Here is a 142,865-nt window from a genome sequence, read left to right as displayed (position 1 = left end):
CTGCTTTGCGCTGAGCCATCAGTCAGAAGTCCTTGGAAAGCTTTCCATTAGGAGCTGAAATCCCCCCTTATCCCTCCGCTGGCATGTTAGTTCTATCTACTCGCTCAAGGTCAGGCCATTCCATTGGTTCTCTGAGAGTGGCCTGACAACTGATCGGAATGTGGATTGACACACAGGTGGGTTGAAGGAGGGAGCAGTGTCTTAATGGTGCAGCTCTGCACTTCATACCCCAGAGATGAAGTGCTTTATGGTTCGGACTGCCTGATCATTAATAGCGCTCCATATCTTCTCCCAAAAACAAAGCCCGAGCTTGCTGTCCCACTGGCCTCCTCTTACCGCCCCCTCTCTGCATCTTCAGCCCCAATCCCATTACAGTGTAAAGAGGAAAACAGAAGAAGTGTTTCTCAGCATCTCGTCAGCCCAGATCTAAACAGGATCGCCATTAGATTCACCCCACTGCATGTCTTGTACTGTAGTAGTACTCACAGATGTCTGCATAGATCTACCAAACATACAGAGTAAAACAGTTGAGGTACCAGGTAATAATAGAGGGTTGATATTGAGGTCATATGAGACTCTTTTTCCTGGACAAGGAAGGTTTGATGATTGTTATTGCTTTAGGGAATAGTGGCTTGACTAAATTGTACAAGGCCTCCAGGGATCTGGTGAAATGGTAGGGCAGTATTAATGAGCTTTAAAGAGATCTGTGACTTGTGCCTCCATCTGTGCTCGGTGTGACTGGACTCCCCTTGAGACCCACGATCGGCTCCACATGCTCTTTAATTAAGGGAAATCATTGCACAGCAGACAGATCTAGTGGGCTTTACTTAATGGCTTAAATACAGCTCAATAGCCCCGGCTGTAACTCACCCAGAGCTCACTTGATGGACGTGCATCCCTGTGGTTGAGGTGTGTGCGCATTGGCAACTTGATCTCACTTCCCTTTGTTTCATGACTGCGGCCTTGCTAACCTGGAAAAACACGTAATTCTGAGTGTGGCTGTGCTCAGATTGCAGACCGCAGTGTGTGTAAATGTAAATAGGCATTTATCTAGCATGATGACACAATTGAGCATAATGACAGTAACCAGCTCTGTAAAGCAGTGGAGTGAAATTACTGGATATCAATTCTTCACCCCTTCTCCATATCTTGTCTGTCCATGACATAATAGTTTGACAAAAGCATATGCTCTGCCTGTTATGATGTGTAGGCCTATCGGTTGTGCAAGCAGTTCAGCACTAATCTTTTCAAACAATCAACTAACCACGGTCTTCAGTCTGAGATGCCTGCAGACCGTCTTTGTGGTGATGACAGGAGCCACCTGAGGGGAATTGACAGGACCGATAAAACGGCAAGACATGTTGAAACGCCAAACTCCACACCCTCTCCCTCCCCATCGTCTGTGTGTGACTTAATGATGAATAATAGTTTGATTAAAGGCCTCTGCTAGTGGTGTGTGGCAAGCAGAGGAGGGGGCAGCTTATTGAAATATCAGCAGGATTAAGTGGCAATTGCAGCCTTGCAGCAGTGGAGCACAGCTAGCTCTCTAGGAGCAGTTTACTTGGCTAATCCTACTGAGGAGACAAAATGTCAACACAGGGAGTGTGCCTTCATCTCTCTGCCGGCACCTAACGATTCTGGGAGAAAAATCACTGTCATCACGTGATTCTTCAAATTCAGCATTACCTTTCGAATGAATATCTTTACCTTCAAGTTCCCATTTTTGGAGATGTTTATTCAAGCTAAGAGGAAAAGGCTCAGTTATTACCAGATATGTTAAGCAGACAGGCATAAGAGGAGGAAGAACTTCCTCATTGCACATAATGAGATGAGACTCCACTGGAGACGACAGCCCTCAAGCCTAGGAATAATTAGTGTAGCCTAGCAGAGGCTCAACAAGTTACTGCTCAGTGAAGCTCAGTGGGTAAAGCTATACAATACATCTAAGCTGGCCTTACCCGTGTATACACTGTACAGTACATTACGTTGTCTTTTTTTTTCCATTCTGAATCATAAATTCCAAGCCTCATTGTGGTCTTTAGTGTGGCGGTATACAACTGTACAGTACAATACATTACTAGAAGATGACAAAAAGAAGATTTTTTTCCCTTCTGTATACAGTCCAGAGAGATGACACATGCTGTCCATTTGATTGCTTTACATGGCTTGTATTTGGAAAACAAGCACATGCAGAAGAGTAGCCGAATGTAATGGCTCCCCCTGGGTTCAGTGCCTGTGTTCTCTCATTGTCCCCAATGCTTTCAACAATACAACCATATACTGTAGCTGATCACATTTACACTTGAAAGGCTTAATGGAACAGATGAAAGGCCTGACATCCTTCACACATAAGCACTGTGGGTGTCATTATAGACAGGCCATTGTGCTTATGCAGATTTCATAGTCACAGCATTCTGAGCAAAATGGAGGTCATTTAATGTAGTTGAACCTCAGAGTTGGGCAGCTGAAGTTGACTCTTCATCTGACCCTGTGCATGTTCAACTTTTTTGGTCACTTTGTCTAATCAAGGTCTTTCTCCAGGCTTTTGCCTCAGCCAGTGTCTCAGAGGTCATTATTATTCCAGTCCTAACCACAGGGATGTGGAGGGGATTTGCAGTATCCGGTCCTGGAGGATAACTGTAAAATCCCATTAAGCCTCTTGTATTTCCTGAGACAAAACTCTCCTCACTAAACGCTCTCCCCTGTTTGGACTTAATTCAGCTCTCTGGTGTCCACCACCACTGCAGTAAAAAGATACTTTACTGTTGACGTTCTACAAAATGCCCGGCTCTCTCCTTCCATTTGAATAGCTTAATGGCAATAATGGCAATTGCCTGTCATTTCTGGATAGATGGGCGAAATAAGGGGCTCCTTTCTCTACAGTACAGTACTACATGCCATTGTTTCTCCACAGCCTCACTAGGAAAAGAGTTCAAGCTGCCTGATGCTATAGATCCCATCAAATGGGGGATTACAGTAAAATGGCCTCTGTCTCCAACTTTAACCTCTTGTTTGCTCAGTGAAACAATGACTAACTATTTATCGAAAGCTTGCATCCGATGTATACTGCCACCCTCTGTTTTGGGTTAGTATTAAATTGCTCTCCATTCTGAAAGAAAACACTTGCTCAGTTTGTTTTTCGTGGGCTGTACTCTAGTGCCTAATTAAGATAATATGGGGAAAGAGTGCGCTTCTGATAAGGTGACAACTACCGCAGCCTTGAAAGATGTGATTTTAGCAGCGCAGATCAGAAGCTTGGGGGAATTGTACATCAGCATTTTGTCTCGTTCTTATCTCCGCCAGATAGTTTTGCGTCAGGAACAGTTTTGAAGACGAATCCTGCATCGTCTAAGACAAGCATATAAGAGGCTATGTGCCTCTAATTAGAATGGTGCAGTGAGTTTTAAGGCTTCCTCCACTCATTCTGTTCCCTTGGTGAGTTTGAAAGCAAGAAAGAACTACTCTCGTATCTGATACTGGCTGCAGTATGCAGCTTTATCTTTAATCCTCCAACAGAAGAGGCTAGATTGACACCACTGCTTCTTTCTCGTAGTACAGGTACAGGTGTACTATGTAGAACAGGTGTGTGAATATTGAGAGGGTGATATGAAAGTGGATGGTTCACACAGATTTCATTTTTCTCTTCATACGTTGGCTTGGAATCAGTTTTCTGAGCCAAGAGTAACTGTTACCTTAGTTTTGGTGTGTTCACCACCTCAGTATCATCTGCTGTGATCTAACGTACACCAACTTTTGACATGATGCATGGATGCCCAGTATCTCATGTGTAGGGGACTCATGATCAGCTAGCTTCATTGACCGTTTTCATAAACCTTTCTGGATATAGTTTTTTTTAGTTTTTGTATTTTCTGAGAACTAGAATTGTTTATTTATCAAGGGATCCACCTTTATGGGCTGTTGGGATATTTGAGGTACTCTGTAATAAAATGATAGCACTTGCTGTAAATATTGGTAATGTGTTTTATAGCCAGGATTTGAGTTTGAGCCAGAACTCCAGATACTGTTTCTTCCAGTGTTTGACTTAAGTAGAGATAAACCCTGGGAATCAGCGGTGCCTGCCACCCCCACTCCCCTGATCCCACAGTAAAGTGGAGCTACACAGTGTAACCAAGCTAACCTGAGGCTAATCTGCCTGGCTCTGTAAGGCTAGGAATGAGCTTATGCTACACTGTGAAACTCTTATCAGCATCTACTCTCCACCCTGCCTGAACCAGGGTTTTGCCCCTCAAATGTCATATTGTTAGAAAACATGTCCTGTTATCAGCTAGAAATACAGAGGAAGTAGATGTAAACTGATTACGTTGTAAGCCATCTCTTGGCTCCTGCTATGGCAAATTTGATTCGATTTAAAGAAGCACTGAAACAAATAATAATAATGACTGGATTGTTGTATTATTTACTGCTCATACAGTATAGAGATGAATATAATTATTGTGTGTTCTTCAACCCATCAATTTATTTTTAGGACCAGATGTTCATGGGTATTTCCATACTACCTTATCTCCATGTCCCAATGGCTGGAGGCGTGGTCTCTGATACACATTAGAGATTAGCCTATCTCTTACAGCTAGAGGTACACATGTAGAGATTAGCCTATTAGCTCAAAGGTCAGTGTTTCCTTGAACAGCGCAACAGGCTACAGAGGCTGATTACGATGTGGCTGACAGAACTCATAACTCTTAACCACACACACACACACACACACACACACACACACACAAGCTGCCAAGCTGCCAAGCTCTCAATATCCTTCCCTGTGTCCCTTATCCTGTCCACCAGTTGAAAATATCACGTCTGATGATGATGTGTTCCACCACTGGGCACAGAAGGAAACCCACTCAAACTACCCCACAGATGAGCTGAGGTCAGAGGGGAAAGCCTGATTGAATGCACTGCCAAGAGGGGTGGGAAGGGTTGGTGATGAGAAGAGAAATATGAATTAAGAGCTGGATGAGATGTGTTAGCAAAGTAAATGCATCTGCCCTGCCCAATTCCAAATCCACATCTAGCTCCTACAAGTCTGGGCATTAGATTAATAGGATTGGAATAGTTCAAGCATTACAGCAAAAATATTACCCAGCTTTTAATGAAGTGCAATGTAGAGAAACTATCTAATCTGCTTAGATCTACATGTGGTGCCAAAGGGTTGGGGCTAGGGGTCGATTTGGAATTGGTGTCTTATCAGGAGAAATTAAACTGACAATGGAGTGATTGTGAATCAGAAGCAGGAGGAGAAGGGGGGGGGGGGGGGGGGGGGAGGTCTTCGAGGGTGGTGACAGGGCTCAAGGCTCTGTAAGGATGTACATATTAAAACATTTCATCCTGGTGCCAGTCTCTTACCAGTCTCAAGGACAGACAAATCGTATTATAAAACTGCCGGAGTTTGTGGTGAGATTCTGGTCCAGGTTTAGAGCAAATGAAGATGTCCCCCCAGGGTATTTTGGAGCTGCCACTGGAGGTAATGGTAGAGATGATGGAGTGGGAGTGGTGCGGCCCATCACTCACACTAATGCTTCCATTAACTCTTCAGGGGGAGGGCCAAGGGAGGGAGGCAGCAGAGGGGGGCTACATATACATACAGCTGATTTTCACTCATTCCCTGTGATTTGAACCACGGAGACAAGGACACTCCAAGAGAGAGGAGAGCGAATATGGAATTTCCCCCAATCTCCAGGTCCGTTCTATCCCTATGTGAGTTAATGCTACGTTCAGTACCTGCCGGAGGGAGGGTATAGGTGCACATAGAGACCTTGAGTTCTGAGACAAATTAGCCATGATAATTCAATGTAATGGCGTACCATTGTAGGAGCTGGTCCATTTTCTGGGCCACTGTGGCTCTAGTACCTCACCAAATGATGTGTTATACAGTATGTTTATTCATTTTGTTTACTATAACAGCTCTCTGCTCCTAGACCCAGACAACAGTACAATAAATAGCTATAACTAAAGCCTTTTCTTTAAGTATTAGAGGGTCTCAAGGTGTCATGTTTTCCTTTGCACTGTCCCCTTCGAGTCTAGAGGCAGATTGTGTAGGTAGCCCATTCAAAAGGGAGCCATGTGCACCCAGTGGTGCCATACGGTACAGCTAGTTGTCCTTTAATTAGTACAGCAACAGGCCACAACTCTTTTTCATTCTCCTATAGCCTGGCCTCAACAATGACTGCCATGTCCTTAGACTGGAGCTACAGACAGAGCTGATCAGTAGGTGCTGTATGGACCGTTCCAGAGCAGCGATGGGGAGTCTGCTCTCTCGTAGCATATTTCAGTCTTAAGACCATTACGATGGTTTTAGTCGGTGGGCTTATTATTCACTGTACAGGCTTTTGAAAGGGCTGTCAGGCTGGGACTATATTAGATTCAATGCCTTTGTCAAAATACCGTTTTCTTAAAATGAGTCTCAACCCCATGCCTTTGTCAGAACCTGGCAGATAGGAAGGCTAAAATGGTTGATTATGCAGTCCTTTGATATATCTCGTATGGATGCTACGTTATCTATCTAAGCAGGAGCATATTGAGTCTTGAGTGGGATCTTGTGACCCTGAGCTCAATGTCAGTCTATTTGAGTGGACCATTGTATGAATTATATAATTAATTCAGATGTCTACACCTTAGAATTAGAATCATTATATGTTGTTCTATCTACACAACTGTCCCCCCCTCTTACTGAACAACAAAAAGTGCAAAACCGCAGCAGAACTACTATCAATCTCTGGACTGAATTTCACATTTTTATCCAAAGCTTACAGAAATCCAATAGGTTTGTTATTTGTTTCACATCAGTCAAGGGCATCTACTGGTCAGTGTATCTCCCAGATCAATCAGCTTATCAGTTCACCTGTCTCCTGGAGAACTCTCCACTCCACCTCTGCTGCGTTTGATCTAAACTCAGAGCTGAGCTGCTCCCTAGTCAATCTACACCACTGTTATCTCTCACCCTCTCCCCTCATACATGTTCACAATATTAATGTTTAGACATGCGCTGTGACGTTACGTCCTTCCAACAAATACAGACATTTTGAATTCATGTTTTAAAGTGTTAAATACATTATTTTGAAAGAAATTGTATGGAGGCAAAAACGATTTAGCTTATTTCCAAACAACACTTGTTTCCAGCCCATGTCTCCTGGTTTAGTCTTGGACTACATGCCGAATCAATCTCTTTAATTTGACATTATCAGTACCTGCAAATAACTGATTACAATGCTGATATAAAATTCTTTGATTGTGCAACTAATGTTTTGTTCTCTCTCTTTCATGGTGTGATGTCCTCCTCCATTTCAACTGAAAATACAGTAAAATACTTGTCCAGTAAAATACAGATCAATTTGCTCTGTCTGAAACCACCAACCACATCTCACTGATCTCACACATCACACCTCCCTTTGGCAGTGTGTTTAGGGGATATGGTTGGAGCACGTAGGAGTAGGGGAAAGATGGCTCTATGTGGAACAGCGCTGAGAGCATACACCTGCACAGACACTGAACAGCAAAACAGCAGCTGCAATCCACCGCCACGCACAAACAAGCTTATTGAATTAATGTTAAAAGCAGACCGGGGCTCTGAGCTCGGTAATTATAAATCAAATGTAATCAGAGGAGCATAATTGATTTAGTAATTGTATTTGCCTTCTTGAGCCAGTGCTGAAACTCTGTGGCTGCATTTAATAAGTTGTCTCTGTTGTCACAACACACACAGCCCTGCTATACTGTGTGAATACCAAAGCAGGTATTTTTTTCTTGTTGTCACCGATGTGAGCTGTAAACCTGAGGCATGATAGGTCCAGCTTTGTAATTGAGTAGAGAACGATTTTTGCCCTGCTGCTCCCTGCTACGGCAGGCAGAGAGGACCAAGGCAGTGAAGGGGTTATTTAGAGTTATTTAGAGTGATGTTCAAATAGAGCTGTAGAACCCCACAACAACATCACTTCAGCCGAGGCCATGACATCTCTGTCGGCCAGCAGGAGGGGGCAGCTGCACAGGGGCTGCACATCATGTTTATTATTTCCTGGGAAGTGATTCATGCTCCCCACTGCTTCTGGAGAGGAGAGCACACAACATTCTCACTCTCTCTCGTGTCAGTACCAGTGCCCCCCCTCACCGCCCAAACCACCACTCACAGCTCACACCATTTCTGTCTCCCTCAGCTATATTGTAATTCTTTATCATTGTTAAACAGTAGAATTGTCATTTTCTTTGTAAACTATTGCCCATGGATTGTCATTTGTGTTTGATTAACAGTTGCTTTGAGTAACATCCACAACATGAAGTTCAGGCTATACTAAAGCTTGATAAAGGACCTTTAATGGAGAGAAATCGTTGTGTTAGTTGTTTCTTTGTAACCTATAGAGGTGAGGAAAGCCATCCTAGAGTTCCCAGTATCTAGTAACCTCCATCTTCCTCCTCTATCTCAAAGCACAGCGTGGCTGTCATGTCGAGAGGAGGATCTGCAGGCGACAGGAGTGTGTGCCCATCTGTGATTGAATCAGTGGCCGTCTACTCTCAGTTATCTAGATGTGTCAGAGAAACAGTCAGGTGGTGCTGCTCTGCTCTGCCCTGTCTGGTTGCCTGATAAGATAGGCCCATCTGCCATGGAGAACAGTTGCACCTCTCATGCTTTTTTCCCCAATATTGATGGGGACCACGGGACCTCCACCTCCTCCCTCTCTGCTACTCGTCTAAACTAAAGTATCTTCTCCGATGTGACGTGGAATAGAAATAAATTTAACTGAACAGGAGTTTTGAGTTCCCACATTTCATTGTACCGTAATGATTTATGATTCACACCACAGCATATGGGTTTTGTAATGATTTCCTGTTGGGACTGTGGAGAATAGGAAGAAGTAGATAAGGTAATGTTGTCATAGGTAGGCTACATCGTCCATGCAAATCTGCTAAAATGCATGTTCTGCAGTCCTGACGCATCTCCTGCGGGACCATTGTTGTAGGCTACTGCCTACTACTCTTCTAGCCTATTGAGTCTCTTGAACGTTCTGCTCTCTTTGCTAATACGCAGATAGCGTTATGAGGGGGAGTTTTTAATCATGTTAGGATGAAGCATTTCCCTTTTATCCAGCTCCCTCTCCCAACGTCTCCAATTACAAACCTTGCAATAGAAGATAGGCCCACAGACGTATTACTGCGTTTGTTTTGTTTGTTTTTCTACCAGATTATTCCCTTTGGTCATTTGCCTCTCACACTTCAACGATTGAACTTACGCTGGGGAAATCAACGCCTTGCACGTCCCACTAGCTGGGGAAACAGAAATGGAACCAAGAGAAAAGGAGAGTTGATTGTCTATTTTCCTGTTGAACGCCCTGACTGCCAAAAGCAGCCACTTCTCTCGAGGTCAAAGGTCGTTCCTCACCACAGTGTATGTGTGTCTGGGTTCTGTCCCCTGTGTGAGATCCTGGATGTTAACGTCTCCTCTGTTCCACACCGCTGCACACATATTACACACCTGCTAGCCTGCCTGATCGCTCACAGTGCTACGCCACATCTCTGTAGGGCCCTCTGTGCTTTGTTTGGCTGGGAGAAAGGTCAAAGATTAACTTTATTGCTACATGCTGGACCGGCATGTTGGGGTCTGTCTGACTGTCCTAAGGGATGTGTTACGATCTTTGTGACAGTCCTTTGGGGATATACGGTTCTCCTGGAATGTTGCTGGTTTCAATTTTGTGGATAGGATAGCCACCGCATAGGGGAGGGACAGATGGACAGTGATTTATCACTGTGGAACTGTCTGTCCTGCTCTGTCGTCGCCCCCCCCCCCCCCCCCCCCCCGCCCAAAAAGAAAAAAGAAAAAAAAGGAATAGCAATATATAGCTTTTTCTAAATACTGTCACGGTAAATACTATGTGAATAGTTGCCCAGTTTAATTATTATCTATCATCGCAATGATGTAAATTCTCCCCAACACACCATTGCATATCATCCCAACCCTAATCTCCACAATGTTGCTCACTGCAGCAGCCGTTTAGCTGAGAGAAAAGGCGACCGACACTACAGTTACACTCCACACACATGACCAGCAGTCAGTTGAACTGGTGTAGGGGGCAGCTACAGTGTGAATTATCCAATTATACTGTAACCTAGAATGTATTTGCATTTAAGTAATAAGAACGGCCAGGGTCTTTACTGGGTTGTGCTCCATTAAAACCATATTATTCCTTTACCCTGTGCCCCCTCTCATCCACCCCCCCCCCCCTCCTGCCTCACTTGCCTTTATCCTTATTTTTCTCTTTCACGTCTCTCCTCTCCTCCACACACTCTCTATCTGCTCTATCTTCCCCCCCTCTCCCTCTATCACCCCCCCCTCCTCTGTGTTGCGGTCTGAGGTCCCTCTCGACCTGTAGAATAGAGAGGCCCATCTGTGGCTTATCTGGCTCCGCCTGAGAGCAGTAAACTCTCATTTCTGTGGCTGTCAGCTCACTGAAGGCAGGCAGCCATGTGGAACGCACCGCTACTGTACATCCACCACCACACTCTAAACAGGGAAAATAGAGCTGGCTCCAAGGTTGGGAATCCGTTCGGTTCTCCTGTATAAATAACAATGTTATTTCTGCTAACGCTTCCACACACAGTATTCAGTTAGTGGCCATTTAGTGTTTTTCAGCTTTTTCGTGTCTTTGAAGAATGAGAAATTGATGTCCTACTTTTTTCTTCCTTATGTGCTGAATTCCTTTTTTTTTTCTTTTTTTTTTTTCTTTTTTTTTCTTATTTTCTTATTGATTGCCTGCTCCTAAGCAAATCTAGGCTCAGACTGTGTTGTGAGTGTAGATATTGTATTTGCCTCAATTGCTGTTCACAGAATTTCTCCTTTAAATTGTCATAACCGTTTCTACTTTGTTTGATTGCGAGCATTTATTCACACACCTACATAACTTGCTACACTGCTCTGTTTTGCTTCTTCTGCTTGTCCTCAATTTGTCCATCACAATATGTGTTGAAAAACACACTACAGGCTCAGGTACACAGTCAACACCCATAACAGACACACTCATAATGGTCTCACCAGCCTCCATATGACCCCATTACAGCTGTTAATGGCACAGAGAAATGGCTTTCAGTGCCCTCGGAATGGTGGGAGATGGTATATCGCTCGTCTGTGTCTGTGTGTGTGTGTGTGTGTGTGTGTGTGTGTGTATGTATGTGTGTGTGTGCATGTGGAGGGAGAGGGAGAGGGCTCCATACTGTATATACTGTAGGGAGCGAAGCAGTGGCAGTGAAGATTGTATCTCTCTCCCTTTTCATTTTCACCTCCTTCTGTGATATTAACGACCCTTCTCTCATACCATGGAGCACAGAAAGGGAAGATAGGGGATTACTGGACACAGAATCACCAAATGGAATTAGATATGTTTTCTCATGCTTGGAATACAGTATTTTTGCGGGGCTCCCCAATCCAGCTAAAGGTTACGTCGCTGTTGCGCCACGACCTGCTCTCCCTATTCTCCAACTGTGCCCTCACTGATGAGGATGATGATAATGATGATGATGGTGGCGGTGATGAGGATGCGTCTGACCAGGGTGTAATCATGTCTATGGGAGTGGAGTGGCTGAAAGGTTCTGGGTAGAACCTCTTTCCTAGCAGAGAGTAGCAGTGGCAGTTGCAGAGGCAGAGGCTGGGTGCTTGATCTTCCCTACAGCTGCCAGGCATTGATAGGTCCCACGTCTCCACATGCTGCCCACCCATATTTCTTCATCTAATTGCATTGCAGGCTGTCAGCAGCTCATTTGTATCCCAGACTCCCTCTCTCACAGGCTTCTTTACCGCATGTGTGGCTCAGTGTTTCTTTTAAGGGAGGCGCTACCGAAAGAAAAGTCGCCACACCTTTCCGTCCTCATCCACCCATCAATCTCTTCCTCATCCTTCCATTCGTCTTTTTCTCCACCTCTGCCTCTCAATCACCTTTCTACTTGATCACTCTCTGCTTACTCCTATTATGATTCAGTCCCTCTCTCCTACTCCTCCAAGGTCTCCCCCTCCCCCCTCTCCGCCACTCTTTTTCTCATTCAGTCCCTCTTTCTTTCCACTTCTCCTTTTTTATCCACTGAGCCTGCCTCCAGAAGATGAAATTGCCTTTGATGGTTTGTACTGTGCTGTGCACACTGTTTGTTGTGAGACATAGCAGGATGTCTCTGTGTGTTTATTTTGATGACGGTGAAACCTGGGATTGATGGAGACAGGAGGGGCATACAGACACAGTTAGACAGATGCACCTGCTACCGGGTCCAGACATGGCTCTGCAGTGCGCTGAGCTTCAGGTTGAGAGCAAGTGGGACTAGATCTGATCGGTATAAACAGTACAGCTGAATGAGTGTGACAGTGGGCTTCATGTTGAGATTCATTGGGGGGCTTCGGGTCAACTGTCTTTTCAGTCACTGTCAAGGTTACAGTATGCTTTGGTGAAACTGAAGGCACTCACAGTACAAGCCTCTACAGATATTATAATTACCTCAGTTTATGTATTCACGGCACCAGAATAGACAACACTGCCTGTGCTTATGAGACGGCAGTTTGTTTCACAACACATTCATTCTCACATAACGTGCCGACCAACCAACTGTTTGATACAGAGTCGGCCATGAAAATGATGAAGCCAGACGTAGCAGCTGCTCCAACTGGCTGCCGTAAAAACAACACCGCGATTGATTGTTAGCATCATTTTCTCTTGAAAACAACGTCTTCATGTACATACGTCTCCTTCACCAGTGCTGCAGCCTGATTCATGTTGGCTATGTTTTCTGTACGGGGAGAGCGACCCCTGAAGTGTGATGTTGAGGCAGCATTGACAGGCAACAGCATTGTGGTGCTGTAACCCTTAAGCATCCTATTCCTGCAATGACACTCTCCATCTGCCGCCTGCCTGGATCCCTTTCAGCTTTTCTCATCCCTCAACTAGCCCCAATCAACACAAATATATTCTCCATACAGTCAGGCTAGCTATCAAATGAATTTGCATCAACTTTATAACAACCATCGGTGTATTAATTGTAATTTGTAGAGAATCTCCCATCTTTCCCCCATAGCAGCAGCTGCAGTAACAAACAACTCACCCATTGAATCTTAGTACCTGACAATAAAGGATTTTAATGCCATGTCAGCCTGATATGGGGTACTCCAGATGGTATCTGTGCACCGCTGGAATAAGCCAATTAACCACGAACAACTGACCGGATTGTCTGGTCAGTTCCCTTTGGCTTGGTCTATGATAAGTGCTCTGACAGAGGGATTGACCTACAGACTGTGCGTGTGTGTGTGTGCGCAGGCGGAAAGCTACTGACAAGGCCTGGCCATAACTCCACAGTGATGCCAGCCCTGGCTGATGGAGTAATCACTCTACCCAAAGTCCCGAACCAGCCTGTCAAGTTCTGTTGGCAAATACACTGCAGTGATGGACTAAGTGGGGCTATTTATGAGCTACAAAAGCCCATTGATATAATTGTCTTATTGACGACAAAATGGTTTGGACCACCACTATGGTTTTCAAAACAAAATATTCTGCAATGGCTTTGAATCAGACAGTAATTAATAAAGCAGCTCAAATTATTTTAACCCCAAGTGGCTTTTTGAAGTTTTTGATTCCTTTTGTTTTCTGGCCTGTACTGTACATAAAGTGCCCTGCGTAAGTAACGGGACAGTGAAGAATATTTTCTTCTTTTGGCTCTCTACTCCAAAAGTTTGGATCTAAAATCAAACAATTACTATGAGGTTAAAGTAGAAATTCTCACCTTTTATTTTATGGTATTTGTGTAAATATTGGTTTCACCAGAAAACACTTTTTATACATAGACCCTCCATTTCAGGGCACCAAAAGTAATGGGACAATTAGTTTGACAGGGGTTTCAAGTTAGTCAGGTGTGTTCTGTCACATCGTTTGTCACGTCATCACCTTTCTCCAGACCCATAGAGGTCTGGAGAAAGGTCTTGTGAACAGATAAGATGAACATTATTATGTTACAGAGTGATTGCAAGAGGAGATAGTTTGGAGAAAAAAGGAACTGCCCGAGATCCACAGTTTCCAGTAGCACCTTATCTGTGGAGGGGATGTTTTAGTTTGGGAATCTAAAGTATGACTGCCATTAGAACTGTCTAATTTGTCTTAGTCAGTGATGTAACTGCTGACGGCAGCAGCAGAATGCATTCTGAAGTGTACAGAATCATCTTATCTGTTTGAGTACAAGCAAATGTATTGGATGGTGTTTAATCATACAGTAAGACAGCAACTACAGAGTTTTTCAGCCCCAAAAAGAGGAATATTCTTGACTGGCCAAGTCAATCAAATCCAAAAGTGTACAAAACTATACAACATGCACAACAATACCCTTAAAATAAAAGCTGATAATCTATACTTTAATCTCATGATAATGTTTGATTTCAAATCCACATTTTTTGAAGTATAGAGCCAAAAGAAGAAGAAATGCTTCACTGTCCAATTACTTATGCAGGGCACAGTATCCCAAATCCCTCATCAACACAAACCATTCAACTAACAGATGATTACACTGCTCTTACCAATGGTGATACATGATGCAGCCAAGAGCAAGGGGTAAATTCTGATCATGTTTTTTGAAAGGAGGCGGTACTGAGCAACACTAAAATAAGGCGAAGGGCCTGCTCAGCCTCCTACTCAACTAGTCAATGAGAAGAACTAGCACCTGCTGTAAGGCAATGGGAATCCAATCCCAGTGAGCCAGTGAGATCATGATAATAAACGGTACAATAATTACGATTTGTTTCTCATTGTTTTCTTTGATGTTGCTGTAAGAATACTGCACAGCCATTGTAGTCTAATCAGCTTGTAATGACATTGTAATGTAACATCAGTGGAAATGGCGAGGGGCAAATGGTGGAATCTGAGACAACATCATGTGCTTGTGCACCATACCGATCTGAGATTTGTTTCTGCTTACTCCTCTCAGGATAATGAGATAATGAAGCCTGTAAATGAGAGGCTTACTATTATCCAACATCTTCTCCTTTGCATCACCTTAAAAGCCTGATTAGGCTGCAAACTGCTTGTTGACGACTCCTTGCGTATTTAGCCAGTGTATGGTGTCAACCTGCTGTGTAGGGTCAGGAGAATGGGGAGAGATCTCTGGAGAGCATTGTTGGACAACCCAAGCGAACACTTTTCTTTCCAATGTACTTAATATACTGTAAGTATACATGTACTAAGTATATACTAAGTGTGTGTAATAATGTCAGTTTCCATGTGAAGGTTTGGCTATATTTTGTTAACAGCAAAGCATATCTAATGTTGATAATTTGGCTAGCTAGCTTTCCACTGAAATTACCATTTCTGGCAGTGTTGTGCTTTAAAGCTGCCAAACAGTGTGATCCCCTCAGTTATTCTGTTTGGATTCTCCTCCCCATATTTCCCCCAACTCTCGCTTGGAGTTGTGAGGTTCAGTAGTTGGCAGGCTGTGTGTGTGTGTGCGTGTGCATGCGTGCGTGTGTGTGCGCATGCGTGCGTATCTCCCTGGTTGTAGAAGTGATGGAGCTCCCAGCACCCAGCACCCTGTACTGACTGAGCCTCTGATTGCCACACTGTGAGTCAGCGCTTGCAGGCCCTGAGTTCTGGCACAGCCAGTGAGAGAAATCAAATGAATTAAAAGCATGTCTGGATTAGAGCTTGTTAAGGAGAGAAAAGCCTTTAATTGCTCCAGCTTTGTACAGCTTCACAAAGAGCCAGCACTGCTAATCTGCTGCTCAAGAGTGAATGTTTGCAGCAAACAAACAAAAAGACTGGCAGAATCTAGAAAAAAAGGGTTCCACCAAGAGGATTTAGAAGGATGAGGCATAAAAGTGCAGGATTTCAATTAGAGATAATTCTATGAAACATTGTGGGCATTGCCCTACTGTCAAGTCTTAAAAGCACAGCCTTAAATAGAGTGAAAATCTGTTACTATAACTTCAGTGCTTTTCTCAGTGTTACTGCTTTTTATGAAATGTACATTGCATTACTCCTCATACAATTGACCCATTTCAATAATGCCTCACATAGGTAATATAGATGTTGGCCATCAGTTTCCCAGTGAATAGTGCTCAACCTATTATGGGGCCCTAAATGTTGGGGCCCCCCTTCACACTAGCCACCCCCCCATAACAGCCAAACATGTTTTTAATAGGGAAATTGCTCAAATGGAAGTTGCGGAGTAACAACCAACATATATACTATTCCTCACCAGCAAAACCAATATTTTTTATTTATTTTTTTAATTTACTCAGTGGTGCAGCATGTAGTCTGCGTATAGGGAGAGACGGCACTGTACTGGAGTCTGCATGTCACCAGTAGTCTAATCTCGGTATCACGCCTCAGGGGTGGCTCCTGACAGGCAAACCAGTCGCTCAGCTCTCCAACTTCACACCAAACTGAGCAAATCCCAAAACACTTGAAGGCAGAAGGATTGGCTACGGTGCTGTTGAGAGAACGGCTTGGCTTTCATGAACCACTTGTGTTAAGTGGAGACATACTTGAGTCCTTGCTGTCACATACAATGACAGTGTCTAGAAAGTATACCATCTGATTCCTTTCCAACTTTCCAGACTTTAGATTCATACCCTGTTTTTTCATACCCGGTTTCAAAGTTCATGTTCTCTAGCATGTTTCATTTTCTCTTGATGCCTCAATTGTGGGGTACTACAACCATTATTGAAAATTTAATGAATAATAATATGATGACAAAACCAATGCTGCTTAAAACAGACCAGGTTAGAGTATTGGGATTGGGCCTGTACTGCTTTCTGCCCCCTGGCTTGCAATACTGAGGGAAAGCAGGCTCTCCTCTGCAGAGTGCATCACTGGGCTCCTCTCAGCCAGGGATCAATATCGCTGCACTGATAGCACTGTCCTTGCATTGATCTGGCCTTCCTGTTCTTTGTCCCTGGTCATTATGGAGATAAGAGAAGATAGGAGAATGACCTTTTTCCAAAGGTCTCTGAGGGAACTTTAAAGGACACAGTTTTACAGGGCAAGAGGGACAAAAGCACCTTCTGAATGAGAATATGGCCGCAGCCTATTATGGTTGTGTTCCACCAGTACCAATCAACGTGTAACCTATCCTAGTCCCCTACTCTATGTGAATTGCTCTATGTGAACTCCTGACGTTTTCAAAGGATTTAGTGACAATGAAATAATGACAGATGTTTGCCGTCCAGGTAGTGACAAGGGACTGAGACTACATCTCTCAGCAGAATCACTGCAGTCCACCTCTCAAGTCTCAGTTGTATACTTGCAGTACAAATCAGTGGAGCCTTGAATGCAGAGGAATCTTTGAGGTCATTCGGCTTGAATACCTGCCGTTATTAAGAATGTGTGAATGAATGTCCCTTGCTTGATTTTTTTACAATCAGTATACAGATGGAGAAATCTCACCCATGAACATTTTGCCACAGGCTAAATTGGATTAAGAGTCCGTGTTCAGTTGCAAAGGAGAGCTGCCCTGCAATCAATTTTGCCAAAGTATTGTTGCAATTTGTGGTTTGTGGTAAACTAGACATGTACAGTGTTCATCAGATTGAGTGATGTAGTCAGCTATTACAAGCAATAGAACCCATTTAACCAGACACATGAGTTTACATAGACAACATCCATATTTTTTGGCCCTGATGAGTTTTAAGCATTCCTTATGTAGCTTCAGTTGATGAAGATGGACTACTGTACGTACATGTGACCATGCTATCCACGGCTGTGTGCTGTAGCTACCCCGGGCTATGCACATGATAACGCTGCTGCAGCTCTCAGTCTCTCTCTGATCTCTCTGCCCACGTAATGAGAGGCTGCCAGAAACACATGGCCAGCGCTGCCCCATCCAAACATATTCATTATGGGGCCTCCTGTGTGCTGCACATAAGTAGGCAACAATCTAACAGGAGGACACAAATCAAAGAAATTCAATTTGAGGCACAGTAGGAGTTCTCCCTCTCCTTCACGCTATTGTTATATCCCCGGTGCACTTTTAATTTAGCATCCGCCATGATAAGAATTTGTCAAGATTCACTTCATGATACAGCTGAGATTGAAGAGGAGGGCTGTGCTTTGTTCATGGGAGAGAGGGAGAGAAAGAGAGAGAGAGAAAAAACAATCTGAGAACATGCCCTCCCCTGTGTTCCATGTTGATTTAGGAGCCTGAGCACCACTCAGCCCAGAGGGAGGCCCCGGCCACACAGGTGAAACTGACACCAGGGCGTTCCATAATTCATAGACAACGGTGGAGATGATTTAGCCCAGTTACAGCCCAGTGCACTGGATCGACCGTGCTTCCCTGAGAATGTTAAGCCTTAGCTCGAACCTCACAGCCATATTGTTGAGAATGTATTTATTGTGGTTGATATTGAATTCATGGTTTATTCAAGATCAGCATATTTTCTATTGCAGTCTTTGAAAAACCCAAATGATAAACATCAAAGTGCTCCTCAAGGCAGTTCATCTCTCTCAAAATAAGCCTTTTGTGTGTCTTTGTGTTAGCCTTTTGTGTTGTCTTTGTGTTGAGGACGGAATTGTCTCGTGTCAGATAGCACGGCTCCTTCCTAGAGTTAGGGTTAGGTGCAACTGTTATTTAGTTTGGAAATATACATGAAAACTATCATAGATTGTTCAGTGAGCCAGCCAGCTGAGCAACTCACATTTCAGATGGAACGAAACGGGTGATTTAACTGCAGCTGTGCAAACTTAACAGTGCATATAAATTGTTCTATAAGTGACATCAAACAACAGCAACTAACAATGTATATCGAGTTTTCACGGTTTCGTAACATAAGTATCAGTCCCATAGAAAGCAAAGGGAGGACGCATGAATCTCACAAATTAGGATCTATATTATCGTGGATGCTTTCCAATCTTCAGATCTTCAGATTGGTTCCACATCCTGCAAGACAGGTTGGTCGAGCCTCTGAGCGCTGTGTATGAATGACACCACCTGTCATAAGACAATGAGAGGACGGGGAAAAGAGGGAGATGTGCACAGGCTATGTACACGTACTGATTAAGCTACTGATTGGCTATCCTTCAGACATCTCAGAAACAGATGTCCTGCCATGATTAAGAAGGCTAAATCAAGTTACTATTTAAACCCTATCTCTGATTCTGGTGGTGAAGCAACTACATTATGGAAAGCAGTTAAATCACTGAAATGGAATAGTTCCTCTCCCTCTCTAACTCAACCAGTTTTATCCAGTTCTAACATCATTACGGATACAAAAAAGAATGTGATGCCTTTAATCAACATTTTATCTCTGCAGGCTAACTATATGAAAGAAACATTTATTTAAATATCCCAGATCAGACAGAGAGCCTAGCTAAGTTACCCCACTGGCTGACAATGACCCTAAATTCTCCATCCGTTGTTTTTCTACCAAGGAGGTGTTTGAGGTTTTGTGTAAGATTGATGTTAAAAAGTCTACAGGGGTTGACATGCTTGATCCATATCTCCTTCAGCTCTCTGCCCTTTTAATAGCTGAACCTCTGGCCCATATTTTTAACATGACAATTCTCTCTTGTGGACATTTCCAAAGTGTGGAAGGTGGCCAATGTACTGCCAGCGTCTTGAATAATTACCACCCTATCTCAAGGCTTTCTTGCTTAGCAAAAATAATGGAGTCCCTGATCAATTCTCAGATGCAGTCCTTTTTACCAATAGATTGCATTTTAATGGTGGGTTTAGGTCTGGACATAGCACCATCTCTGCTGCTTCCCTAGTTATGAATGACATTCTGATCTCATTGGATAAGAAACAGCACTGGGCAACCCTCTATATTGACCTCTCTAAAGTTGTTGATATGGTTGATGCCCTCCTACGACAGAGGTTATCCGCCATTAGTATTCCTGTGCCCCCTCAGGCTATTATTGACCTTCAGCAACCTTTTTATTAAAAAAATCACTTTTTGATTTTAAACTGGTGCTGAATGAGGACAAAACTAAATGTATGTTTAAATATAAATAATAATATAATAATAATATATAATAATATAATATATGCCATTTAGCTGACACTTTTATCCAAAGTGACTCACATTGCAGTGAGTGCATACATTTTTCAGTATATATGGTCCCAGCGGGAATCAAACCCACAACATAAGCGCCATGCTCTACCAACTGAGCCACAGAGGACCACTATCCCTTAATACTGATTACAATGATCTGCATGTGTGCACCCTGAAAGGAGTCCAGATTGAACAAGTTCCACATTACAAGTACCTGGGCATTTGGATTGATGGTAAACTGTATTTTAAAATGCATGTTAAACGTTTTTTTTACAGGTTTTCTGCATCCCTGTCCTCGACTGTGGTGACACAATTTACATGTGCGAGGCAGCCTCAGTTCATAAACCGTTAGACTTGGTTTATCTGCTTTGCAGTTAATCTCCAGGGACAGTTTCTGCACCCACCATTGTTTTTTATATCAGTCTGTGGGTTGGGGGTCTTTGATTTCATGAATCGGCATGCAGTGAACACATTAGAGCTAGGCCATTATAAAAGTATGGTAAAGTATGGTACCATAACACAAGGAAAAACAGTATGCAGTCCCTTTATTTTGAGTCATTTGCTTCGTGTTCATTTGTTGTTGTTTTCTCTTTACAAATAGTATGAATAATTTCAATATAAGATTATTTCAAATGTTGAACTTTTACCAACAATGATCTAAAGTGTCTGTGTCTGTGTTTTTGACTGACAGTTTCCTTCCCTTGGCAACAACTTTCATGTGTCATCTGCATGAGCATGACTGACACGACGGGTGGATATTTTAATCTGAGCCAAGGAGTCGATCCTTTACAAAACTCTTGCCGCTCTCGGGAGAAAAGATGTGTACATTGTGCTTTTTGACATCTCAGAAGCGAGGAGAAATATTGTCAGTCAGTTCTGTTTGGTTTGAGATATCATCTTTTTTTTTTAGGGGAGCTTGATGTGTCAGATCAGTCTTCGGTATTGCTGAGAAATGTGTGCTGCCTGCTGAATGAAGTGCTGTGTGCGACGCGGTGCTGGTATAATAAGAGCTGATTGTTTGAAGCAGATTGCTATTAGCTCCGTAAGAGGGAGAGCCATTAGGGTGGAAATGAAGCATTGTGAAGAAAGGAACACTTCCCCCGGCGTACGGCAGCCTCCTGAAGGGCTCCAGATTAGATCTCGCCAGGTGCATGTGGGGGAGAGCCATCATCTCTGCTAGACAAATCATATCTGCTCATTAAAGCTGCTCAGGGATGAATATTCACTCTCATTAACTAGTGAAGGGGGAGGAGGGAAACCTTTTGAAATTAGCTATTACAGAAATTCGTTTAGGCTTTACTGCTCTAGGTTTCCAGAGGGGCCTCTTGTTCCAGGTGATCATCTACAGAGGTATCAGTGCTGCAGTACTGGTATTTGGTGAATGCTGGTATTTGGTGAATTGCGTGGATGGCCTTGTTAAATAGTGTCGTAAGGGTCACAAGGTGCCCCATCAGCCTCTCCCTCAGAACATCCTGTGTAGGTGTGTAACAGGACATGCAACCGATTTCCTTGTTTTGTAAGTAGGCATGTGTGATGTAATTAAGCATGTGTGATGCAGAAAAAAATCCATTCACAGGAGAAAAAGAAAAAGTAGAGAAGAAAGTTTAAACTGAACTGTCTGTATACACTTTATCCTTTGGTGATATCTTGTTTGATATGATTTAACTGACACAGCATCTCTTGTGTTTGGATCTTTCTAGGCTCTGTTTTGAAGGATGGGAAGTCTATCACCCAGAGGGGGCAGTTGGAGAGTGGAGCCAGTCTGTACCCCACCAGCTGGGACCCTGAGAGAGTGCATCCCGTGGTGACCACAGCGCCTCCCCTCAACATCCCCAACCACCATCCTCTCTTCAGGAGTTTCCTAACCCAGCAGACACCCCAGGCCCAGGGGGTCAGGGGTCAGCAACGCTACCTGGAGGACACCGGGGGGGTGGCCTCTTATCCTACTAGGCCAGCCTCCAGTCCTCACTTCACTGTGGACCCCTCCACTCATGCTGTGTCACATGAAGAAGTGCCAGCTTTTTCTGATGTTGCTGTAACCGCTGCTACCATGGCAGCCACATCTCTGCTGGCAACAGCGGGCAGCGCTTCGCCAGAACGGCATGTCTCCATGGCACAGAACAGGGAATTGACCAATGGCAGGACAGAGAGCACAGGGACAGAGGAGGAAGCTATTACCGTGGACATCCTGACCACCCCCATCATGCACACATTTGTCCCCCCTCCACGCCTGCACACTCCCAACCATGCTGCTCATATTGATGGTCAGAAACAGTCAGAGGTCCTGACCACAACTACAACTGCAACCACAGCCTTGACCCCACTAGTGGAGAAGGATGCAGCGAAGGCAGATGACAACAGAAGCCCAGGCAGCGATGACCTTATGGTGATGTCTCAGTTACCTGGTGATTTGGAAGACGAAACCACCACGACCACCATTACCACAACCACCATCACCACCAGCATGCGGAGCCCAGGTAATACAGTCTACAGCACCTCTACATTTCATTAAATGGTACTCTTATCATCACATAGTATACAGTATGAAACCCATCTTTGCATGAGTGGAACGGATAGTGTGTTCATTGGTCTGTTTTTATCACAAGGATGTCATGAACAGTGGCAAATAAGCATTTTTGTATTTATTCAACCTTTATTTAGTCAGATTAGTCTCACTGAAATAAAATCAATTTTACAACAGAGATATATTCTGCCCTTTGATCGCAGCTCTCTGCCTTGGACACAGCTGTCCCGTTCCTCTGTTTCCACCTCACATAAACAGCAAAGAGGCTTATTATAACATCAGTATTCCTGCTCCTTTCACCCTCAGTCAGGGTTCCTGAAATGGAGGGGAGAACAGTTTGAAACATGAGACTTTCAGACACTTTCTTGTTATTTTGGTGGAAAGGGGGAGAATCTGAGAGTGGAAGACTTTAATTTACAGTTTCCCCACTGGTCCCCTTCAGACACACACACACACACACACACACACACACATACACACACGCACGCATGCACGCACACACAGGGATGACCGTTGGGGTCTCACTGGTCCTGCTACCAGGATCTCAGTGTTTTTACTCTGTGGTTTTTGTCTCTTGCAGTTCCTTGTCGTTTCAACCTAACAGCTCCAGAGGGCTACATCGAGACACCGCAGCCATCCAGCTCCTGGCTCTATTCCTCTGTGGACTGCAGCTACACCGTGACAGTCTATATGGGCTACGGAGTGGAAATACAGGTCAGAGCAGAGAATGTGGGAACCACTGCCATAAACGTATTCATGTCCTTGAACAATAATGTAGACCAGTAGATGCACCACTCAGAATATTAAGTGGATTCTCTTCTCATAAGCTGATGAGATGACATCTGAATCAAAATTGTGATTGTGGTGTCATGACCTACAGTATGCCACCCTCAGTTTAATTTCCACCCGTATCCCTGTGCTCCTGACACAATCAAACCCTGTCCCTCGTCTTACCTATTCACATGTAAGTAATCAAGCTTGCATCACATGGTTACAGTGGAGTTAGCTAACCTAATTTATTGGCTTTTATGTGTGTTGTTCATTGATTCAATTTTCACTGTTGACAGTTGCTGTCATACTGTCATTAAAGATCATAGTTTAAGTCTGAAGTTGCTTGCTCGGTAAGTATTGAAAATACAAGAGAATTTTAAAAAGCAATAATGTATAGGCCTACATCTTTTGTGTCTTCTTCTCTTGGAATTACAAACACTGCAGAGAAAATATAACAAATTAGATATCCAATGTCACATCCAAAATGGCCATTTGGCTCCCAGATAGTGCTTCAGATGATGATGGCCACTCTATCCACTCTCTCACCATGGTATTTACTGTCATTGTACAGCATCTGACCTTTTAGAAGGCTGACGCTGTGATTTAAAGAGTGGTCCAGCCCCCACCTGAAACCCCCCTTCTCATCCACATGATTAACTTTTTGTCTCTGCTTCCTGCTTTCATAAAATATACAACAGCCATTACCTCATTGACCTCCCAGATGCTTGGCCTAATATATGTTGGATGAAAATGAAGATGTACCACAAATCATCCACGATGATGCATCCCAGCTGCTTCATGTCTTCGGTGACGCAGGAGAGAAGGGGAGGGAGGTGATGGAAGGGAGGGAGGGAGAGAGAGAGAGAGAGAGAGAGAGAGAGAGAATTGGAAGCATGCTCTATTCTCCCTCTCTCCTTGCCTATGCTTATTACCACCTGAGACAACACACATATATAGACATATATATCTCCTTAAAATGTGTTTACTAGACCAGAGGGCTGTATAGAACATGGGTCTGAATGGCCCAGTTCATCATCCGCTAAACGGTTTCCTTGATGTGGGCTTTAAAAAGACAAGGACTGTTGTGGATTTTTCCTTCTCCTGCATTTCTCAGTATACATATACAGTATATGAGCCTTCATCTATCCTTTACTCTCATTATTCAAAGTTCCTCCCGTAATGAATTGCATATGGATTATCTGTCCTCTCCTTTTGTTTGTTTACGTCACTCTTTAAATGCCCTCCTGTTAAAATGTCTCTCCAGCTCCTCTTAACTTAATTAAACAGGGCTTATTCACAAGATAATTGACAAAAATATGTGGAACTCAGACGATGTAGGGCAGGGCATCTCTCTACATTTAGGATATCTTTAGGGCTCGATACTGTAGTTGATTGGTGTCGTCCTCATGCTATAAGACAGAGTTTATAATTCCTATTATCTGCAAATCTCTGGGATTAATCTACTTCAAAGGTGTTTGTTAGACCAGAGGGCTGTGTAGAAGGTGGGTCTGAATGGCCCAATTGATCATCCGTTTTACGATGGATTTAAACGGTTTCCTTGATGTGGGCTTTATAAAGATAAGGACTGTTGTGGATTATTCCTTGTCCACAATTTCTCTTTCTCTGTGAAATTGCCTGCCTTGTGGCCTGTTACCCACACCTGTATAGCCCCATCAGAGAGAGGTAGAGAGAGAGATAGAGAGTGAGGTAGAGAGAGAGGTAGGGAGTGAGGTAGAGAGAGGTAAAAAGAGAGAGAGAGACAGAAAAGCTACGCTTATTATGAAGTCATCCAGTTGTCTACAGACAAGCTCTGCCTCCGTCTCACCAGTAGTTGACTGACAACTGGTGTCAACCCTCAACCAAAGTCCCTATGCCACCTACTACCCACACAGCTTCATGCAGGGCAGGCCTGTCAAGGGCCTTAGACTAGTGTGGCAATGTGTGTGGCAGCATGTGTCTGCACGCTCCGTCTTTGAGAGAGATGGATAGAGAGAAAGAGATGGGGTGAGTAAGAGAGAGAGAGAGAGAGAGAGAGAGAGAGAGAGAGATGGAGAATGGGAAGGTAGAGACAGTGAGGTGGGGTTGTCTGTGTCAGGACAGAGAGAGAGAGTTCATCACCAGAAGAGGTCTGATTCTGAGGTGAGGCTTCATCAATCTCCACTCTCTCGCCTCACCACTTTTTGGAGAGATGAGGTAGCATGAAGGGTCACGACAGTCTCCTCTGATTTGAAACAGCCAGCTGGGGACACTTCACTAGTAGGGCTGTAAAACTCAGGCCTGTGATCTCTCTCTCTCTCTCTCTCTCTCTCTCTCTCTCTCTCTCTCTCTCTCTCTGTCTCTCTCTGTTCTGTGATTGTTTTTGATTTAAACAGATATTTGGAATTGCACGTGGGATCATATTACATGGGGCACAACTGTTTATAAATATTACAGCAATAAAAAGCTAATTATTTTGTCTAGCAAGGGTTATATGAACTAGCCTGGCTAATAAGTCATACTATTTAGCCGAGCAGAAACACATCCATGCCTAGCTAATGCCAGCAGTTAAGAGATGAGTCAGACCCAGGTCTGGGTGGGAGAGGGTCTATAAGCAGGCCTTTAAAGCCATGGATAGTGCAGGGTATTGACTAAGTGATCAATAGGCTTAAGTAGACCCCAGAACAGTTCAATAAAGTACAGTTCTTTCTACAGTCTCTGTCTCTCTCTGGACTGATGGCAGAGATTGATAGGGACACATTTGTCACAGTGTCATCCCTGCACTGTGAGAGGCTTCCTTCTGCCTTAGCTCTCTGGGTGTGCCATGTAGATGTTCATCTTGTATGTAAATACCAGTCCACTGTGCACACACCTTGACATAACATAATTATTCCTTGTAGGTCCAAAGAAAGAGAAAACTAAAATATAGCATTAGAATTAGCTCAAGAGAGAGAAAGGTTCCACAAAGGTGGCAGCAGAGGATAACATATTCAACCTCAGTCATCTACGATGAGTCATGTGCAATGGAGACCATTAGCATAAACATGTGTGTCTCTACCCTTTGACTTATTCATTAGAATTGGAGTGGTGGAAGAGAGAGGGGGCTGAGCTAACTGTGTTAATTGCACAGTAGCTCCCTGTCTTAACAAATGCAGAGTTCAGGCTTTAACTGTTTGGGTGGTGCACTACTGCAGCAATACAGGGAAGCGTAGGGCTTAGGCTTTTACTGCTGGAGAGACTAGAATCAATAACCCAGACCACTCAACTCTCATCTCCTGATAGCCGACAACTCAATCATAACAAGGAGGCTTGTGGTGAAAACAAGGGGCTGTTAATTACCTGCCATCGTTTGGGGAGAGCAGGTTCTCCTTCACAGCGATGGCTCCTCTGTGATACAGCATACTGTATGAATACAGGCTTCTGCAATAGAGAGAGCAAAGCAGATATATTTGATTTAAATTAGATGTTGAGGCCAAATGCTAGCAGGTCTGCACTACAGGGTTGGTGCATGTAACAAGTGAACATTGTGATTTGGTTGTGGGAGTCAGTCTGGCGGGTCCATTGCATTACCCCTGTCCTTGTCCTTGTGCTGTCCTGAGTGCTGTGTATCAGTCAGAGACGCTGTGTGGGTAAAGGCCCTTGTAATGAAACGCTATGCCTTCAATCTTATTCTCAACTGCCATCAAATGTCCTGCACCTGATGATTGCCTCTCCCCCCAGAGAGAAATTGAAGATGGAAATAGATTAGACCTGAGGATGAGAACCAGTATGGATGTTGATCAAAGAGATATAAGCAGCTTGTCAAGATCTTATTGACTGCTGGAGAGGAAATATGTTCCACCAGTTACAGCAGAAGAGAAAGAGCCAACCCCCTTGGCTCTACTGTATCCTTTAGTGACAGCACAGACAGGCATTCTCTTATCCATAAATCTTATTGGCCTTCTTATACATTTGTCTGCTCGATTCAGCAATATTTGAATATTTAATACAAATATTTCTATATGCTACTCCTCCACAGTTCAAAACTTCACACAAGGAACTTCACCAGCTCTTTCTGGCTTTTATCAGCCTCTGGAGAGCGGATGTTAGAACGTGTCTCTGCTCTATATCATTCCCTAACTCTGCAGAGAGTGTGTGGAACCCTATGAAGGACTCTCACACTGGTCCAGTTGTATACCTGTATTTCTCTCGCTGAGATGAGATGCTCAGCTGCCTCTCCCTTATGGCTCTGAGAAAAAGACTCATTGAACAGCCGTCAGCTACACCACTTCATCCTTTAAAACAAGCTCTGCTCCACTCCTGCTCCTCTGCACGGTACATCTCTACTCTGGTGTCAGACAGGCCCTCCACTCTCTTCTCCGGGGGCCAGAGACCCGGTGTTCTCTTGGACTGCTGTATAAGGAGTGCTTATTGTGAGGCCTCACAGCCGTTCTGCTCTCTCAGCGAGCGCCCTTGCAGCCTGGGGAACCCCGGGCTATGGAAGCAGAGGACCTTTCTCATTATGAGAGTAATGAGAGCGATCTTTCGTGTTGTTGTGCTTCAAACAATAATTTCTCAGAGGGAAAGATGGAGAAAGCTCTTGGAAAAGAGCCCCTCCCCTCTGCTCAACCTGTTACACAGCCAAGTGAGTGTGGTGAGGAGTCTATCCCTGACTTTGCTTTCTCGGAAGCAATCAGGCGTGCTGCAGTGAAACTCGATCTCGACTTTCCTGGACCCCCTCCACCCATGAAGAAGTCTAGGCTTGATGGTCGAACGTCAGCAGATGAACCCCCATCTGCATGCATGCACACGCCTGTCTTCCTAGACTGCTTATCCCTGATTCGGATTGAGCTGCCCCCACAATGGACAGGTGAGGCTTTTCAGCTATGTCCCGAGGTGTTTTGTAACGGATGTGTCTGAGGCTCATGGCCTCCTTGATTGTGGTAGTCCCGCTTGGCCTCCTTTTCATGAAAGATTTTCAGTAATGTGTCATAACACCCCACCTTGACCCCTCTCTGCATCAGCATAAATGCATGTTTGTCTCCGCATTACAGTGTTGGAGAGACCCCTTCCTACTGCTGATAGGATGCCCCATGGGGAGAGTCCTATCACGCAAAGTTGTGTACAGAGATGGGGGGAGTAGTTCACGAAGGTCAGACTCTGTGAGCACAGCCTACATCAACATTCTTAAGCTCACCGTGTTACTAGCCCTCAGGCATGTTTGTCCATTCCTACAGGGATACCATGTCCTGGTCAGGCCAGACAACGCGTCCACAGTGGTGTACGTCAATCGCCAATGAGGGATACGCTCCAGCGGCGACCATCTGTTGTCTCTCAGAGCAACACAGGCAGACTGAATTTGGGAGCGGATTTACAGTCGCGGGGAGGCCCCCTAGCAGGGGAGGCCCGCGATTCCATCCAGATGTCGTCCAGGAGATTTGGAAACGTTATGGCAGGGCTGCCATACACCTTTACGCATCTCAGGACAACATGCATTGCTGTTTGTTATTAGTGATAATAGATCACAACACTCACGGACATGTTGACTCACCAGTGGCCAGATGCACTCCTTTACGCATTCCCTCCTGTCAGCCTTATTTCTCCCACTCTGGACAGAGTGAAGAGGCGTGGTCTATGCTTTCTCCTGATTGCCCTGCATTCAGGCCCGGGAGGCAAGCCAGCAAGCTGGGATAGCACAGCTTCTTTATGCATGACCTTGGTGCTTTCAGTTGCGCAGGGATTTGCTATCCCAAGTGCAGGGCCAAATTTTCCACCTGCATCTATGGGTTTGGCCCATGAGAGGTTCAATCGAAACTCGGAGGCCTTGTCTCAGAATGTGATTGCCACGATTTAGGGGGATAGGGCCCCCTCTACAAGGAGTCTATACTACCTCAAGTGGAGGGTGTTTAAGGGTTAGTGTTAGAGACATGGTGGGGTGCCTTTTTGTGATCTATCCCCATCCTCTCATTCTTACAGGACCTGCTTGTACAGGGCAATGCCTGTTATAGGGGTTTTCTCCTTTCTCCTTCTCTTATTAGCTCCGCCCGAGGCCTGCAAGCTACCACTGAGGAGCTGAGAGAGGTGCAATTAGCAGGTGGGCTTTGTGGGCTTTGTTAACACACCGTGCTGAGGCTGTGGGAGAGGGAAACAGATGCACTAAGGAGCCCGGCTCTCTGATCTCACTGTAACTGTTTCTGTTGTCTGCTTCACTGAGTACCAGTTCTCCTGAGCACCTGGATGACTGTGTTAACAACACTTAGTGACAGTGTTGCTCTCAGTGTCGCTCCCTCACTGAGATGAGAGGAGGTTTAAACATGCAGGAGCTGTTTTCTGGAACACACTACTAACCTCTCTCAACTTGGCATCAGTGTGGCCAAGACATTACATTTTTACATTTATGGCATTTAGCAGATGCTTTTATCCAAAGCGACTTACAACAATACATTTCTTTAAGTAAGTGAATCATCTATCCAACAGTCATCATAAGACAAAGTAATCAATGCTCACACCAGGGGCCTAGGCAGTCGTAATGCCAGTAGGCTATTTTTAAAAATGTATTTTATTAGCAGGAGAGAACTTGTACAGGGGGGGTAGCGGGGGTGAAGAGGTCTCTAGGGTTGGGGTTGGGGTTAGGGTTAGTGTAGGGGGGGTAGTGAGGGTGAAGCGGTCTTTAGGACATGGGGTAGATACCAGGGGTATCTCACATTCTGGACATTTGGTAACTTATTAAGTAGCAGCACCTCTTAAGTGGCCTATTCTACCTGTTGCCATGACACTTTACATGCAGAGTTTTCTAACATACACATTGTGTGTCCAGTCAGGTCCAGGTAGCAGATGCGAGCTCTGGCCTTGCTCTGTGACAGGTTCCCCATGGTGACAGCTATGACACCACTGCCCCTCTCCAGAAGTGGATAGTCACGCTCACTCCCAAAGAGGCCAAATCTCCACCTCATGACTGAAAGCAAGAGAGCGATAGAGGGAGAGCGTAAAAGGAGGAAAAGAGGAGAGGAAGGGAAATCCATTACCTCTCCCCCCCTCTGCCTTGCACTAGGCTGCCTGTGTTGTACCTTGTTATTGTTGGTGGAGGATTTGAAATCGGCGAATGTGGCTGAGCCAGTGCTTTTAGATGTGGAGAGAGTGCAGTGCTGCACTTTAGAATCCTTTCTGGTTGGGTTTTTTTTATGTATTTTTTCTGGTTGAGGTGAGTCAGCCTCAACGGGTCAGCTATCAGCTCTCTGCAGACTGCTCATCTGCCTTTGATTCACCCCGCTGTATGGTGCTCCACTTACGCTCCCCTCTCCCTCCCCTCTCCCTCCCCTCTTCCTCCCCCCATTCACACTATCCTTACTTCCCATGTCACCTTTTTCTGAGATTTCAAACATTATTTCCTTCTGTTCTTAACTTCTCAACGAATGCAACTTGGAGTGAAGGAGAGAAAAATCATGGAAGAGATGGATATGGAGGAGGTGTGTAGGCTTCACAAGCTTTTCTGAGAGAGCAAGAGAGAGAGCAAGAGAGACAGAGACCTACTGTAAAGCATAATTGAGAGAAGGAAAACAAAATGAGGGAAAGAAGAAAATAGAGAATTAGCATGCAGAATGAAAAGCTAGGTGACTAACAGGATTAGTAGCACATAGCTAATAAACATGGCCTCAAGCAGCCTTCTAGCAGCTGTTGGTCTGACAGATGTGAGCATTCTTGTGTTGATTCAGCTCATTAAGACAAACAGAGCTAAGTTCAGTTAATAACACTGAGAGTAATCAAATGACTCATGTTTCTCTAGTTCTCTGCTCTGTACTCTTTGACTAATAGCGTAGAGGAGAGGCAGCTTTGGTACTCTAAATGTGCAGCAAAAGCAGGTTCAAATGTCATGGATGCAGAGGCGGACGAGACATCTAGCTACAGTACATATTGTACTGTGCATTATTAACTTTATCCGTTGAAGTGCCATCACAGTGAAAATATAGTCTTTTTACAAAAGTTTTGCTTACTGGCAATGATGCCAGTAATCTGAATTACTGTGACACTTTGGATATTGCTGCTGCTGCTGCTGATGATGATGATGATGAAGGAGGATTAGGATCAAGATTGTCGTAAAGGCGGTGATAATTATAACCATACGTTACAATTACGTATGGTACGTTTTTGATCCAGGCTTTTCATCCCCAGCAGGCGGTCAGGGGGACTGCGTCAGGAACCGGGAGAATCAATGCTGAGAACGTTCTGTCCTCAGAGCCCCTGTCAGGGGGTCACCTCCTCCTGCTGATAGCATTAACCCAGTATCAGTTACATCTCTTCATCCACTCAGCCGCAATGAGAGAGGAAAGGTGTCAGAGTCCTCTGTCTCATCTCTGTCTGAACCAGCAACACTCAGAGGAAAACAGTAGTTTAAAAGACAAATTGTATATGCCAAACCGTATTCTTAAATCCAATTTGTGGCAACGAATGCTCATTATCTTCGCTGCATGCGAGAAGCATTGTTTAGGCAGCCCTGTTTTGTCGTCAAATCTCAATTTTCTCACATCCATCACAGCAGTTAAACAGATATACCTTAATGGAATTTTGCTGGTACAGTTTTTTATTAAAAATGATTACATTTTATGCCTTTTACTCACCATTGCATTCAACCTCATACAGGTAATTCATATTCTATAATGAAGTGGCTTGTTGGTTGTACACTGCTGCCCATCTAAACATGTTTTTCATTTACCCCATAACCTTACTCTTGTTTCGACATCAGCCTCCCCCTCCTCCACAATTGTTTTTTTCCTTCCTCTACAATTTTCCTGCTTCATTCGAGCGTGTTGCATAAAACCAATTTTCCGACAGGCGTATAGGGATTGTGGCGATAATGGAAAAGAAATGGGTGAGGTGAATGCTAAAATGAGATAAGTGCAGACACGAGTGAAGCTTAGCTTGGGATTTTATATTTCACCACACAGAGATGTGAACCGAAATGGTAAACATATACTACATGACATGGAGAATATATAAGCATGTTCTAAACATACAAATTCTGATAGATATTTTGATACATAGCCGACTGTACCAGTATAGTGTTTATAGGACTATTAGGAAAGAAACATAACGATACCCATGTTTGGTATGGAGATTTTATATTTTCAGTTCCAGGTGTAACCGACAACCCGATCTGATCTCCACTATGAATAGAGACTGGGGACTGGGGACAGGGGACTGGACTTTTTCATCTTGACTTCAGAGACCATCATAAATATTTCAAAGACTTTTATTCATTCTGCATTGCCTTTTCTACTTCTACTTCTTTTTCTCTTCTAACACTGTACAATTTCCTCATCCTCACTCCTCTACCGCCCTGTAAACTCATCTCTGGGCTTGTTTCAGTTCAAACGACCTCCCTCAGATCAGCATTCGTCCTGCCTCTGGAACCAGCATTACTCAGGTGGTCAAATAGAAAGAGTACAGAAGACAGACGTGGCCAAGTGTGAAACAGCATTCAATTTCCTTTCAAAGAGCCCTTCTAATCCCAGAACTTCTCTCCACCATTCAGTTGGCCTCACATCTGTGTGATAGGGGCGTTTGTGTGTGACAGACCAGTGCGTTTCAAGGACAAGCATAGGAATGCACTTAGGATAATGTCTCCTCCTCTCTTACTTGTACCTGAGAGGTTCAGGCAGTCACAGAGATACGACTGTGTGCCAACTGCTAAGCCTGTGGCCTGCTCTGTCTGTCCCCTGTGTGTGTGTGTGTGTGTGTGTGTGTGTGTGTGTGTGTGTGTGTGTGTGTGTGCGCGCGCGTGTGCATGTGTGTATGTGTGTGTGCGCACGCGTTTGCACACGCTATACGGTTCATCAGTGGTGTGTGATCTGTCCTCCATGATTTGTGGTCTGTGTGTGTCTGTGTGTGTGTGTGTGTGTGTTTGTGGTATCTAGTTTGTGTGGTGTGTGTGTGTTGTGTCTGCAGGTTGGCCCCTGTGTCCCTGGACAGATGGCTCAGACAGGCCTCTCAGTAGACAGGCTATTTATGTAGCAGAACCGTGTCTCTCTAGCCCTCATGGGGCTGTGGGACAACTCCTCTGCCTCTTTTTTTATCTCTCTCTCTCTATCTCTCTCTTCCTCCCTAACTCTCTCTCTCTCGGTCTCTCCTTGCCATGGCCCAGTTCTCCTGCCTAGAACAGATGTTCTCAGTGCTCCATCATTTACTCACCTCCCTCTTAATTACTCCCTTTAATTAGCAGCACACACCACACACTTGTGTGCGCACACACACACACACACACACACACACACACACACAGTCCTTATTCTCTCTTTTCCTCCACCTGTCCCTCTATAACATGGAAAAGGAGAGTCAGGCGACAGGATGAATAGATCACATCAGTGTTTTGCTGGAGGGGAGGCACGGAAAGAACTGGATCTCCCATCACTTAAATGCACTTTTAAACTACCGTGTGTGTGTGTGTGTGTGTGTGTGTGTGTGTGTGTGTGTGTGTGTGTTTGAAAGGGCCTATGTGTGATAAAGCAGCAGTGATGATTAGAGCAGCTTTGTAGGAGAGATTGCTGATAGAGCTCCACTGAGACTCCTTTGAAGGGATGAGTGCTTAGAGAGCAGAGAACGTTGCTTTGTTTAGTGGGGCTCTCGCACACACACACACACACACACACACACACACACACACACTGTACAGGAAAAAAGGAGGGAAACAACCATTTTTTTCTCTAATATTCCTCAATCGCTCCCTTTCATCCCTTTCATCTCGTCTCTCCCTGTTCTTTCACAGTAACACAAAGATGCTTGTCCTCCAAACCCTCTCAGAACCTGTTGTTTATTTATGAGGAAGTGTCACATGAATTATTTACCCGTCATTTGTTGCTTTTAAATAGTGAGCAGCACAGAGCGGTGTTTGCTGTCTCTGTCACTCTCTACCACTCTCTCAGGGTTGAAACTCTCATGTGAACTTCTGTCGTGCATCTGTCTGCTTGTGTGTTTTTTTTTATTTGGTGTTTCTTTTCTTTTTAATTTTGTTAAATTGAGTTACAGTATTTGAAGGACACACAAAGTGAACACCCGATACTCCGGTGATGCATTGTGAACCACATATTGACCTACATTGAGTCTACACTTTTTACAGTAACTAAGTACTGTAAGTGGAACTGCTTTTCAAGCAACTTTATTTAGAGAGTGTAAAAACACACCCCTAGCATTTCTGTGTGTCGATTGAAGTGGGCAGGGGGGAAGGTCTATCCTTAACACTACCTGAGGATATACAGTACATACAGTATTTATAAACATGTAGGCCTAAGCCATTTTGCTTTTAACTCCATTATAAATTCTTCTATGATGGCTAATTATGATTTCGAAAATGCTGTTGACTTTATGTAGATTAAGCAACAGTGCTGCTGTTGTTTGACAGACGTACACTGATCCCAGAGATTACTGTGAGGCAGAGAGACGGGACTAACGCCAACACTAATTGGATTACACCTCAAAATATTCTGGAAGCGTTCTATTATCACAGGGCTTTCAGGATAATGTGATTACTGTGTGTTGTCCTCTGTTTTAATGGGTTATTATCCAGCGATGTACCATGAGTTCATTAACAGTACATTACCGCTTGTTGCCCTACATTGCTACGTCGTCACCTGTGATTGTCGCAGTGTCCTTGTACCTAAATAAAGGTCATGGAGATTTTGCATACAGTCAGTATCAGATTATTAGACTAAATCACTAAGGGAGGACATGCCACTGTCAGATACATATATGCCTGTCTGTAATGACTAGTACTTGGGCAGAGGACTCAGTAGCACGACTCAGGACACAGGCTTGATCCAAAAGAATAGTATTTACTAGAAAAAGGTTCGGTACACAGGGGGGCAGTCAATCGGTAGCGTATATCCAGAAAGGGGTAGGCAAAAGAGAGAACGGTACACAGGTAATGAAATCTGAGATCCAGGCTGATAGTCCAACAGGGAGAAGGCAAAAGGCAAAGGCAAAAAGAACACTCAAAGATCAAAAAACATGAAAAAACTAGACACTAGGGAGATTGCTCGGACGTCACAGAGGCACAATAAACCAACTGGCAACGAAACAGAGGAACACACAGACTATATACACAGGGAATGATGGGAAGGAACAGGTTAAATCAACACAAGGGCGGATAACGAAGTGACAGAAATGGAAAAACAACGTGAGTAAAACAGGAAATAAATGAACAACAAAAACAAAGACAAACAACACACAGGACTGGATGTCTCACTGTCAGATTGTCCAGCCTTGCTTCCTGGCTCAGTGCTGACAGTCAAGCTGCACCTACATTGCAACTCTAACTTCAGACTATTTCTCTGTCACAAAAGGGCTCTCTTTGACCTCAGGTCAGTCCTATTCATCTCTTTCAGCTATTTTTAATTATTCTCGGTCACTGTGACACATCTATTCTCCATATGGAACAGAACCAGAGGGGCCACACTCTCTACCTACAGGTCAAGCAATTATGAGATGGAATAATACCTGATGGATACTGATGTGCAATTGACTCCCTTTTAGTCATATGAACATGAGTATAGTTCCATTGGAGAGGCCTATAGCTCATCCAGGGCTAACCTGAAGAGGGGCATCAGGAAGGCCAAACACAACCACAAACTGCAGATTGAGGAATAGGATGGAGGTGGAGCGTGTCTCCAGCTTCAAGTTCCACATCTCCGAGGACCTCTCTTGGACACTCAACTCCTCCACCCTGGTCAAAAAGGTGCAGCAGCGTCTATACTTCCTGAGGAGACTGAAGAAAGCCCATCTGTCTCCTAAGATCCTGGTCAACTTCTATCAGTGCACCATCGAGAGCATTCTGACAAACTGCATCACAGTCTGATATGGCAGCTGCTCTGTCTCCGACCAGAAGGCCCTGCAACAGGTACTGAAAACCGTCCAATACATCACCGGTGCCCAACTCCCTGCCATCGAGGTCCTCCAGCACGGGCGGTGTCTGCGGAGGGCGCGAGGCATCTCCCCCCAGCCACGGACTGTTTGCCCTCCTCCCACCAGCAGGTTCAGGAACAGCTTCTTCCCTGCAGCTGTTAATCTGCTGAACTCAGAATCCCGTCGGTAGCCCAGCCCCCCCCCTACCAGCTGCCCCCTCTCCACCCCGCAACAAGAGGAACATTGACTCCCAGTATCACGGTACCCTCTCCCCATACCTCTACTGGCTGTACACAGGACTCCAATTTAGCTTTTGCACTACTGCTTGTTTGCACATACCATATTTATTATATTGGTCTCTAATTATACATCTTACATATATGTAACATACCTCAATACCTACTGCCCTTGTTCAACTGTACATATCATATTGATATTCCTCTCATGTATACTCACTTATTATATTCTTTTATTTATACTCACTGTAATACCTTATACTGTAATATAATGCAATTTCATGTCAATTTCATTGCACTATGCCACTATTTGCACTATCTGGTTAGATGCCAAACTACATTTTGTTGTCTCAGTACTTGTACTCTGTGCAATGACAATAAAGTTCAATCTAATCTAATCTAATCTAATTGTACTCTCAGATGTGTTAGATTGCCAGATATGTATCTCCTTGCAGAGGCAGGTGGTTAATATGAGGGTAAACCCAGTGGAGTGACATGGCGGCGTATCTCAAAGGTGGTTCATGTGAGGGTAACCCCTGTTGAGGAGGGAGGCGGGCTGCTGTCACTGGGACTACACACTCTGTTATCAACGTGCTTCCCTAATGACCTGTTGGCATTGGATAATGTTGGAAAACCCAGGTAGCTACAACGATATACAGTTAGGTCCATATATATTTTAGCTCTTTACCAAAACATATTCCAGTTACAGTTATATAATTAATATGGGCTCTCAGACTCTCAGCTTTAATTTGAGGGTATTCACATCCAAATTGGAGGAAGGGTTTAGAAATTACAGCTCTTTTATATGTAGCCCCCTCTTTTCAAGGGACCAAAAGTAATTGGACAATTGACTCAAAAGCTGTTTCATGGACAGGTGTGAGCTATTCCTTTGTTATTTCTTTATCAATTAAGCAGGTAAAAGGTCTGAGTTGATTTCAAGTGTGGCATTTGCATTTGGAAGCTGTTGCTGTGTCCTGGTGTGTCCTGTCCTGAGCCAGTCTCTCTGTCTGTCTGTGTATCCAGGTGATGAACGTGAGCCTATCAGAGGGTGACAGGGTGACATTTGAGGACCTGGGGGGTGGGGAGCCCTCGGTGCTGGCCAATCAGTCCATCCTGATGAGGGGATTGGTGGTGCGTAGCCGCAGCAACCAGATCACCATCCACTTCCACAGCCAGCACCAGAACAGGGCCGGCTCCTTCCTGCTGCGCTACCAAGGTAAGACTATGCCTCACCACGCCATGACGAAACAGCACTAGCAACAACAACCAACCATACAGCATAGCACCAGAACCAAAAAACTAAATTGCAACCCAACAATCAAATGGAACAGCATTTGTACACTACACTACTGATCAAACACCGCTTCAGAAGCAACCAACTGAATGCCATAAACAACCAACCTAATTTCATCATGTTTGTAGAACCAACTTCAGTGTAGGGCTTACAAAGTTGGGCTGTCTCCCCCCGACTCTGCCAGCAATCTCTGTGCACTGGGCATAACCACCCCTGTTATCACTTGTCAACATAATGTGTTTATGTGCGCCAGAAATTGACAACTGCTGTCAATGGGCCGCATAATTAGGAGGGGAAATTGCTGTGATAATGCTCATTTAATTGTCATTTACCAGAGATGTCAAAAGGAGACACCAGTTTCTGAAAGGTGACGAGGCTTGTTGCTCACGCATGATAGTCAAATGAAAGCAACTTTGCACAAGCCCAGTATCTTCTGTTTCTGGGAACTAATGAACTGTGGTAGGTTGGTAACGGGCTAATGTCATTTCACACAATGCCTAGAGTGCCTGTTGAATAAGAAATTCATTTTCCCTCTCATCCCTTTTTGAATCATTTTCTCATTTACTTTCTCCTTCTTCCTCTTTCCTTCTCTCGCTGCCCTCTCCTTAGTTAGGTGTACTCTAGGTTCTAGCTCCCCTGTTTGTCTTCTCTCTACCTCTTCCTCACTCCTCTCTCCCCTCTCCGTGTTAAGGTGTGTGAGTGTTAGTGTTCTCTCTCCCTGTGTCTCTCCTCTCTCCCCCTCTCATAAGTCTGAGTTTTTTTTTGCCATCCAGTGCGAGAGACATCCATGGGTTTCTTAAGCAGCCCTCTGCTTCTCTATTTAAGTATGTGGCAATCACACGTCACGGTGCAAACAGCACGGCATCACCGTAGCCCTGATAATTACTTTCTGTTTCTTTACAAAAACCTCAAATTACCTCACACAGCGGGCCCTCTTCCTCCCCTCTTCCTCCCCCCTCCCTCCCCCCTCCCCCTGTTTGATATGCTCCAATGCACCGTGGTGCTCTGATCTATGTCAGTGAGGGTGGCTGACGTCACAGCACTGATTATATTCCCCCTGCCTGCGATGGACAGTGGAGAGTAGACAGTGCCAAAACAGAGAAAAGTTGTTTTAGAGCCTTCAAAGGGAATAGGCTCTAAAATGGGATGTGTATGCAATGTTTTATCTATTTTTATACAGCAGCTAACTATGACAAAGAATATATTCCCCAGGGAGACAATAAAGTTGATGTTATCCAACACATCAAAGAATTAATGGAGATTGTCCAATAGATTGTAAGTGATGTGTAATGTAATCTTTATAGGCAATCACTTGCAGTATGTACAGTCTTGTAAATGTCTAGCCGAAGCACCCCTCAGGTCTTCTCCAGTTTTCTCCACAAGCCTCTCACTCTCTCTCTCTCTCTCTCTCTCTCTCTCTGTGCATGTGTGTAAACTGCAGGCAGCAGCACTAACCACTGGACAGAATTTGGGCACATGCTTGCTAATTAGGATGTAATGGGGTCACCAGCGTGTTAAACACTAGTGCATTATATTGCAATGGAACACTGCCTGGAAACACTCTGACTACTCATTAGGCAACATCAAATGAAAGTTAAGATCCATTTATCAGCTAGTCAGCCATTTTCTCCCTCTGGCAGACATGGTGCCCGTCCAGAAACGGACATTTACCCCCTAGCCAGAAAAGCCCTTAAATGTTTGTTATGGACCAATGCCTTATTAAAAATGGTTAACCCCCAACTTCTGGTTACTATATCTCAATCGAGCCAAAATGATTCGGCTTCTACGAGTATGGGTGAGCTTTACACTTAAAGAAACCCTCCACCTATCTTCTATTCTCTTGATGTTCTCTGAAAAATCTGTTATTGGATGTTTAAAATGAAAAGGGGACAGTCTAATTCTATTTAGTTTGATCTCAAAGTCAGTGATAATGGTGGTTATCTGATGACTTACAGTGCCTTCGGAAAGTATTCAGACCCCATCACTTTTTCCACATTTTGTTGTTTTATAGGCTCAATTTAAAATGGATTAAATTAAAAGAATTTGTCAATCCACACACAATTCCCCAGAATGACAAAGCAAAAACACATTTACAGAAATTTCAGTAAATTTATTAAAATTGAAATACAGAAATACCTCATGTACATAAGTATTCAGACCCTTTGCTATGACACTGTTAAAATTAGGTAAAATGCAAAAATGTCATCAACAGATCACTCAGTAAGTTGAATTGAGTCCATCTTAATGCAAGGATAATAGTTAATGTAGTTTTGGAATTAATATCTTTGTTTTTATAGGGTCTCTGATTTGCATTTTTGCATTTTAGCTAATTTTAAAAATGTCATAGCAAAGGGTCTGAATACTTATGTACATGAGGTATTTCTGTACTTCAATGTTAATACATTTACTGAAATTTCTAAACCTGTTTTCGCTTTGTCATTCTGGGGTATTGTGTGTGGATTGATGGCAAATTCTTTTAATTTAATCCATTTTAAATTGAGTCTATAACACAACAAAATGTGGAAAAAGTGAAGGGGTCTGAATACTTTTCGCAGGCACTGTACAATATAAGCTAGAGACAGAAGCTGTCATCTTTTTTTATTATCCACCATGACAGTTTTACGGAGTATTAAGATGAGTGCTCTGATATTATAATCTATTTTCTCTACCATCTGATCACCTGTCCCATGTAATGGTGCTCAGACAAGCATGGCGGAGGGGACAGATCTGTTAGAAGATGGACACTGTGCAGTCGGAGGTGTCTGTGGTTAATTCCTGTTTCATCATCTCCTCTAGCTGAGATGACAGAGTGATGATTACAGCACTTTTTCTCACTCTTCTATTATTTATTGTACATTGCCTGCTCACCACCTACTCTTCTAATTATCTATTCTAATTATCTATTACCTTCACCCCCCCCCCCCCCAACCCCCCTGCCCCCTCCTACTCTCTCTCTGTGTGGGGCCAGCGAGAGGCCAGTTCTGACTCCATTACTGGCACGTATCCTTATTGGCATTGAGACACTGCCGATTATTAAAGTTGTATCTACTTCTCACATTTGGCCAGCCATAAGAAGAGCTAATATTGCATGTGGAGGTAATGCTATCATCGACCAGGGGAGAGGCCTCATTTAACTACTGTTCTGGGAGGAAGATCAATCAAAATAAATGAACAGGAATGCGGGGATAAAAAGTTGATGATCAGGACCTTGTTCCAACATCTCAACAACCTGGCAGTTGTTCACATGATGATGTCCCTTCTAAGACTGGGGAGAAAACTGGTCAGAAACGTGTGTGTGTGCGTGTGCGTGTGCGTGAGTGCATGCGTGTGTATTGTACTACAACTCAACATTACAGTAAACTATTGAAGTACCGGCACCTGGTAATGAATAACAAACCGTATGGCCTTTGAACACTGCCTGTAGCTCTCAAGGCTGGAAGGAAGAAAGCATTATTAGTTGGATTATCCCTCCCTCTCACAGACACTCCTCCCCCCTTTCTTTATTTGCCTGCCAAATCCTGTTGTTCATACGCCAGGCATTACCCTTCCTGTCAGCATATACATCTACATTAATCCATAGATGAAATACGCTGAAGGGCGTAATTGTTGGCCAGACAGTCAATCTTGACTTGGCTCAGATTGGATATTCCAGCGACGCAAGAAAGCGCTCAGTTTCATAAATGCTCATGTAAATAGCAGTAATAGGTTTGGCATACCATCTCTCAGGGTACAGTAAATTAGTTTAGATGAGACGGGTTTTCAAGACACCGTTTGCCAAGGACCCATACAGTTAGGCTCATCAAACTGCTACTGGTACTCTCTCTGACATGCAAGACTATGCTGGGTCTGGCCTCCCCAAGAACATGATTGTACGGAGGTGAGAGCTAAGCCCTGACAGGTAAAAGGCCTTCAGGTCCACTCACCATTGTTTTTCTACCTGTCAGCTGCTATCGCCATTGAAGCCTTGAGTAACAATGATTGTGTCAATGATTGGTTGTGGTGCAAGGATTCCATTCGTGCAGATGTGTTAAGTGGGGGGAAAGAGTGTGTGAATGTGAACAAGAAGGTCATTAGTCTCCTCCCAGCATTGACAGGAAAATTTAGCATAAGGCATTCCACAGCATTTCCAATTGCATTTAAAAAAAAATACATTTACAGAAGGCAAACACATTCACTCCAATACCCCCCAAAAAGGCAGAACTTCCTGTCAGTCTCATCCTCTGAGAAAGAAGCCAGACTGCATTTTCTTTTCTCTCCAAGGGAACAAAGGATGTCACCGGTGCAATACATGAATCATATCTCCACTAACACATGTACGTCTACATAATTCACATTGATCTTTCCTTAATTGTATTCCAAACACTCTGCACTGGTTCATCCATTTTTATTTTGAAGATTTGATTTGAAAACCCATTCTGAATTTTACATAACCAGGTGATCATGCAGGAAAATCTGTTTTTGAGCAGTATGCAATTGCAAAATACAATAAGCAATCATTCTGCTGCACATATTTTCCACACACAGAGGCCTGTGTGAACAGTTAAATTTTTCTTTCTTTCAGAAAGAGATGAATCAGTAGCGAACCCTCCATGTGGATTATCTACCAGTGCTCTGTTAGAGGTGGATTCATGTAGAGGTGCAGATGGAGACCGAGTGTTAGAATGGGGAGAGAAAGAAAAGGGGTTGAAGACGTGTGTGTGTGTGTGTGTGTGTGAGAGTGCGCTGACACACATACTTACACGACACAACACGTACGTATGTGGCACATGTACTTACAATATATGTGTGTGGCAGAGAGAGCAGTGGTCTGGTCGGCATGTCTGTATCTATGGGTTCATTTCCCGCTGGGTCCCCAGGGGTTGGGGCCGTCTCCAGACGCACCTCAAAGACACCAGACACCAGCATCCCCTGACAACCTGTCAGACAGACAGATATCCCATGACAACCTGTCAGACAGACAGATAGACGTGTCAGAACTGCTGCTGGACAACGTGTGATTAAGAGTCACTGACACTCGACTCTCCTCCTCCTCCTCCTCTTCTCTCCTCCACTCTCCACCTCTAGTCTTCCTCCTCCCCTGCTACTCTTCCTCCTCCCCTTCTAGTCTTCCTCCTCCCCTTCTACTCTTCCTCCAGGGAGAACTTTTGAGGTTGTTTTGGTTGTTTCAGCTTTAGAAATGTTGCTTTACTTAATAGAGCAGCTATACCTACAATTCAGACAGGGCAAAAGTTTGTTCGCTAATACTATAATTCACTGATAGGGGCCAGTCCAACCTTGCTTAATCCCTTTTAATGAAAACCATTTAAGTGGTACCAAATTGATTTGAAACATGTATTTAATGATTTTTTTCTTTCAAAATTGCCCTTACCCAGTTAATAGTGATCCATTGTGTTATAATTAAACTATTATTGAAAATTAATTACACGGGGAGCATTTACCTTAAATTAATTATGGGGGGGGGGGCAGAATGGATTTTTACTCAATTAAATTACCACCATATCAGTCTTTAATAGGAAGGAAATTGCATGAAATACAACAGCTGCAAACAGAATAAAGTATTCAAGTGAGTCTGTCAAGCATAATAAGACACTTACTGAACCCTGGTTGTGAACACTGCACCAATATTATAAAAAACTTAAAGTGTTTGTGCAGTATATCTACGCCATTACAACCTATACTATAAGTTACTGTGCAGAGTAAGTACAGTGTGTCACACTGTAAAGGAGGACAGCAGGAGGAGAATGTTTGTCATTGCAGCTTCATGTCAGAGCTTGATTAAAAAAGGCCATCTGTGCAGACCTTCACAGCAGATATACATCTATAGCAAAAACCTTCACAGCAGCAGACAGACATTCACAGCAGCAGACAGACCTTCACAGCAGATACACCTTCACAGCTGATAGACCTTCTCAGCAGATATACTTCTATAGCAGAATAACCTTCACAGCAGCAGATAGACCTCCACTGCAGAGAGACTTCTATAGCAGCAGATAGACCTCCACCGCAGATGAACCTTCACAACAGATGAACCTTCACAACAGATGAACCTTCACAGCAGATTAACCTTCACAGCAGCAGATACTGTAGATCCAAAGGTCATCAACATGTGATCAAATCCCAACTGCTCTCAGCACATGCCATCCATTGTCCCAGCATGCAGCATGTGTTTTCAAAGTCGTACAGAGGGGGCTGCGATCGAGGGTTTCCCCTGCTGCGCTGCGTGGCTGTGCTACCACTCTTTCTGACTTGTCGTTTATTGACCCCTCATCATGGCCACAGATCATTAGCGTGGCCGTATGAAAACAGAGGACTGTGATCGTTACCGGCGATCGTTAACTGCGGTAGTTTATTCGCTTTGATGAAATGATCTTTTGCCGGCACTTGTAAAGCAACTCATAGGGCTCTACTGAAACAAGGCATTTCATTGATTAAGATTATTGCTTGATATGCCCATTACAGAGGGAGCATGACAGCAGGCTGTATGTGGAATGAAGCCAGAGCTTTTTATTGCCTTTGTGCTTTGGCACCTGAGGTGTCAGTGGAAATGGAAAGAAATTAGTTGCTAGTATTTCTATGGGAACAAGGGAGTCTCTGAACTCTTTATATGCTAAATGGTTTTCTTTACCGTCATTGGTGACTTTCCTTATATTATTCAATCTTTTTCTGTGTCTGCCCTTCATCTTTGTTTTCTTTGTGTTCATGTCTATGAATCACAAACCTTAAGTGGAAATGTTACGTGTACAGAGAAAACGTTAAAGCCTCAAAATATCACACAAAATTGTGTGAAACCGAATAGATTCAACTTTGTTCTCACAGGTGTATTTCCCTCTCCATCCTAGGCAGTGGTGACCACCTGCCGCACATTGCTCCTTGGGGCCTTCTCTGACACCCAGTCACAGGCCTGTGGGGTAACTTTCTACTGCCTTTGGTCTTGTGGTGCAGTGGATGTTAATGTGACATAGCGTGAAATCCAATATGAACACGGAGAGAGATTTCCCATATGCCATGGTGTCCTCCCCCAGCAAGCCTGCCACACTCCATTATCCTCAATGAGCTCTGATGGGCCAAATGATTCCCCTCTGTGTTTCATAATTAATGTCCGTGCATAGAGGAGCATGTATCTTTCATCAGGTCATGTAAAATACAGGAGTCTTAATAGACCAATCATCTGTGTTCGCAAGCTAGCGCTAGCATGATGACTTCAGGCTTCTGCTCTGCAGAGCCAAGTGACTCACGTGACCATTATGACAGCATCCTTTCCTGCCCTTCTCCAGGCCCACGGACATGTCTGGAATCAGGACAATTTCTTCCCCTCAGTCTCTGAATAAAGGTCTTACTTTGCAACATTTGCAACCTCTCAACAAGCTGACGGCTCTGTGAACGTCACAACAACAAAAAAGTTGAATTGGTTAGAAAATAATCAGTTATTTTAATCCCCATTTGGGTTTTATGCTTGATTCTAGGTAGGATAATGATTTTTAGACAGTGGTGGATTGTTGTGTTGATCTCTCTTTGTGGCGCACGAGAAATCAGAGAAGTGGGTCCAATCAATGTTTTTGTTGTTGGGGGGGGAGGCCTTGGGATTCAAACTTGCAATGGGGCCCGGAATGTTGCGGTAAGGCAGTGACAGTGAGACTACAGTGGAGGATGAGCTATAACTGTGCGTGATTTAGCACCAGGGGCGGACAGTCTCCACAGAAGGCTAGCCTCCAGTGCCCTCTCTGTATTAGTCTAATTGAAACCGGAACGGCAGGGTGATAATGCTATAACAACATCCTCGTGCCTTCGCCCCAGAGCCCTGCTGCGTTGGCACGCCGCTGCAATAAACCATAAATGAAATGGATGGCCGGGGGAGTGTCTGGGCACTGCTCATTGGCTCATTGACTCTGAGAGAGGAGCGTCTCTCATTGCCGTGGAGGGAGATTAGACAGCAGTCAGCAGGCTTCTCTCTCTCCCTCTGTCTGTGCTCCACTCTTCTGCCTGCCTCTTATCGCAGCTGTTCCTCCAGTGTGAGAGGAGAGAATGGGTGGGGGGTAATTTAGGCCCGGCAGGTTGGGGATGGGTGGGGAGGTCATTTAGGCCCGGCTGGTTCGTTTCAGACTGGTCTGTCTCTGGCCCAGCCAGCAGGGCTTCTGGAGATAATGGTTGAGGTCAGGAGGATGAATTCCTCCAGGAGGATGAGGTAATAACTCCGGCTAGCAGACTAAACTGACTGAGACGTCAACTGTTCTGATTAGAATGGAACTAGAGAAAATGTCATGCAGCATGAACTCGTCTAGGGCTGTAGTAGCATTTTAACATCCTTCCTCAAATAACTGCCGTTTTCAACCAGCCCATGAACCATCAATTCACAGCTTAATAAGGAAAACACTCAATCCCACTTATGAAGTGCCACAACTCTCTCTTGGACAACAAAATCCCAGGCACGTCAGATTTGCACAGCCAGGAAATAAAACATAGAGAGACATTCATTTCCTCAGACAGGGTCCCCACCTCGCCACAACACTGCAAAGTCACATTTATTTACCCGCTGTCAGGAAGCAAAATTGTGAAGAAATGCTTGGGGTTGAACAACTTGCTCCCTCTTTGCTGAAAGAAAATAGGAATCTTATAAACAATACCAGAGGTCAGGTTAGGGCAGCCCATTTTGATTAAAACTAAAAACATGATATATGGCCCTTGTATTGTGACAATACTAAGACAAGAAAAGAGATATAGCCTAGTAAAGTAACCAGTGTGCCGCTTCAAAGCTATTTGTCTTTGAGAAAGCCAAGGACCATATTAGCGCCAGTGTTATGACACAACAATGGTGCCATGATGACACTTTTATCTTTTCTTTTTTATACCTCTGTGGTAGAACTGAAGTTCCATCGGTGTAGCAGAGAGCCAAGTAGATATATATGGCTGCTGGTGACCCTCATAATAACCTAGCTTGGTGAATGATGGAGGCTGGTCTGTGTGGCTGCTACCGGGGTGTCTGAATGATGCAGCTCTAATAGGACGCTACACAACCGCCTGCGGGTCCTGTTATCTCTGTGTGCTTAGGAACAACCGAGCGAGTGAATGAGAATCCCCCAACAGCAAGAGAGCATGACAGAGCAGAGCTGAGGTGAAAGGTTATGATTCATCGCCCTATTTAAGCCCCCTCCATATTTCCTCACCCCGGTCGAAGGGTGTGACAGAATCAATACAGGAGTGCCGTAGAGCAATCCAAAGGCTGACAATAAAGCTGGGGCAATTACAACAAGACAGCAAGGAGCCGTTAGCAGAAATATCCCTGTGAATAAATGGCCAAAACGCCTGGGGGTGGGAGAAGAGGGATTGGTGGTTCTATAAGAGTAGTTAGTTAAATAGTCACCTGTGGGCCTGTCTGGATACAGAGTCGTTAAAGGTTTTCATTCCTCTATGCCACATTGTGTGTTCGCAATGTAAAACGCAGTGCCACCCCATCCAGTCCCCTGCGTGAGTGTGTGCGAGTGTGTGCAAGATAGATTTCATGAACAACCAGAAAACATCCCTTTGGCATCAATGCAACATTTATGTGAAAGTCAAGCTCAAATTACCTGACTGTTTATTGCATGAGGAGCCAAGAAGGACACGAGTGCATGCCAATATCCCATGTCTCCTCAAGGCAGGTGAGGTAGTGGGCGGAGTGCTGATAGGCAGGGAAGCATGCCTGTTTTATGGCCTCCATTAGGAATATGGCCAGCCCAATCCATCATCCTCAGCTACCACTGATGAACAGAGGTCTCATGGACACGTACTCTGGAGTAGCAGATGTCCTATAGACATAAGAGGTCGAGTCAATGTTCATCTCCTCACAAAAACTTCTACTATACTATTATTATGACAGTGAAAGTGTTGTTTGTCTATAATGCCAGTGTGTAATTCTGCCTCTCTCTCTCTCCCTCCAGCCTTTGTATTGAGCTGTACCTTCCCTCAGCGTCCAGCCTACGGGGATGTGTCTGTGAGCAGCCTTCACTCAGGGGGTGTGGCATACTTCTTCTGTTTCACTGGCTACAAGCTGCAGGGACCCAACACCCTCACCTGCCGCAACGCCAGCACCCCCTACTGGAGCGGCAAGGAACCACAGTGCATCGGTAATGGGGGCAGACACACCAAACACCACACTAAGACATACAGTATATTTGTAAACACTTATACACAGTTTACACACTCATACACACATCATCTCTTTCTATTTGGTTTTGCACATAGTCTTTCAAACACATGTACTTTCATTGTGATTAACTTATTCTGCTAGATGCATTAATACAACAATAAAGCTTTTATAACTATATGAATATATTGTCCAGAGAGTGATGTTCCCCAAGCACTTAGCTTCATGTTGTTTAAAAGTTAATTGGGTTCATTGATTTTGGCCTCTATAGTGTCAACAGCAGTGTAAGCTTAGCGGTGAATCTTAAACAGTCCTCCCCAGGCCTCTCAGAGAGGGGAAAACTGAACAAAGCAGCCAAGTGGTTTTGACTCTCAGCAGAACCAAGGACTTTTAGTGTCATATTTTCTTTAGAGGAGTTTAGCCCTAGAGTGTGTTTTGCCTCCTCTTGCATGACAAACACACACAGAGAGAGAGGAAAAAGAGAGAGAGATCAGTCCCAGAGGGCCGTTTTGAGGCAGAATGTCTTTCTGCTGCTCAGACGAGTAACCAGTGATGAATAGTAAGTGGACATTTCAGACCTGGCTAGATGAATATGTTTCTCCTGGTATTGAGCTGAGTGTATGCATCATTGAAAAAGCAGGCAGGGATGCTCTTTCCCACAGTAGCAAGTGCTGATGATGAAGTGTTTAAAAAGTGTGTGGAGAGCCAGGAGAGTCTCTGATAAACAAACCTTCGGAAAGGTGTGCGTTCACCAGGGTCTGATTACTGATAGCTGGGAACAGTGCCACAGTGGCACGGCTCCTTCTCCACTGTAATCAAGCTTAATCTCTCTGGCTAACCTTCACCTGATCTACTGCTCCTTTTATGCCTAAACATCCCAAAGACACACACAATCTCCAGAGGTTTTCTACCCACCAAAACAGTCTCTTTATGGTCCCATAGATTTCTTACTACTTAGGTGTTGTATTCTCTGTCTGAACAAGGTCTGTTGGATGGATATGGAGTGATTTGTTTTTCAAAGTAAATACCTCTCTCTCCTCTCTCATCCCCTCTTTCTCCTCGGTGGACATCCCCAGCTGCCTGTGGTGGCATGGTAAGGAACGCCACCGTCGGCCGCATTGTGTCACCCGCGTTCCCGAGCAACTACAGCAACAACCTGACCTGCCATTGGCTGCTGGAGGCCCCCCAGGGACAGCGTATGCATGTCCACTTTGAGAAGGTGGCCCTGGCTGAGGACGACGACAGGTACGGCAGGGTGTTCACTACAGACAGGTATGGTGGCAGGGTGTTCTACAGGGTTCAAGGCTCTGTGCTCACTCCAGCCCAAAGTGTTGCCTTCAATACAGTGCTTTGGACTTGCATGGAAAACACACAGAGGAAAAATCAACCAACAGCACTGCTCAGCAGTTGAATCGAGTGGCACTTAATTAATGGATGGGTCTCTCAACATAAAAACGGAGAAAAAAAAGAGATGGGAAACTCAAAAACCCCCAAATTATCTGAAGTGGCTAACAAATGATCAGACTCATACTGCCGGCTGTGTGACAGCTGGACATGACTCTCACCACGGGCTGCTGTCACTCAGTCATATCACAATACATACATACTGTACAGTAATAGTCCATTTCTCTGCTACGCTTCAGGGCATTGTCTCATCATCTGAGAGAGAGGATTTAATGGAACATCTGTGTCTCTGAGTGAGGTTAATGGTGAGAGAGACACAGAGAGAGTGAGAGGGGGGAACACATTCCATTGAAATAATTAATTGAATTCCCACTTCCAAATGAAGAGGGTGGCAAGGGCATGCTCATGTGAGAGACAGAGAGTGGAGCAGTGGAGGCTAGTGTAGGTACAAATCGGAGGAAGGGCTCACTGTAATGCACACACGTTTGATACCGTTCCTCATTCCGTGCCATTACAATGAGCCTGTCCGATTTCTACCTCCACCAGCCTCCCCTGGAGTGGAGATGTTGTTTTCATGAGCGGAGGTTGTGGTAGCCATGGTAGCCATCTGGAGACAAATGGATTGTTAAGTAGTTGAGGTCAGTAGCTGCAGGGCTGTTCAGTGATATCATTGGCTTTTATGCAGAACAGTCCAGGCCAATGCTATAACCCCATCTCTGTGTGGCACCATGTCATTCATGGCTACAGTTCAGGTGGCTGTGTTCTCTCTATGTGCCCACCAGTGGAGTCTGGTGGAGGTAGAAATTGGAGTGTTTGATACCATTCCTCATTCCATTCCATGCATTACTAATAAGCCCGTCCTCCGATTTCTACCTCCACCAGACTCCCCTGGTGCCCACATTATGGGGCTGTAGAAATCCAGTTAGATGCTTGTATGTTATATTTCCCTCTTTTAGGCTGCTGATCAGAAACGGGAACAACATCGACTCCTCTCCCCTGTATGATTCGTACGAGGTGGAGTACCTGCCCAACGAGGGCCTGGTGAGCTCCTTCAGACACCTCTTCATTGAGCTTACCACTGACGCTTCTGGCACCTCCACCGGCATCGCCATCAGATACCAAGGTACAGTGTCCCTATATCTGACATCACTATAGACCATCACACTCACAAGTACCATTAGATACCAAGGCACAAAACTATACACTATCGACCAGGGGTGCCCACAGCTTTTGGCTTTGTGAGCCAAAATGAAATCTGAGTGGTGGGCCAACAGCTAAAAACACAGACGATGCCTTAAAGGTGCAATCTGGAATTCAAACAACAACAACAAAGCGGGCTCCCCCACACTTTTTTGGTAAACAGCTGAGGGATTGGGCTGGAGAAATGTTACCACTCTCAATTTCATAGACAGAGCTATGGATTCAAGGACTGAACAGCCATGAGATAAAAATTCTAGTTTTGCATTGTAAACATGCATTGGGTTCTGTTGGGGTAAGACAATTGAACTAAGCTCATGAGGCATTTATAAGTTATATTCTTCAAGAATAAATGGCTATATCACTAATTTAAAAGTCAAAAAATGCATGTACTGTACCAATCCCAGATGATGTAACTGCTGACGGCAGCAGCAGAATGTATTCTGAAGTGTACAGAAACATCTTGTCTGCTTGAGTACAAGTAAATGCCTCCAAATTCATTGGATGGCGCTTTATCGTACCCTACAGTATGACCCCAAACATACTGCCATAGCAACCACAGTAGGGAGTTCAGGGCCAAAAAGTGGAACGTTCTTGACTGCCCAAGTCAACCATCAGATTTACATCCAATTGAACATGCATTTCCTTTCCTGATGATAAGATTTTAGACAAAAATACCTAAAAACAAACAACAACTGAAGATGGCTGCAATACAGCTATACGCCCCCCCCCCCCCCCCATGCCCCCTCAGTCCAGTTGTGTAAACTAAAAAAACTCCAAAATGCTGTTTCTGAAGCATGCCCTCTAGACCCCTTCAGGCAATGGTGTATACAAAAGACATTGCCTCAGGCACTCTCCTCTCCTCTCCCCCCTCCTTCTCTCCACTTATTATTTTAACCCACTGCTGGACATCATTCTTTTTTTATAGTCTGCTCTCTGATTGCTAAACAAGAACAATGAGGTGGCAATAAAACGATAAAACGTAGCTGAGAGAATCCAATCCACTGGGGTCCACAGAATAGAGTTTAGCTCCAAACCTAATGCCAATCTGTATTTTAAATTAACTTTCAGACCCCATCAATGTTGAGAAACCAGGCCTAGGGCAAAGCTAGAGAACCAGACTCTAGCTGATTGGCAGGTTTTCAGACAACTGAGAAATAGATGCACCTCATCAATTAGGAAAGCTAAATCAAGCTACTTCCTAAGTGCTATCTCGGATTCTGCTGGTGATCCTACAAAATTTTGGAAAACAATTAATACCCTGAAGCAGGGAAATTCCTCTTCATCCCTACCTAAAGATGTTTTGTCAGACTCTGGCCTCATTACAGAGAAAACTGAGATATGTAATGACTTTAATCAGCACTTTTTATTTGAGAGAAATGGTGGTTTGGCTGACCCTGGTCAGACGGTCGACTGCGCTCCCACCTCCCAGCCCCCAGTTGGCTCGATGGGAGATCAGTCAGCGACTAGCGAATCTTTGTTTTAATTTCAACAATTTTCTACTTGTGATGTACTAGATGCCCTGCTTAAAAATCCACTGGGGCTAATCTGCTTGATCCAGGCCTATTGCTTGATCAGTCCTGATTGTGAAGTCACTGACAGAAATTTATAAATTGACTTGTTATTTCAGGTGCTATCCACAAGGTTTGGAAGGCAGCCTGTGTGTTGTGATAAAACCTTTTTATCTTCCCATGCTATTCTAAATGTGCACCAATCTGGCTTTAGACCTGGTCATAGCACCGTCTCAGCTGCTACACTTGTGTTAGATGATATGTTAAATTACCTAGATTAGAATGAATAGTTAGTCCTGTAGATCTCTTCATTACTCCCTTTTTGTGTATAAAGCCCTATTGCATAAAGTCCCGGCTTACCTAACCTCATTATTGAAATTCAAGAACATCAATTACCTAACTCGTTCTCAGAGTTGGTTATCTTACATTTTCTCCAGTTCTCCTCTCCCATCATCCATCACCCCCTCTGTTGAAACTCAGTCTTATACATGGCTTTGTAAAAAGGCCGCTCAGAGCACTTCACACAACCTGGGGTCATTATCCAATAAGATCAATTTAATCTGTTTAGAGCTTTGATTTGTTGCAGCAAATGGGATTACGCTGTAAGAGAGCAGTGCTGCTTATTCCAGTGCACCTTGTGTGGAGGCCTTTAACAGTATTATGCTGTACAGTCCACCGTTGGTTGTAGGCGCTTTGATAGTGGTCTCCTCTGACACTGCTTTTAAATATTATTGTTGTCAGTCACCAATAAAACCTACCTCTTGGGTAAGCCTGTTCCCTTGTCCTGCCCCAAGACGTCCATGCTAATCCATTAAAGGCAAAACCTGGGATTTATGCATCTGGTTGATGGTCATTTCAATTCATGTTAAACCTATTGATTCTCAAAATATATCACTGATGAATGCTTAAAATGCTTAGTACAACTGTCTTACCTTGCCATAAACCAAAATATGAGGTTGCTTTTAACCATTGTTTGTAAACAATGTATAGCTGTGAAATATGTTCATAACTATTAAATAAAATGGGCTTGCATCCAGAGCTTTGTCCACCATTTGGGTGAAAAACGAATTAAGGATTGCAGCTTTAACTATCTAATTACCATGGAGGTGTTCACCATGTAAAAAGCTGTTCCCTCTGCCAGATAGTCAATATATATTGACTCAATATTACACCTGTCCCTAAAATACAGGACATTATTCTGAAGTCGAGTAATTGCACGGTGCAATTTCCCTTTAATCACAATTAACAGTGGTGCACCATTGAAACACTCCAGGCTTCACTGTGGTTAATCCTTATGTCCTCTGATTCCCAGGATTTGCAGCAGGCCACTGCTACGAGCCATTTGTCAAGTACGGTAACTTCACCAGTAGTGACAGCACCTGGGCAGTGGGGACGGTAGTGGATTTCACCTGTGACCCAGGCTACACCTTAGAGCAGGGCTCTGTCATCATCGAGTGTATGGACCCCAACAACCCCCAATGGAATGAGACAGAGCCTGCCTGCAGAGGTGTGTGTGTGTGTGTGTGTGTGTGTGTGTGTGTGTGTGTGTGTGTGTGTGTGTGTGTGTGTGTGTGTGTGTGTGTGTGTGTGTGTGTGTGTGTGTGTAGCTGTACGCTAATCTTCCATAGGTACACTATCTTTTTACTTACTTACGTGTGTGTGTGTGTGTGTGTGTGTGTGTGTGTGTGTGTGTTTCAGCTGTGTGCAGTGGAGAGATAACTGACTCTGCTGGAGTTGTCTTGTCTCCAAACTGGCCTGAGGCCTACGACAAGGGCCAGGACTGCATCTGGGGAATTCACGTAGAGGAAGACAAGAGGATCATGCTGGACATCCAAGTGTACGTAGAGAGTGTGTGTGTGTGTGTGTGTGTGTGTGTGTGTGTGTGTGTGTGTGTGTGTGTGTAACCCAGTCTAAGAGGTAATAAACTCACTCCTCAGAATTTTCAAATAATGTACTGGCAGTTCACCCCAGTTCACGGCATACATGGTAGCACGGCATACACCTCTCACATGAGCCTGTTCTGTTTCTCTGATCTCTGCTCCCATTATCATTAGGAGCTTTACTCTTGATGTGCAAACAGCCAATTCCAAACAGAGACGGAGAGGGAGCGTGTAAAGAGCTACCCGCTATGACTGGTAAAAGAAATAAAAAAGAAAAGGATAAAACATTTTACGCATGGGTGAGACATAAGTACCAGCAGACAAAGGTTAATTACCAACTGGAGAGAAAACAAATTATTTCATGTGGTTTGGACAAAGGTGGTTTTCTTCTGACTTCATTATGTTGAGCAGAGCAGAATGTTCCCCCTGATAGTGGTGTCAGGTGAGTCCTTAGAACAGAAGACCGTGCCGTGTCAGACCCTGATAGATTATTCATGCGTGCAATCATTTGGCTTTCTTAATTAAGAAACGCTCATTTGCATATGTTTCCTCTCTTGCTTTTTTCTCTTTTTTTTTTTTTTATCTCTTATTTGGAACGCCTCTGCTCTGGTTTGTACATTCCACAGCATGGTAATAAATGGCATCCTCCATGTTTTGTACAGGAAGCTGTCAACATAATTAATTTCCTATTCATGTAGGGGAGAGAAGCGATTTAGGTAGATACGACATTCAGGGACGGTGAAGAGCGTTCCGCATGTTATCAGGAGTGTAGATTATAAGTGTGTGTGTGTGTGTGTGTGTGTGTGTGTGTGTGTGTGTGTGTGTGTGTGCGCGCGCACATGTGCGCACGTGTGAGAGAAAGTGCAATTGAAAGATAACTAATAAGAATTCTTCACACAATCATTTCCTCCCACTGCTCTGCACATTACTATTCTATTACCCTGTTTTCAAAGCTTGAACCTTTTCAATGAAAAACCTCTTCTAAAAACACACAAAAAAGACATGTGGTGTGCACTAATGTAAATATCTACAAAATCATTGAAGGTCTTTGGGGAAATTAAGAGGGCCATTTTATGTCGGCTAAACAGCACACATACTGTATATGAGCAAACACTGTATTCCAACTGTATTACTGAAAATAATGGCAACGTCTTTTTGTGTTGTCTATGAGCTGGCAGTGATACATGCAATATATGCAGTGCAACATGCAGTGTAATACCCTAAACGTGTGTATTCAGAAGGTGTAATGCTGGTGTTGATGAGACCCGGGTCTAAGCTATACATCCTAAAAACCTCCAAAACATTTGCAAATGAGGGACATGTTATGCACCATAGACATGCTGAGCACACATTCAGGGTGGTCTGGATGGATGATCTGCCCCAACTCCTCCCTCAGCACTGCCTGTTCATAATCTGGGGGTCAATGCACGGCAAAAACGATTGGCCAGCGGTTTTGAACATCCTGAAGGTTTTCCTTTTTTTGGCAGCAAGGTGAGAACAGCCCTGCAGCAAGTCAACAACAGGAACTTCACCCAGTCAAACTGTCATGGACAACAGGCCGTTTATCAGTATCGTACCAAGTCCCCATCAAGATAGACCAAGAATGACTTATGAAAGTCAACAAAGGGTCCAATTATGTCTAAAGTCTTGTCATTTTCCTAACTTTGCAGCGCAGCAGACAGTTCTTCTTTTGTCGTCCCTCATCTCAGAGTTTATCAGTGCAGGCCTTTTCCCTCCGAACACGAGGGTCAAGTACAGAGATAAGAAGGCTTCAACAGGGTTTCCTGGGCCTCAGTGCTTCCCGTGACACAGAGATAGAGAAGCACCTCCTGCTGCAACAAGACAGAGAGAACCACCTCCCTCTTTCATATGCTAATGATCACATCTGTCTAATGACTAAAGGGACATTATCAGTGGGGCGTATCAAATTAGAATTATAGATGGGAAAAGAAAATTGAGAGAGGAAGGAAAGTAAGTGAGGAGGGGTTGACAGAGAGGAGATGACGACAGAGACAGGAGACGGCAGAGCGATAGACACACACAAAACCGCCAGAGAAAGCAAGGAGAAGAATCCTTTCTCCCAGCATATCCTGCTTGTTGTTGTTGTTGTTGTTGTTGTTGTTGTTGTGTTATTTACATCCTGATTATTACTCTACTCATCCTGATTATAACTAAACTTTGATTCTGTGCTGTTGAAGCTGACATCCGTGCACACAGTAAGGTCGGTCCTTGTGAGGCACTGGAGCTCGAGTCAGACTTTGGGCCACCGTGAACCAGCCCGTGCCGTGCCAGGTGTGCCCATCCCCCAGCATATTCCACTTTACCACAAACACTGCGGTGCTGTCAGCCTGAGGCTCATTACCAGGATTTAAAGAACACTTTTCCGCGTAAATGAGAACATTCAAAGTTTTCCATAATCATTCATCACTGTTCCTCATACAATCAGCCAAGAACATTGGGCTTAATGGCATCTGATTCATTCATTAAGCCCAACGAGGAGGGCTCGTCTGAGGATCATTAGGCCATTGCTCATGTGCAAAGAGGGGCGGAGAACAATACACATGTGGCAGGTGTTACACCTGGCATGTATTTAGGATACTTTGAAGGTTGATTGAGCACTTTATATCGTAAATTATGTTTAATTGATGATTTGGTTGCAGAGTGTCGTATGTTTAACAGCTGAGTGCTCTATTGCATGTGCATGTATATACAGAACATGCATACATACACATACATGTAGCCATACACACACACACACACACACACACACACACATACACACACACACACACACACACACACACACACACACACACACACAGTAAGCACATTTGTTACCAAGTTGTATGGACTCGTAAGCTGTTGCTAGGGGAGGAAATACAATGTGTCTCTGGATGTGGAAGCATACAATTTGATTGACCTTGCAAGTCAAAGTGGATATGAAAAACAGGGATTTCCATTATAGTGATTTCTGTGTCGGTGTGCTTGCGACAGGATATTTCATGCATCAGTGCATCAAATACTAGCTCTTCTCCCTAATACCTTGATTTGTTTCATCTCCTAATACTAATATCACATTTGGCGATAGAGTTAAAATTGCTTATTCCATTTTTAATAATGATAATAGACCGTTCAGATTTCTCTGCATATGTTAGCCTCACCTAATGTTGTGGTTGAGTACTAGTGAGTGAAGCTTCAGGTAGGCCCTCACTCTGGCAGCAGGCCAAAGCCAACCTCCAAAAACCAACATTTCACTTTCGAGTTAAAGACCCTCATCAATTCAAACTATAATCAAATTTCTCTCCAATGTGTTTATTACGTTGGGTATTGAAATAATAGGTTAGACTTTGGTGTTTGCGTGTCATTTATGAGAGCCTGTAAGGCCATGGACTTAAAGTGTAATGTTAATGCCAATATGGCCGTGCAGTCTTTGCACATGGTACATGAGAAAGATAGATCCGTGCTCCAGGATTCCCCTCATCAGTGTGGCAACTAATGAGATAATTAAAGGAGCTGGAAGTCTGTTGGGAATCTGCCACCTCTGGCCACCGCGGCGAAATTCAGTTTGAGGTTCTAAACAACAACATCCTCCCTAATAACAATATAACCCCCTGAAATGGACTTGAAGTGTCAGGCATTAGCTGTTGTGTTTCTGCATGCTCGCACGATTCGAAGAGGCAGCCAGGCTGTGAGTACACTCCAAAATCGGTAATATATACAAAACAAGTGTTGCGTAGGTGCTTTTTGAGACCATAACAGTATTCGTAAATGAAATATTTCTTTCAAGGGATCTCATTCCCTGATCGCTATCCATTGAAATAGTCATTACAATCATAAGGAAGCTTTTAGAAAGCTTAGATGTTATGTATTGCACCTTTAACCAACACTTCAATCCATCACCACCACTAACTTGACAGGTGAGTGTATTATTTATGGTGGGGACATGGAGTCTAGTCCTGAGAGAGGATTTGAGTTGGGTTGAGAGATGAGGATACTGTGATATCTTTGAAATACTCACACCCTTTATAGAGAGGTCCGCAAGAGAGGTCACACCCTTAAAAGAGAGGTCTGCTAGATACAGAACTGTACCACCTCAGTTCAGTGTCTGATTCAGTAAGAGGAGCAGTGGGAGGAGAGAGAAGAGCTGCGGGAGGAAACAGTGGCTGCAGTTCCAGCTGAGCCTAGTGTAGCTGCGACCTCACAACCTAGAGAGGGTTGGATTAGAAATGGGATTTTCTAGGGTTCTCTCAGCTAGATACATCTGCAGGAAGTAACAGATGAGAGGAGAGGGTACCGTGGTAACAGTCAATAAAGAAGTGGGCAGCCATTGATAAATCCCTAATTATACCTCCATTGTAACAAATGCCAGAGAGTATGAATTATTACCAAGGCATTTTACAGAAGAGATCAGATGACTACCAGTGGTAATAGGACTGTAAAATGAAGCCTCAGCTTTTCTTTTCACTTATTCCAAACACACATGTATTTTTTTATCATGTAATGTCATGGGGAAGAGAACATGTCATGTCTGATCAAGAGTTGTCGTAGATAATGTATTCTGCCGTGGCAGCTGGGTCTGTGTACCAAATCAAGCTGAGCCTGTTTTTTCGATAAAAACTAAATCAAATTACTGCCAGCAAATGGAGAGCATGATTGATTTTCTCAACCGATACGGAGCACAGCTAGGCAAAGGCTTGTTTAACTTTATCACAACAAATTTGAAACAAGCAGAGACTTGTTTCTCAATTGTCTCGCCCTCGGAGCAGGTGAGATGCTTTTGTTGTTCAGACGTAATCCCAATAGAACGGGAGAGTAAGCTGTTTTTGCTTTGAAAATCCTTTCCTGTCTATTGCTTACAGTATGTCATTATACTTTGAGGGAGTTCTCAAAATAGCATCAACATGCTGTCTTAGCTTCTCATGACGTTTGCTGGCTCCCAAGTGATTTATACTTCGGTGTCTTGCCTTGTAATGAGTTTTTATCAGGAGCCACTCATAATTAATTAGGGACAGGAAAAGGTATGCCTGTCACTTCCCTATTCTAGTCATTTCCTCTATGCTTTACATCTTGCCTGTGGTTCAGGAGATGGCCCGGTCTCTGGTGGCTGATGTAGACATCTGCTAAACATGAAAGAGTGAAATTTGGGTCATGAAGGCATAGTTGTGTTACCTTTTACAGACACTGTTTAGGATGACAGTCTTCAACAATAATAAATAGTTATTCATACTGCTCCAAAATATCTTGATATTGCAGTAATTGGTGTAAATGGGCTGTTAAATTGAGAAAATATAATACAGTAAGAGAAAAAGACAATATCTAACAATTCCCAAAAGAAATTAAAAAACGAATGCCCTGGCATCTAAAGTGAACTGAATATAAAGCAAATCCCTTTGTACGTGCATGTTCCCCACGCCCCTTTGATTATTTATGCAACCAAAAGCTGAGCATTATATTTTGTAGACAGGTGCTCACTATTGAATGGCCTAGGGCCACTATTGTCGGGCCTAAGTGGGGTACTCGTACCCCCTGGGGTACGTGGATCGATCTAGGGGGTACGCGGAATAAATCTGTGATTTACCTTCCCAAACAGTCCTGTTGAATAGCCGACTGCAGTCTCAGTACCAAAAATAAATGCATGCACCCTATCCAACAGAATAATATTATCACAATGTCTAATATGTAAGGGATAATGTTCATAGAATATCAATTAGGCTACAAAATAACCGACAGGGGGTACATGACTGTTAAAAGTTTGGGAACCACTGGCCTAGGGGATTTAGGTTGATGATTTAGGGTGGGGGGTTAATAGTAAAGATGATGACAACAAAAGGAGGGTTAAAAATCTGTGTGTGTGTGTGTGCATGTGTGTGTGTGTGCATACGTGTGTGTTGTGTTTCCAGTATATGTGTTCACAGTATAAAGTGTGTGTTTTGTCTTTGTGCACCAGGCTCCACTTAGACAAGAATGACTTGCTGACGTTCTATGACGGAGATGACTTGACGGCGAAGGTGCTAGGCCAGTACGGCGGCACACACCCTCACTTCAAACTCTACACCTCCATGGCCGACGTCACCATCCAGTTCCAGTCTGACCCAGCGACCAACATCTACGGATACAACAACGGCTTTGTGGTACACTTCTTTGGTAAGGACACAGGGAGAGGGAGAGTGTGAAGAGGAGAGAGAGAGAGAGATAGAGAGGGAGAGAGAGAGAGATGGACAGGAGGAGGTGGAGGAGGAGTGCCTTAGCATAACCCAGCTTCCCTGAGCTGAGGGGCCGTTCCATCAGCACGAAACCGCAGCCAAACCACAAAGCAGAGATCTGATAAAACATAATGAATTCCATACAGAGAGAGAAGGGGGAGAAGGCAGCAGAATGCAGATGACTGGGAGAGAGAGAGAGAGAGAGGAGAGGAATGAGAGAGGGGGAGGATTTACAGTCTCTTCACGCCTCTCACGAAAAGAGAAAAAATAAGAAGCAGCCAAGTGGTGCAGGTGTCTGGGATTCTGCCCGTCATATTCCCAAACGCAATTAACTGCGTGTGTTTGTCCACATTAGCCTCATCTGCAGAGGGCCTGGCCCTCCCTGGCTTCAGCCACCGCCAAGCTGCCACACTGCCGACCCTCCCCATGCCACTTGTCACGTAACATAGATGCCCACTACTGGGTCCTCCTGGAGTTCATTTAAATGCAAAGCCACACATGAGGCTTCATGGCTTCCTGGTCTGTATTTGGGGTGATGATGCTCAGTTTGGTCCCCTGTATGTTCCTGTCATTGCTGTCAATATCTTGTAGTCTCCAGTCTGACCCTGCATCCTCTCTCTCTCTCTCTCGCTCTCTCTCTCTTTCTCCCTCCATCTCCATCCATCCATCCATCCCTCCAACCATCCATCCCTCCCTCCCTCCCTCCCTTCCTCCCTCCCTCCCTCCCTCCCTCTCTTCCTCATGACCACAGAGGTCCCTCGTAATGACACATGTCCTGAGCTGCCAGAGATTACCAATGGTTGGAAGAGTACATCCCACCCTGAGCTTGTGCATGGCACCGTGGTGACCTACCAGTGCTACCCGGGTTTCCAGGTGGTGGGAACAGAACTTCTCATGTGCCAGTGGGACTTGACCTGGAGCGGAGACCTGCCTGGCTGTGAAAGAGGTGACACACTCACACTCACACTCACACACACACACACACACACACACACACACACACACACACACACACACACACACACACAGTATATGTTAGGAGTGTATGTCAATGTGTCTCTGGTGTGGACTAGTGTTATCAAAGCAATGGTCCAGAGAGCTGTGTAGATTGTATTGAATCTGCTTAAATGACCAGGACCTTAAGGACAAGACCTGCCCAGGATGGATTGAGTGAGTGATTGAAGAGTGAATAGATTAATGAATAGACATGAATTGGCCCTGTGTCGCAGCTCCTCCACATGACTCCTATTCTATCCAAAGACCTGAGTGCCTTGATCAGAACAGTGTCTGCTCCTGGTCCCCTGCCTCTCTATGGAACAGTAAGGCACAGCACAGTGTCAGTGACTGGTCACACTCCCAGGAGACCGCGACCCCAGAGCTGGATGTGTGCTGATTTCACACCAACCTCATTACCACGCCGGCCCCTCTCCTACTGGGCCCAGAATTGGGTTTGTGGTTTGCAGCTGTGAGAGACAGAGACGCAGCTATTCCCTTTATTATCTTCCTCGGTGGTGGGTTTGTGTCTCAGGGTTCAGATAGGAGGGAGGTAAGGGGACCTATCTGGCCCCATCACTAGTGATCTTATTGGCTGTGATCCAATTCTCTACCCTCCTCCTACCCTGTGGTCGGGGGTGGAACACTTCTACTCATGGATTAGTGTCAAAATAGAGGGAGTTTCCACCCTATTCTTACACCAGCCCATTCCTCTGTAGTCCACCAGGGGGAGTGAACGAGTGCACACTTCTGGAACAAAGGCACTGCAAAGAATCACTTTAAATGTACTGTACTGTGTATTCACTGTATTTTTTGTTAATCAATGTGTGTATGTGTGTGTGTGTGTGTGTGTGTGTGTGTGGGTGGGTGGGTGGGTGGGTGTGTGTGTGTGTGGGTGTGTGTGTTGTCAGTGCTGTTGTGTGTGGACCCTGGGAGTGTGGAGCACAGTCGCAGGGTTATGTCTGGTCCGCGCCTCTCTGTGGGCTCCACTCTCCAGTACATCTGCAACCAGGGCTACAGCCTCTCAGGAAACAGCCTTCTCACCTGCCACAACCGCGGCTCCGTTGGCCCAAAGTGGAGCGAGAGGCTACCCAGATGTGTCCGTACGTACACTGGCCTCTATCCTAAATACAACCACTCACACACATACACCGTCCTACTATAATGCTTTGTATCACAACACATCACCCATCTTGATTGACAAAACAGTCGTTCTGTTTCACTGTGACTTTTATTATCTCTTCTGTAACTTGTACTTGTCCTGTTTCTCTCATGAAACATTGCTAGACTTATTATCAGTGCCATCCGTGCTGTACTGCTTATTCTACTATATTAAGCTTTTTATGCCTCTCAAATAAAGTGCACTTTGTGCAATTAATACAAAGCAAAGAGAGCCGTCCGTGCTGTTTAAGAGGAAATTATATTCCCATACTTAATCATTATTCATTACACAGCGGAGACCTATGAGCCCTGCAGGAGCCCAGGGGTCCCATCCTTCAGCGTCCTGAGCTCAGACAAGCCCGTCTACCAGGCCGGGGAGACTTTGCGCTTCTCCTGCCTCAGTGGCCATGAGCTTCTGGGGGAGCCTGTCCTTCGCTGTGTCCATGGACACCCCTCACAGTGGAGCAGCCTGCCCCCTGTCTGCAGTGGTAGGAACTCCACATAGTCCCCTCTGTTAATGGAGTTGTATGTATGTCATTTACATTGTTGCACAACTCAGGCCCTTGAGCGCCCAAGTCCTGCTACTTTGTCAGGTATAACCAGCAGTCCCTTGGTAAAATGCTACAATAGATATCAGTAGGACTGCAGCTCTCAAAGACCGGAACTGGGCACTCTTTTAGTCTCGAATAGAATGATTTAATGGTTGCAATTTGTTGGCAGTAGTTTATCATGCAGGTAAAGGCTCTGCATGTAACCCACATTTGCACTGTACATCTCTCTGTGAGTGTTTCAACATCTGCGTTTGCTGAAGCTGTATTTTCTTTTCCTCAAGCCAAACCACTAGAGTACATCAATGAACGCAGGTTAGATGGTAAGTGCAATCCTGTTTTGGAAAATAATGTGTGGCAATCATAACATTAAAAAAAGATGTTTGTGTTTCCCTAAAGAGCTAATAAAAAGATACAAGGTACTCAACAGGGATGTCTAGGGTTGCAACATTGGAGTGTGTACAGTACAGTACTTCTAGATGATTATACCACTAGTCTACTTAACTGTTGTTATCGCTACTTATTTCTATACTTATTTTTGTTCACCAGTTGCCGGTACAGACTTCAGAATGGAGGGAGCAAACATAGCAGTAGCAGTCTTCATCCCAGTGGCTCTCATCATGGTCCTCGTCATTGGGATCTACCTCTACTTCTCAAAGTAGGTTGAGTGTTGATGTAATGCAGAGGATAGATTCATGATTTTGTTTGCGAGTTAAGGTCATCCACATTTCATTTTCTAAACGGTAACTCTTAACACGTACTTAACACGTTGTATGTACAGTATGTGTTTGTGACAGTGTTTTGTTTGTGTTCTCTGTTATTCTGTAGGGTTCAGGGGAAATCTATGCGTCTCTCCATGACCACCTCCTTACCGTATGACCACATCACAGGAGAGTCAACGTTCGACAACTCTGTCTACGAGACTGCAGTAAGAAGTGATCAAGTCAGAGTGGGGTTTTGCTGTGGGTTATTGATCGAGAATCACAGATAGAACTTGCATGTTCAACTTCACCCGATGCTAACCAACACACGTACTGTACCTGACTTACATATAAATAGCTGGGGTGGGGTGGGGTTTGTGGGAGAGGGTAATGGTCCTAACCAAGTAATGGCAGGATAGTCAGTGTATTCGCGCATTCGCTTTTACTTGGCCTTTAGAATGCCTGTTGAGATTTGGGTACCCAAAACCAGGTTGAATTGGAGTGCTGTCATTCGTGTCTGCATCTGAGATGAGATGATGCACGTAAAGCGCCATCTGGGTTGCCAGATTGCAGGTTAATCCCCTAAATCTTATTTACCGTTCAGTGATGCTATGGGAGTTGAGCAGAGTGGTGTAAAGCTGTTCTCCACTCACCTCCAGCTACTGACAAGGGCCGTTTCATAACTTTCATTACACCTGATGGAGCCAGAATGTGTCCCAGGTGATTGGTTGAAATCAGAGTGGTGATGTCACGATTGTCCTTGTGTGTTTGTACCACCCCGCTCTTTACTGTGTGGTTGCTGCTAAAACATCATGAAGATGAGACCCTATTGTTCCCACTTAATGATACCAGCCATCCTTCTAACCCACACATTCAACACGTTCAATAACTAATTGTCTGTTTATTTTTTCCTACATAACTGGCCTCCTGAAGAACAGTGAGGTGAGACCACTTTCTACTGCATCCTGCTATATATTACGCTGTAGCATTAGGTTACATCCTGCAAATTGTGTGTGTGTGTGTGTGTGTGTGTGTGTGTGTGTGTGTGTGAATATCCGTCTTTACTTCAATTCCAAACCTCACAGTGTACAATAGCTGAGCAGTGTATAGATCTGAAAGGTCTCCCCATCACCCTGACAGTCTGATACAGACCTTCTAGAACTATAGAACCTACTGGGACTACAGAACCGACTGGGACTATAACCCATCTGAGGCAGAATCTGATTCTGTGGCCTGAACCCACGAAGCTGTGTGATAGGACTAAAGCCGTTTGAGCACCTTTAAGTAGGGAAGCCGGGAAGGTTGAACCCAATTCAAAGTCATAATCGGCACCTCTCTCAGGTGAAAATTGCCATGTCTCACAGTTGGAACTCTCCACCTCCTCCTACACATTCCTTTTATGCCTCTGTGATACTTCATTCAAAGAGACAATGGTGGCCTTCGGTCAGACACTGGAGCAAAGCCTTTAAAATGTGTGAAACTTTGACTGATCCCTCACATTGGTCATATCAGGGGACATGGTTTAACTCCAAATGAGAACGGGGTTGATATTATTGTTCTGACATGAATTATTAAAGCAATAATATGGAAAGTTATTGCAATTGTTGGCACGACTGCCATGCAGTTCGTTCCTCCTTGTACTGTGACTGCCAATCATACTGTAACAATGCACACCCTTGAGAATATTGTTGCTTCATTATTTAATTTTTGCACGAGAATGTCTATTCACTGGAGGTATGGAACAGTGGTATGACAGGCCTATTCATCATGCTTCTCTTTGATTTTTCTGGCTGCCTTCAAATCTATCAAATGATTAGGTTCTTTCACAAATTCAGAAGGGCCATCAGATGGCAGAAATTAGTTTCTGTATTTCTGTGCGTGCCTTTTAATGAAGAACTGTGTCCCTCTTTCCACAGGAGACAAGAGAGTATGAGGTTCCTATTTAGAGACACTCACGTGGTTCAGCATGGAGAGATCTCAAGCCTGTTTGCCTTTTGGAAGTCTGTCTGTCTGCACTCCCCTTCCCTCCCTGTCAGCTGAACACACAGCATCTCTCTGCCCATGGAGGAACTCCCTCCGCCTTCACCTCTCTGTCTGCTGAACAAGTCTCCCTGCCCATAAAAGATCTCCCTCCCCTCCGCCACCACTGCAAAGGCTGGGCCATATGATTATTTTTGTAGAGCTTTAACAAGCAACGGCCTAGCAGCAGTGTCTGTACAGTTTGTATCCTGTGGTCCAACCCTAAAGACTTCAGTACAATATGGAATCTCAGAAAAGGGAATGGATTTCCAGGAGAAATCAAGGGAATCAATGCTGAGCTTGTACCTAAAACTCCCTCCCATTATGTCCAAATATACTGCATAATATTTGCTTTTCTTTTGTGACATTACACAGCTTCTAACACCACAGAAGAGCTAGGTTGTTCTAGCAGTGATTGATGGGGTATCATGATAACTTGGTGGGCTCTTAGATTTAAACCTTTCCATTACAATGAATAGTCAGAGGATTTTTGTCTTGTTTTTTGAATAGCTCTAAATTGAATTGTAAAGCTGACCCGCTCACAAACATGTAAAAATTCTTTTTTTATGTATCCTCCTTTGGATTCAAAAATCAGAATGTGCCTTAAATTGAAGGCCCTTATTAAACAATGCTCACAAGTATGTAACTATATTTAAAATACATTGTTAGTACATGTTACATTATCACTTCATTTATTTTATACGGATGATCGATTAATGGAATTACAGTAAAGCAAGACAAAAAGTATTTCATTATCTTCGTCATTATGTTGACTTTTTTGTTCACAGTCTAACAGTGTCATCAATGGATGTTCATTAATTCAATTGGATCAACAAAAATCCGTGCAAGTGCAAGCAAATGTGTATATTCCATTGGAATTGATCTTGTGTGGAAACTGGATTTTGAGGCTGAACAAGTATTGTGAAATGTTCATACAGTTTGGCCACAGTTGTGATTGGGGGCGATTCTCAAATGGATGCTTTGTACTGATGCAGTGTATTTATGTTTGATACAACAAAGATGGATCTATTAGGAGATTACATCACCATTCAAACCCTCTTTCTTTTGAACATTGTCACATGAGAATATTTATTAGTGCAAGCTGGTGTGATGACAATGATGATCATTCTATAATCTATTTTTGATTCATTGTATATAGTATACAGATTAAGCCACTTCATGAACAAAACACATCTTCAATAAAAGTTATTATTCAGAAAAATCTCAAACACCATAACCTGATTTGTTTAATTGGTGTAAAACTTGCATTTCTTAAGTCATGTATACCATCTCAGGAAGGTAGGATTCAACAAATGAATGTTATCTTCAGCTCAGAGGGAACAAGACATCAAGATGATGTAACAATAGAGCAGGTTTAAACCAGGTCAACTGACTGTATAATTACCCAGCCACACCTGGTTTCACTCTGGCTGACATTCCTTCCTGGTGTGTATGAACTTTGTGTTCAGTTTCAATTAAAGTCTACATTCTAGGTCTCTAAATGCTTTGTAATGTACATGGGGGCTCAAAGCGCTTAAAATTGAATGACTGCATCTTATCTGCATTGAGCCCAATTTACTGTGATAAAGGCCAGTTTTCCTCCCTTTCCTTAACCTTCCATTGAGTCTCCAGAGCTGCACTTTACAGCAGGTGTACCTTGAAAAGCACTCTAATATGTGTCTCCATCAGTTTAGATGGAGCACAGAGACTGACTGAACTAAAAGCAGGAACACATCTCAAATAGATGACATTGTACTGCCGAAACGGAAGTTCAACAGGTTACTCGCCCTCAACAACCCTCCCATAGCTTGTGCAACAATAACAACGACAACACACAGTGTCCCCCCCCCCCCCCCCTCCCCAAGTAAATGGGCAGACAGCTTTTTATTTAGAGATGATCAATTACTCTGTCAGAGGCAGAGAGAGAAGAGGAGGTTGGTGTGTGTCTGTGTGCACACACCTTTTTCTGGCCACCAAAGCCCTGATCCCTACAGAGCCGTTTCAGAACTTTATCGTCAAATCTTAATGGCCTTTGCTAATCTCAAGGCTAAACTGAGCTAATTAATATGTTCTTCTCTTTTTATCACTCCTAAGTACTTGTCTCACTTCAGACAAGCAGTTAGCAGTCAATACACTTCACGTCAGTTTTATGATTTCGTGTTTCAGGAGATACAGTATGTCATATTCATAACTGCATATTTACAACAATGGTGCAAAGGGCCTCGACGTCTCCGTCAAACCCTCTTCTGTGCTGTTTATTAACTATCTGTATTGTATCTGTACAGTAGTACTGTAGCGGGCTGTGATGCAGGATAATCTAAATTGAGACCTACCTTTGTGAAATATAAGTGCTTACATATCTGATTACATTTCTGACACAATGTTGTATTTACTGTCTGTGATGCTGATATCTGAGGTCTTAGTACAAAACCTGTGGAGTGGATTTTACCAGTTTTTTCCCCATAGAATATGGCTTTAGTGTTGCAGAGGCCCTTTTTCAGATAATATTCATCACAGAGCTCCTGTAATGAGTGGTACACTCTTCTCTCTTCTCTATCCTCTCTCCTCTCTCCTCTCTCCCCCCCTCCCAACCAAAAAAGCTATTTGCTTCCAGTGAAGATGATCCAATGCAATTAGCATTGCAGAGCATTTAGAAAAAAATGAGAAAAACAAAAAACACCACACGTTAGAGTTCAATTATAATTTTGGACAGGACTGAAAACGTTCAACAAGTTTTTGGATTATGAATGATTAACCTATTCCATATTGCTCATTGCACTCAAGCTCTACTCAGAAAATATATGCTCTCCTAGTTGTTTCTGACTTGACACTCTCAACTGGAAATTGGTGTTGTTGTAATACAGCCATTATCTCCTTCTCTGAACAAATTTTGACACATCCCAGGCAGTGCTGAGGGGGGTGGAGGGGGGGGGGGCACTCAAGTGTTTACCCTGGTTGCCATCAGTCAGAGTGTTTCCTAAGGGCTGCGTTCATGTGTTTTATATCTCCATCTTTTAATGGATTTCTCTCCCTGTATATTCTTGACTTTAACAAACCGTATCTGAGTGCTTCTGAACTGTACCTGAGTATGCTCCATTACTCTGCTTTCAGTTTCCTGTCATATTCTAACCATGGGTGAGCTCTCAAATACTGTGTCTTTGCATTTCCCATCTATTCTGCATGGTTCATACCACCACACAGGGTAAGATTGCCCACCCCTGATGAACAATGAAAAAAGTGATGACTCGGTCCAAAATCCGTTGTTTTGTTTGCCACAATGTCGCTGAGTCAGCGTTGCATTTTCTCATTCAGAGTCACATTCTTTGAGATTTGCTTTTCCTATATCAAATCCTACCTTCCATTCTCCATTACAAGACCTTTCTCACCTCTCTCTCCAGCCTTGATAGGAGAGAATCTAGAAGGAAAGGCAATTTGGAGCTGCATTAACCCAGACTTGGCCTCTGACCTGCACCAAGGCGTTAAGCCTCATACCGTAAAGGCTGTAGTGCTGCTGTACTGGAGGTAACATGATACACACACACACACACACACACACACACACACACACACACACACACACACACTTAACCGTGGGGACTCTTTCACCTGCTGCCCTCACACAAAGGAAAGGATTATCACAGACTGTGGAGGGAATGCCAGAACAGCACACTGACCTTGCTGTTAAAGTTAACTCTCCTTCATGCTTCTTTCCTTTTGAATGCAGTTTATATCTACACAAGCTGGCAAAGCTGACAAAAAGGGATTGGACATCAGCAACTACTTTAGTTCTCGTTGTAAACTGACTGACCACATTATCAAAAACTTGTGTCATTAACTGTCTTGTGACTTGATAAATTACTAAGTATCCTCTTATTGGCAAATGAACAGTCAAATAGAAGAATCTCGGCTTGTTCAGGAATCTTTTGGATCATAAAAAGTCAACAAAATATAATCCATATTTTCAATGTTAACTTTATTATTTTGCATGGGCCAGCAGTTGCTCACTTTGAAAGTTGTTTTACCATTGCTTGCAGTAGGTTCATTGACAGGTGAGTTTCTGGCTCAATGGCAAGATGTTTTATGGAAAACAAAGAAATCACACTGAAAGTAACCTCAGGTTTTTTCAATTGTGGAAGCGTTATTATTCTTTTTGTTGTGTGTCCTACCATTTCACTTTGTGCTTCCTATATCTCTGGCAAAAACTTATGGGAAAGCACTGAATAATGTAATCTCTAACTTATTCAGTAACAAAATGTCCAGTGTATAAATGAATTGAGGTTGAAACAACAGTAGGAACCACACTCTAGGGAAGTTCAGAAGTGTGTTTTTCCAAACCATAAGCACTGCTGCGCAGGTGCTTCAAATTAAAGGGATAGTTCAGGTTTTTCAATGTTCAACCTAATTTCCACTTAATGTGAGTACTTTGAGTGTTGTAGACTCATCCATATACCTTTTCAGTCATATTTCCATTCTTTGGATGGCTCCAGGGTCACCTGTACATAATCAAAAGCACAGAGAACGGCTTTCAAAACGTCTCCACACAAAATGTAAAACATTATTTAGTTGTCAAGGGTTCTTTAGAAGAATATTATAGAGTTTTAATGGAAAATTATCTGTCATTGTGCCTTTTGAATAGAATGGAATAGCTGCTTCAACCGAATAACTATGTCAGTGTTGTTCCCCTCAAGTGATCAACACGCTCCGGTGCGCGGATGTAATACAAAATTGCAAAACAGTAAGTATTCTCAGCTCGAATAATAACGTTTACGATTGTAATGGTGGAAATAACAACTTGTTTTCATATAGACTGCTATATGTCTGCTAAATGCCATAAATGTAAATGTAAAACAATATAGACGTGTATAGCCCACAAAGATATGAGATGGCTGTACAATTTCTTGTGGAGATGTTTTTAAATAGTCATACGTATAGTGTACAGGTGATCCAATTCATGTACACCGGTATGGCTAAGTGCTAGCCCTAGTGCCAGCCGAAAGAAGGTCACGGATGGAAATATGACCGAAAAAAGTGTCTGGATGAGCAACACTCCAAATGAGGTCTAACATCAAAAAACCTTAACTATCCTTTTAAAGCCGGTCTAAACCGAGGCAACTTGGCGTTGCAATTGAGTTTACAGAACACTGCAAATCATGTACAAGTGACCCTACTGTCTGACTATTGTCACTTCTACCTCTTATACATTACAAGGACACTGATTCCTCAATCCTAATACAGACGTTCTCAAAACCAGCTTTTTTGTTCTTTTTTATTGGTTGCAAAACCGAACAATTCAATTACTAAATAAGCAATACACACACAACATTTGAACTTAAAAGCATTTATGAAGATAGCAGTAATATTATATTTATAAACAGTTCGTTATCAAAACATATGAATGGGATTACATTGGGTAGCATAATCAATACATTGCAGGCTGTTTAATAATGTAATTCAACCCATGCAACATAGAACAAAACAAACAATAGCAGATCACATATTGTACCATCTGATTTTAACTTTAGCTAGTTCATTTGTTTGGATAGAATTATGACAGTTAACCGAGTATTTGATGTATGGACAAGACGGTGCAAAAACATAACTGCGTGCATGACTGTTGAAATGCCTCAAGGCACCGTGTGTTCCATGGCTACAGCTCTTAGCATTATCGCAATGATACATGTTTAAAACTCTCACACTTTTTTTTTGGAAACCCTTTATTTTACAGCCCTGTTATAGCGGACCGAATATATACTAAGAAACTATGTGGTAACAAAAGTTATAGTACATCAGTGTACTACATGGTACTACTTGTCACAGTTTTGCCTGTGTCAGTGAATCTAATAGAAACAGTGAGTAATAATGAATATGCAATTATCAATTTTACCCAATATTTTGTGATCAAGTACCAGTTTAACACCAGGCTGTAAAATTAAGGGTTATCCCCCAAACAATTCTACTGATAGCCCCAAGTACTATGAATAAGAGGATACAGTATAACAATTCATAGTTCATACAGATTATGATGAAAACACATATTGGGAGAAGGTTAAATTTAGGGTTCGGAAATTAACTATTAATTCAAGCACACTAAGTACTTTTCCTCAATCCCAAAACTCTGTAATACAAATACTCATTCCCTTACTATATGGAGATCCTCATTCCACTGAAGGGGTTTTCACACTGGCTTTTTTGCCTGGGGCAAAACTGTAATTAAAAAATGTGGGGGAGTGTTAACAATCAGGCGTAAGCGAAAGCGACTGTGAGTCAGATGTAATGTAACCCTCAGATGAACAAGGGGAACAACAGGGTGAATGAACCTGTGGCTCCACCCAGGGGGAAATGGCATAGGCCTAATGTGAAAACACCTTCCTACCCTCAGGAAAGAAAAGGAATCTCAAATCCCTGTTTTACCTCAAAATGCACTACATTGTAGTGAACAACAAATAGTTTCATTGAAACAACTGGCATCTGCCTCATGATGGCAAATGATTTTTTACATAAACTGGACTGTCTGACTGACAGCGTTTCTGAACATCACCACCTGCACCTACAGGGGTGCAGATCGGGCAAGGAAGTGTTTCCCCTTCAGGATTTGCCGAACCTAAAAGAAAAGAGAGGCTCACCATTACAATACAATTTACACTGCAATCTACTGTTGAGTTACATGTGTTTGGTTCCCACACTGTGGCCTGAGTACTACGGTACGGTACAGAACACAACAGTTACAATAACTGCTATTAGGGGTGAGACAAGGGCTTGTAAATTGTGACCCAAATGTCCCATATGCTCCTGAATATTTGGCAGTGTGTGACCTGTTTTGAAAAAACTGGGCCCTGGTTATGGTGACCTAATTGTGCTGTACGGATGTGATCACTATATGCTTATTCATGAGCGTTGTTCAATGTCACAAAATAAATATACATGACATGGGAATATTGACCTGATCTCCCACAAGGCCTTCAGGAACCACCTGGGCAGGCAGCTCATTATCCATGTTCTTGGAGCTGGGATCAGCACCTCTCCTCATTAGCAGCTTCACGGCATCCACCTGAGCTACATGACCATGCAGAGCACTGACCATGTGCAGTGCTGTGTTTCCACTGAATGCCTGTTAGAGGCATAACAGGGTTTAATTACCTGATGACCCATGAGAAAATGGGAACAGTTTTGAAATATCATATAATGCCTGACCACCATGCACCGTTCTCATTCAGGTCAATCAAATAATACACACCACCAACTGCAAGATGAATAAAGGGTTTATCACCATAGCACCACCATATTTCCACCTCAGGTAGCTTACCTTGACATTGACAACAGATAGAGAGTCAGGCTGGTCTAAGAAGAGTCGCAACAGCTCCACATTCGCCTCCCGGGAGGCCAGGTGCAGTGAGGTGTACCCACTTTTAAGATCCTGTTAGGACAGGACACAGACACAGTACACTGGTCAAAATCTGACTGTGTGTGTGTGTGCGTGCGTGCGTGTACACAATTGATTTAAGCCCCCCTGTTTGTGAGCTCACCTTTGTCCCATAGGAGGCTCCCATGAGCAACAAAGTGGTAACACACTCTCCGAGCATTTTCCTCCTTTGCACCAGCTCCATTTTTTGGGGTGAATAGGGATTTGTCATGCGGTCTATCTCCTGAACCACAGCATTGTGTGATAGGACTGCTGTCTGAAGTGGTGTTTGGCCTGAGGAAAGGCAGAAGGACATTGGTCACATATCATTAGTCACAATCACAGGACAAAAGTCAAAGCCAAGCACAGACTTAAATGACTTTAGTAGAGGTTTGGTGCTACTATTTGCCAAATGGTAATGTGGGACCGACATCTCTATCTGCAACGTTCTGTACAAAACATTGGCTTCACTCTCCAAATACTGTACATACACAGAGGGTACTGCAAATATGAGACACGCTGCAAGTCTGTTTTGAGCAACTCTGGCTGGTTCACTAATAACAGTGAGACTATTGCTGTGTCAGCTAGCTTAGCATAGTGCTGCTGTCTAAACCCAACTGCGACATGTACAGAATTAAGACTGACAGCTGCGTAGCTGTGATTGTTGTGTCTTCAGCACCTGTGGTTTAGAGGACACTTTTGTTTTACCTAAACTCGTGACAAAGGAATGTTGTGCTTGTCTCTAGGTAAATGCAAATTGCGAATGAGTTGCATTCTTGCTTAAACCATGTCACGAGTAAGTTTAAGGAGAGACAGACCTATTTTATTGCAGAACATAAACCATTTCAGTACACATGATTTTCATTGTGAAGAATTGTTTTGCCATATTTCGTGAAATGTGACTACACAAAATGTCTTCTAATTTCACAAATCGCATACCTTGCACACTAACCCATTGACACTCAAAGCACAGATATGCTAGCCTGATGCTAGTGGTCACGGCAATTGCCTGAGGATGTCCTTGCCGGGTCTTAAAAGCACTCACCATCAAAGTTCACTGCTTCAACATTCACCTGCTTCCCTCCACCTTTTAGGACTTTATGGATGGTCTACGGGAAGAAACATTATTGAAAAATAAACTAAAAATGGGGGTCTAATGTGTGTACTGTGGCAGAAAGGTTTGATTTCCACTCCAACATGTACTGGTGTGAATGCACAAATGTCTATTGCACAGAATAAAACATCATTAATGACAGATACTGTAAGAAATTATCATAATAATAAACTTATATAGCACCTTTGATACAATGTGGCAGAGTGCCATTCAATAAGAGTGCCATTCAATAAGCACTTAATACAATACTTAGTACAAACATAATAACAGAAAGAAATCAAAGGGGATATGATCAAAACATTACAGCAAATTAATAAAAACTGTTAAATAAACTAGATTAATTATAAGAAGAAGAAAACAAATTAAAACAAATACTATGAGTGAAAACAGCTGTGCAGTTCAGAAACGATTTGTTATTGTACTTTAAGAAACTATCAGCCCTGGAAAATTGCTTTTTATTGTTGGCAATACTGTATGTCCCCAGGTATCGCTCTTAGAATGTTGGAATGTTTGCCTTAGGCTTAAATGAGTGCTTCCTCATCAGTATCAGAACTTCCTCATAACAGCAGCCAATCACAGGCCCTTGCCTCAGAAAATAACTGGGAGAAAATCCCCTTCTAACTGGTTCTACAACAGACGACCTTTTGATTAGAGTTCATGGCAAACACATTGCCAGTCGTTCAAACATTAACTGTGAACTATGTTCTCAATGTTATTGCCTGTTTATACGTAACTCAACAGGTAACTCAACTACTACTGGCAAAAACAGCCACTGAAAATGTGAGAGACCATTACTGCATTCACAGAGATTCACATAAGCAGGTACACGTGCACTGTTAAAGTGTGACATGCCAACTTTTCCTCTGAAATGATGCATGAATGTTGGCATCTCATCAACAATGTTATCATTTGGTCGCTTTCAACCTGCCTCTTACGGAAAAGTAAACCTCTGTGAGTGAAATGAAATGCCCTTGTGCGTTGTTTATCTGGATGCAAATTGTATTTAATTATGACACACACACACACACACACACAAACACACCATCATGTGAAAGTGTAGGAATGGGCTAACCTGAAGAGTGAGAGTATGGCCCTTCTCTACACACACATGCAAAACCGAGCGTCCCCAGCAGTCAGCTGTGTTCACCTGTGCACCCAGAGCCAACAGGTCCTGAACAATCAGGTGTTGATTGGCTGCAACGCCGACCTGAAGGGCACTCTGGATAAAAAACAAGAACAACATTCCTTTGTCACAGATCATGATTACAACTGTGAGTATGGCACACTCGTGCCCAAATCCAAACTGGCCCCCTTGCCCTAGCCCTCCAGGTGTGTGTGAGGGAAAGGTAGAGTTATAACCATATAGCTGATATATATCCTTTCAGATCTACTAGGTGTAGGGCCATTTAGAACTGGACATTGGACAAAGTCAGGTAATACATCCTCCGTTTCAAAACCTTGCCTCCTGTTGTGTACCTACTGAACATATGTGTGAATAAAGTGTGCATACCTGACCATTGTGTTCCTTTATATCCAGCATGCCAATGTCTGCCATCTTACGGGCAAGCACAAAGGCTACAGCTCTTCTGCCCTGCGCCACAGCTACATGGAGGAATCTGCCAACCACAAGAAACAAGCTGGATAAGTAGTACAGTGACCAGCAACACTAATGTCCATGAAAGTTCGCATTTTTCTGAAATGTAATACAAAGAAGTTAAAAAATAATATGACGAATAAAAAAAAAAATTATACAGACATAACTCCAGCGCCATTTTTAGAGTTATGTCTGTATAATTATTTTCAAGTGATCAAAGCAACCAATCAAAAGTAAGACATGTTGATGAACACTCATTACTCACGTGTCCCCGTCTCCATCTTGTGCAATGAGCAACTCAGGGACAAGACCTGCCAACCTCTCCTCTTCTTGTTGTATTTGCCATTGAAAGAAGGACATCTGAGTCAGTGGTAGAGCACTGTTTGGTGGCTGGGTTGTGGGAGGCTGGCAGACATGAGGGTTTTCAGGGCAAAGGGGAGAATAGTTGGTGATGCTAGGATTCATTTGGGCAGACTTGCTTATCGGATGAGGGCTGGCTCTTGATCTGTTCTCTTGAACACACTTTGCTTTCGTAGACGCAAATCCAAGTGCGAAGTTGCCAATGTCCAGGGTGCTTCCCTCAGAAGAACTCAAATTCTGAAACAGGAGTGTATGACACCAAGTTAAGCTATAGTTCACTCTAAATAGAAATGTACTCTATCTTATTTTCCACTACCAATGTGATCATCAATCTACACAGACACACTAATGCATGCATAAAAGTTATGTCAACCTCAGAAGAACATCTGTCATTCAGACTTGAGTCACTTGGATCTGACCCTGGCAGGGAACGCCCTAAATTCCTGACTGCACTATGTAGGTAGCTCGAACTAATCCTACAGTTTTGTACTAGGGTGGATTTTTTTTTATGTAACAAGGAACTGTAATTCACAGACGTGGGCCTTTTTTTTGGGAGAGGTTTTGCCTTTAAAGGGGTGTTCCACTTCTTTAACAATTGTTCCTGATTTTACAGTTATCTTAGCTCCAGTCGATAATGCCAGGCAGGCAAAACTTTTGTTTTTGCTTTCTTAGATACTTAATAGCCTTATATTGTTTGGTAACACTGTATTTGAAGTTTGCGTACATAAAACATTCATAACACATTCATAAAAGTTTAAATAACATTCATAACCTTCATAGTGCAACGTGTGGGAAATCAGACCGCGTGCAGCCTGTGCACAAAAAATATATATTTACCTGTATATTCTGGTTGCAAACGCGCTTCTGCATTATGAGCTGTTTCACTGTGTTCTTCACCCGCACACCTTGGAAAAGCGCAATTGGCACCGAGCCACTCATGGAAAACTCTGCAAAAGGTATAAACATGACTGGTGAGAATATGTAAGACATTAATCCCATAGCCGGTTTTTGTGCACACAACCCCACGGTTGACCGCTTCATGGAGTAGAGTATAGAGTAGAACTTTATTAATCCCCATGGGAAAATTCATTTTCAGGCCATTTCAATTTGAGTACTTTCGTTTTCCATAAAAAGAAAAAACGTATTGATCGTTCTACAGTGCAAACACCAGGAAAACCAAGTATTTAAAGGTTAGATAAAGTGGTTATGCTCCATTTAATAACAAATAAGATCATTTATTTTCATTTAAAAAGTCAATATTAGCTCCTACCCTGTTCTCAATAAACAGTCAAATATTTTCGTCCAGAACTCTGAATAGGCATACTGAATTTAGGGAAAATACAACAACTTTTATTACTTTTATAACACTGTTTTCACAATTAAAACTGGTTCATGTCATTTACCGTTTTCACTTCCGTGGTTGGCTCCTGGGTGAGTTGAGAAATCACAAGCATTGCTCCAGCTTGTTTCCATCTCGTTTGACGAACAGGAGTAGTCGTCGGACTCATCTGGTGAAGAATTCAGGCAAAAGTTCTCCAAATACATAGGGCTCGTCATGAGGCTATCCATTGGATTCACAGGATACAGACTGTCAGTTATTCTATCGATTATCATGTTGTTAAAAGACCTATCCAAGTTTCGTGTGATTTCGTCTGGGCATACGCGACTGAAGTGCGTACAAAGTCCGCTCGATTTGTGCAACAGGTCGGCTGATCGTGACGACACGGGGTGGGTGGAGGGAGGCGGTTGTCGTCACTGTCACCATGAATGATAGCAGCTTGGTTTGCAGTGAATCCAATGTGCATCTTTAGAGCTAGCCCATATGGCTATAAATGCTGTATTGGCCAAGGTTAAGGGCCTGCTGATTCGGTCGCTCTATGCGACTCTGTGTGTCTGGGTAGAAGAGGCTGACTGAATGACATGTCTTAATTTGGATATTATTACTGTGTGAGTTTGAACCGTTTTCTCCCAAACAGACAAATCACTGCTAATTATGAGTAGATACCCTGTACAAGAAGGGCCAGAGCCGGCTTTATTTCCTGAGGCTCAGGTCTTTTGGCGTGTGCAGGACTCTACTGAACATGTTATACCAGTCAGTGGTGGCCAGCGCAGTGCTGTACGCGGTGGTATGCTGGGGGGGCAGCATCAAGGAAGGTGACACCAAGAGGCTGAACAAGCTTATTAGGAAAGCTGGTTCTGTCCTCGGTGTCACCCATGGACACTGTGGAGAAGGTGGCCAACAGGAGGATGAGGACCAAACTCCTGGACGTCAAGGACAATCCCTCCCATCCCCTACATGACACTGTAGCAGAGCAAAGAAGTTCCTTCTGCAACAGACTATTACAACCACGTTGCACTAAGGAGCGCTTTTGGAGATCTTTTCTGCCTGCCGCAATAAGACTGTACAACTCTTCCTCGGGGTGAGGGCGAGTGGTGGCGGGATAGAAAATATAATAACCATAATAAACATAATAATGCATATGTTCTAAAACTATTTCTCTCTAAACAAAAATGAATAATTTTCAGGAAAATAGGCTAATGTGTCTAAAGAAAATACATTTTTTTCTCAATAGTGTAGCCTAGTATGGATATGTAAACAACGTTGTCCTCCTCCGAGGGGGCGTGACAGTGGGCTAAAATAGCTATAAATTAGATATATAACAAATGAATGGCTACATTTAGTGAACAATATTCTGGAACCAATTTCAAGAAGCAGCAAACTATAGGCCTAAACCTATATAGTTGGTGTTTGTTGCCACCCTGTGGTTATTGGCAAGAAAATGTGGCAGACCTATTAGATGTGTTATATGAAGAGTAATATCGATAAGTAATAACAAAAATTAAAATCTGTAGCCTATAATGTTCCTTATTAAGAGCGTTCATTCATTTTTGCTGTTATATGTATTATCATATACAGCGTATATATTGTTATTATACAAATTATTGTTGCAAAGCCTTGCATATTTGGTCCGGTGATAAGTATAAATGGTGATTACAGGAATCTTGTAATATAGATTAAAAAAAGTTGTCTTCCATGAGGGTGCATGGTGACGGGCTCTTTAAATTTAATTAAAAATAAATAAATACTAGGCTACCTCCTTACATTTAAAAAAAATAAAAACACGTAGGCCTAATTTTACATTTTAAATAAACACATAAGGAATACTTTTAAAATCGATAGAATAGGTCTATAGTCGAAATATCTAAACCAGTTGACAACAAATTGTCCTCGAAAGTTAGGGTTTAGGGCTAGAGCCATGGACGTAGGAAGTATATTTTGCGAGGGGGTACTGCCTAAAATGGTGTGAGAGGGGTGAAGGGGGCTGAGTGAAAAGCATGAAATGATCTGGTCTCAGGTAAATGTCAAGGCGTACAGCTGATTTACCCGAGTGCACCCGTTGGACCCGATAAAACAACTCTGAGGTTATCTGTACTGTCAACCTGTCATTGCCATTGTATATAGCCATTCCATTGTGTACATTGCTTCACCGCTGTTTACTAAGTAGGCCTACGCACAGTAGACGTACGCTACTGTATGCTACAATACAACAGACTGCTATCCTAATCTAATAACCCATTAGCAATCTTTTGTAACCCCAGAATCTACTCAACTAAAATAATTGCGAAGCAGTCCAGATATTAGGGCATGCGTTTCTTCATGCGCTTCGCTCCCGCCGTTGCGCAATTGTAATACATCGAGATGAATTCAGATTTGTATGTTCCGCAAAGCACTGACTGATTATGTGAGTGAACTAAATGATTCTGCCACAGGTGTCTCAAACTGAAGGGAGAGTGGGAGAGGCAACGTTAAAATAACATTGCACTTCCCAACATTCCCCACTTGTGATGGACCTGCACTTTACCTAATAATAAATACAATCACAAATATTAAGTAACAATTGTTTTCCACCCTTTCACTAGCAATGTGGCACCTTTTTAAAAATAGAAATGATTAGCCTACTTGCTTGTGATATATTGATTGTTTCATTATTGTATATTGTTTCACTGAGCTAGAACAAAGTGAACTTGAATGAGAGTGGGTGGATTATAAACACAGTGGAAAAAGTCTAAAAGTAAATTATGTGTTTGGTGTTTAGGAGATAATCAAATGGTTTATTTTTTTTTGGGGGGGGGGGGGCTGGTGGAGAGGGTTTGACAAAATAGAAAAATGATTATTTTTTTTAATTTTTAGCAGCACTCCTTTTTCTTCCCTCTCTCATTCTTGTCATTCACTTTCTTCCCGTCTGGGATGTAGGCCCTGTTCTGGTCCTGTTGCTTGAAGAAGTTCATGAATCCTCTCTTTGAATGGATCTGAAAACCACATAATGACAGCAACTTCAGGCTGCATAACATGATAACTTTATTGAAAACAGATCAAAAAGAGTTTGTCGATAAGTCCAAGGTTGCCGACCCCTGGGCTATGGCATAGCAGAACATCTCTATTGCGGTGTCGTCGTGGTTGCGAGAGCACAACCAATTAACTTTCCGACAAAGTAGGCCTACCTAGTAGTAAATCTGATCTATCTAACCTTGCTTGCAAATGTCCGCCGACTCTTATTCTGAAGGATGTTCATCACACGGAGAACTTGACACGGAAGTGATTCGTTAATGTCGGTGGCTTGTGAAGAAAGAAGAAGAAGCAACATGTCTGAGACCGCTACCGAAGCGGGAAATCAGATGCCGACAAAAAAACAGAAATTAAGTAGTGATGAGAACAGTAATCCTGATCTCTCAGGAGATGAGAACGTAAGTGAACACCATTTTCAAATGTTTGTTTTAGGATGTTGGACTCATCGTCCGTGCACATCTTCATCCAAAGCCTAGCCACAAAAGTTTCAAGCGGCAGGCTAATGTGGCTGTGATGCCAATGCTTACTTCTTCAGTAGTAGGATGTCAAACGTTCTGGCAGAGATTTTCTACATTTGTATTCGGCTTTGGTTCTGTCTGCTGCACTCACAACCAGGCTTCAATTGGATGAGTTACGGCCAGTAGTCTCTATCCACCCATAGTGGAGCCCCATGGCCATGGGTCTGGCAAGAAAGACTAGCATTCCCGTAGCTACTCTCAAGCAAGCACAGAACAGTGCTTGAGTCTCGTTTACGGGGCTATTAGGCTAGCTAGATGTAGATTATTGTGTTGTGGAGTTGGTGAGAGGGGTCAGACTAATCTCTGGAACAAAAATGTAATGTTCCTGTTCGCTACGTTACCCAAAGCTGACTAACTACTGTATTAATATGATCGTAGATGTCATTCAATTCCTTCACGAGGCAGCAACCCACGCCAGTTAGATTTACAATCGAAATATAGCTAAGTAGTTAGCTACACCTAACTACTGAAGGCGTAGCTTTTCCTGTGTTTGATAATGATACTGTTCCATGGAATTGCATATGCCATTGTATTTAGCAATTAGGCCTACACTGATTCAGCTAGCCAACACATATCTCCCCGGGCCTTTCTCTTTGTTTTCCGTTGGTTCTTTCTTAGCTAGCTTATTCATTTTATAGCTAATCATATATCATAATCAATATACTAAAACAATGGCGAATGACAAATTAATTTTAACATGCAAATAATAGTACTACTTTTGACATGACATGGGGCATCTGTACAACATCTGTAGTGGTCAATGGCATCCCATGAGCTAGCTACTGTATATTAGAACACTAGTCAAATCTATGCCCCACAGACAAGACTCAATCGCTAGCTTGATAGTCTGGCAGAATGGGTTTAGTAACATGAACCTGACTTTACCAATTGTGACAACGTGTCCCATCTTTGAAGGTACTAGGCTATAGCCTAGCCTGTCCGTTATTAGGGCATTCAAAAAAAACACTGAACGGGCAGAACATTTGAGTCTTGAAGCAGGTACAGTGCTGCCACCAATGGTCGGCAGAAGTAAATGTACCAACCTTTTGACCACCGTTGGTGTCAGTACTGCGGCCCGGTGTGAGACACGGAAATTTGATTTTAAAGGAGAATTGTGAGTTTAGAACAGTTGTGAGTTTAGTCAACATGTACGGCTCTCCTCTAAAGCTAGAAATAAAACGGCAGATAATTTGAGTCACGTAACTTTGATGCATATAGTATGTGTTCTGCTGATTTATCTCAAATGTCAGATGCAGTAAACCGCAAATTGTGTACAAAAACAGATTGTATTATTGAGAACAGACAGCCAGATGAGCTGTGTCATCTGTTCTCATCCAGGATATATGTAGTTATTAGTTTGTAAGCATCTCCCTGTTTATTTATAAACTACTCAACAAGTGACATGGAGTGCTGAACGATTTCATGTCATTGCTAACCATCTGATTTTATAGGATGATGCTGTCAGCATTGAGAGCGGGACGAATGTCGAGCGTCCAGACACACCCACCAACACAGCCAACGCTCCAGGCAGGAAGAGCTGGGGCAAAGGCAAATGGAAGTCTAAGAAGTGCAAATATTCCTTCAAGTGTGTCAACAGCCTAAGGGTGAGTACTAATGGCAGCAAAGAAACACCATTTGCCAACATTAGGCTTCAAAGGCTTTTGTTAGAGCGCGTGGAAACGCATTAATGCTGCTGACCATTGTTCAACCATCGTATCTAAGGTGTAAAAATAGAGCCCTTAACATGTACACATTCGACTTGTCTAGTAAGTTGTGAACAGCTGAGTTTAGTTGTACTAATTCATTTGGTGATTTCCACAGGAGGATCATGGCCAGCCATTGTTTGGTGTTCAGTTTAACTGGCACAGTAAAGAGGGGGACCCCTTGGTGTTTGCTACAGTGGGGAGCAATAGAGTAAGTAGTTTGTCTGTTTCTGGCCCAGTTTTCATTTAACAATATAGGTTTTGTAACACTGTCCTGTCAAGATGCCACTTTGACATCCAACTTGAGAATCATCATGCTACATACATGTATTAACATTTGTTGTGGGCACTATTGATGCATTAAGGAGTCATTATGCAGGTTATGTTGAGAATTGTGTAAATTTGTCTTGTGAGTAAACGTCTGACAGCGTAGTAGATTGTACCTATATACAATTGCTAACTATATATTGTAATAAAGTACCTAAAATACCAGAATATGAAGGCAATACAACTCCTACATTGTCAACTACAATATTGCATTTAAAATGTAGGTGTTCTTGATAACCAACACCAATGCACAAAGTCAGCCATTAGCCAGTTGAAAAGGTTGAAAAACGTCTGTTGTCACTGCTGTTGTCTACTGCTAACTGTGGTGAAATTTGTTTGCCAGGTTACGCTGTACGAGTGCCATTCTCAAGGAGAGATCAGACTTCTGCAGTCTTATGTGGATGCAGACGTATCCTTCCCACTTGCTGAAAATGTTTGTAACTGGCCAGAAAAAGAAAGAAAGAAAAAACTAAAAACCTAGCAACTGAAGAAATTGATGTGTATCTTTCAATTTCCATGTACTGACTGGCTATCCACTGCTCTGAGGTAGAATCAGAGCCCTGAATTGTGCATGTTACCCCTTGACTATGGTTGCCTTCAGGCAGATGAGAACTTCTACACTTGTGCCTGGACCTTTGACACAAGCACAAGTCATCCTCTCCTGGCTGTAGCTGGGTCTCGTGGCATAATTCGGGTCATAAATCACATCACAATGCAGTGCATCAAGGTAGATGAACCCCTTGCTCAGTAGAAGACTGGAATAGTACTTTGCTCATCTGTAACACAGCTGAAATGTCTTCTGCTCAACCCTCATTCACCCCCCCCCCCCCCCCCCCCCCAACAGATAACATTATGAAAAGTTATTACATTATCCAGTGTTATCCTTTGTGTTGTTAAAGGCCATAGCTGTCAAAGTACAATAGTTTTCTGATATCAGGTGATTTGCCAGCTCTCTGAATCAGTTTGTCTGTAATGCAGCACTACGTGGGTCACGGGAATGCCATCAATGAGCTCAAGTTCCACCCAAGAGACCCAAACCTCCTGCTATCTGTCAGCAAAGGTACAACTACTAGAAGTCACCATAGCATGCTAGAGTGTGGTCAGCGGTTATGTCACGACCGCCTCATGCACATGTATTTTCCCCTAAAGGTTTGAATCTCTGGGTTTGGCTGTTCTGTACTACGGTCCCACTGTTTTTCTCCCTCTTGCATTCCAATTCTCGCAGGAAATGTGAAAAAATAAATAAATAAATATCAATCAATATTTACACCATTTTACAAAATGACACAATTAAGCCACACATTATTTGTATGTTTGTGCTTGTGAATAGCTCATCTGCTCATGTATGCTTCTTCAGATCATGCCCTTCGTCTATGGAACATCCAGACGGATACGCTCGTGGCTATATTTGGGGGAGTAGAAGGTCATCGAGATGAAGTCCTCAGCGCTGTAAGTACAGTATATCAATGGGTTTCCTTGAATAGAAATAAGAGATTTTGCTGATGAAATAAAAAATCGATTTTTCTCTCCAAGGACTTTGACCTGCTTGGGGAGAAGATAATGTCATGTGGAATGGACCACTCTCTGAAGCTCTGGAGAATCAACTCCGAGAGGATGCAGAAAGCCATTCATGGATCTTATGAGTACAACCCCTCTAAGACCAACAGGTGAAAAGACTGATTTTGAGCAGTACACGTCCATGTCCCAAGACTATTACCCGTTGCCTCCCTTCATAGGGGAACAATTGTGTTCATTTGTATTTTGAGTGAACCCTCCTTTTAATAGATGATACTGTCTTCTTACAGGTTTGTCTCCCAGAAGATTCACTTCCCTGACTTCTCTACGAGAGACATCCATAGAAACTATGTGGACTGTGTACGCTGGTTGGGAGATCTAATTCTGTCCAAGGTAAGAATGAGGGTGAATTGTCATTGCTACATAAAGCCATGCATTTCTTGCATGCGGTATACCAACACATAAACTAGATTTTTGCAAATGCTATTTACTGACCCCATACCTCTGTCTCACCAGTCCTGTGAGAATGCCATTGTGTGTTGGAAACCAGGGAAGATGGAAGACGACATTGACCGCATCAAACCAAATGAGTCAAATGTCACAATCCTTGGTCGCTTTGAATATAGTCAGTGTGACATTTGGTACATGCGCTTTTCCATGGACTTCTGGCAGAAAGTAAGATTGTATTAACTTGTCTGTAGTTGTAAAATCAAATCAGACTTTGTTTGAAGTGCATTTAAGATCGCAACACAGTATATTAAAAGGGAAAACACATGTAACAGACAACATAAATCAAATTTAGATTAAAAAAATAGCAATACAATAGAACTGCAAGCAGCCATAAACGGGGTACAAGCACGCCTGCATAGCATGACTGTACATTAAACTTATTTTATTACGTTCAAGGGTGTAATGTGTGATGAAGACAGATGTTCTTGTGATTTTCTGAGCTTCTAAATGTTGTGGTCTTTTAAATGTCTTGGACCGATTGCCGCCAAATTTGTTAAACACAGTACCTAGGGACGTGTAGCAACATGGCCGCTATAAGCCTATTAACTTGCAGACAGGCATTTTATTTGCATGCATTTACTAAATGATTGAATCTCTCCACATTAAGAGGTCTACGGATTGTTTGTAGTATATCATTAATTGTGTTTTCTTTGTTTGTCTAGATGCTGGCTCTGGGAAACCAGGTGGGGAAACTATACGTGTGGGACCTTGAGGTGGAGGACCCGCACAAAGCAAAGTAAGTCTCCCACCAATTCAACTCTTTGAAGGGCCTGTACCACAGTTCTATGGAAATCCTAGAGGGTGCTCAAGGCACGCAGGGTACCCGTGTTACACAAATTGCAGCTCACGCATACTTCCGTAGAGTAATTGGATTTCCCTTGTGAATACCATCCTCTGTTCTCTATTCTTTAGGTGCACCACTCTCACCCTCCCCAGATGTACCTCAGCCATCAGGCAAACTAGCTTCAGCCGTGACAGCAGTATCTTGATTGCGGTCTGCGATGATGCTTCAATCTGGCGCTGGGACCGGCTACGTTGATGATGTTGGCAATGAGCACCAGTACCCCGTCTCATGGATGAGTGTCTGGTGTATGTGTTAACTTTTTCCCCACCCTTCTTTTGAAGTGTGTACTTGCTCACTCCCCCCTCATGGATCTACAAGTAATTGATTGGCGAAGTATAGGTTAAAAGGACTCTCAGCCATATCTCTTACACCAGTCCAGTGAACCAAAGTGTTGTCATCACATGCCAAGAACAGGCATAGAAACAGATGCAACATTTAAAAGTGAATATATGGTCTGTTATTAAATATGCCTTGTTCTTAGATGTTAATCTCTCAGCCAAGGTGGCTGTTATTTATTTCACAAAAATGAAGCTATTTCAAACTCCTGAATGGGGATTTTAAATTGTAAACACTTTTGCATCTGTTCCTAGGTCTGCTCTGGTTATGTTGTGTTACACTGTGGTCCCCTGTGCCTTTTAAGTGAGTAATTATCCAGCTCCCCATACTTCCTGGGTTCTCACAACTTTTGTTTTTATCTCCCACTTGCATTTTGGTTACACCTTGCTTTTGGCAGGCACTTTTGGCAGGCTTTAATAAAACCTATTTTTCTAAACTTGCCTTGTAGCATTTTCTAAAGGTGGTGGCAAAGTACAAATGAAAAATGGTCTGTAGCTTACTGTACAAGCGATATTCTCATTTCAAGACAGCTATCTGGTAATGTTAGAATACAATACTTTATTATCCATTAGGACATTTTGTTTTGCAACATACAGGCAAATTTGGCAAAAGTACATACAGATCTCTGTTCTTTATTGCATCTTTTGAATGTCATCTCCTGGCAAAAAGTTATAAACAAAGCCATGTATACATAGAAAACTCAAGTTAAGTAGCTGCTTCCTACCAGTAGAGGCCGATTGTTTCAACAAGAGAGCTCTGTCTATGAATTTGAGAGGTCACATTTCTTCAGCCCTCAGATGGGATGAAAAACTAACTATGGATTATACCCTTAACTTGGCATAAAACAGTTAGGATCAAACAAACTTTAGTGGTTTATGGATTTGTCTGAATTGTATTAAAGGTGAAGCATGTAGCTGTGTGCTTTGCTGCCCTCTGGCTACAATGAAAATTATGAAAACGTTTTCCAATAGCGACAAATACGTGCATATCCTTGTGAACAAATTCAATGTAAAATAGGCACATGAAGGCCAGTTCTAGACCTTGACACCAGATTTTAGAAAGCCAGAATTTAGGTGCAAATTAGAGATGGAGTCGTGTTTCCTGTAGCAGGACATTTCTGCCAGATCTCTACACGAGTTGATTCAAATTTCACAGAAGTTCACTTTTCAACTCATTAAGACCACTTTATGGAATGGCCTTCTGGACAATGAAGTGCAGAAAAACAACTCTTTGTCTCTATGTTCATGCCACTTTGTGATCCACTGCTTCAATGGTGGAACCTCAAGTCTTCCAGAAATTAGGGTTCTGGGCTATGCGTCTCTGGAAGTTCTCATACCTGGGGAAGGATATCAAACACATCCATTACTTTCCAGCAACACCAACACTCATTTGAATGGTTGTGATAGTGACTACATTTACATGCACATAATACTGATTATTGCCCTTACTCCGAATAAGGGGAAGTTTACCCGAATTCCATTTTCATGTGTATTTCTGGTCAATCCGTAATGGATTCCGTCTTGAACTATCATCATTTCGCATGCAACTGCATCATCGCTATAGAAATGCGAGGTCTGTGTTTACTTCCAAAAAAAAGGAGGAATTTGGAATAAGATGTATTCCTACATGTCTGAATAGTCCTATCATAAATCACAACATGATATTCCATGTTATATTCAGAGCATGTGTACTCAAAGTATGCTTACTCTGATTAAGGCCTTATTCAGGGTAACACAACCAGAATAAGGTGTTTAATTGACTCATGCCCTATTCTGAGTATTGCCATATCCCGGGTAATATTGGATTCTTAGCGTGCATGTAAACGTACTCAGTGTTGAATTGAACACAAAGTGGAATGCAGTTCTGTGTTTTGATCATCCATAAGTGATCATAACATGTTTTTTTATCCCTTTAGTTGGTTACCTCTCTACTTTCCCACTGTTTTAATAACATACTATCTCAATAGTGTTGCATGAGCCGGTCCAATAAATACAGTCTAATATTCAATCAGATGCCTGAATGCTATAACACTGATTTGTCTTTTCTTTTTTTTTACCATTTGAGTATAGAACTGGCAGGGACGAACATCTCTGAGGGGTTTGGTGTCATCTGTGATTGGGATACAGCAAAAGATGAGGAGAAATTATACAAACTGTCCAGCATCTTCTGAGTGAACTGTGGAGAGGAAGAGGGAGACAGAATTGAGTTACATGATGGAATCCTGTGGCATAAAAGCCTACTTGACATTTGCTCCTTTGTCCAAAGGAGCTTTTGTATTTGGTGCACAACATAACTGCGGTTTCCAATGACTCTGGTTCTAACCTGCGTGAAGGAGTCGACAGACGACACAATGGCACTTGATACAGGTGTCTGCTGAGCCAGCTGATCCAAAGCCTCAATAGACACACCTACTTGAGCCATGGAGGCAGCCTGTGGTGCTGCCATCATTCCAAATGGATGTTCCCCACCCTCACCTAAAACACAAACATATCAACTCAGTAACTTCAGTGATAGAGTAAAGCAATAGTTCACACAAATTATATGATTTGCGAGTTACTCAAAGCCTGGTCAGATCCCATTGCATCTCTGTGATCGGAGAGGAAATATTTTCCAAAAATTCAGGGAGGTACTTCATAGTCAGTCACCCCTTCAGTCTAATCATGATATCTTGGAGGTGGGGTTCCAAGTAAAAGCATGAGTGTCACACAGATAAGTGAGAGTTGACAACCCTAAATATCAGACATAGGATATGGAAACTGACTGAAATGTCCCTTAAAGCAACTATCATTGAGTAAGTTTGAGTAATTTCAAAAAATTAAATATAATCCATGATTATGATTAATTCGACTTCTACATACCTTTATTACACAACCAGAGTTGTAACTCCTAATAACCAAAGGAATAAGGATATATTATTGTATTGCTTGTTTTTGTTTACATTGTTTATTTTGTAAACAAATAATGTTTTGAATAATTAATGCTGCACTTATGGAATGTAATTCCTTGCGCACAACAGATGCCTGGGTCATCGTCATCTAGTACTATTAGCATGTGACTTCCTCATGGTTAACGTTGTCATACTCACCGGCTTTTAAACCGGATATTTTAAAGATGGCACTTGGTTTGTCATTGGTGATGAAGCCCAGGAGCTGCCACACCTGTCCACCGATAGAGTCTGGAAAGGAAAAGTAGACAGCCCCACCCATCCCTGCAGGGAAAGGTACTGTGCCCAGCATGAAGACCACCAAATGGTTTACATTCTCATAGTCTGGTAAATTGAAGACGAACTTGTCACTGGAAATTTGCACTGCGTCTGTCTGGACCTGAATTATGTGAAGAACAGTTGTTACACCTACAATTTCGGATTCCATTTCATGAAACGAGAAAAATGCATGGAAAACGACGCAGGAAGTACTTCACTGTACAAATATGTCAATACGGAGAACAAGACTAGCTACTACACTAGCATGGATGCACATGGCTAGGCAAATAACACATGGTTTATGTCCTGCCTGTTTAACAGATATTGTTCTACCGAGGTCAAGAACTCACTTGGGATAATTTCATGACCCCATATTGACAACAAAAAAATCCTATAATTTAATGTTGTGCGCTACATGCTAGCAAGCAAGTATTTAGCTTCATTTCATTTCATGCTTACCAATCTACCGGCGACCAAGCACCCAAACATTTTCAGTCGATACAGCTTATAAACTTCAGACACTGTTAACCTATATAATTGCGTGCATGGTAGCCACTAGACACAAACTAAGTTCGTTTTCTGTGCACACGATAGAGCTTTCCAACCATAACATAAAACCAGCCACTTCCAGGTCATGATTTTTTGCGCATCCTTCAACATAAGAGCGCGAACCTCTATACAATAATACTATCTTTGTATACTGTAAATGAATTGTGAAGACTAAAACGATGGAAAATATGAATAATTCTACTAAAAAATATATTGATGGTTTTTACTTCATTTTCTTCATTTTTCTTTGTTTTTGTGACAACTCCAGTCCACATACAATACAAGTCATAAACCACAACTATAAAATAAAGTTTTTTTACACAAGTTCTTACGGTTGATTTAAATCTACTCTAACCTCAAACTGAAAGCCATCTAACACCGTTTTGAAATAGCTTTTTTATTGATTGTATTTAGACATGGAAGACTGGATGGAGTAGGCCTATACGCATGTCAAGTACACACATATTTTGATATGTACTCACGTACACACTTATTTTCATGTGTACTGTACAAATCATTGCTCCTCTTATGTTTCACATGAATAGTAACACTGAGACAAGCAGATGATTACAGTTTGTCTCTTGGCTACCAGTAAAAAAAAAAAGATCAGAGATGTGTCACTATTGATCACTGCAATATTATACATTATGTCAAAATGTAGATACATGCTCAGTCTTCATCTTACAATTATGGTCAGTCAAAAGCACATTTCATCCATGTGGACGCTCGTCGGCGCTCGCTCACTGTGCGTGTGCTGTCTAGGCAAATCACGCGTACCCACTCTTTTGGTGCTTGCCCACGGGCAGCAGCAGCCGCGAAGGTCTCATAGACTTTCAATGGTAATAGCGGCAAAACGCAAGCGGATTGCCAAGCGGCGCGGTTCGTGGTGCTCGCTCCCGCGAGCGGCGCCGCTTCCAGTGCACGTTGGCACACGGCTCGAGGCGCCAAAAGATGAAAGTTGAGGCGCTTCCACACGAGCCACGGTGAGCGGCGACCGTGTGTAGAGACAAGCGGTTCAATTGTGTGCGCGCGCACGTTTTTGTTGGGAAAGCGTGCCCCGGAAGTGACGTATTCCTGAGGTGGCTTCACACGTGAGATGTTGGCGGGCAGGGTGATGTTTACATCGAAGATGCAGGATCAAGAGTTTTAAAGTAGCAGATTTGTAAGCCTTTTCCATGCAATGTGATCTATAGCTCAGTTTTCAAAATGTCTAAACAACCGAATCATGTGATATCCGATTCCGTGAAAAAAACGATAGCAGAAAACCAAGGAAAAAAGGACAACCGATTAGGGAGGCTGTTGGATTTCGTTTTCATGCCCCAGATAAAGTTACATCGAGCAGGTTTGTACACTTAACCATCAGTTGTTTTACCTGCTACCAAAGGAAACAACAGTAACTGCAGATCACAGCATGGTAAAACAAAAGTAAATAGCTATTAACTACTCAATGTAGTTCGCCAGGCCTGCTACTGTTTGCCCTGTGTTGTTTGTACTTTCACACTAGCGTGTTTGAAACAAAGGTAAAGGTAGACCTTACTGCAGTTACTGTTTGATTGGTTAACTACACTCCACTCCATTGCATTGTGACACAAAGTACAGTAACAAGTTTACTACTAATGCAAGCCTAGCTATGATGTCAACATGTTTGTTTCTTGAATTGATTTCATTTGCTCCTTCATTCTCTCTAGATATCAAGCTGCTTACTCTTTCTGTCTGTGAAGCAGGAGTTCCATCTAAGCAACAGCATTGGGAGCAGGAGTGGAGCCACAATCTGGGACTGGATGACTCAGACCTCACACAAAAAGAGGAGGAACATGAGCTTAGAATCACTCAGGGGCAAGAACAGCCACACTCACTCCAGCCCTCACATTTCCACCTTCGCCAAACTGTACCTGGAGAGGGTAAGAGAGAATTAAAGACACTACGCACAAAGCGAATACAGGTAAAGAAAGAACAAAATAAAAGAGCACCAGAGAAGCCACAGAGCGGGGAAACCATATTAAATCAAATCTGTAGGGAGGGCAAAGAAACTAGTCAGCTGAAAGTGGCATTTAGGATTGGTGCAGGAGAGAAACCACATAGGTGTTCTGTATGTAGTAAAGGATTTATCACAAAGAGCGATTTAAAAAAGCACATGAGAAGTCACACAGGGGAGAAACCATTTCAATGCAACGTATGTGGAAAATGTTTCAGTCAGACAGGAACCCGGAAAAAGCATATGCAGATACACACTGGGGACAAGCCACATGTTTGCGAAGAATGTGGCAGATCTTTTGCCCGCAAGGACAGACTGATAGAGCATATGATGCGCCACACAGGAGAGAAACCATTTCAGTGTTCTGTTTGCAGAAAATGTTTTATTAACGATTCTTCTTTAGTGTGCCATCAAAGAGTTCACACAGGGGAGAAACCATATAGCTGCAGCGAATGTGGCAAATGCTTCACCCAGAGGCAGCACCTGACGGCACACGAGAGGATACACACAGGAGAGAGGCCTCATAAGTGTTCTTTGTGTGAAAAGTCTTTCTTTGCATCAAATCATCTAAAACGCCACCAGAAAAATCACACCGGAGAGAAACCATTCAATTGTAAAGAGTGTGGCAAATGCTTTACTCATAAGGAAAAAATTAAGCAGCATATGATGATTCACTCAGAGGAGAAACCATTTTGCTGCAAAGAATGTGGCAGATGCTTCAGAGCGAAGGGAAGCCTGATAATGCACATGAGGAGTCACACAGGAGAGAGACCATGTATATGTTCGTTGTGTGGAAAAGGCTTCGTCTCCGCAGGCAACCTAAGAGTGCACCAGAGAGTCCACACAAAAGAGAGACCATTTCGCTGCAACGATTGCGGCAAATGCTTTGGTACCAATGGAACTCTTAAAAAGCACATGGATATTCACAAGAGGGAGAACACATGATAATACCCCTTGAATAAGCAGTATCAGACAGAAAATGGAAAGGCATATTCTAACTTACACTTGTAAGCTGACCTACCCCCTCAGTTAGTCAAAACACTCACCTGTGTTGACTAGGGCTGCAATGTAATTTGAATAGATGAAAATTGATTGATTATTTCCACTATTGTCATCTTTGGCTTGCCTTATCATAATCAGTCAATCTATTATGATGATTTGTTCATTAGACTGGCTATGAATGAAATGTGAGTCTTTTACCTTGATATTAGGCTACATTGATGTTGCAGTTTTTTCCCCTATTATTGGAGATGGACACAAGGGTCAGTTGTTATCATAATCATCATAATGATGTAATGCATAATCACATTTCTTTAGTTTATTTTGCCCTCTTTAGTTGATGTATTTACAATTAAAGCTCATCTTCACAAAATATGTCCAGTTTGGTTCTGCGATTAGAATAGCATTCTTATTTCAATGGAGTGAATGGGAATGGGTCACATATTAGGTCAACTGCTCCCAATAACGTAATGTTGAGGCTTGCTTTATTGTTCTTCAACATACTTATTATTAGGTGGGCTTGCTTCAGCAAGTCCAACTGTTGTTCTTCAACATACTTATTAGGGGGGCTAGCTTAAGCAAGTTCAACTATTGTTCTGTGACATACTTATTATTATTATTATTATTAGGTGGTCCTCTATGGGTCAGTTGGTAGAGCATGGCACTAACAAAGCTTAGGTTGTGGGTTTGATTCCTGCTGGGACCATATATACTGAAGTGTATGCACTCACTGAAATGTAAGTCGCTTTGGATAAAAGCATCAGCTAAATATGGCATATATTATATGCACTCACCGGCCACTTTATTAGGTACACCTGTTCAACTGCTTGTTATCGCTGCTAATGGAGGTGCCACAAGCTATTGACTGCCACTAAGTCTGTTGACTATCGTTCGTTAAATAAACAATGAACGCAAATATCTAATCAGCCAATCACATGGCAGCAACTCAATGCATTTAGACATGTAGACATGGTCAAGATGACCTGCTGAAGTTCAAACCGAGCATCAGAATGGGGAAGAAAGGTGATTTTAAGTGACTTTGAACATGGTATGGTTGTTGGTGCCAGATTGGTCTGAGTATTTCAGAAATGCTGATCTACTGGGATTTTCATGCACAACCATCTTTCACTGTTCAACTCTTGAATAAAAACAACAGGAGACCTGCAGAACATATTCTTAGAATGATTACACAAAAATGTACTCTCATGGCTACCAGTTCTATCCCACTGACACCACTCTCAACCACTCAACCAACCAACTCTACCATTCTCAACCACTCAACCAACCAACCCACTACCCACTCCACTGAAGTACCCCTGGCTCATCCTATATACAGTGCTGCTTGAAAGTATGTGAACCCCTTGTGAAATTATCGATTTTTTTAGTTTTTACCATGAAATCTTTATTTAATCAGAACCAGTCTTTTTTATCTGATATAACAGCTTTATATTTACCAATTCCATATGTTGGTTTTGTCTCCCAGCAATAGGCCCTGTACAGGAGCCCCGGACTAGCCCTCCATCCAACAGGTTTGATCTTCAGCCTAAAGGGTCTAAAAATCTGCTTAGGATAGTGGCGAATAGATTCACCCTGCTGTTAACTGTCTACTTCCTATAGTTTCCCCTGCTTCCTCTTTTTAAGCTACGAACCATAAGTGACCCACCAAGGAACATAACTTATAAAAGCCCCTATAGTTAACGACAGCTCTCTTCTTATATGAGTGCCAGTTGGTGTGGTCGCAGGAATTTAATTTATCGATGAGGACAATTCATCCAAAGGAGATATTTAAAGAAGGAGGCTAGAATAACCATTTAGATCCTATGATGTAATATGCGCAGTGAAATCTAACTTTTTACAATTAACAAGGAGGATAATTCAACTTTAGGTGACAGTTTCATTTATAACTAACCTTCCTAACAAAAACTACATTACTTATTTTACTTTAAATACAGATTTGTACTTTATTCAAGCTTTAAGCATTACAGCATGACAATTTAAAAGAAATAAAATATGAAAAGAAATAAAACCTTACCCCTATTCCGACTTGATATGAATTTAGAGAGGCCCCATCCAGCATTAATGTGCGCCTGTCAAATACTCTCAGTTCCTCTATCAGCCCAGCTCGATGACTCAGACTCGCATCCCTTTCCAAGTGAAGCGGTCACCCAGCTTGATGACTCTGGAGTAGCACCGTGCCCTCAGCCGAGGGACTTTGATGACTCTGGAGTAGCACCGTGCCCTCAGCCGAGGGACTTTGACGACTCTCGCTTCCCCTTCCAAGTGACGCGGTCACTTAACCTCCAGCGAGCCTTTTAACAAAGTCCCAACCACTAACAGTTATGGGCAATGCCAACTACTGATAGAGCGAGGGCTAAGTCTCCAGGCAGCCTCTTACCAAAGTCCCAACTACTAACAGCTACGGGCGATGCAGAGTGCTGATAGAGCGAGGACTAAGACTCAAGGTAGCTAAGAGGGAGCCTACTCTGATACCAACGGCCTTCAGGCTGGGAGCCTCCTAGTGTAAATTCTCCCCGGAGAGAACTTTAGTCATGGATACCTCGATAGGGCTAAGACCTCCTGGTCTTTTAGAGATCCATCCTCTTCGGGGTCTTATGGAAATGCCCGTTGAGATGCTCTTGTCATCCCATTTTATACCTATCCTCCAGACCTGGACTCCTCCTGGTAGGTGGAGCACCTTTAACCTATCAGACTTCTTTCTTCTACCACATCATACTTGGGCATACCTTCCTCTGGACAGTACCTTCTGCATTTTGCACACATTCTGCAGGATTCACACACACTTCTGCAGGATGCACATATTCTGCAGGATGCACACATGTACCTCATAAAAGTTGCCAATAAAACGGACTGCGACTTCTTCTGCTTAGCAACCTGCTTAGCAACCCTCTCTTGGCCTTGTCAGGTTCCTCTTTCTCTCTCTTTCCCTACCAAACTTACATTCCAATTTTAACCATAAAACAAAACTTGATTATATTCTAACACCAACACGTAAAACACATTTCAACATTAAACAACCATAAGTCATTCTGTTAGTTACCTTTGATGTCATTTCATTAGTTATATTTTACTTCAGAACATCATTACACCACACAGACCCGCCCGGAACCACATATTTTAATGGTTACATTAGATTCTATTTCAGTACATTATTACTCCACACCGACCTGTCTGGAAGCAGGTGGCGTTGTAGGTCGAGGGAAGTCTGACCTAAATCCAATCGAGATGCTGTGGCAGGACCTGAAGCGGGCAGTTCATGCCAGACACCCCTCAAACCTCACTCAATTGGCTGAGTTCTGTAAGGAGTGGGCAAATATCCTTCAAAACAGATGTCAGAGACTGATTAGTGGCTTTACGCGACGTTTACTCCAAGTTATCGCTGCTAATGGAGGTGCCACAAGCTATTGACTGAAGTCTGTTGACTAACGTTCGCTAAATAAACAATGAAAATATATCATATTTTTTGTTTGTGTCCTTTATGTGGAATGTCTTTATTACAAATTGGGGTTTAGTTAAAGATTTTATAAGTTAATTTTAAGATTTTATGCAAAAATAATTACTATCCCCGTAGTGTTCACAAACCTTCAAGCAGCACTGTATCTATCTATCTAACATTCTATCCATCCAACCAACCAACCAACCAAACCATCTCTAACTTTATCCACTGCCATAATGACTATTTCACTTTCTTTCAACTTCCCATCTATCAAAACATCTTTAAACCTTTTCCACTATCAAAATATGACTTTGCAAGTTTCTTCTGGGACTTATTTGTCTAGTTGTTGATTGTTTTGTTCCATTTAATTAATGTCTTTAACTTTGAAGCCATTTTTCAAAAATGGCATCCACATCCCCCTGTCTCTATAGTGAAACCTACATCTATCACATACATTGACACGCTGGTGTAGGCCTAAAAAAAAAAAAAGATGACTTGCTGCCTTATTTACGGGCCTAATAGCCTACGGCCACCTGCTGGTACCTTTTAACGGAGGAGGACGCCAGTTTATGAGATCTGGGTGAGCTGAGATTAATCTACAAAGAAGCATTAGCCTATGCATAGCTTTTATTTTGCCATAGAAGTCAATTTGGTCAAAACGTTTAGTTCCTTCCGTTGGCCTACTTATGATCTATTTACTCTGAGATGTTTGCATAGGCCTATTGCCCTGGTGCACTGGAATGAGCCATGTTTATTGATTGCAAATCAGAAATTGGTACAAATGACTGTCACAATGTGCCTCATTATTATCAGTTTACAGAGTTGCCAATCCATATGCCAAGGTAAACTACCACGCTTGCAAATCTAACAAGTCAAACAAGGATGGCAACATTCCGTTGAGGATGGTTCAGTGTTGACGTCACACATTTAACCACATCAAAATTACATAAATGTGACTGTCATATTCGCAGTTGATTCTTCCCACATCTTAAATGAATGGTCTATCACAGTTATTGATCCCGACCACCATGTATGGGTCCACGCAGAGAACTGGATGGAGGAGACACTCCTTAGACTATGTGAGTTATATTTTATATAGAGTAATAGGTGCTATTAAATAAATTGAAAATTAATTAATAAGGTCTACTGAATGTCTGTTGTGGACAAAGCACTGTAAGTCACCTAAATTAGGTGCCATTTACGGACTAAGTGGTGTTGAATTTCAAAGTTAGGCTATACAAATCTAAATTAATAAAAACACATTTTGGGATAAGTAAAGGCTGTGCAAATCTTTCCCATAATCGTTCAGGTGAGATTGAAGTTGGTTTAAGATAAGCAAGGCTTTTTTATATCCTGTGTGAAAAAGTTGAAAATCATTTGCAAATGCATTTCATATGCATTGTGGAAGAATTCTCTGGAGTCCTCATGACCAAAGTACAGTTTTTATTTTTATTTTTATACATCTGTCATGTGGACAAAACATAATTGCCCTTTATGCAGTTTTTGACTGTACCAACTTAACCCTGGCCAGTAAACAAACTGCTCTACATTCTGCGCCCGTCTACTGCTAGGTACATTATTAATGATCAACATCACATTGCACTGCATAGGAATAAAATACGTGCCGAGTGCAAAAGTTTATATTGTTACGTACGTAATAATTGTGGGTTTTATTACACAGCTAAATGCAGTCTTACAAGTAGGCCTACAGTATTTACTTGCCCTAAGGCCGAGCGCAAATTAATTTTAATTGCCCAGACTGCCACAGAGCCCGTGTCGCAGGTACAGAGTTTCACCACAAAGCCCGTGTCGCAAGCAGAGCGAGTTTACTCACGCGCGCCGCCAGTGTCTTATCGACTGCCAGATCGAAATGAGAAGTTGACGTAAGAACTTTTGCACTCTGGTGTGATGCGGAAAAAAGAGGGAACGAAAGAGAGATCATGTTTTCGTCAAAGTCGCCAAATACCCTTACTAAATATGTTTCGAAATCGGCCGTTGGTGAACAGGTTTGTATGGTTGAATGTCAGTCCACACGGCAGTCGGACTGCACTTGTGGAATCTCGTCTGTCCCAATCGGACGTACAGCAGACCAAGGGAACGTAACGAATCGAGGTTATCAGAAGGTAAGAAAGGAGGTAATTTTTGCACGTGTCAACCCCGAGCCAATTGTTGTTTCATAGGTTAGATATCAAGTTTATTCTGGCTGCTACATTAATTCCTGTATTAGAAAGATCATTATTCTACACTAAAGCCTATTATATTCGACAGCTCAACTGTCCGCGTAGCCTATGTATGTATTTACTAGGCTATAACTGTACTTTGAACACTATCAGTGCTCACAATCAGATCAGCAAACAGCAGCATTCCAGTATTTTAGGGGATGTTTTTGGGCTTTCCTGACCTCTATATTGATTTTATACAGTCAACAAACAGGATTAAACAGAAAAGTTATCAATCTATCAACCATAGCCTATCTCTTGTGGTTTACTGTGCCCAAACGGGTCATTATCATATGCATAGAGCTCCTGAACATGGTCACAAGAAAATAATATCACATTGAAAAAAAGCATGTTTCACATTCACAGGCATACAATCTGAAAACACAGGTGCGAAGAAGACGTAGGCCTACAGTAAGACATGGCATGAACACACAAATATGGCATGTTCATTGTCCACCCTCCCTACCCATACTCTTCGCCAAAAGGAGCAGTGAGATGTGCTTCACTCCAAATTTGTATTGTTAAAATGGCGCAGTGGTGGTTCTGGCTTCGTCCCTGCCTCCTCCACTCCACTAAGCCCTACTCCAAAGTGTCAGATCCAGATGAGAGTTGACTCTCAGCAGAGTCACATTGGTGCCGTGTGAGCAGGGTTATGGCTTCTCTGATACACCAGTCATGTGTTCATTGTGCTTGTCCAGTAATGTTTTTGCGCTTTTATCACCCATGTTAGCACACCAGCTATGGGTTCCACACATACACTGCCTGGCAATGTTAGTGTAAAAGAGGTGGTTTGATTAACATCTTGCCTGGGACCTGAATATTTGTGTTTGCTCCTCGAGCTAATGCTCCAGGCTTTAAGTCAGTGGGCTAACACTGTCTTGTAATACACAGGCAACATTGGTTTGAATCCAGACGGTCACCTTTTTATAACCTCGAGGCCGGAGTTACCTCTTGACAGCATGTCACCTATGAGCTTCACTGCCCTCTTGTCTAAATACAATCTAATCTACCTAGGCACAAGATTGTAACACTTAACTCATGAAATTACATTATGGGTTAGGGCTATTGTAATAGAGACTTCTCTGTCTGCCTTACATTTTTGAAAAGTCACTTTGCTCTAATCCACTTAAACATTTTGTTTCCATGACGAAAATGAAAAAGTGTAGATTGTAGTGTCTTAATAGAAAGGTGTTTCGGACATATTTCCCCAATGAATGGGGCCCTATGGTGACCAAACCGTGACTACTCAATATCTAAGGAACCAACATATGTAAATAAAAAAATGCTTGGGCTAATCAACTACACCCAAGGTCAGGGCCATGTCAGGAAAAACATGTTAAAGAAGTGTAACATCCCTCTCAAGTTTGATCTCTCTTTATCTCTCTAACTCTTACTCTGTTCTCCAGGAGAATGGGAGTTCCTGTGCGGACTGGTGCCCTCAGAGGCGGGCCTATGAGAACCTGGCCTATGAGCCTGGAAGTCAGAGTGAGCTGAGGACCCTCTCTCAAGCTACGTTCAAGCTCTCTGGCCTTACCCCTGAGTCCTCCATCCAGGCCATCAAGAGCCGCATCTCCAGCTTGATGGGAGTGGTGGCTGTTAGCTTGTCCACGGCGAGTGGCTTGGCTCAAGTTGACTACGAGGCTTCAGATATCACTGCGAGGGAGATCTCTCTAGAGATCCAGGCCATGGGTTACAGCAACATGTATGTGGCTGGGGAGGAGGTGACCAAGGTGGAGGAGACAGAGGCCACAGTGTCCCTGACAAGGATGAGGGTTGAGGGTATGACATGCCAATCCTGTGTGCGCTCCATTGAGGAACGGATAGGTACCCTGCCAGGGGTTCTTAATATTCAGGTGTCTCTTGACAAGGGAGAGACTGTGGTGGCATTTCAGCCACACATAGTGACAGCTGAGGAGCTAAGGGAACAGATTGATGATGTGGGTTTTGAAGCCACTTTATTAGACAAAGGCACTCACAGACCAACCACTGGGGGCATGGACTTGGGGCAAGAGATGCCTTCAAACTCCATCTTTGATCCATCAACTCAGACTGTTATCATTGGGATTGTAGGTATGACCTGCAACTCTTGTGTACAGTCCATTGAAGGGATGATCTCTCAGATGACTGGGGTGTGTTCTATAGTGGTGTCACTAAAGGAGGAAAAGGGAACAGTTACCTTTGACCCGAATCTTACTCAGCCAGAGAAGCTAAGGACAGCCATTGAGGACATGGGCTTTGATGCATCACTTACAGGTATGTTCATGAATGTACTTTCTCAACTACACTTTTTGGGTAGGTCGACATATTGACATCTTATTGAAATATTAACAGAGTAGACATATTGTAGACAGAATGCTGAGTAATGTTGTAGGACGCAACTCACAGCTTTATTAAACATTCCAAAACTATGAAATTGGAAGCCTGGATGTCTTACAGTCTTAGCACGTCACCCTCTGTTGCATTCAATGCATTCCACTTCTATGCAATTCACTTCCAGCCATGCTATTGGTGGAGAGGAGGCAGTGTTTGGCCACAGGTCTCCTTGGAAACCATACAAGTGTGCTGTCTAGTGTAGCATCAAGTGTTCTTGAATTACCTAGACTTTTCCTGGCTGATTTTAATAGCACAATGAGGCCAGTCAAGGGAATTAGCCTAAGCGGATTATGGAATGGTTTATGTTTTTTTGATGTTTGGTTTTTTTCCTTCAATGTTCTACAAGTGTTCAAGGTCATTCTGGCTTTGTATTTGTTCCATCATGTATTTACAGTAACTATGACCCCTGGTTTAGGCCTCATTTGTACACACACAGATTAAGCCAACACATGCATCACACTTTCAAGGGAGACTCTCCATTGAAGATTATTTTTTTTATCTAAAAGAAGGCTTAATCCGCATTCAGGAAACTATAGCAATACTTCATAAAATATGTGACAACAAGAATTGCATAGTTCTGATCTTAAAATGTATCAGTAAAGGCTGATCTACCCATCTACACTTCTTTATCTCTCTCCATGCATCCATCTATCCACTTGTGTGTGGCTAATATGCTGTTTTCTATTCTTCTGAAGAGCCTGGTTCTGATCTCCATAGGCCCAGTGCCCCTCCCATGTCCTCCCATTTGGTGTCCCCCAATATGGCTGGCAGCAGTAGCGTTGACCCTTCCCAGGTGGCTACCCCTAGTGGTAGCTCTGATCCTACCAAGATGGCCACTGCCAATGGCAGCTCTGAGGATAGGAAGGTGCAGAAATGCTTTATCTGTGTGACAGGCATGACCTGTGCTTCCTGTGTGGCTAACATTGAGAGGAGTCTACTCAAACACAGAGGTGAGTGATATCATCCTTAAAGTCACTATCATCTGCTGTGAAGAACTTTTGAATTGGCAATATTACATGATTGACATGTGTTTACCACCACCACTTTCACTGGTTTGTGACTCATTGTGATGATGTGTGTGTGTGTGTGTGTGTGTGTGTGTGTGTGTGTGTGTGTGTGTGTGTGTGTGTGTGTGTGTGTGTGTGTGTGTGTGTGTGTGTGTGTGTGTGTGTGTGTACATGTTTGTGTTTTTGGTTTTGTTTTCTTGTTTGTCTCAGGTGTCATCTCAGTGCTTGTTGCTCTCATGGCTGGAAAGGCAGAGGTGAAGTATGACCCGGAAGTTATTGACGCAGCTCTGGTAACAAAGCTAATACAGGGCATGGGCTTCGGTGCCACACTGATAGAAGACAATGCTGTTATGGACGGGAAACTGGACCTTTCTGTGAGTCCTGCTCTTAGGCTGTGCACATATGGAGGTCCTTGTATCGCCTGTGTCAAAAGGACTTGCAGTAGAGTACAATAAGACATAGCAGTCATAAAGTAATAATAATCATTATTTCTTTAGCTATTGTAATAGACTCAAAGTGTCTTCGACACAGTAGACAAAAATACATTGAAGTAAACAAGGGAAATAACATGTTGTGTTTATCTATCTTTATTTAGTGTTAAATCCATGGGAAGGGGGGAAAAATGTTTGTGTAAATACAGTAGAGCCTCACAGCAGATATTGTATAGATCTATTCACTCATGAATAATTGATGCAACTTTTAAAATTAACCTGTTTTCCAATAACTGTGGCACGAAATACAAACTTGTTTTAACATAAATGCGGCATCAAGGGTTAGGGTTAGGGTTATGTTTTGTCAAACGTTCCCTATAGCAATGTTTAAGGGATTACCTGTCATAATAGAAATTAATCAAAGGCTTCGCTCTGCATATGCAGTGTACTCCAGTCCCACATTTGGTCCCAGTGTTGTCAGGTACAGCTGAAATGTGCTTCTGTCACCTACAGATAACTGGGATGACATGTGCGTCATGTGTCCATAACATTGAGTCCAAACTCACCAGGACCAAAGGGATTCTTGAGGCCTCGGTTGCCCTGGCCACCAAAAAAGCCCACATCAAGTTTGACCCAGAAGTGCTTGGGGCTCGAGATATCATCAGAGTCGTTGAGGTATATCACTTTATATTGTTCTCGTATAGGTTTGAAAAGGGTGATAATATTCGCTGTACATTTTAAAAAACATAATAGAATGTCGCGTAATAGAATAGAAGGTTTAGCAAACGTGTGTTGAGGACATAGGAAAGAACAAAGGCAAGAAAATGATGAGTTCTGCAATTAATTGTTGTTCAGCTTTAGATACATTTGATCAAAATAAAATAACTTGGAATTATTTATATATAATATAAAATTAATATAATTTGGAATTATTCCACTTTATTCCACCCTCTCCTTCTCATTCTCACTCTCTCACACTCTCTCTCTCTTTCACACACACACACACACACACACACACACACACACACTACACATACTAGGGGCTGGGCTTTGGGGCATCTCTGTTCAAGACTGAAGGCTTTGGAAACAACCTGGATCACCAGGAGGAAATTCAACAGCAAGTATCTGTTATAGCTCTTTCAGAGAGAGTGCTTCAGTGTATTTGTTTGTGTCTGTGCATACTGTAGATAGTGCGCGTGCGTGTGTGTGTGTGTTTGTGTGCGTGTACTTTGAATAATAATGTAATAACTAAATAATGTTGTGCTCATGCTCATCTGATGTTTGGTATGTGTGTCTGTGTGTGTATTTGTTTGTGTGGATGTGTGCATGTGGATTCTAGATGGAAGAACTCATTTCTGTTCAGTCTGGTGTTCGGGGTGCCTGTGATGGGGCTAATGATCTATATGATGGTGATGGACAGTCAGCACCAGGAGCATGGTGGCTCTATGCCCCAGGAGCAGAACCTGCTACCGGGCCTCTCCCTCCTCAACCTGGCCTTCTTCCTGCTCTGCACACCTGTCCAGGTAATATCCGACTTTGCCCAGTCTCAATGTCGGAGGTAATCATTTGGATACAGGACACATGATATTGCAAGGTGCAAATGGGGTCTATCTCACCCTCACCACCCCACCGCCCCCCCCCAACCCCCTTCTTTCTTTCTGTCTCATCAGATCTTTGGGGGCCGTTACTTCTACATCCAGGCCTATCGGTCATTGAAACACCGTACAGCTAACATGGACGTCCTGATTGTGTTGGCTACCTCCATTGCCTACGTCTACTCCTGCGTTGTCCTTATTGTGGCCATGGCAGAGAGAGCCGACCAAAGCCCCGTCACCTTCTTCGACACCCCGCCTATGCTCTTTGTATTCATCGCCCTAGGCCGATGGCTTGAGCACATCGCAAAGGTATGCCTCAGGTGGAATCTCTGTCATTGTATTGCACCATCACTTCATTGCTTAGACATTGGCGTGTTTGCGTTTGAAGTTTCCTCAGTGAGTGGCGCTGTGTTTGGTGTCTCCGTTCTGCAGAGTAAGACTTCGGAGGCGTTGGCCAAGCTGATGTCCCTGCAGGCGACTGATGCCACTGTGGTCACTCTAGGTGCCAATCACTCCATCGTGAGGTACACCCAGCCCTCACTGTCTCACAGTAACAGCAGCTGAAGATAGTCGTGCCACGTACACACTTTGTGGCAATCTTGTGTCTGTGGCTAAAAGGTCATAATCTATGGTCTTTGGTGTATAGCATGGGTGATGACACTCTGTAGATGTATTAGTGGGTATTGATTAGATTAGTGCATTAGCTGGGAATGGTTTAGGGGCCATGGTACTGTAATATGAGGGCCATGGAATTGAGCCATTGCAGCAGCACCCCTACTCTTGCAACAATGTGTGTGTGTGTGTTTCTGTCTGTCTGTCTGTCTGTCTGTCTGTCTGTCTCTGTCTGTCTGTCTGTCTGTCACAGTGAGGAGCAGGTGTCTGTGGAGCTGGTCCAGAGGGGGGATGTTGTGAAGGTGGTTCCTGGGGGAAAGTTTCCCGTCGATGGGAAGGTGATCGAGGGCAGCTCAATGGCAGACGAGTCCCTCATCACAGGTAGGGGATTTCACAAGAGATCAGGGATCTTACCAGTGTTTTTCAAAGACAGAAAACAAACATTTAAAAAGGTTAACTGTAAAAGTAGCTTTGGTAATGTCTAAGGTTCATTGTGGCAGTCACCGTGATCTGTGATTCATTGTTGTCATATGTGCACTTTTGACTCGTTCCATTCACGGTCTTTGTGGTTCATTGTGGTCCGTTATGGTTCTCTCTGGTCAGGTGAGCCCATGCCTGTGAGTAAAAGACCTGGCTGTTCAGTGATTGCTGGGTCCATCAACGCCCACGGAGCTCTCCTAGTCCAGGCCACCCATGTAGGGGCAGACACCACCCTCTGCCAGATAGTCAAGCTGGTGGAGGAGGCCCAGACCTCAAAGGCAAGACATTTATTCCCATACTCTACATACACACACATGCACTCAAACACACAGCTTCTCTCTCTCACTTTCTCTCTCTGCAGCTGTACTCACTTCTTAAACATACAGCTGTAGCTGTACTGTAAATCACAGAACAATGTATTTTGTTTTAACAGGCTCCTATCCAGCAGTTTGCTGACAGGCTCAGTGGGTACTTTGTTCCCTTCATAGTGATTGTGTCTGTGCTTACATTGCTGGTCTGGTTGGTGATCGGGTTTGTCAACTTTGACATTGTGAAGAAGTACTTCCCTGTGAGTAACTGCAAAGGCATGTAAAAAGTATCAAAGCAAGGCATTATGTGTACTTTGGCCTAATCTAGAATGAAATCTTGGCCTAATCCTGAATGACATCTTGGCCTAATCCTGAATGGCATCTTGCTTTGTGTGGAAATGGATGAATAAATATGAATGAATTGTGTATGTGTGTGTGTGTGTGTGGGGGGGGGGGGGGATGTTTGTTTGTTCACATATGGCCCTTCTACACCCGTACCTATTTTCTCCTCTCAGGGCTACTCTTCGAAAATCCCCAAGACGGATGTCATTGTCCGCTTTGCCTTCCAGGCCTCCATCACAGTGTTGTCAATTGCCTGCCCCTGCTCCCTCGGCCTGGCAACCCCAACAGCTGTCATGGTGGGCACAGGGGTTGGTGCTCAAAATGGCATCCTCATCAAGGGAGGAGAGCCGCTTGAGATGGCCCACAAGGCATGTTACCACTATACTTCCTCCAAACTGACACGTTTCCTATAAACCAGTGATTCCCAAATTGTAGTCAAGGTACAGTAATTACAGTAACATAGTATGCACTGCACACACATGGGTATACACAGAGGTATGTGTAATACCCACAATGAATTGATTTTTCACCATTCATTCATTATTACTTAACAAAGTTTTAGATTAGCTGAATATACAGTAGGTAAACAACTAAAAAAGTAGATATTTGTCCCTATCAGGTTGATGCCCAGAAGGCGGGAAGGGCATGTTTAGGGTACACATAAATATTAGAAAGGTTTGGGACCACTTCTCTGAATCTAAAAGCCAGTGACAGAAACTGAGACTGACAATGGTTTCTTTCTTCTGCCTCAGGTTGGTGCAGTGATGTTTGATAAGACAGGCACCATCACTAACGGTGTCCCGCGAGTGACACGCGTCTTGGTGCTATGGGAAATGGCGCGCCTGCCCCTGCGGAAGGTTCTGGCAGTGGTTGGCACTGCGGAGGCCAGCAGTGAACACCCACTAGGCATGGCTGTGGCCAAGCACTGTAAAGAGGTGAGACTAAAAACCCATTGACAACCATCACCTTTGATACGTACTAAAAAAAACAGACAAGTTTACTCCTGCTAGTTGTCTTATTCAACCCTTCGCCCTTCCCCTCCACTGTGTGTGTGTGTGTGTGTGTGTGTGTGTGTGTGTGTGTGTATATAAGGAGCTGAAGACAGATGCGCTGGGTTATTGCCAGGACTTCCAGGCAGTGCCTGGCTGTGGGATCAGTTGCAAAGTCTCAAACATTGAGGAGCTGCTACAACAGGGTGACCAGAGTGCCTGCAATACCCAGCTCCAACTGCAGGGGGCCACCACTGATGAGAGCAGTCTTGTCACTGAGGCAGACCCACAACCTGCAGGTCTGTGTTGCATTTCACCTGCAGTTTTTTTCCTCCTCTACCTTGTTTTCCTCTCTTACTCTAGTTCCCTTTGAGCTCCTCTCCGTTGACATGATTATGTGTGTATATTGTGTGACGGATTTCAAGGTTAGATTGCCCTCGCATGGTATTAAGGGGAACAACATCTGAAAACATTGCGTGTGTGTGTGTGTGTGTGTGTGTGTGTGTGTGTGTGTGTGTGTGTGTGTGCGTGTGTGTGTGCGTGTGTGCTGTCCAGGTGCCGCTGCCAGCCACACCTACTCTGTCCTGATAGGGAATAGAGAGTGGATGAGGCGGAATGGCCTCCACATCGGAGCTGACGTGGATGACGCCATGGTCAGTCATGAGACCAAAGGACAGACGGCCATCCTAGTAGCTATAGATGGTACAGTTTTGGCTCAGTGAAAGAGACAATATACACTCATTGGTGGACAGTTGAGTTTCAATATGATTATTTTTTTTTTCTGTTGTTTTTCATCTGAAATTTTTGCATCTCACAAATACAGTACATTTAAATAAATCAGATCAAGTCGACAATGGAGTTTATGACCGTACAGATTCAGATTTTTGTGGAAGTTATGCTTCTTTTAGTAGTGATGAACCTGCTGACACACTTTTGAGAAATAGTCATGTATATTAATGTCTCTACATCTATCCGTCCGTCCGTCCGTCCGTCCATCCATCCATCCATCCATCCATCCATCCATCCATCCATCCCTGTGCCCTAGGTGTGCTGTGTGCCATGCTGGCAATAGCAGACACAGTGAAGACAGAATCTGCGCTGGCTGTCCAAACCCTGATCAGCATGGGCATAGAAGTGGTCATGATCACAGGGGACAACAGACGCACGGCTAAGGCTATAGCCTCACAAGTAAGAGAGACAACAAACACATACAGTACATAAACATACACACACATTCATACATGCATTCAAACACCACAGCAATGAGGAGCATGCGTGTGTGTCTGTATCCAGGTGGGCATCAGGAAGGTGTTTGCTGAGGTACTGCCGTCCCACAAGGTGGCCAAGGTCCAGGAGCTGCAGGAGAGAGGCTTGAGGGTGGCCATGGTGGGAGACGGGGTCAACGACTCGCCTGCCCTCGCCCGGGCCGACGTGGGCATCGCCATTGGGACGGGCACCGATGTGGCCATCGAGGCAGCAGATGTCGTTCTTATTAGAGTAAGGGGCTGCATCGGGGCGGTGGTGGGCTGGGCGTAGTGGGGCGTAAACACACAACCACTGGCACCTTTACTTTGGTTAATTTTAATGGTGAATTGTTTTTAAGCTCGACGCTTAACGCTTACAAAAAACATGAATAGCAGAATATATCCCAGAGAGTGCCTTGTATGTGCTCATGGCAGACCTGAGGCAAAGGGTTTTTATTTGGGCTGGTTGTACTCTCTGTGTAGAATAATCTCCTGGATGTGGTGGCCAGTATTGAGCTGTCCAAAAAGACGGTACAGAGGATACGAATCAACTTTGTCTTTGCGCTCATCTACAACCTGGTTGGGATTCCCATCGCTGCAGGTGAGACCAAGCCTGACAAACCTCACAAACACACAATCAGATTAGTTTGACACAAATACCCATCTTTTTCACTCTTTATAGAATCAAATCTGGTGACTTATAAACCTCATCTGTTTTTCTTGAAACCACATGGTGTCTCTGGCAAGCTGAACAAGTCAATAATTCACCACCAAAAGCAAACAGTATCTGTTTTTCTGTGTGCACATGACAAGCCTACAGAGATTTACTGGTTCTATAAAGTTTGTGACCGTGAAGGTCAGGTAGTGGTAAGCACATGCGCCAGCATCTTTCTGTCTGCCCGACACTTCAGGCTTCCTCAAGATATTCACAGAAGCAAATTCAATCTATTTTACTTTTTAGGCTTGTTCTATAGGTATGTGCAAGTTTGTGTAGGTATGTGCATTTCTGTGGATGTGTGTAGGTGTCGATTATGTGTGTGTGTGGAAGGTATTGATGATGTGCGTGTGTGTGTGTGTGTGTGTGTGTGTGTGTGGGGGGGGGGGGGGGTGGGGGGCATTAAAAAAGACTTATGTATTCTACTTTCCCAGGTGTGTTCATGCCCGCTGGTTTGGTGCTACAGCCCTGGATGGGTTCAGCAGCCATGGCTGCCTCCTCAGTATCTGTAGTCGTCTCCTCTCTGCTGCTCCGACTGTGAGTCTAGACCATTTGTCTGTATTACACCCTCCTTTCATCTATCTGAGTCTGCAACACACACACACACACACACACACACACAACCGTCCAGATCTAGGGGTCCTTCTCTGCACCTCCGATGCTCCAGAGTAACGTATTACTGTGCGATAGTAAAACTCTCAGACCACATTGTCATTTGTGAGGATTTATCTTCCAAAATGCACTTAAAGACCGTGACCTCACCCCTAGCCACCAATCTCATTCACACAATTGGAAGCTTGCTGTTGAAGAAGCCTGCATTGCAGATTTGGAAATGAGTTCTCCTGTTCTGAAAACAGAGTTTTACTTTAATGACGTACATTACTAGATTGAGTAATGCACCCTTCCTTTCTACCTGAGGGGAGTTTGAAAGCAGAAGCCATTTTAGTACTAGGTTGGAACCAGTCATTAAGAGTGGTAATAAGTATGAGCATAATGACATTTTAAAGGACTTGTCACTCTTCTTTTGACGGTCACTCAACCCATGTCCACCTGGAGCCTCTATGGTAATACAGGATTATACCTCCACGTCAATTTGTTGTTGCTGCTGTTGTTGAGTGTGGAGCAAGATCCCAAAACATTTCACTTTGTCTATTACAACTGTATGCAATATAAGTGCCAAATAACATTTGGTTTGATTTGATTTGAATTTGTAACTTATGCCACTTTTAATTTGCGTGGGCCAAAGTTACATAACGAGAGGTCTCAACTAGGGAGTTAACATTAACATTTGAAACTTGATAATCAACATTTGAAACTTCACCATGAGATTTTTTGCATTATTTAATTGTTTTCAACATCCCAGATGAGCAAATGGCCTAAATACTGGACTAATGTTCCCTACATTTCTGTCCTCTTATGCAACCGCGGAAGCCAACTCTCCCATCTCTTAAACTGAGTTGGTCCATCGAGAGGCATTGCCATAGCAACCAGCTCACAGCAGCAGATTGCTATAGAACCGCCCAGGGCAATATGAATACTGTGTCTGCTACAGAGGCCCACTCTGCACTACACACACACACACACACCCACCCACACACACACACACACACACACACACACACACACACACACACACACACACACACACACACACACACACACACACAGAACCATTTGCCATTTCACCTTTGCCCTCCAGCTGTTCATGGCTCTCTATCACCTCCTGTGCGTTTGCTCTCATCTGTACCAAGCCCATTCTTCAATACAAGAACCATTCCAACTCCCCCATCGTCTATCTTACACAATTTAAAAGCTAAAAGAACACGTTTTCTTATGTACGTACTATTTTCCTTTGTATTTCCCTCCAGCACTTTTCTTATCTGTTTCTCACATTCACTCACCCTTCTATCATGCATATGTACACCTTTCTACCTGTCTGTATTAGAGTAGGTCACTCTCATCCAACCACACCTATAGGTCAGCCTCTTCCCAGTGGGATGACTTACTGTTGGCTTGTCCATCTGTGACATGTAGGTGTGAAAGCATGTAGGTGTGAAAGCATGTAGGTGTGAATGCATGTAGGTGGCAATGTTTAGGAGACATAACAGCTAATTAGACAACTGAAACAGAAAAGAAAAGAACGGAAACAGATTGAAATAAGTCAGGTTGTCCGCACCAGTCTTGCTAGTCACAATCGTCTGACGGTGTTTGAATGCATCTCGAAGGTTTGGCCCTGGGGATGGTGGTCTTTTTTCAGATTTGTTTGTCTTTATCTCAGAGGGAATATGCTGTAAAGATAAAGTATTATATTCCTCACCTTTAGAAAAATGTGATCCGTAAACTTGTCTTCCCTTCCTGATCCCTTCAGCTATAAGAAGACTCCCGTGGAGGTGTATGAGCTTCGGGCCCAGGGCCATATGAAGAGCCTGAGTCCCTCCCAGGTGAGCACCCACGTGGGGTTAGATGATCTGCGGCGTAGCCCTCCCACTTTCCGTGGGGCCTGGGAACGCCTGAGCCAGGGCAGCCGCTGCTCCCTGCCTGCCTCCCTGTCCAGCCGGCCAGCCAGTCGAGGTCCATCCACCCACTCCCTCCAGGACCAAGACCGCTATTCCCTGCTGGACCACGAGAGGGAGGAAGACCTCGTAGTATAGAGGACCACATTGGACAGGGGAGGAGGTTTTAGTGTGTAGTGTTGATCTTCTATGGTCGCATTGATTCTACTCACAGTGGTGATAAAATTACCAAAGCACATGAACTGAAGGGGAGAGGACCTCAACATTACGGTCTTAGAGCAAGAAGAACAGTAACAACCGTGTAATAGGAAACGGTCCATTAGGAAAGATGGAATAATGGAAATGTTGCAAGGGAAACAATTCAAACCACAGTATAACTTGATATAACCTTATGAGAGATTTGTGTAACACTTAGAAATGTAGGCTGTTGCCTCATGCCTTTGGGCGTTGGTTTACATTGGCATTCCGTATAGTCTTTTCCTTCAATGTACCTGAATCCTGTAAATACTGAACCTGAAACTGTGATAACTACCTGGAGCAGAATACCTGTGGAAAAATCACTCTGAACCAAAAATGTAACCCAAATGTTTTGCTTAACATCTTTTGAGGCATTGATGTAAACATTACAAATGATGGACATGTAACTTGTAGTTGTTCTGTGACATATTGGTGCCTGAAAGCTTTAAGGTCCATACTTTTCTTAGTATAAGTGTTGATAGCAAGACAGCTTTTACCCATTCATTGGTTCCAAATCCATAGAACTAGCCATAACAAGGTTTCCATTTCATCTGTGCAACAGGTGCATCATAAAGATGAGTCTTCAAGATTAAAACACACACACACACACACACACACACGTCCTTCACGGGTGGCATCAATCCTACTTCAATTCACTGAGATGAATGTAAATGTAAGAACTAAATAATAGACCAAAAATGCACTTTTATTAATTTCTTGAATCAAATGTCACCCAAGGTTTTGAAATTGGAATTGACCCAGAACCCTGTACTCTTTGTTGTACAATAGCCAAATATATTTTAACCAAACACATCATGGACTCCTGTTGCAACTTCTTTGTGCGAACTTTGAAATTCAATGCATCACTGGTTTGTAGAACGTCGTTGGAAAACACTCTTCATCTTTAGAACCAAGCAAATGTCTCATTCAGTGTCAGTGGAAAAAGAGGTCATTAATTTTGCATTGCCAGTAATAACAACACACTGGAGATGACACTAGGGATACACCCTAAAGCACTTACAGTACCTAGTAGTGCATTTTACCTCAATAAAAGCTTCCTCTCATGTCCTCTCCTTAATCTGCACCAGATGGAGAGTGAAATTCCTAGTAGGCAATTCCAGCAGAGCCATAAAATGTATGACAATGGCTTCCACAATTTGGCTTCCCCCTTGTGTTTTCATCTCAATACAAATAGAAGGGAGAGGAAACACATTGGTCCATTTAGATGGACCTCTAAAGCACTAGTGTTTCAATTCTGAAAAACTCTTCTGAATGTTTCCAACACCATGTTGGGCAAAGGGCAGTATTATGATGCATACAAGATACAACCTCACCAAGTCAATTTCCTGTATGTGCAAATATACTTGGCCAAATAAAAGAATTCTGATTCTGAATTCTGATTCTGATACATACACCACACAGCCAAGGCACAGCCTATGTAGCATCTCAATGTACCCCTAGTTGCAGACCAACTAGTGCACACTGCTTATCAGAATCAATGATACAAAACTGACCGCTTACTGCTGCCAAAACACGTGGGGCAGAAACATTCCTTATCTTACAGTGAATTTTCCATTTTATGAATGAACTGGTAAGAGCATCATACCGTTGCATTGAAGTTTTCCACACAGAAATGTGAATGCATTCTTCTTTCATTCAACAAACTACTTCATTAATTGTGTTACATAACTGATTTTGATTGGGTATATGCAAGCAACCTTTTTAAAGGCACACAGAACTCAGTGAAAACCATGATGGCCATACACGCGTTATGTTGATATATCATTTATGAAAAAGTTTACTCACTCAACCGTTTTAGTTACTCTGGGGGACGGGAGGTTACAATTGCTGGTCATTTTCGCATAAATGCAAGCAAACTACAATCAGTTCTGCATCTGGGTTGCGCTCACCCTCCCCTCTTGAGTTCATCCTTGACAGAGATAACATTGCTGCGGCGGACATGTACTGTGCACAGTAGTCAGACAGTGAAGAAGATGCGCATGTGAAGCAGTATTTGTTTGCGCGTTCGTCCTTTTGCGCTTCGAACTCGTTGAATACTCGCCATTCAACACAATACACGGAAAAGGTACAGTAGCCTATGTAAACGAGCAACCTACTTTTTTAGATTATCAACTTGCAACTATGTTTAAGAAATAGTTTGTCTCTGCGGTGTTTGGTACAATACATTTGATACTGCATGCTCACCGGTAAGGTAATAATCTGTGCGCCGTGGTAAAGGGTATGCAATGATCACACGCAACTGTATTGCCCATAGATGTATTCACTTTCTAATGTTGAATATGTGCATTGCAAGCAATTAAGATGCATGTAAAGGTGCAGGGCGTAAGTTTGTTGGACATCTGCCCCTGGCTGCCGCGGCGAAATTCAGTTGGAAGTTCCAAACAACATCATCCTCCCTAATAATAATAATGATAATATAACCCCCGAAATGGACATGCAGTGTTGGACATTAGTTGTTGTGTTTCTGCATGTTCTGCATGCGCGCAGATTCGAAGAGGCAGCCACCAGAGACAGAAAGGCGAAAATCGGTGAGTTCACTCCTCTAGAACACATGGCAGTAATATGTTTGTATGCAAGTAACATGTTTGTAACATGTTTGTTTGCAAACCGAATGTTGCATAAGGCACTATTTAGAAAGCACCAAAACAGTTTTCATTACATAGTCATTAGAACTATTAGGAAGCTTTTTGTACATTGACTAAAGAGGGTGCAATATGTGACCTGTGCAGAATTTACGATGGCCGCAGGTGTCGAGAAGGCATGTCATCGATGTTTATCAAAGATGGCTAGTAATGGTGAGTTATTCATCCGCACTCAGACACGCACGCACGCACACACACACACCCCTTCTCTATTTTCTTTCTAAGTGTCCTTTTCGATTCAAGCACATAACGTTTTTATTATTGTTAGTAGTAGGGCTGGGTTGGTACAAAAGCCATCATGAAGTTCTCCAGGAACAAGGTTGCTGACCATTTGACTTGTGTGGGTCTGTACTTTCACTCTAATCAATAGATCACTGCTTCCTGAGTAGTACAATGTGTGTCCCTGGGGTTAAGGTGATAATGGAAGTGGTGGGTTATTAGGTTAGTTAGCTAAGTTAGAATGGAAAGGACAGATTTATGTTTTTTCTTAATTGATTTTAACCGCTTTTTTCTAGTCTACTTTGTGGTTGGACTTTTCGCCTTCCTGGCCTTACCCCTCACAATGGCATTTGTAGGTAAGACAGTCAAATCACAGTCCATCAAATAGCATGATAATTATTTGTTCAAGATCCACTTTAGGATTGAGGTATTCATTCTTGGTCCACTGAGGTATGTTAGCAAACATACTAGGCCCTATAGACTGTGGAGACTGTTTCCCTTGCAGGCGTGAAGTCTATCGATGATTGTCCTGTTCAGCCAATGATTCCTCTCTACCTGCTTGTGGGTGGAGTTGTGGGCAGCCTAAAGGTAATACACAGACTAGTCTTCCTTTAAAGGCCTGTCATTTTGAATTCTGATAACCTGGGAATACCCATGTTGTTGATTACACTTAGTTGTGGTCTAGTATGGAAACTGTGGTCATGTAAGGATGATAGTAACAGTGCATTGATCAAATGATGCTTTTCCCAATAATTAGTTCTCCACACTGTTTAGGATTAGGTTATGGATCGTTGTTACAGATAGGAATGTTTACGGACTGCAGACCCAATTAAGGACTGCAGTTGTACTGACCTCAATCTGACCCTTGACCCCAACAGGTGACACTCCTCCTCTACGACACAGCCCGCATGAGATCACTAATTTCCAAGTCTGTCATCATTGGCGACGATGACGCTGACGAGTATCCATGGCGACAGAATGCCGACAAGTACTATGTCCACATTGTCCTCAGCTTGTTCCTTTTTGTGTGGTTCATCTTGGGTAACTACTGGGTGTTCTCTGTGTATCAGCCCAACTTCATTCCACCGTTCCACCAGCCACAGGACTACTGCAGGAAGTCTCTCTACCTGTTTGCTGTGTCTGTGTTGGCGTTCAGCCATTCCGTGCTGTTCCTTCTGCTCTGCTGTGGAGTCTGTGTACATGTATGCTCTCAAATGAACGTGCGGGATGACTATGGGGATGATGGCGACAACTGACTGGCTCACTGGTTGACTCCCCAGGGAATGTGTGCAATTCTAAAGAACAACTCTTTAGTGGAGAGTCTCAAGATTTAGTCCAGGGCTTGACTTGATGTGTCAACACTTGATGTGTGGAAACCACCCTTAAATGTCTAGTCGCCACATTTCTCTGGGGTAGACATGTGATATACAGTAGTGTCTCACTATCTCCTAGGCATCTGAGAACAGGCCAAGGACACCTGTGAGTATAACACACATGTACTGTATATGCAACCCCTGGGTTACAGCAGTTAGGACTTTGAAACTGTTATTCCTGAGCTTGTTTGGTCACCAGTCGTGTGTCTGATGACACATGTAAGTCTAGAGGCCTAGAATGCAAGGTTATTCCTCATCTGATTGCATGTGTGCCTCTTTTGTCAACAGAATAGCAAAGTCTCTATTAATAATATGACATAATGTTATGCCATTTCATAATGTGTAAGCATGGAAATGTGCCTTTTGAATATTCTGCTCTCATCTCCCTTTTTTGTTAGAATCCGCAATTAAGGTCTTCTTCTTACTCTGATGCTTGTCTCTGATACTGCCGTTGTTGTTCTTGTTGTTTAATGATGACTATAATTTAATTCCTTTTTGTCATAAGCCTCGACGCTGCAAGCTAAACTGAACCACAGCTCTCCCCTCGCCTCATTCAGCCACTCTAACAGCGCGGTAAAAAGTTAATTATACATTAATTTAATGATGGAGGTAATGTGACTCCTCACTGTTTTATTGTATTATTATTTATTTTTTTATAATTTAGTAACATCAATAATACATCTGCTGTAATTTAGCATCTGTTTGATTCCAGAGTCACTTAAAGCTTCCTGCAAATCCCTGCACTGTACAAATAATATTTTACAAGTAACATACATTTGGGGACAGATTTCAGACCTGATTATTAGCATTTACTCTATACTATGTTCAACTCAATGTACTGTATGGTTTTTTTGTAAGTATGCAGAAATATAAATGAATGTTTGCACTTTCTGAAATATTCTCAGTTTGTTCGTTTTCACAATGTGAGATTTGAAAATGGACATATAATGGCAGTGTACACAATAGGAACTCTAATGCCCAATAAATAGTGAATCATAGCAGACAGACTCATAAGATGGTTGATTGTCCTGGTGAAGTTTACTACACTCATCAGAAGGCACTGTTGTATTGGTAATTCCTCCATGAGAAACATTAAACCATAATACCAAATACTGTGCCCTGCCAAAGTGATGGGACAGTGAAGCATTTTCTCTTCTTTTGGCTCTGCACTCCAAAAGTTTGGATTCTAAATCAGACAGTTACTACTAGATATTCTCAGCTTTTATTTGATGGTATTTATGTATATATTGGTTTCACCGTTCAGAAATTACAACACTTGTTATGCATAGTTCCCCTGCTTTAGGGTACCCAAAAGTAATGGGACAATTGGCTTGACAGGTGTTTCTGGTAAGTCAGGTGTGTTCCGTCACATCATTTGTGCAGGCATAAGAGACCTATCAATGTCTAGTACTGATTCTAGGCTTTGCATTTGCCTTTGGAGTTTGCTATTGGTGTCTGTCAACATGAGGACCAAAGAGGTGTCAATGAAAGTCATCTGTCCCATTACTTACGCAGGACACTGCATGTTGCACTACTGGGTTACACAACAGTTCTATTCTATCAAAAATCAGTGGGTGACAGTCATAGAATATACATACTTAAAAAAAAATATATTAGTTTGTCAATCCATTGCATTCACAAAGACAACAATAAACAATATACCTTGTAAATACATCGCAGCATAGTAGAAACATTTTCAGTTCATCAAATGTGCAGCACCACAGCAAGTCTGCAGCCTAGTTGTCCTTGTTCAGGGCCCAAATGGCTGCTGTTTATGAAAGATTTTCTACAACGCCCAGTGGTGCAGTAGAGGGTATTGAAAAGGACACTGAAGCTCTTCTGCATCGTAAATACACAGTGGATGGGGTGGCAGCCATTTATCATTATCATCATGTCTCTTGTTGCCTTATGCAGTCTCCTTTGTAAGTTACTGTTATCAGTGCCATGCATATGGTTATTCAGCCTCTTAAGCTCCCCAGAATCTTGCTTCTGTACATTCCCTCCCCAACACACATAAGAGACATAAAACACAATACCAGCCAGTTGTCACCGCACTCTGATAAAACATTAAAATAATTTTATTGCATATGTTAAAAAGACCAACATTTTCTCAGGAAAAAGATCCTGAATTGGCTATAGAATATCTAAGTTTATGGTCCAGGCCAGGTTATTGCCAAGCTAACCCAGGAATTTGTAGGACTTATTGACATGTAGGTCTGGACAACCTCAAGATCTGTGCCCTGAATAATAGGGGCCTTTCTTCCTGTAGTCAACCACAAGTTCCTTTTTGTTGAAATGTAGCTGAAGACCATCCTTGGACATACTCTCTCTAGCCAGACGAACCTTACCAGGTACTTTGATTGATTGATGATTATATTTTGTAATGCTCCACACAACCAACTTCCTAATCAGTTCCTTGTAGGCCATGTCATCATCATCATCATCATCATCATCACCGGTGATATAGTGTGCACACATCTTTACAGACAGAACACTACCATAGGTTCGCTGCTATAACTGTGTTTGGACGTGCCTCCAAATCTGATTGGTGTATTCGAAGCCAACGCCTCCTTCGGGTTGTCAAACGAATCGTGCATGTCTACGTCATCAGTGGGGATCTCTCGCATGGGTTTGTACTTCCTTGGTAGGTGTAACAGCAGCGCCCGGGCCGAAAGTCCAAGCCAGCGACCGCAAGCCCGACCGCCACAAGGACACCACGCACATGAACGGTAGCATGGCAGCGTCTTCGAACCGGGTGATGCTTGGGCCGCTAGTTGCTGCCATCGATCAGGGCACGAGCTCGACGCGGTTCTTGGTGAGTCATTTACAAAGACTGATCGCCCTGATCCCTCGCTCCCGTCGCTTCACGGGCGTTGCGATGCCCTTTAAATAACCCGGCAAGCCACCCGATTGACTTTAGAGACTGCTTGGTCTTTTCCGAAATGTATCCTATACCATGCATTCTGCTCCATGCACGGAATGCTTTTTTTGTAATATAACTTATTTTCGTCGTACACAATCGTTCATTCATCATAACATATGGCCTTAAGCTAGCTAGCTAGCCACCTCTACAGTTAGTGCACACATCAGCCATTTGTTAGACTGACTTAATAGCTGACTTAACTGCACGGCCCTAGCCAATGTCGCCTCTACAGGCTTCTGTCTATATTTGACGTACATACCTGTCAGAACTTGGTTGTTATTGATGAGAAAGCTTATTATGATACTGTAAGCCCAGCCCACCAATATATCTTAGATACTGTATATGTCTCTTTGATCATATGCAGCCAGCATGAGAATGTTGTATTCACACTGGCATGACTGCTCATTTTGAGTGTTGGGTATATCATATCCAGACCAGGTTTACAATATCTGTTTATGTGGTCATGGAATAACATTTTGTAATTGGGCATAGGATGAATGTCTATACCATAGCATGATATTGTGTATAGTACAGCTTCCCCCCCCCCCTGGCAAAATGGACAGATCTGATCCAATCATGTTGAGGTGCTCATTCCTGCTCTCTCTTGCTTCCCCAGGTGTTCAACGCCAAAACAGCTGAGCTCCTCAGTCATCACCAAGTCGAGATAACACAGAGTTTTCCCAAAGAAGGGTCAGTGAACGCAGCTGGGGGATACAACAACAAACTCCCCTAAATTAACTGTGATTATATGGGGAGTGCCATGTAGTCAACTTTCATCTTCTGTGATTTGAGGGGTTGTAAATCAAATGTTGGTGATTCACTGCCACCTGCTTTGCTGGAATGTAGCATCAACCCAGCACCAGTGTCTCAGGTCAGTCATATATTGGCACCAGTAAATGGCGTCATGCACCTGAAAGCCATTTACAAGCTGTTCATCTATAGGTAAACCTATTGAAGAAGAAGACCATGCGTTGATCCAATTGGCTGATGACGTCCCACCCTAGTTGACTACACTGGGCCCCTCATGCTGTCACAAATGAAATGAATAAGAAAAAATATCATGAGCCTACGCATCTCTATAGTTCCACTCAACTGAATGACCCCTCATTTCGTAGCTCTCTTAAACTTTAACCTTTTGCCCCTCTGTTTAGCTGGGTAGAACAGGATCCCAAAGATATCCTGCAGTCTGTGTACGAGTGCATGGAGAGAACCTGTGAGAAACTCACCCAGCTCAACATTGACATCTCCAACATCAAAGGTACAGCCCCCCCCCCCCCCCCCCCCGCACACACACAAACTTATGAACAATGTACATGCACACACAACTGTCTCATATATTTTAACACTCACTGTCACTGTTATGCAGCATGCAAACTTTAACCTTCAACCTTTTTAGCTATTGGAGTGACCAATCAAAGAGAGACCACACTGGTTTGGGACAAAGACACGGGGGAGCCGCTCTACAATGCTATTGGTAAGGTGTGATTATTGGTCCTTGGCCAAAAACTCAAAGTAACTTCAAGCTGCCATGCTTAGGCCTGAGGTCCCTCTTGATTCCCCCTTCAGATTTCAAATGACTTGATCCGTTTAAGCCATGGCAGAAACTCTACCTAACCTACTACAAGGCTTGGTTAGGTCAATAGCTACCATATAGCTGATGCCTATGATGGAGATTTAAAACCAATGTAAACTAATGAATGCCTGACTAATTTTGAGATCTACAGTTGGACTGTGTGTGAAGAGTGTTTGGCTTTGCGTGTTTTTTATTTGTATCTGTCATGATTAAACATGCTGGTGATTTGACATGCTGGTTCTCTGCAGTGTGGCTGGACCTTCGGACTCAGTCCACCGTGGAGCGACTGATCAACAAGACCCCAGGGAAGAACAAGAACCACCTGAAGGTAAGAAATCTCATTAGTCAGCAATTTGAAGTAGTATATTGCAAAGTACCATATCTATCTAGATCTTTTTAATCTTTGAGAGGGTGTTAACAAGCGTCTAGGTGACGAGATCAATATGACACCAGTCTCCACAAAGGAGTGCTCACGCACAGCAAATGTCTTTGAAGAGATGTTGCTCCAGTGTTTATGATGAGACCTTGAAGCGAAATGTGCAGGCCATTTAAACCAAAATCGAACGCTCTGAAGTACTGGATCTCAGTCCTGTCGTTCTACTCCCTCTCTTTTCAGCACAAGACGGGTCTTCCTATTAGTACGTACTTCAGTGCAGTGAAGCTTCGCTGGCTCATGGATAATGTGGACGAGGTTAAAGAAGCGGTGCTGTCCCACCGAGCCATGTTCGGTACCATCGACTCCTGGCTCATCTGGGTAAGACTGAGGGGCTGAATCCCAACAGGGATTCAACGTTTATGTAGATGTGCTTCATGATAGATATGTTTGCCTCATGATCCCTTAAGTGAGCCAAATGGTGCAGTGGAGGTAGAAATCTGAGAATGGGCTTGTAATGAATGGAATGATTCAATGGCTTCATTTTGGTGATATCAGCTCTCTTATAAAAGAGACCTTGGTCTCAATGGGACTCCCTGCCAAAATGTAAGGTTCATTTTAAATGAGGAATGGTATCAAAAACACGTGTTTGATACCATTTCTCATTCCATTCGATGTATTACAATCCTCTGATTTCTCCCTCCACCAGCCTCCACTGTTGTAAAGGTAAACTCTCAGTAGTTTGTGCATTAAGATTGTACTTTCTACCTTCTCTGAACTGTTATTTCCTGACTGATTGCCCGCTCACAGTGTCTGACAGGGGGGAAGACTGGGGGCGTCCACTGCACAGACGTGACCAATGCCAGTAGGACCATGCTCTTCAACATCCACACCATGGACTGGGACCCAGACCTTTGCAAGTAGGTGGACACACACACACACACACACACACATTTGAGTGAACTAGTCTATTTACACGTGTGCCTGCTATGTCCTTTTCCTTCAGATATTTTGATATTCCAATGGAGATTCTACCAAAAGTGAGGAGTTCCTCAGAAATCTATGGTCTAATGGTAAGCTCTCATCACTATTCTATTTCTTGTTTTTTTTTGTGTGTGTGTGAATAATGTTATGATGAATCATGAAGTGCTGCCCTGTTAGATGAACATGCTTGTAATTACCATGTAACAAATATGCCATGCTATCGACACTACAAGCTTATTTTTTTTTAATCTCTTTTTGGTGTGATGTAGGCAAACTCTGTTTATGTGGATATATTGAGTATTATTGTACACATCCACTAGGCCTGCGTCAGTGACTGAAGTGCTAAAATGTGTGCAATGAGATTTTCTCTAGAGCAGTGTGTCTCCTTGCTGAGGCTCTTCAGAGGGAATTTTATATATATTTTTTTTCATCGCCAGTTTTGTGGAGTGCATGAACGCGTGTTTGAGGTGTTGTCACAAGTATTATTTCGTGTGCCGTCTCGTTTGTCTCTCTTTTCCCACTGGTAGAAAATATGTTCTAGCCTGGTGAGTAATAGTCTTCATCAATATCTTCATCCTTGCTATTGCTGTCACATAATGTGACCCCTATCTTGCTTCTGTGTACCAAAGTGACTAAGCCATCAAACTGTGCATTTCCAAGCCCCAGAGATAAAGACACAGCCTACATGTGTAGAGAAAGTATTTTTATCGGTCTTGAGATGGATATCTGTTTTAGAGAGTTACCCCTTAAAGCACTTAAAGTTAGACTTAGTGATATGACGTAGCCACAACGTGGTCCAGCGACTACCAGCAGAGAAAAAGCCAGATGATTCACTTGGTGATGTCACACAGCTATCTTGTTGCATTGTCATGCTCATGTGCAGAGTGAAATGTCTTGCTTGGGTGAAGCTGAAACATCTCTGAAGTCATTTCACTTCTCATATCCCTGAGTCTACCTTTAACTGTTCTTTATTATATCTCCCCACGACAAGACATTTGTAACATTTTCAACTCAGATTTGTTGGAAAAAAAATAAAAAAATTGGTATTCAGCAAGAAGGCAAAGAGAGAAGACAGGCCAGTCTGAAACTACAGCAGTTACACACACACACACACACACACACACGCACACATACGCACATACTCCTCCTGGATGACACCAGATTGGAAATGTACTGGATGGGTGTGTTCCTCCATTTTTGTTCCTGTTGTGGCATGCTGCTCTGCTGTTGTTGATTATGCACTCATGGCAATACCCACACCTTGTCCAAGGTCTTTAAAGGTTTACTTCCTGTTTGGCTGCTCCTATGTTCCATAAATCTCTTCACTCTTGGACATATCTTCATTAATGGGGCAATCTGGGATTGGTACATCAATTTTTGGACTTTTAAAATGAATGATATATAACCATTGATTATTGAAGAATCTGACTTAAATGGCTTATGAGCTTGGTTTAACTGTCTTCAGAACCCAATATATAAGCTTGTTTTACTGCATTGTTTGTAAACAATGCAATTGTAAACAAACACTGTATAGCTTTAAAATATGGTTAAAACCAGAATGTTGATCTCATGGATGCATGTCCATGCATCCATAGCTCTGTCTATGAAATTGAGAGTGGTTGCATTCCTCCAGCACCATCCCTCAGCTGTTTACCAAAAAGGTGGTGGGGAGACCGCTTTGTTGTTGTTTGAATTCCAGATTGCACCTTTTAAGGTCTCTAGCCACTACCCACCCAGTGTTAATTGCTATTTATTGGAGGTTAAACCATTACATGTGCACAGGGTTAGGGTCTTCAGGGGAGCACATTTGGATCAAAATGGAACCAAGCCATACACTCTTCTCTAGTTTTAGAGAAGAGGAAAAAGGAAGAATTGCTTAGCCACTGACTGCAGAGGCAAGGATGGATTTGGTGATTTTGGTTACCTTGAGTCCATTGGGAGTGAAGAAATTTCATCTGTGTGCATTTTAAAACGGCCCTCATTCTTTTTGAGATCAAAGCTTTGCTATGTGTCCTCTGTGCTGCTTGATTCCTACAAGATGTATTGTTCTGCTGCTCTTTTTTGTAAATTTGTTATTGCTATATTGTTAATACCTCACCAAGCCAATTTCCTGTATGTGCAAATATACTTGGCCAAATAAAATAATTCTGATTCTGCCAGTATTGTGGCAGAATTCTGTTACATTTCAAGAGGGGGCAGGTATGTTAAGGAAAGGTGCTTCAGCTTGCTGTTGGTAAGACCACATATTGTTAATGCAACAGTCCTCAGTCAGCTCATAAGCAGCTTTTGTCCAAAGTCTTTTCTATATGAGAGATTAGAAACCTAAGCCTTTGTTTGGTCTCGATAAAGAAGGTTATCACTGTTGGAGTTATTCCTGCTGAGTGGAATAACAGAAGGCTTGAGTTTGAGACAAACTGTTGACATGTCTTCTTTCTTTGACAGAAATCGAGCTCTCTTTCTGGCGTGCCCATCTCAGGGGTAAGCGTTGTTCCTTCATTTGAAATGTCCCGTCACTACTTGATTCTTACTCTCTTATGCTGTAGGTTGTAAAAAGTCAACTTCAATCTGGATGATTGGCTAAAGCACTAGAATGTGGTAGCTACAGAACTACATTTTAACTTATGAACACATTTCCCAATTGGGATAAAGACATTTAGCAAAAATGCAAGGGATGGTTCACTTCTTTGACTTACATAATTTTTTTTTTAATGTACTGTATCTTTCATTTTGTCCATTGATGAGGAGAGGACTGACTTCCGTATCTGCTTCCTGTTGCATTTTACCAATCAGTGTATGTTTTTGTTCAGTGTCTCGGGGACCAATCAGCAGCTCTTGTTGGACAGATGTGTTTTAAAGACGGGCAGGCCAAAAACACGTAAGACGTGTGTGTGGTGGTGTGGTGTGTGTGGGGGTGTGGTGGGTGTGGTGTGTGTGGGGGTGTGGTGTGTGTGTGGTCTCTCTTACTTGTGTCATGCATCTGTTGTCCACTGTGATCATGCGTGATAGTTCAGGATATCTTGACAAACAATGACCATGAACTGTAATGTGGCTTTCAGGTATGGAACTGGCTGCTTTCTACTCAGAAATACTGGACACAAGGTGATTTCCCCGCCCCCCACCCCACCCCACCGTGTTTGATATCCTTCAAAAAGCTGGACAGCACTTTAAGGAACATTCCATCCCCTGAACTAGTCAGACATGTCTAAATGTTAACCTGTCTCTTGAAATGTCCATTTGGTCCAAAACTCTTCATCTCTTCACCTTTTTATCTCTTCCCTTTTAATCTTGCAGCCGGTCATGTCGGACCACGGCCTGCTGACCACAGTGGCGTACAAACTGGGTCGAGACAAGCCTGCCTGCTACGCATTAGAGGTAGTGACTTACACCTTCCGTACCGTTTGTCTTTCAGTTGTTAATGCTTTTCATACTGATCGTTGATCGAAGCTGGAAATCGCTGATATCTAAATGTCAAATCTGGATCCTCTGTTTAAGTTCTGGTCTGTTGTTGCTACTGGTGATATTTATACCAACTGATGCTTGTTAGTCGTTTATGTTTATGTTTGATCAATTCCTGTCAGATCTGACCTGATTGCCAGTTCTGATTTGTCCTTGATGCCCATACTGATCTGTGATGGGTTTTTGCCAGGGCTCTGTGGCCATTGCAGGAGCTGTGGTTCGCTGGCTCAAGGACAACCTTGGGATTATTCAGACGTCCACAGAACTTGGTAAGTAATTAAGTCCAATCCTTTGTGGACACAAACAGCACAGCATTTTCCGTAGCACAATTAGTGTTCCATGTTTCATGTTGCCTTCTTATCATGGTGAACAAATAAGAAGGATCTTCTCATCTTAACGTAAGTGACATCTTTGGAGCATACATCTTCTTGAACCTCTCCTGTCCTTGCCACCCCTCTCTTATTCACTCACCTATCCTCTATACTATTTTCCTCCATTCTCAGAAAAACTGGCGGCTGCTGTGGGTACATCATACGGTTGTTACTTCGTCCCCGCATTCTCTGGCCTCTACGCCCCCTACTGGGAGCCCAGTGCGCGTGGGTGAGTACAAGAGCTAGGATTCACATTCATTCGCACATTTTCCTACCCTACAAAGAAGATGCAGATGTGCTTTGCACATGATCAAACGTGGTAATCACACAGAAAAAAATGGGGGCAGAATGAGTTTGCGTTCCGCCATAAATCCATAAACTAAGGTTCCATTGGGTTGCGTAGCTTTTGCGCTTTTCAGTCAATAACGTGAACTCTCTCTCCCTCTCCCTCTCATACAGAATAATTTGTGGCCTGACTCAATTCACAAACAGGAGTCATCTGGCCTTCGCTGCGTTGGAGGCCGTCTGTTTCCAGACTCGAGAGGCAAGAGCTCCTCTTTGTAAATTCAAATAACCTTCTTGGCACCAATCTCTTATGTTTCCATATGTTGTTTATTTCAAAATCCTTTTGAGTCAAAACTGTCTGACTGGATATCATAGGAGATGAATGTTAGCTAGGCTGATTGATTGATTGATGTGATTTTTTGAATGTGCCACAGATCCTGGATGCCATGAACCAAGACAGTGGCATCCCTCTGCATCAGCTCCAGGTTGATGGGGGGATGACCTCCAACAGACTGCTAATGCAGCTCCAGGCAGATATACTCTGCATCCCTGTGGGTAAGATGCCAAATCATTAATTGAAAACAAATTAATTGAAAAAACAATGAGCCATAGGATTTGACTTACCATTTCATTTGAATCTCCATTTGCAATAGCATTCACAATTATTCAGATTCTGATGACAACGATTGTGTTGATGATCTTGATGATGTTGTTGTTTTCAGTGAAGCCGTCCATGCCCGAGACCACTGCTCTTGGAGCAGCCATGGCTGCAGGGTCTGCAGAGGGCGTCAGTGTGTGGAGCTTGAGTCCTGAGGACCTCAGTGAGGTGACCTCCGAGACGTTTGAGCCACAAATCAACCCTGAAGGTAAGGTGGCATTGTAAGTGCTGTCACTCTCTCCCTAATCCAGTGAAATAGCAACTGCAGAAAGGTGTATTATGGAACATTTCCATAGCCCGTCATGATGGATCTGTTGTACTGTGGTAAAGGAATGGAATGTGTGAGAGCTTGTTGGTGTTGCACACTGGAAGGACAGCTGTACCAAATGTTTGCTGTTATGCCTGTGTAAATACAGCAGGTTTTTGATCGCTCTCTCTCTGAACTCTGTAGAGAGTGATGTCCGGTATGCGCGCTGGAAGAAGGCAGTACAGAAATCGATGAATTGGGAGACCACGGAACCTGTTAGTAATGGAAACGGTAGGCTGCCTATTCCATAGCCAAGTGTATAACAACAGGGACTGAGAATGATAGTGTACATTGGTGTCCATGTGGACAGCAACAGAAAGGGGGACTGAAATGATCCTGAAAAGCACATGTACTTTTTTAAGTCCACATTGTCATTTAGTGTGGCAATGCTGTTGTATAGCTGTATCCAGATGTGGTATTTATTTATCTCACTCTGTCTCTCTCTCTCTCTCGCGCTCTCTCTCTCTCTCTCTCTCTCTCCCTCTCCTCTGTCTTGCTTGAATTGGACCTGGACCATCGGCAGGTGAAACTAGCATCTTCAGTAGTGTCCCACTGGGCTTTTACATTCTGGGTAGCATGTTTATGTTAATTGGAGCAAAATACATTGCAGGTCAGTGTCTGCTTTTGCGTGTATGTGCTAATAATGGGTGACAGTATCAATGTGTGTTGCTAAGGGGTGTTCCAGAAAATAGAATGCTTCCTGCATTCCTTCGAGAAAGTTGTCTCGTTCCTTTCCCTGTGAGTGTGACGGAGCAGTGAAGCAGATTTACTAAATTCAGCCACTGGCATGAGGTGACTCTGAATCAGCCACTTGGGAACTCATGTATTCTGATTTCGAACCTCAGATTGGACGTAGTCAGATATCTTTAAAGAATTTTTAAGTATTTTAAGGATTTTTTTTTCTGGAACACCCCCCTGGTGTGGGTGTGGGTGAAGAGGAAGGAAAGGCTAGCCTACTACCCATCATGCATCACCTGCATACTGTAACTTCACACTGTCATTCTGAGACAGACCTGAAACTCAAGGGATAAAAATGATTAAAAAAAAGGTCTTTCCTTTTTCCTCACCTTGATTTAAAATTAATTTGATGTTTTGGCATGTAATCCAGACCATTCTGAAGTGGGTGACATTCAGCCCCTTTGTTTTGGGGTTTAGTTGCAGTCATTGCTGCCCTGTAGAAACATCTCCTAGGAAGAAGAAAGTGAAACAAATTATGTAATATGAGTGAACTATCCCTTTAAACAAAGTAAATATGCTCTTGTATTTTGGCATTTTCTTGAAAGTACCACCTGCATACTACATTTTTTAGTTGAGCTGAGGGTCTGAATGGCCAGTTTAAAAGAAAAATGACCACCTGCATTTAAAGCTAATTGTCTTATTTGCTTTTAGTGGTTAAGTTATATCCATCCCTGTCTTACTTTTTGCCATATCTGATTGGCTAGCTCTCAGGTAGCTCCTCCTTGCATTGACAGATTTTCACCCATATTGCAGCCACACTGCAGCACCTACTACCTCCTCTCTCTAAGATTTAGTGCCACCTGCTTGATTTGCACAGCCTTTCCCTGTGTATAAACATGAAATATATGAGTATCAAATGTATAGAAATACAAAACTGTCCCCTCTCTTTCATGTCGTCTTTGTCCGTCCCCCCGTCCCCCCGACAACCAGGCCATCATTAGTTCCTGATCTCCATGATGGCAGATGAGAGGAAAGGAAGGATTGCAGAATTGTCCCTCCATCTCACCGAACCCGGTCCGGTTCCCTTGGTTGAGCTGCGTTCCCAAAACAACATTCCCAGTGATGTCACCAACACTCCAATTCATGTCAATTATCACCTGTGAATCAAACTGAAGTGGACCCCTCACCTGACCAAGAGACAGAGACTGTGAGCCCAAAGGCTGATGGGAAGCGTGGGCTGACCCGATATGAAATAACCTGGCATTCAGGAGTGACATCCTCTGCCTCAGATCCTAACAGATACTGCTGTGTCTGTGTGTAAGTGGGAGTGGGGCATGCACTGTGGGTGGTGATGTGGGCAATGTCTTTCCATTGTTGGTTTTTTTTGTTCCTTGTTTTGTAAATGTACAAATCTGTCAAAGGATATCATTAATGTCAAAGGGACACTTCAAGTTTAACCTCATGCTGTATTCATTTTTTGAAAGCATTTAATAATACAAAAAAAACAATGATATCATAGGTCCTAAGTAAATAACCCCTTAACTCTTATCTTTTTGAGAACACAACATTTTTCACATTTGCAGACACTGGTATGGTGATGAATTTGAGGTAAGAAAATGGTGAAGTGTCCCTTTTAAGGTCATGTTCTCAGTTCTCTCAATTCCTCATGTCACTGTCTATCCACTAAGGACAATCTGCCAGTTGTAACATTGCACCATTTGTATAACATCTTACATCTCCACTTACTGTTGTACTTGAATTCAGTTTCAGATCTTGACAATAATGTTGAGGAATCACCTTTGCAATGCAGGATGTGTCAGCACTTTATAGATTATGTCCTGTGTTTGTCTACGTGGTTGTGAAGGGGACTGAGATAAAGATACTTTTTGGGACACTTTTGCTTCACGCTCTACCTGCTGAGTCTAGTCAGCTTGGAGTCCTGGGAATAACTTTCATTTTGAGGCCCCAAGAATTAGCGATATGTATTTTCTTGCAGGGTTATAGTTAAGGGCCGTAATGACTTTATACACCTGGCTGAATGCATATAAAAATGGAAAAACTGTGAAAAAGAATTGGCCATGTTTGTAAATTGCCATACAAACAACTAATAACTTATTTGAGGCCAGTTGAGTGTTGATGCTAGATTTGTGCTTGGGGCCAGCAACCTCCACCACGAGTGAGTAATGGCAACAATGAAATACTGCTGTACTATACAATGTGCACACTGTGACTGACTGTTTTGTGTTTTCACTGACTACTGTATTGAGTAAACTGTGTCTGTAAATATGTGAAATGAAATATTTATATATATATATACCATTTAGCTGACGCTTTTATCCAAAGCGACTTACATTGCAGTGAGTGCATACATTTTTCAGTATATGGTCCCAGCTGGAAACGAACCCCCAACCTCAGCGTTGTTAGCGCCATGCTCTACTAACTGAGCCACATTAAACTTATGAAGTAAATTGGAGGCCAGTATTAATCTCTGATGAAGGAAGAGACATTTTCTGTGAGGAAACTTTCAAGCCATGCATGTTAGGGTAAATTCCATTTGAATTCTTGAGTTTCAGTTGAATACAGCCCTGATTGGCTTAAACATTTGTTTCATTGGTTGGAACTCAATGATTGAGAGAGAAATTGATACATATAGTTACAATACAAGCTTACAGTATATGGGAGTGAAAGTCATTGCACATCTGTGAATGACCTGTGTGCGCGCGTGTGGATTTGTATGTGCATGCGTTTGTGTGTGTACAGTATGTTAACAAGGTCCTTTCCGAATAGTTAAGCAGATTGAGAGAAATGTATATGTACATGATTCATACTGTAGCTTAAGTAGAGATTCTGTTTAAGGGAGAGCTCTAAACATCAAGTAAAACTATTAATCAAATCCAGTTTTACACATTTGTTTAATATAAAAAACAAATTTACATAGACTTTCTTCTGAATAAGACAAGCAAGTCATGGCTGCAGGAATGAGTTTGCATCAACATAGAGCATAAATGAGTCCTTTGATCTGGTACGGTAGACCACGATCCTGCTCACTGTCTTCTCATCACGTTGTCCCACTGGTGGCCATCTTGATTTCATAAAGGACACAAGGATGGAGACTGTATGAAGGGTAAGCTGGTTCCTGAGGCATCGGTCTCTTGGGGCTGCATCATGGAACACTTGAGTAGCTTCCTCTCCTTACCTTGATCTGCACTGAACTGGACAGGAACACCTAGACTACCTGGTTTCAACTTCTCAAATGAGTGTGGAGGAAAGTGGATGACCCACTCAAGAGTATTGGGAGGCACCCTACACGAGCATGTCTGTCGCCTCCAGAGAAGCCTCGCTCATCTTGTCTGTCTCGTCCAGAGAGGCCTCACTCATCTTGTCTGTCTCCTCCAGAGAGGCCTCACTCATCTTGTCTGTCTCCTCGACGCTGCCCTCCTCCTCCTCCTCCTCCTCACTGAGAGGCTCGCCGGCTGTCCTCTTCACACCTCTTTGCTTTGAAAGGGCCACAGCGTAGCGGATAGTGTACACGTTCCAGTCACAGCTGAACAGTGAACACACACCAGGACAAATTAATACAAGACCAACAAAACACCCACCATCAAAGACAAACACAAACATACACAAAGGTTGTATATACTCACAGTTTGGACAGGTCCTCAAAGTGCCTCTGAATGCTCTTCTGCAGTGACTGAATTGTGGGTAGTATTGCTCCAGACCTGTTGATCACAACACCTTTTAGTGAACTGCAGTGTCTGAAGAACGCATTGTGAAGACTTTGGGCATGCAATTTCACTTCGCCTGAATAGCGTGAATTGGCTTTGAGCAGAAGTGAATTTCCCCAGGCTTCCCAAACAAGGTCAGAAAAAAGAGTGGGAGGTAGCAAATGTACCAAATATTACAGGTAAAAGTTGATGGTGACAGATTATTTTTTTTCTCAACCCTGTGCATTACACATTGACAGAATCATATTGTAGCAAAACCCCTGGTTAGGTGCATTCAAGCTAGGGTCGAACAAAAACCTATATGCGCACACAGAAATTCTCTGGGATAAAATGTAAGAGTTTATTTCAGAGGTGTTTGTAAGTCCCCCTACCTGGCCTTGAGTTTCTGTCCGTGCTGTGTAAGGAGGCTCTGGGCCCAACTCAGGTAGAACTGCAGGTGACCAGATTTCTCCAGGGAAGACGCCACAAAGCCAAGGAGCTTCTCCACATACACATCGGGAAGGGTGCCACACACCACAGGGACTAACACACAAACAAACACGTCAAATACATGCATTAATCAACCCAAATAATCGTCCAAGAATGAAGCTTCTAAGCATGTGGATTGTCTGCTTGTCGGTGCACTCTTCTACAAATGTTAATGTACAAATGACTTCCGCTGGAAAACAATGAAAGCCTAATGATCTATTCTACTGATTGCTGACATTGTGGGCCTGAATAACAGGTTCATCTTGTCATAGGTCAAGTGGTCTCCAAGACTGGCTCCTGGCCCAACCCATGAGCACTCACTCTGATGATGTGGCACAGCCTCCAGCACTTCCTGCGTGAGGGCTCTCTCGTTGAGACGGAAGGCCAACACAATGGCCGCCGCCCACTCCGTCTGCCGCACCTGCCTTCGGACGCTGGATGGGGTCACGTCCAAGTCAAGGTCGTAGGGGTCAAACACCAGAGACCCGTCCAGAGAGTAGATCAGCAGGCCCTCAGTGGAGGTGGCAGCCCAGCTACGACCTGAGAGGGAGGGTTGATGGGGAGGGAGAAAGAGAGGAAGGGAGAGAGGGGGACAAGGAAGAGAGATATAGAAGGACAAGAGAGAAAACTCAACATTTGACATGGGATAGCAGTGGTAAAGAAGGACACATTAAAGAAGGCCCAACAGTTGAAAACGTTGTCAATTTAGACTTCTTTCTGCAATGCATTTCTATTGGCCTGGCACTTGTGAGTAGAAACAGACAACCACATGTCATTCTGATACCTACCAGTAGGGGAGAAGCGAAGGGAGGTGACCCTGATCTCAGGCTTGAAATGGCGAGAGCTCATGTCTCCTACAATGTAGAGTGAGAGAGAGAGGGACAAAGAAAGACTTGCTGTAGCTACTTGTTGTAAATACATGCGGTATCTTTGGAACGCAATTAGTGTACACATAGGTGTTGGTCTGTACCTTTCTTCACACCAGGCAGACTGAGTTCTACGCCCTCCCCATCCCCCACCCCCTCATCCACCAGCGCCAGACTCCCAAACTCTGTCATCTTCCGCCGGTCCAGGAACTCCTGCAGTAGACAACATTAGCGTCAGTTAGCGCCAAACACAAGTTGTTAAGACGACGTATGATATTCTCTATGAATCGGTGGTCGCTACTGTACCTCCATAGCGTCCAGGGACAGGTTGCAGGAGATCTCAAACTTCTTCATGAGGATCTGTTCCTTGATGTTGTAGATGCAGACAAACTTGGACTGCCCCCCAGCCAGGATGGACTCCCCATCCGCAGAGTAGCACAGTGACGTGAAAGACCTGCACACGCACACACACTGACTTACTGTCTGATTCTTGGGTGGGATCAACTCAATCAATGGGTTTCAAAGCTCATCTCGATGTGCATGGGTCATTGCCACGTTGGTAGTTATATTTAAAACGACCTGGTGTATCATGGATTTCTTTAATCCATTCAATTATAGATTTCTAAATACACCCACACATGCTCACACACACAGTCCTGTTTTACTCACTTGCCCTTGGCTGACTGTTTGGCTGTGATCTTGTCGGTCTCCTTGCGGCCCATCTCCAGGTCGTGGCGTCCAGAAATGGAGCCCGCTTGGGCGGCTGTATGAGGGTTCCAGAAGGAGATCTCCCCGTCCAGAGTGGCCACGGCCAGCTCCTCACCGTCCGGCCGGTACGTCACGGCAAGGCCTGGACAACCACCACACAGACAAAGTCAATCAGTGACCTTTCCATCATTACTTCACCCTTACCTTGGGCAGGTCCTATGATTGAATCAGTGTGGATTTGGGTGCTATCCTAGCCTGGGGCAGGTGGTCACTAGGCACTATGAAATTAGATGGTGTCCATGTTTCCCATTATTTTAGGATTGAGACATATAGCTGGATCTACACAACAGATTGCCCGAAACAGGGCCTCTTCCCAGTAGGTCAGAAATGTTATTTTATTTTTGGAGTGAACTGTTAAATATGACCATCAAGGTTCAACAACTGTGAGGTAACCAACTGGTAACTGTGGTGTTTTACCGTCAGAGGTGAGCTGCAGAGTCTCTTTGGCCTGCCAGCTGTCCAGCATGTCCCAGAGGCGCACGGTGCGGTCCCATGAGATGCTGGCGAGAACAGACTGCACAGGACTGAAGCACAGGCTGCTGACTGGGCCCTCGTGGCCCCCCAGGACCTAGCCAATCAACACAGAGAGAGAGTTGAACATCCTGCTAAATGTCTTCATCATATAAAATCACAAGAGAGAGAGAGAGAGAGATTGTGGTCATATCCTGTTAAATGCCTCATCACAGCCAACAAAGACAGAGAGTTTCTTCATATTTATGATATTGTCCTGCAAAGCCACTCCACCAATACTAGACAAAGTGATTGAATGTGAGCTGTGGCCTCTGACCTCAAGCAGTCGTCCTGTCTGCATGGACCAGATGAAGACCTCAAAGGAATCCAGGGCTCCAGCGCTCACCAGGTCCCCGCTCACGTCCACCGCCAGGGAGGAGAACTGGGTTGGCCGTGGGGACGTGAACGTCCGGAAGTTACGGTACCTGTAGAGATACACAAGCATTAGCATGCTCAACCAGAAACAAGTATTGATTTCATTTTAAAAGGTGCAATATCTAGCTTTCTCCCCTTGAAAATGTCACCAAATAACCATGCTGAATCACTACTTATGATGCATCGGCAGTCTGTGACTGTGCCAAGACCCTGCCCTTCTGCCTGAATTTGCGTTTCCAAAATTTGGGGGCGTTTCTGGGCATCTACCACTTCCTGTGTAGTGTTACCACTACAGTGCTGGAAGCCGACCTAAGCAACGGAAGCCTTTGTGTGCAAATAAGTTTGTAACGTGTATTCTGATGATTTTTCCATCGCAGTTCCCATTCTGGTCAAAAGAGGGCGCAATCCTGGAGATGGTGCATTTATTCATGTATTTGTCGTCAATCATGTTACTGCTTTATTGTAGCAACGTAAGTGCAAGAGGGAGATGTTCAAATGAGTGTTGTGTGGCTCTTACCGGTGCAGGTGAATGTTGTGTGACCCTAACCTATCCAGAGGTGTGTTGTATAGCACTTACCTGTGCAGGTCAAAGGCTCGGACCGTTCCATCCAGGGAGGCACTGACAATGACAAAGCCGCTGGAGGTGAAGGTGACGTTAGTGACACTGCTGGTGTGCTCGGTAAATGTGACAAAGCACAGGCCGCTGTTGGTATTCCATACTTTCACCTGTGAGGAAGAGAGAATGGCTCTTCTTATTTAATCTGAAAAGCCCTTGACAGTATTCACATATCGGCTCATACAACTGAAAATTAATATTCCTTTTGATTCTATACTTAGAGGGTTCATATACACATTTTCACCAATGAAATTCCGAAGACATCTCCATAACTTTTTTTTTAATCAAACGACTGAGCGCACCAAGATGAGTCTCCTTCACAAAGGACATGGGGATTCTTTAAAAATAAAATGTGAATGTTTAGACAAGAGAATATAATTTTGGAATTAGCAAACTCTATACCTTAATTTTGTGTGATGCGACATGGCTCCAGTGCTTGCAGTCGCATTGAGTGCGACCAACAAAAAAATACACTGAAAGTAGCAGCAGCCTGATATGAACCAACAAACTAATACATTCTTAGACATTTCCATGACCTTTTAGATAATTAAGATTATCTTCTCCTGGAAAACAACACTCCCTGTACAAACACATTCAGTCAACACACGGCTTGTCATTTGTAGGTTGGCACAAAAGATACAGCAGCCCGAGAACTCACTTTCCCATCATCCCCTCCTGTTGCAATGTGCTGTCCATCAGGGGAGTAGGCTAGGGCGGCCATGTTGTTGAAGTGTCCCTGCTGCTTAAACACGTAGGATTCACTCTGCCACTCCCAAACCAGCAACTGGCCGAGCCCTGGGGAAAAAACAATACGTGTGACAGGTTTAAGCTGCAATCTGTAACTTTCATTTCACCCAGTGGTATCAGAGGTATTCCCAACATGCTTTACCTTGTGTGCGCAACTAATTTCATAGAGAAACCATTGCAAATCTGGGTGCAGAACACATTGTTCCAGACATCATGAATCCATACCTGAGCAGCCAAAGCCTATCCAGTCACCAGAGCAGTTCATGGACACTGTGGCAATCCTCTGGTCTGAAATACTGTCAGGACACAAGCACATAAACTATCAGATCTTCTGCAATGAACGTATACATATGGAAACTACCTATTATGTAATGGTATGAGCATTCAGACATGACAGTGAGTGAGCGTGTGTTTGTGTGACCTCTGACCTGAGGGAGTGGATGAGGTTGAACTCTGGCAGCTCGTGCAGGTGGAAGATGCCTGAGGAGAATCCTGTCACCAGGATATGTGTGGCCTTGTGGAAGGTGGCAGCCGTCAGGTTGTTGAAGTCGCCCTCCTTGTTGAAGAAGTGTCTAATTGACAAAAAAAACAACAGCAACACTTACAGTTGACCTGACACACATCAATCAATCAGTCGGTCGGTCGGTCGGTCAGTCAACCAGTCAATTGCTCTTCATAGGAAATCTAGATAGAGTAAGATGTGTGCATGGAAGCTGGAACGTAAATAGCCTAGCACAGACATGTGGAAAGAGAAGAGGCGAGTAGCCTCAAACCGTAGGGGCCAGGTTTAAGAGGGAAGATGGCTTACTTGCTCCTCTGTTTATATCTGACGTTCTTGGTCCCCTCCTTCTCTTTGGGTCGTTCAGCTCTCCCTCTGACGACCTCCCCTTTAGGCTCTCCATTCTCGTCTCTGTCCCCCTCTTCCTCCTCTCCTGCACTGTCCGTCTCTGCCGGTTGCCTGGTCTCCTTTGCTCTCCTCAGCACCAGGCCGTCCAGCTCAGTGTCACTCTCCCACACACACAGCGTCCCATCCTGACTCACTGTGTACAACTGAAAACACACATCATTATGTATGACATATATATGCATGCTCACCAATGCACGTCACCCTGCACACACACACAAATTTGCACTCTCTATGTACACCTGCAAACACACATTTCAAGTATAATACTGGAAATGAAAACTTACGTCTAAGCTGTCTTTCTCAAAGAAGCAGCCCACAATGACGTCCTTGTGTCCACCCAGGGCGTAGTAGATAAGGTTGCACCAACGTTCAGCTCCAAATACCCAGGTAGACATGTCTTTGCTGCCCACCACAAAGCACCTGTAGGGGGTAGTTAAAAGCACACTTAGTGTTGCCCTCACTGAGCTGCTACAACAAGAACATCACTTTTTAAAAAAAAACTTTTTAGAATTCAAGAAGTGCCAGACACTTTCTAAGGCTGTTTAGTGTTTTGAAAATACACTTGGCTAACAACTATGCCACAATAAGAAACACAATAATAAACCCTAATCCTGTTGTATAAATGTTGGTTACTCACTTGGAGTCATCTGTCCAGTCTATACAGGTGGTCTCATCGTAGGGCCCATAGTAGCTCTTGTCTAACACAAAGGCGTTGAACTCCCGGTTCCTCCCGGGGGCATGGTACATTAGAGCTACATTCTCCTTCGTCACCACAAACTTCCTACGGAACAAATCCACAACCAGTCAGATAATGTGACTGAAATATGAAGGGATTTAAATATATATATATATATATATATATATATATATATATATATATATATATATATATATATATATTATAAGATTATGAAATGCATGAAGTGATATGTAATATGTAAGTGCGTATACGAAGTGTGCACTTTTTTTTTTAGGTGATATTACAGTAAGTGAAGACATTGATGCATGGAAAATGGCAGTGTTGTCTTAACAAAGTTACAGTTCCAATGATGTATGTCTATACCGTTGGCCATGGAAGAGCTATTTTGAGTTTACATGAGTCTCAAGTGAGGGGCATACCTTCCATCAGGAGAGAAGCGCACACTGTTGACGGATCTGTGGAAGTGGAAATGATGCAAAACAGCTCGTGTGATCAGACTGACCAACAACGCGGCTCCATCTGTAACACACGGACACAGTATCTTTACAAAAATATAACCCATAACAAAAAAGACTCTTAGTACTTTAGGTCTAATCAGGTCTCTAGAAGTATACCTTCATCCACTAGTATGGCCAAGTTTCCATCGGGGGAGAGGCCAACACATGAGATGTTCTTGGTAGTGGACACCGGCAATGTTTCAGACCTGTTGCTGTGAGAAAGAGGGGAAAAAAAGATCAGCTTTCTCTTCTTAAACTTGACTAACTAACATGTACAACTGTTCAAGCACTTGACGTCCTAATGAGGTTAGCAATTAAACTAACTTTTTAAGGTCGAAGACGGTGATGCGATTTCCAACTGGACTGATCACGGAGTTGCCATCCTTGGAGAAACTCAGATTCCCATGACGATACACAGACCCCAACAGATTGGAAAACTAGAGAGAAACATAAGGGTTGTACAATTTGTTGAACGTTTGTTGAACTTACTTACTAGCTATAAACCATCTGTAGTGGACTATCCAAATAAAGTGTTAAGTGTTACTTTTATATAGTGATAATTAATTTGTTTGCGATAATAGCCAGCTGATTAGCTGAGCTGTACTAGTGCCTGTCAATAATTTTGATAAACCAATCTTGATAGCTAGCAGGCTACTTGGCTAGTTAAATCAAGTCTAGGAAAAGACAAAGGTATAACTTACCCTGTAAGCAAACTTCATTTCAACAACTTAGCTGCTCTGTATATATTACAAAATCTATATCACCATCACCCTCGTAAACTGTATATTATAGAAGTGTATTCATCTCTCTCAAGCATGCCACACACATGTGTTGCGAAGGCATGTGGATGTTGACATTAGCTCTTTCCGGGTTGAATTCGGAAATCTAGAATCAACTACAGTGCCCTCTAGCGGCTATGAATATAGATACAGTAAAAGTGAGGAGAAGAGAGACATGGCATCATTCTTTATTCCCCCAAAAATAAATCCAGTCTTATAAAACAACATATCAGCAAAACATAACAACAAAAACATTTCTAACATCACCCATTAAATAAACAAAACTAAAATATATGTGTATCACGTTTTAAATAATCTCCATGGGGGCCTGTCAAAATGTAGTCCGATCAAATGTAGTTTCTTTATGTCAGGTGATTTTCTCCTTTTATGCTTTCATTATATGAATTTTGTTAATAATTTTGTTGTTAGGGATCAGTAAAGTATATGCCCCCTCTCCTCTCCTCTCCTCTCCTCTCCTCTCCTCTCCTCTCCTCTCCTCTCATGCTCATCCCATCTCATCACAATCCATCATTACAACTGACCTGAAGCTGTCATAACAAACCACTTCTACACAACACTCAAACAAATTTCTCAAAAGAAGTTGACACACTTGGAAACTCGGCCTTATTGTCTCCCATGGCCACACCCTTAGTAGCCTCCACACAATCATCTTGTCCATTTTTAATATCCTGGCTGAATAATTCAGTAACTCTTGTTGCGCTTGTGTGAACCTAGCAGCTGCTACACACACACACACACACACACACACACACACACACACACACACACACACACACACACAGACAGATCAATTGAAGAGGAGGGTTGGTTAATATGTAATATGGACCACTTGAATTACAACTTGTACTGGAAATATGACTAAGCAGACAGCTCCCTATATGACCACTGACCAGTCTAGGGACATGGATATGACCACATTCTAGGGACATGGATTAAGAGTTTAGAAATGCTGAGATAGATTAAAAGAGAATATCAGTATGATGGGAAGTTGTGCATGTTGCTAGTGAGACATTTGTAAATACAGTACAGTATATCACATCACCTCTATGCAGTACAGGAATTGAATTCTCTTTTAACTTTGAATTCCCTGTAGTTGTCATTGTCCCAGCCACTGTTGACTGTCTGCAACTTAGAGGCTGTTTGATGTCATCCCTTCCTCGGCCCTGATTCCTCCCATTCTTCTCCTGTGAAGTCCATGGGTGCATCTCAAAAGTCAGAACAGGCTTCCTCACCTTGTCTCCTACCCTTCATCTGCACTGATGTGAGACAACTGGATGGGCCAGAGCTCCCCGTAGGCATGTACCATATTGTATAGTGACTCTAGTCTCACCAATCCTTCGATTTTGAGGGCAGTACAGATGAAGGAGAAAAGATAAGCAGAGTGGGCCAGATTAGACTCCTGAAATGCAACCCCCCCCCCCCCCTTTTCACCTCAGCGTCTTGTGCCAGAGGTCGAAGCAGGGCACGACGTGCAGCCGCACGTACTTGTGTCCACCAGTGGAGCACTCCAAGCAGCCGTAGACAGTCTCCCTCCTCTGGTGGCCCATGCCACACAAGGCACACGGGCCCTTGGGGATGTTGTGGTTAAGGAGGTTGACCCGCGTGTGTGAGCCCTCTCTCATGTAGGTGGTGGAGACGTCCGTCATGCTCGCAGCCTTCTCGTAGTAATCCGTCACCACGTCGTCCATGTAGGTGTCAGAGTGTGTGAGCTCCTCAAACGTCCTGTCATCTTGAGGGGGAGAAATATTGGTTTTGGGCGGTGGGGGGTTGGGGGAGAAGAAATGTTAAGAATAGCAAGGAGCAGCTGGATCTTATGGAAGAGTTATGCTTAGCACTTTGTAAGCAATCGTTTCCTGAACCCCGAAGCTTTACCAGCAAGATTTGGTCTGATTATTCTTAATTTGTTTTCTCAGAAAGAAGTGCAGGAAGGGAGATTAGGAACAGAGAGGAAAGCACCCCACCTGCTCGGAAGGGGTTGCCATAGACGATACCCGACAGGAACCTGCGCAGCCGTCCCATAGAAAAGCGTCCGATGAAACCGCCCAGCTGCTCTCTGATCTGCTCCTTCTCAAATCCGCCCGACGACTCAGGGGCCACACAGATATCTGATCAGGAAATATACTGTATGGGTGCTATGTCAGGTCTGAGCAAGTATGTGAAAGAGAGAGGCTGAGAGAGATATGGGTAGAGAGAGAGAGAGAGAGAGAGAGAGAGAGAGAAGGGTGGTGGTATGATGAGTTTGTAGATTTCTTACCAAGTCGTCCATCCAGACGAACATACAGTTCAAATATGCTGAATGCTATGGTCGTGTGAGCTGGGATCACAATGGCCTTGTCTCGACCTTTGGGGTTTCGACCATCATCGATCTGAAACTGTAGTACACTGGTAAGATAGGTGTCACAGGGTAATCAACCGTTCAACCATTACCTGCTCTGAGGGTATACATAAGTGTCAGGTGTCAAGGTTTCTGCGTTAGTGTGTGTGTGTGTGTGCATGTTTACCCTCATAGTAGTCCTTCGCATGCCTGCGTGGACAGTGAGAGAACACTGCCGGGTCGTGCGGATACTCTCCATGACAACACACAGAATGCACCGCCCACTTTCCTTGGACTGACGAATCAGGCAGTGATCCATATCCACTTTCCTAAACATAGCGAGAGAAAAAACACCTGTATCAGAAACACTGAACTGATTTTCACCGGTAATGTATTTCAAATGCCTGTTGGTAATGAGAAAACATAACTTGAATACAACAGCGTGAACGACCTTTGAACCACAGAGAGTGTACCTTGAGGTCAATTCCCTGAGTAAAGTTGGGACCTCCACCTCGTGCTTTGTCACGATCCCAAAGGAGGCTTTGACGGCTACAGAGTCTGATCCACTGATGTTGAAGCCCACATCGTTGAGGAGGTGATTTCCCAACCGACCGTTCAGAGCCACATCAGATTTGTCCTCATAGTTGAGTAGCTGATAAGAGGACACACCTGTTTGAAAAAGAAAATTACATTTGAAAGGCATCAGGTGTTAAATTACGAATGCAAAATACAAATGCATTGCATCATGATGGCCTTGTATCTATTTGATTAGATTTTTCCAAGCATGTTTCATGACGTGAGGACCAACCAAAATCCATTCAATTCAGTTCAATATTTGCCGTCATAAATAACCATTTCCCATCTCATTGTACCTGCTGTTATTTCCTTCTCTCCCACCAGGATGTCTTTAAGGGAGAAGGGGGTCGAGGCATACTTGGTCTTCATCCAGAAGTGCCTCTTCTTCTTCCTGGTGACCAAGCTGAGGGGCTGGTAACGGTCTGCCTCGCTCAGACTCGGCACTGGGATCAGACGCCCCGTGTCCCCAACCTGCTTCACAAAGTTCTTGGTCGCCGCGGCGAACATTCTGGTGACAGTGACTCTGGAGAGTCACTGCTAGAAAGGCATGTCAGCACAGGTTCTTTGGTTTAAAGTATCCTTTAGTATAGAGTGGTTTGGTTTAAAGCATCCTCTGTTTAGTTTCTTCCCAGTACTACAACTACAAGTTTCTACAACAAATGTTCTTCTGCACAGATGTCTCCCCAACAGGTAAACAGGTAAATTAATTCAGTGGTGTCCCTTTTGGCTCAAAGCTAATGAATTATGGAGTGACCATGTAAGGGGATATAGGACAAGCTGTCATGTGTTTTAAAGTGATAGTTGCCCACTGCCCTGGCTCTTCCTGTCATGTGACTGGTGAGCTCATCAATGCTTGAGTTCAGAGTACTTTCTGTGCTTTATTCTCTTAGAGGCCCAAGATACAGTAGATGTCTATCAGTAACACTGCACTGGAAGCTGAAAAGACACAATAGTGTTAGGTATCAATAATCTGTTCCGATTTCATTAGGTCAGGGAAACTCACCTCAGTGTTTGTGTAACCTACTCTACACTACCCCCTTGGCATTTCCCAAAGCGCACAAACAAAAATAACAGTCTTTGGGTTTGGCCAGAGAACCTATACACACCTACATCTGTCCTAAAGGGGCTGTGGTTTGACTACAACCATTGGGGGGGGGGGCTTAAAATAAACTATGGCCAAGACAAAAAGCAAACATAGTGATGGTCTTTGTGGCCCATGTGTAAAAATGGACTTTTCCACATGTTTGAAGGGTTTAACATATCACAAGGCTTTTCCACTAAAGAGCATATAATATATCTTACATTACTCACATTATGACCTTGTGACACCTACCTTGTAATTTAGCTGTTTGTCTGAGAAATTAAATGCAATTTGTTTTTAGAGTGGGAAATGGGTCTACTTGGTTTATTTTCTGTGGGTTTCCACATAGTTTTCTGTGTCTGCGTTTACACTGGGCCATTGTAACATAAACTAGGAAAGTAATACAGATTAGAGCTAACCAGGCAAGACAACCAATTACAGAGATAACACCAGGAGAGGTGAAATTTGCAATAAAGGAACAAAATACTTATTATTGTGCAAATATGGAAAAGGGGAAACACACCATATAGTTGTTTGATTCAAAACATTTTTAGGCAAACTTACCACTGGGTGCCACTTTACTTTGTCTCAGAGTAACACTTGACCCACACATTCACCATTCACCAGTGGGGTTCCAAAAGAACATTATATCCTTTCTCTATTTCCTGTTTTCCTGTTTCATATGCTTGTGTTGCTTTTTTTACTTGCAAGTTGCCAAGTCTTTTTGGTCGAATCGTCACACATGATAGCCTGAGGTCAGCAGGGGTATATTGTCTATGACTCAGATTGACACTGTACCCTCACTGTACGTGCACAGATTGGGGCTT

The 142,865-nt window shown here is 43.3% G+C and overlaps 9 protein-coding genes across 15 annotated transcripts; 5 read left to right on the top strand and 4 right to left on the bottom strand.

The window, feature by feature from the left end:
- Window positions 1–11,076: 11,076 nt before the first annotated feature.
- On the top strand, window positions 11,077–64,631 carry LOC310815370 (seizure protein 6-like; the record flags this gene model as incomplete). Its single annotated transcript, XM_083685107.1, has 18 exons — window positions 11,077–11,100; window positions 11,427–11,583; window positions 21,706–22,482; window positions 23,110–23,243; window positions 37,406–37,598; window positions 47,591–47,776; window positions 48,873–49,041; window positions 50,157–50,323; window positions 53,221–53,415; window positions 53,607–53,745; window positions 59,736–59,932; window positions 60,743–60,937; window positions 61,896–62,087; window positions 62,439–62,633; window positions 62,978–63,016; window positions 63,243–63,351; window positions 63,522–63,621; window positions 64,554–64,631. 18 exons carry the CDS (start codon window positions 11,077–11,079, stop codon window positions 64,629–64,631), a joined length of 3,246 nt encoding a protein of 1,081 aa, XP_083541233.1.
- Window positions 64,632–70,735: 6,104 nt separating this feature from the next.
- Window positions 70,736–77,541, bottom strand: nfkbiz (nuclear factor of kappa light polypeptide gene enhancer in B-cells inhibitor, zeta). Its single transcript, XM_083685287.1, has 10 exons — window positions 77,284–77,541; window positions 76,718–76,827; window positions 75,786–76,117; window positions 75,437–75,542; window positions 74,999–75,145; window positions 73,858–73,921; window positions 72,937–73,106; window positions 72,717–72,827; window positions 72,354–72,521; window positions 70,736–72,014 (listed from the first exon to the last, which is right to left on the bottom strand). Exons 1-10 carry the CDS (start codon window positions 77,492–77,494, stop codon window positions 71,961–71,963), a joined length of 1,473 nt encoding a protein of 490 aa, XP_083541413.1. The 5' UTR covers window positions 77,495–77,541; the 3' UTR covers window positions 70,736–71,960.
- A 2,960-nt stretch (window positions 77,542–80,501) lies between these two features.
- eed (embryonic ectoderm development) lies at window positions 80,502–86,411 on the top strand. Its single transcript, XM_083685383.1, has 12 exons — window positions 80,502–80,626; window positions 82,198–82,350; window positions 82,568–82,660; window positions 83,120–83,185; window positions 83,378–83,503; window positions 83,755–83,836; window positions 84,134–84,225; window positions 84,310–84,443; window positions 84,582–84,684; window positions 84,808–84,966; window positions 85,464–85,537; window positions 85,714–86,411. Exons 1-12 carry the CDS (start codon window positions 80,525–80,527, stop codon window positions 85,838–85,840), a joined length of 1,311 nt encoding a protein of 436 aa, XP_083541509.1. The 5' UTR covers window positions 80,502–80,524; the 3' UTR covers window positions 85,841–86,411.
- A 108-nt stretch (window positions 86,412–86,519) lies between these two features.
- Window positions 86,520–89,900, bottom strand: hikeshi (heat shock protein nuclear import factor hikeshi). Of its 3 annotated transcripts, XM_083684778.1 has the most exons (5): window positions 89,643–89,895; window positions 89,067–89,304; window positions 88,304–88,455; window positions 88,038–88,156; window positions 86,520–87,317 (listed from the first exon to the last, which is right to left on the bottom strand). In XM_083684778.1, the coding sequence occupies exons 1-5, from the start codon at window positions 89,670–89,672 to the stop codon at window positions 87,263–87,265; spliced, it is 594 nt and encodes a 197-aa protein (XP_083540904.1). In that variant the 5' UTR covers window positions 89,673–89,895; the 3' UTR covers window positions 86,520–87,262. The 3 variants fall into 3 exon arrangements, with proteins under 3 accessions (XP_083540904.1, XP_083540905.1, XP_083540903.1); XM_083684779.1 differs by having other exon boundaries at window positions 88,038–88,090; window positions 89,067–89,900; XM_083684777.1 differs by having other exon boundaries at window positions 89,067–89,893.
- A 7,239-nt stretch (window positions 89,901–97,139) lies between these two features.
- On the top strand, window positions 97,140–112,038 carry atp7b (ATPase copper transporting beta). Of its 2 annotated transcripts, none has more exons than XM_083685430.1 (21): window positions 97,140–97,239; window positions 99,786–100,632; window positions 101,448–101,702; window positions 101,970–102,133; window positions 102,704–102,865; window positions 103,231–103,307; window positions 103,530–103,713; window positions 103,861–104,094; window positions 104,218–104,309; window positions 104,651–104,778; window positions 105,001–105,155; window positions 105,311–105,445; window positions 105,701–105,895; window positions 106,280–106,462; window positions 106,620–106,815; window positions 107,072–107,218; window positions 107,562–107,704; window positions 107,810–108,013; window positions 108,244–108,361; window positions 108,910–109,012; window positions 110,844–112,038. In XM_083685430.1, the coding sequence occupies exons 1-21, from the start codon at window positions 97,153–97,155 to the stop codon at window positions 111,124–111,126; spliced, it is 4,092 nt and encodes a 1,363-aa protein (XP_083541556.1). In that variant the 5' UTR covers window positions 97,140–97,152; the 3' UTR covers window positions 111,127–112,038. The 2 variants fall into 2 exon arrangements, with proteins under 2 accessions (XP_083541556.1, XP_083541555.1); XM_083685429.1 differs by lacking the exon at window positions 97,140–97,239 and adding an exon at window positions 98,058–98,283.
- A 1,945-nt stretch (window positions 112,039–113,983) lies between these two features.
- Window positions 113,984–115,363, top strand: LOC310815369 (transmembrane protein 272-like; the record flags this gene model as incomplete). The annotated part of the gene is made up of 4 exons (XM_083685106.1): window positions 113,984–114,041; window positions 114,404–114,463; window positions 114,613–114,695; window positions 114,986–115,363. 4 exons carry the CDS (start codon window positions 113,984–113,986, stop codon window positions 115,361–115,363), a joined length of 579 nt encoding a protein of 192 aa, XP_083541232.1.
- A 2,746-nt stretch (window positions 115,364–118,109) lies between these two features.
- LOC310815004 (glycerol kinase) lies at window positions 118,110–129,912 on the top strand. 3 transcript variants are annotated; one of them, XM_083684604.1, is made up of 21 exons: window positions 118,110–118,295; window positions 119,020–119,093; window positions 119,555–119,661; window positions 119,800–119,877; window positions 120,225–120,304; window positions 120,593–120,730; window positions 121,160–121,269; window positions 121,356–121,422; window positions 121,861–121,878; window positions 123,776–123,811; window positions 124,141–124,208; window positions 124,390–124,432; window positions 124,625–124,705; window positions 124,980–125,058; window positions 125,293–125,389; window positions 125,620–125,704; window positions 125,880–126,000; window positions 126,168–126,311; window positions 126,555–126,641; window positions 126,934–127,020; window positions 128,079–129,910. In XM_083684604.1, exons 1-21 carry the CDS (start codon window positions 118,203–118,205, stop codon window positions 128,087–128,089), a joined length of 1,704 nt encoding a protein of 567 aa, XP_083540730.1. In that variant the 5' UTR covers window positions 118,110–118,202; the 3' UTR covers window positions 128,090–129,910. The 3 variants fall into 3 exon arrangements, with proteins under 3 accessions (XP_083540730.1, XP_083540732.1, XP_083540731.1); XM_083684606.1 differs by lacking the exon at window positions 126,934–127,020 and having other exon boundaries at window positions 128,079–129,912; XM_083684605.1 differs by lacking the exon at window positions 121,861–121,878 and having other exon boundaries at window positions 128,079–129,911.
- Window positions 129,913–129,988: 76 nt separating this feature from the next.
- Window positions 129,989–138,100, bottom strand: pwp2h (PWP2 small subunit processome component). 2 transcript variants are annotated; one of them, XM_083684394.1, is made up of 22 exons: window positions 137,969–138,100; window positions 137,592–137,704; window positions 137,385–137,479; window positions 137,190–137,289; window positions 136,708–136,851; window positions 136,355–136,490; window positions 135,972–136,213; window positions 135,592–135,735; window positions 135,389–135,459; window positions 135,075–135,211; window positions 134,378–134,526; window positions 133,703–133,850; window positions 133,333–133,483; window positions 132,817–132,997; window positions 132,454–132,601; window positions 132,252–132,360; window positions 132,070–132,135; window positions 131,603–131,821; window positions 131,185–131,335; window positions 130,733–130,807; window positions 130,491–130,632; window positions 129,989–130,457 (listed from the first exon to the last, which is right to left on the bottom strand). In XM_083684394.1, the coding sequence occupies exons 1-22, from the start codon at window positions 137,984–137,986 to the stop codon at window positions 130,392–130,394; spliced, it is 2,805 nt and encodes a 934-aa protein (XP_083540520.1). In that variant the 5' UTR covers window positions 137,987–138,100; the 3' UTR covers window positions 129,989–130,391. The 2 variants fall into 2 exon arrangements, with proteins under 2 accessions (XP_083540520.1, XP_083540519.1); XM_083684393.1 differs by having other exon boundaries at window positions 129,989–130,632.
- A 1,394-nt stretch (window positions 138,101–139,494) lies between these two features.
- Window positions 139,495–141,464, bottom strand: pjvk (pejvakin; the record flags this gene model as incomplete). Its single annotated transcript, XM_083684537.1, has 6 exons — window positions 139,495–139,796; window positions 140,029–140,172; window positions 140,322–140,439; window positions 140,569–140,710; window positions 140,855–141,050; window positions 141,254–141,464. 6 exons carry the CDS (start codon window positions 141,462–141,464, stop codon window positions 139,495–139,497), a joined length of 1,113 nt encoding a protein of 370 aa, XP_083540663.1.
- Between the last annotated feature and the right edge of the window lie 1,401 nt (window positions 141,465–142,865).

This window comes from Argentina silus (assembly GCF_951799395.1).
Source record: "Argentina silus genome assembly, chromosome: 14".
Taxonomy (NCBI): Eukaryota; Metazoa; Chordata; class Actinopteri; order Argentiniformes; family Argentinidae; genus Argentina; species Argentina silus.
The sequence above is the reverse complement of the archived record's forward strand: the minus strand, read 5'-3'. Positions and strand labels throughout refer to the sequence as shown.

Coding starts and splice junctions, on each gene's coding strand:
- nfkbiz (XM_083685287.1), bottom strand. CDS start 77,494: ATGATAATCGATAGAATAACTGACAGTCTGTATCCTGTGAATCCAATG. Junction 76,828..77,283: donor CAACCACGGAAGTGAAAACG/GTAAATGACATG, acceptor TACCTTTTGCAG/AGTTTTCCATGAGTGGCTCG. Junction 75,543..75,785: donor CAAGATGGAGACGGGGACAC/GTGAGTAATGAG, acceptor TGTGGTTGGCAG/ATTCCTCCATGTAGCTGTGG.
- eed (XM_083685383.1), top strand. CDS start 80,525: ATGTCTGAGACCGCTACCGAAGCGGGAAATCAGATGCCGACAAAAAAA. Junction 84,226..84,309: donor GAGATGAAGTCCTCAGCGCT/GTAAGTACAGTA, acceptor TTTCTCTCCAAG/GACTTTGACCTGCTTGGGGA. Junction 84,967..85,463: donor CCATGGACTTCTGGCAGAAA/GTAAGATTGTAT, acceptor TTGTTTGTCTAG/ATGCTGGCTCTGGGAAACCA.
- hikeshi (XM_083684777.1), bottom strand. CDS start 89,352: ATGGAATCCGAAATTGTAGGTGTAACAACTGTTCTTCACATAATTCAG. Junction 88,456..89,066: donor AATATCCGGTTTAAAAGCCG/GTGAGTATGACA, acceptor TTTGTGTTTTAG/GTGAGGGTGGGGAACATCCA. Junction 88,157..88,303: donor CTGTCGACTCCTTCACGCAG/GTTAGAACCAGA, acceptor TCCTCTCCACAG/TTCACTCAGAAGATGCTGGA.
- atp7b (XM_083685429.1), top strand. CDS start 98,101: ATGTTTTCGTCAAAGTCGCCAAATACCCTTACTAAATATGTTTCGAAA. Junction 102,134..102,703: donor ACGGGAAACTGGACCTTTCT/GTGAGTCCTGCT, acceptor TGTCACCTACAG/ATAACTGGGATGACATGTGC. Junction 104,310..104,650: donor GCCAATCACTCCATCGTGAG/GTACACCCAGCC, acceptor TGTCTGTCACAG/TGAGGAGCAGGTGTCTGTGG.
- LOC310815004 (XM_083684604.1), top strand. CDS start 118,203: ATGAACGGTAGCATGGCAGCGTCTTCGAACCGGGTGATGCTTGGGCCG. Junction 124,209..124,389: donor GACGGGCAGGCCAAAAACAC/GTAAGACGTGTG, acceptor TGTGGCTTTCAG/GTATGGAACTGGCTGCTTTC. Junction 125,390..125,619: donor TGGGAGCCCAGTGCGCGTGG/GTGAGTACAAGA, acceptor CCTCTCATACAG/AATAATTTGTGGCCTGACTC.
- pwp2h (XM_083684393.1), bottom strand. Junction 135,212..135,388: donor GATAGGCTTTGGCTGCTCAG/GTATGGATTCAT, acceptor TTTTTTCCCCAG/GGCTCGGCCAGTTGCTGGTT. Junction 133,484..133,702: donor AGACAGGACGACTGCTTGAG/GTCAGAGGCCAC, acceptor TTGATTGGCTAG/GTCCTGGGGGGCCACGAGGG.